The following is a 133,678-nucleotide window of genomic DNA, read 5'->3' as shown; positions in this document are numbered from 1 at the left end:
GCATGTGCCACCACTGCCTGGCCATAAAAAATATTTAAAAGTTAAGTTTCTGGGGATGGGGGGACCTGAGCGAACTTGCATGTTAACTTGACCAGAGAGAATTGTATGAAATTCCCAAATAATCCATAAAAACATAATGTTGGAAAAGATATAGTAACATAGATATTACAAATTGTACTGTGTGGTACTATGCATTTCTGCACTGTGTATCTGTAGTATAAGATATTTATGTACACTATACATGTACCATGTACTATGTAGTTGATATGTACTTTATATATAAAACAGTCAGAGACTTTGACTCTGTAGAGCTAGTAGGCTCTAGATGTCATTTGTCCTGGTTAGTTCTTTTTCCACTTGACACAAGCTAGCCTCATTTGGGAAGAGGGACTCTCAGTTGAGGCAGTTCCTCCACAGTGTTGGCCTATAGGCAAGTCTTGATTAATGATTGACATGGAAAAGCCCATCCCACCTGAGCAGATAGTCCTGCATTATATTAGAAGGCAGGCTATGCAAGCCATAAGGAACAAGGCAGTAAACAGCACTCCTCCATGCCTTCTAATGTTCCTGTCTCCGGGTTCCTGCTTGGAGTTTCCACCTTAAATTTTCTCAGTGATGGAGTGTGGCCTGGGAGCTATAAGGTAAAATAAACTCTTCCCTCATTAAAAGTTAAGTGTTTTTTTAAATTTATTTTTTAATTAGGTATTTTCTTCATTTACATTTCAAATGCTATTCCAAAAGTCTCCGAGACCCTCCCCTACCCACCCACTCCCACTTCTTGGTCCTGGCACTCCCCCATAATGAGGCATATAAAGTTTGCAAGACCAAGGGGCTTCTCTTCCCAATGATGGCCAACTAGGCCATCTTCTGATACATATGCAGCTAGAGACATGAGCTCCAGGGGTACTGGTTAGTTCATATTGTTGTTCCACCTATATGGTTGCAGACCCCTTTAGCTCCTTGGTTACTTTCTCTAGCTCCTCCATTGGGGGCCCTGTGCTCCATCCAATAGCTAGCTGACTGTCAGCATCCACTTCTGTGTTTGCCAGACCCTGGCATAGCCTCACAAGAGACAGCTATATCAGGGTCCTTTCAGCAAAATCTTGCTGGTTTATGCAATGGTGTCAGCATTTGGAGGCTGATTATGGGATGGATCCCCAGGTATGGTAGTCTCTAGATGGTCCATCCTTTCGTCTCAGCTCCAAACTTTGTCTCAGTAATTCCTTCCATGGGTGTTTTGTTCCCAATTCTAAGAAGGGGCAAAGTTTTTGAAAATGAATAATAACATCCATGGTTGTTACACCTGGAAAGTGAATGGATTAAATAGTATTAAGGATGTGCTATCATAGATGCCTACCTGCCGCTCAGCAGACAAGTTAGAAGGATACCACCAGGTAGTCCTCCATTTCTCTGTACTGGAAACCTTCAGTTCAGACATCCCCTTTCCTGGGTACTGGTGCTCCTCTGACAGAGTATGGCAGTCCACTCTCTAATCTTCAAGTTGCAACTACTGTTTTCCTTTATTCACTGTTGGTTTAAACATAGATCTGATCCCTCTAAGACATGCACAGAGAAACCAGAGAACCCTGTAAAGAGGCATCATAGCCAGGAGCTTACAGTCTAAGGAAACCAGCCTTCTGTAGGTCCTGTACAGTCCAAAGACAATGTGATGGGCTAAGAAAGTAAGACAGGTTATCTCAGTGTGAGACAGTGGGATGCCTTGGATGAGATTGAGGAGGACACTTACATAGCAATGACTTTTTCAAAGCCAGCACGGTGAAGCCATCACTATCACACATCAGCCACACTACAACCTGATTCATCTTCACTATGTTCATGATAGCAGCATCCCGGTTTAATAAAGGGTAGCAAAGCTGAGAGAGGTTACATAAACTTCTCAGAAATGGCGAAAGCACAGTGAAAATGAAGTTCATTTCTACATAAAATCATCTTCCACCACACCAGCCTGACCTGATACACAACTCGAAATAACCTTTAGAATAAACAGAAAGCATGAACAGGACACGCCCAAGGAGTCCCGGTGATTGAAATCCCTCATAGATTAGAAGTACAACAGGAAGGTGCCAGTTAAAAGCATGGCGGCTCTATTCACTGTCATAAGGATCAAACATACGGCTCTCGGCTGCCTTCCATTCTCTCTTTAGGTATCAGTTCTGCAAAGATGAAGGGGAACTATGGGAAGACAGAGAATGAGGGAAAGACATGTCCTTTAAAAACACAGAAATGATGGTTCTGGAGAGGCATCCAGCAATTACAGACACCTGATGGTCTTCAAGAGGCCAGGTATGCTTTCCGGTCCTCATATCCACAGGTTCACAGGCCCTGGAACTCCAGCTATAGGGTAATCAGATGTCCTCTTATGATCTAAGCAGACACTCATACCCCCCGTATATGCACACACGCATGGACACACTGTCATTTTATTGCAATTAGTAATAATTGAATGCCTTATGTTTTGCTGATTTTGACAATGGAAATGGAGCTTTAGTCTGGCAAACAGCCTACACCATCCAGGCTGCTGCCCTATCACCTTCTGAGCAGGAATTCTTTTTGCCTTTGTTTGTATCCATCTGCCCTGGAAGAGTGAATGGAGAGAGTCAGTACCCTTCTCCAACTTGTCTCAATATATGAACTAAAATTTCAAATCTCTTACCATAGCTCCCACAACTTCTCAATTTTCCAAAGCTTTTTTTTTGTAGGTAATGTATAACTTCTTTGTAGGTAAGTCTCTCGAGAGCATCATAATTAATTTATTCTTACATGATTTGAAAAATAAAACCATATTTTGAAAGAAAGAACTATAAACAGCTGTGAACAGGAAAGAGCCCCCAGATTGATTACTGAATATCAAGTGCTCATCCTTAAAATCATATGCATTCAAATAATAGAATGTAGACTGAAGAGGCTGTTTTAGAAGGTTGGGAATACACACACACACACACACACACACACACACACACACACACACACACCTGTTCTAAATGTAACAACAATTAAAGAAATGGAGTCAATGAATTTGAGAGACAGCAACAGTGTGTGTGTGTGGGGGGGGGGGGAGAATTAGAGAAAAGAATGAGAGGGAGAAGATGTAAGTATATTTGAATTAAAAAAAATAAATGGTCTCTCCTGTAAAAATACCAAATGTCAACAGAAAAGAAGCAAGATTTTATACATAACCATTAATTCAACAGGCAGTAGAATTTCATCTTTGGAATGCAACACTATGGTGTAGGAAGATATCATTGAATGGGAGTCTGAATTTATTAGAGAAAAAAAATCTGGATGTTTTATTTAAGAGGTAAGCAGATATTTGGTATGACACAACCTACACTTTTAATCCACACCCCATTTCAGATGTCACAAACCTTCCCCAAAATTTTAGGGCCTTGATTGATATATGGGGTTTCACTTGATTGATTTGTGGGGTTCTACTTCACTGATATGGGATTTCACAATTGGTTAAATTCAGTGGGCCATAGTATTCTTCTATTCCACAGCTATGGGCCTTAGCGGTGCCCAGTGTGTCCAGTGAATAGCTGATTCTCCCTAATGGAGCAGTTTGTGTGCCAAGGGTGCTATTCTACTGGCAGTGACTTACATCAGATGAAGTGATTTCTCCAAGGTGCACTCAGACAAACTACATCCTGAGGCCTCAAAACAGGTAAAAGAAATGATCAAGATCCCAGAGAGAACCTCAGGGACCATTTGAGGTTTTCTGTTTAAGCATCATGTACCTATACTCATATTTAAAGGATACTCAAAATTGTGCTGATGCTGATGTATATACACTTGAGAACTATCCTGTTTACAATGTGGAGAACAGCTGTGGCTATAATGGTTACTTTAAGTGCTCTGTATGTGTGCTGAATGCTTTAGGCAGTCTCCCCTTGAAAGGTCAAAGTTATAATCTGTATACTGAGCTGTTGCTGATAGTTTCACAAGAACCTGACAGCCTGGGGATGTATCTCAGTTGGTAGAGTGACTGCTTAACATGCATGAAGCCCCTAGGTTAGGTCCTCATCTGTGAAAACTAAGCATGGTGACTCACATGCGTAACCCCCAACTACATATTTTGGTCTGGGCTAGTCTGAGATGCATGAAACTGACTGATTTAAAAAAAAAAAGAAGAAGAAGTGGAGACTAGTAGAGTTTGTTGATTTGTCCCAAATCAACAGATTTTAGCAGTTGATAGAGCCAATATTTAAACCCAGGTTTACAAGAGTTGTTGAGGTGATGTTGTTTCACTATTAACACATAGCTTGGGCCACTCAAGCGAAACATCCGTTTTGTTTATCCAAATTAGAAGAGTTTAAGCAAACTGAAACCTGTACAAGGTTAGTAAGGGTCAGATGAAATTATTCGAAATAAAAAGTAACAGTCTTTTGCCTCCGTGCTGCCACATTCTTATTCTTTATCATTTTTTCCCCATGTTCTGGGTGTTATGCGTGCATGCATGTCTATGCACTGTGTGTGTGCAGTGCCCAGGGAAGCCCAGGGGAGAGTGTCAGATTCTCTGCCACTGGAGTAATGGTTGGTAGTGAGCCAACCAATCATGAGGGTGATGGGAATTGAACTCAGATCCTCTGGAAGAGCAGCCAGTACTCTTAACTACTAAGATGTATCTCCAGCCCCCATGTCACTTACTTTCTTGGTTTACTTAGAGTGACACCTACTGACTGCTCTCTCTGATAGAGAAAGATTAATGTCACTTGCACATTCTCTCTTCTTCCTTAATCTGTAGCAGTGACATTAATGTTGTATATTTCTCAAACGTCACACCACAGATGTGCTTTTTGTTCGGTAACATCAACTGTATTATACGTACTAAAATTTGAAGATGATCTGGAGTGCCTCCCAAAGTTGACATTTTGAAAGAGTGGTCCTCTCTCTGATAATGTTAAGGAGTGGTGAAACCCAGAAAAAGTGGAGGCCAACGAAGGTAATAGGGAAAGTAGGGACAGAGAGAGTGTGCTGTCATTACTGAGCCTTGTCATTACTGAGCCTTGGTGTGTTGCTCGTGATGTGTCCACCGAGAAGTGTGACAATGAATTGACTAGAGTTGATGACTGGCATTTGAAATTTAAGTTTCACTAAATTGAGATAAATACTGGTTCCTAGGGACCATTATGACTGTAACTATGGCATATATACAGACCCAATGTTGAAATTTTGCTGTCACTGTGTTCCACATGACCTTAAGTTTCATGTCATACTGAGCCAAGCTACCTCTACAAACCTAGTTTGGCTGTATCTACTGTCCTCTTGTGAAGCCTTTTCTTTTGTCCTGCAACTTGCAAGTAGCTCCCTGTGGCATGGCTTTGCTGGTCTCTATGCTCCCTGTAACTTGATCATGCCTTTTTGGATACTTTCCCTAATGATACTGGCCTAGAACAGTGTGTACCTCTCTGCCTCATTAGCCTGACCTCTTCTTGGTAGTAATGTTCACTACTTAATATTTTCTTTCTTGCCAATTTATTCTCTAAAAGCTTCACAAAGTTCCAGAGGACGGCTATTCCCACTGTAAAAAACCAGACAAACAGTGGAAACCCAGTGACTGGCTGACACATGGTTAGCGAGTAAAGATCTGGGGCCCAGCAGGCTTCATTGTCACAGAACCATCTGCTTTCTCTTGAATACAAGTCCCAGATGGTGGCTAATCAACTTTTAACACCAAAGTTTTAGAAAAGTGGCTCTTTACAAAAAAACTTTCTTTGGGTTTCATTTCCAGTTAAGGCCAGGGTTAACCGGGGTATGTGTACCTTGAATCCTTTAATAAGTGGCATTTTCCAGCATTCCAGCTCTGATCAGCACATCTCCAGTTCCCGTTATTCAGTGCTCCAGTTCAGGTCTGGCTTGGATTAAACACGCCTTTGAAAATCCACACACTGACTTATTTCTCGCTAACACCACTGAAGCACACCCTGTCTCCTAAGAAAAATGCAGGGTAGTGAGCACTCTGACTCCAAGACGGAGGTTCAAAAGCCTGACAAGTAGATCTGCTTGTCTTTATTCAAACACATTTAAAAAGTCTGCCAGAACTCTGGCCATCTTGAAAGCTGTCATTGGTCCCGAGTCTTCCTGTGTGGAGTGTTTATTGCTCTATGCTTTGTAGTTTCTATTTTCAGATGCAGTTGTTGATGTTCCAAGTCTGAAACTGCGTTTACTATGATTTGGCAAAGGGTTGGGTCTGCACTTCACCTTCACTATGTCCAAGACAATTCTGGAGTCTCTAGGAACTACCAAGATTCCCAGGACACTGGGATCTGTGACTCCACCGTCATTCTGAGGACCTTCCTACCATTAGCTTTTGGAGTATCTTTTTGGAGCTTTCTGCAGAGGAAGCTGTTTGTTTCTAATGTCCCCAGTTTGCAATAAAGTTCTCTAGTTTTCAGCCCTCCTGATATGTCTAAGTATCACTAGACAGTGAGTTTCCATCTCAAGATAATCTATATCAAAGGAGATGGCAATTAAAAAAAAATGAGAGAAAGAAAAGAGAAAGGGAAAAAAGAAAAAAAAAGTGTCTCTTTTGGTCTTAGAGTGCCCTCTAGTGTATTTTATGTTTCTGATTTTATTGTAACAGGCTTCCAAAAATATTTCCATATAATATTGGCAATCATTATGTGTGGAAACACTGTATGCAGCCCCTGTGCAGTCATCAAATCTGATGATCCTTACAGTTAGGGATGTCCACAATCTCTGCAGGTGTTACTCACGAGGCTGCTGAGATTCTGATTTGTGTTTTATTTGCTATGTGTTTAACTTGACAGCATGATGGCTATTATTACTAGGGATGTTACAGACCACCTTATGGATTTCTCTCTGGCTGGTAACTAGATTGTGTTGTCTTCATATCTGCATGATTAGCCTGTAACTTTACCACTACAGTGTGTTAACTGCATCACAATCATGATGCTGTAGTGTAGTCTTCCTTGGCTGTCTTATACTTATTTCATTGCCTAGGAGGTGGTCTGGGGAAGAGTTTTCTAGGAGAAGATGTCTAGAAATGGTGAGAAACCATATTTACTTACAAGTATATTTGCTACAATTATCTGTGCTGGAGATAGGATATAAGAGTGGACAATAGTGCTTTACCTATTTTCCTTTAAGGGCTTCATGGAGTGTGGTTGATGTGGCAGTGGGGGTTGACCTGCTCTAAGTGGACCAAAGTTTTGCCCCTTCTCTTATCTGTAGTATCTTGTACACAACTTTCTTTAACTTCCTGGGTAATCCAGACCTTGTTATGCTAACCATTAATCCTCCTTTTAATCCCAGGCTCCATTCTCAGAGCAACACATGTGAGCTATTTAGCATATTTACCATAGCTCCTTTCCTTTGCTGCCCATAAAGAGCTTCCTTCTGCATCAACAGGAAGCCAGTCAGTGGGGCAAGCAGAAGTTAGTTCATTGAAGTATGAGCCAGGTGTTGGTGGTGGTGAAATAACTGTCTTCAATGTGTCTTCAGTTAAAACATATCAGTCTGGAAGTCATTTTTCCCAAACATAGTATCAGTGGTTTAAAAATAAATTTTCTAATACATACTAGACAAAGAAAGAGAAGGAGGTATTATAAACAAATATGAAATTTATCACAGAGCTACATAGGACCTCAAAATACCATACTACTGACTTCTGCTCATGATGTCCCGTTAAGGAGCTGAATGTAAGCAGAGCACTCATGGATGGGACATGCAGAGAGCAAGAAATAGGAGTTCACTTAGATGTATGCAGACATGGGTTTATAAACACACACATACACACATATCTATATATCTATATATATTCATATAGTCACATGAACATGCACACTAGTGATCATTTCCTGGAATTCTTCTCAGGGATTCTACACTTAGAATTAGAAAAGATAATCTGCATACTAACATTGTTTTCTTGTTAATTCAAGAAGATTCACCAAACTTGATCACCAATCTCTATGGTGACCAAGTATGAGCAAACGTAAACTAATTCTATTGGTCTACCAAAATGAGTGGTAAGTGCCTATACTGTTTTGGAAGCCTATGGGGTATCTTATCCTAAGTATAAGCTATGTTATACTAGGCATGAGGGCTTTTGGTTAACAAATTTGGCTTGTAGAAGTAGCATTGTCCAGACATACAGGTTATTCTCTGTCTCTCTGTCTCTGTCTCTCTGTCTCTGTCTGTCTGTCTGTCTGTCTGTCTCTCTCTCTCTCTCTCTCTCAAGTTTCCATGTGTTTTATCATACATACTTAGCTTCCTTTAATCCCTTGCCACTTTGAGGTAGTCTGAATGAGAAATGAACTCCATGGGCTCAGGGATTTTGCAGGTGGGACCCAGTTTATTGTACATTGGGAACATTATAGAACCTTTAGGATAAGTAGCTTTGCTGAAGAAATTACGTCATTGGGGATGGGCTTTGTGAGTTGATGGCCTCACCCCGCTTCCGTTTCTGTCTCTTTTCTCATATGTGTGCGTGGAAATATGGCTTCCCAACCATGCCTCCCCTTGCTATGTTGGACTCTATCCCCTGGGAACCAAAAAACCAAAACAAACCATTTCTTCTTGAAGCTTCTTTTGATCAGAATGTTTTAACACAACAGCAAAGTGGCCAATATACCCTTTGTGTGCCCATCTACCCAGTTCCATCTCTACTTAAGCCTTCCTTCCCTCAACTCCCTCCTTGTGGGACAGTGGACCATGAGAGGAAGTCTGGTAAGATCCCGCCTCCCATAATTTTTTTTTGGCTGATCTTAGCTATAATTCAGCAATGCCTATGGCCATCTAAAATAGAACAGGCTGATAGCAGCACAGCCCCTGAGCCCCCTCAGTCAGATGAAGGTCCTAAAGACTACCCTATTTCAGATCTCACAGCCCTTACCCAACTAATAAGGGAAATAAGATCCATTTACCCACCCTTACCTCCTTATCCCTCAGAGGTAATTCTAAATACATCATCTGCTCCACCTGCTCCCTCCCTCACCCAAGAACAGGGCTCAATTAGGAAAACAAGTGAGCTTCCACCAGCCTCTCCCTCTACTCCATCTTCCTCACCCAACCAGACATAGGTATTTCTCCTCCCCTTTCCCTGAGCCACAAAAGCCAAAACCTACACAATTCTTAGACAAACAACAACAATAACAACAACCACTAAATGCTATACTCCTCTATTCCCAACCATCTACCACACAGAAACTTTGTAATTTTTGTGACTTCCCCTCAAAAACAAACCCCAACTCCCACGCTACCCAGGACTCTAATATGGAACTAGAATCCTAAAACACGTGAGCATTCCCCATTAATATTAATCCCTATAGAACAAAACCACTCAACTGGTACCCATTCCAAGCCTTGGGCCTAAAAGAACTCATGCAGGCAATGAAGGAAGATGGCATCCATGCACCCTGGACAAAACCCTACAGAGCCATATTGCCTACCTAATACGTCCCAAGGTTGGAGAGATATTTGCTGCTCCTTCCTGCCTGGCCTAATTGTTCTTGGAATGGGAGGCCCTATTAGTAGATGAACTCTTCAGGCTTTGGCCAGAAAGACTTTTCCAATAGAGCATAACAAGCAACACAGCCAGGAGGGTATTATCAACAGGTATGCCTCTGTGCAACCCAAGCTTGGGATAGGCTCATCCCACTCCCAGGTTCACAAGACCCAGCCTCTCTCTCTCTGTATTTGATTTTATTCTCAGATCTAGAACACAAGTCTGGAAAGAAAAATCCCCAACCCCACACCAGAGATCTTCTTAAAACCATTGTGTGGGAAGGCATGATATCTGTACACAGACTGGCTTGGCAGGGTCTCCAGGAGGACAACCACGATAGGCAGACTGTGACAAACCAAGATATAGGAACCACATCACTCAGGATTACATCTGTGGTTCAGGCATTTGAAGTAGCAGTAAAAACAGAAGGAATCTGCTTCAAATGTGGAGAGACAGGGCATTGGAGGAATGAATGCCCACAAAACTCCCTCCCCATAACAGATCTTAATCCCCCTAAGAAGATTTGTCTCATTGAAGGAAAGATTTCCATTGGGAAAGATACTTCCATGGATCTTTAGACATAAGAAAAGCACAAGGCATTCCTCTTCTCTTCGACCTATTTCCTGCTCCTGCCTTGTATGGACCTCCTCAAAACCTTATCTAATGTGTGCCTATGACATCACCAAGTCAGTATGTGTTAACGCTTCTGCTCTCCTTGGGTTCAAAAGCACTTTAGGCACCTGACCACTTCTCAACACTCCTGAATCTCCGTGATAATTGTTCTCCAGGTTTATCTTTATGAACTTGAAGAACTTGTCTTGTAGATGGGAGGAAGCAGAAAGGAGAGAGAGAGGGGGGGGAGAGAGAGAGAAGAGAGAGAGAGAGAGAGAGAGAGAGAGAGAGAGAGAGAGAGAGAGAGAGAGAGAGAGAGAGATCTGCTCACTGGAATGGGCCTCACTGGATATGACAGGAACTGCTGGAACAACCCTTGTCCAAACACAACACCTGGCCAGTGACCTCCAGGACCAGCTTGACCAGGCAATGGGCTCCACTGCAGACAGCCTTGAGTTTCTTCAATGCCTCATAACCTCCTTAGCAGGAGTTGTTTTCCGAAGCCAGAGAGTTTCTATGTCAATGAACCTGGGCCGGTAAAACAAGACATACAAATGTTTAATGAGCTCCCAGGGAACCTCTGAGCACACAATGTTCCCAACACCCCTACCCCTTGGTACTCTAACCTCCTGGTAGCTTGATATCTTCCCCTCCTTGGCCCTGTACTAGCCATTAGAGCTTTGCTTCTTTTGGCACCTCACCTCATTCAATTTCTAAGGCAGCTGATGAGTAGCATTGCAAAGAGTACTAATAATCAGATCTTGGTTTGATATCAAACTGTTCCCAACATAGGAGACAATTATTCTGATGACGCCTCTCCTTTATAAAAAGGAAAGGGGGCCACAGGATCTTAAGACTTCTGGTGAGTGGAACACAGCTTCTGCTCCAATCCAATTGCGCGCGGGACCTGAGACTGCATTAGTTAGGGAAGCAGAAACCGGCCTGAGTAGGGCCACAGGCCTCATCCGGCCGGAACAGCACCGGTGTAGCTAGAGCGCAGGGTCGGCTGACACCTGCCAGCTACCCACGACACCCGCCACAGGATTTTGAGACTGCTGGTGAGTGGAACACAGCTTCTGCTCCAATCTTTAAGCAGTGACAATGACAACAACTAACCCCAGAGATTACCAGATGGCGAAAGGTAAACGTAATAATCTTACTAACAGAAAGCAAGACCACTCACCATCATCAGAACCCAGCACTCCCACTTCGCCCAGTCCAGGGCACCCCAACACACCGGAAAAGCTAGACACGGATCTAAAAGCATATCTCCTGATGATGGTAGAGGACTTCAAGAAGGACTTTAATAACACACTTAAAGAAATACAGGAGAACACTGCTAAACAGGTAGAAGACATTAAAGAGGAAGCACAAAAATCCCTTAAAGAATTGCAGGAGAACACTGCTAAAGAGTTACAAATCCTTAAAGAAAAACAGGATAACCTAATCAAACATGTAGAAGTCCTTAATGAAAAACAGGAAAACACATCCAAACAGATGAGGGAAATGAACAAAACCATACTAGACCTAAAAAGGGAAGTAGACACAATAAAGAAAACCCAAAATGAGGCAACACTGGAGATAGAAACCCTAGGAAAGAAATCTGGAACCATAGATACGAGCATCAGCAACAGAATACAAGAGATGGAAGAGAGAATCTCAGGTGCAGAAGATTCCATAGAGAACATCGGCACAACAATCAAGGAAAATGTAAAATGCAAAAAGATCCTAACTCAAAACATCCAAGAAATACAGGACACAATGAGAAGACCAAACCTACGGATAATAGGAGTGGATGAGAATGAAGATTTTCAACTCAAAGGACCAGCAAACATCTTCAACAAAATTATAGAAGAAAACTTCCCAAATCTAAAGAAAGAGATGCCCATGAACATACAAGAAGCCTACAGAACTCCAAATAGACTGGACCAGAAAAGAAATACCTCCCGACACATAATAATCAGAACAACAAATGCTCTAAATAAAGATAGAATACTAAAAGCAGTAAGAGAAAAAGGCCAAGTAACATATAAAGGCAAGCCTATCAGAATTACACCAGATTTCTCACCAGAGACTATGAAAGCCAGAAGATCCTGGACGGATGTTATACAGACACTAAAAGAACACAAATTCCAGCCCAGACTACTATACCCAGCCAAACTCTCAATTAACATAGATGGAGAAACCAAAGTATTCCACGACAAAACCAAATTCACACATTATCTGTCCACGAATCCAGCCCTTCAAAGGATAATAACAGAAAAAAAACAATACAAGGACAGGAACCACACCCTAGAAACTACAAGTAGGAAATCCCTCAACAAACCTAAAAGAAGACAGCCACAAGAACAGACTGCCAACTTTAACAACAAAAATAACAGGAAACAACAATTACTTTTCCTTAATATCTCTTAATATCAATGGACTCAACTCCCCTATAAAAAGACATAGACTAACAAACTGGCTACACAAACAAGACCCAACATTTTGCTGCTTACAGGAAACTCATCTCAGAGAAAAAGATAGACACTACCTCAGAATGAAAGGCTGGAAAACAATTTTCCAAGCAAATGGTATGAAGAAACAAGCTGGAGTAGCCATTCTAATATCTGATAAGATTGACTTCCAACCCAAAGTCATTAAAAAAGACAGGGAGGGACACCATACTCATCAAAGGTAAAATCCTCCAAGAGGAACTATCAATCCTGAATATCTATGCTCCAAATACAAAGGCAGCCACATTCATTAAAGAAACTTTAGTAAATCTCAAAGCACACATTGCACCTCATACAATAATAGTGGGAGACTTCAACACACCACTTTCACCAATGGACAGATCGTGGAAACAGAAACTAAACAGGGACACAGAGAAACTAAGAGAAATTATGAATCAAATGGATCTGGCAGATATCTACAGAACATTCTATCCTAAAACAAAAGGATATACCTTCTTCTCAGCACCTCATGGTACTTTCTCCAAAATTGACCACATAATTGGTCACAAAACAGGCCTCAACAGATACAAAAATATTGAAATTGTCCCATGCATCCTATCAGATCACCATGGACTAAGGCTGATCTTCAATAACAAAATAAATAATAGAAAGCCAACCTTCATGTGGAAACTGAACAACACTCTTCTCAATGATACCTTGGTCAAGGAAGGAATAAAGAAAGAAATTAAGGACTTTTTAGAGTTCAATGAAAATGAAGCCACAACATACCCAAACTTATGGGACACAATGAAAGCATTTCTAAAAGGAAAACTCATAGCTCTGAGTGCCTCCAAAAGGAAACTAGAGAGAGCACACATTAGCAGCTTGACAACATACCTAAAAGCACTAGAACAAAAGGAAGCAAATTCACCCAAGAGGAGTAGACGGCAGGAAATAATCAAACTCAGGGGCGAAATCAACCAAGTGGAAACAAGAAGAACTATTCAAAGAATCAACCAATCAAGGAGCTGGTTCTTTGAGAAAATCAACAAGATAGATAAACCCTTAGCCAGACTCACCAGAGGGCACAGGGAAAGCATCCTAATTAACAAAATCAGAAATGAAAAAGGAGACATAACAACAGATCCTGAAGACATCCAAAACACCATCAGATCCTTCTACCAAAGGCTATACTCAACAAAACTGGAGAACCTGGATGAAATGGAGAAGTTCCTAGACAGATACCAGGTACCAAAGTTGAATCAAGATCAGGTTAATGATCTAAAGAGCCCTATATCCCCCAAAGAAATAGAAGCAGTCATTAATAGTCTCCCAACTAAAAAAAGCCCAGGACCAGATGGGTTTAGTGCAGAGTTCTATCAGACCTTCAAAGAAGATCTAATCCCAGTTCTTCACAAACTATTCCACAAAATAGAAATAGAAGGTACTCTACCCAACTCATTCTATGAAGCCACAATTATTCTGATACCTAAACCACAAAAAGACCCAACAAAGATAGAAAACTTCAGACCAATATCCCTTATGAATATTGATGCAAAAATCCTCAATAAAGTTCTTGCTAACCGAATCCAAGAACACATCAAAACAATCATCCATCCTGACCAAATAGGTTTCATCCCAGGGATGCAGGGATGGTTCAATATACGGAAATCCATCAACGTAATCCAGTATATAAACAAACTCAAAGACAAAAACCACATGGTCATCTCGTTAGATGCGGAAAAAGCATTTGACAAGATCCAACACCCATTCATGATAAAAATCTTGGAAAGATCAGGAATTCAAGGCCCATACCTAAACATGATAAAAGCAATCTACAGCAAACCAGTAGCCAACATCAAAGTAAATGGTGAGAAGCTTGAAGCAATCCCTCTAAAATCAGGGACTAGATAAGGCTGTCCACTTTCTCCATACCTATTCAACATTGTACTTGAAGTCCTAGCCAGAGCAATTCGACAACAAAAGGAGATCAAAGGGATACAAATTGGAAAAGATGAAGTCAAAATATCACTTTTTGCAGATGATATGATAGTATATATAAGTGACCCTAAAAACTCCACCAGAGAACTCCTAAACCTGATAAACAGCTTCTGTGAAGTAGCTGGATATAAAATTAACTCAAACAAATCAATGGCCTTTCTCTACACAAAGAATAAACAGGCTGAGAAAGATATTAGGGAAACAACACCCTTCTCAATAGTCACAAATAATATAAAATATCTTGGCGTGACTCTAACTAAGGAAGTGAAAGATCTGTATAATAAAAACTTCAAGTCTCTGAAGAAAGAAATTATAGAAGATCTCAGAAGATGGAAAGATCTCCCATGCTCATGGATTGGCAGGATCAACATTGTAAAAATGGCTATCTTGCCAAAAGCAATCTACAGATTCAATGCAATCCCCATCAAAATTCCAACTCAATTCTTCAACGAATTAGAAAGTGCAATCTGCAAATTCATCTGGAATAACAAAAAACCTAGGATAGCAAAAACTCTTCTCAAGGATAAAAGAACCTCTGGTGGAATCACCATGCCGGACCTAAAGCTTTACTACAGAGCAATTGTGATAAAAACGGCATGGTACTGGTATAGTGACAGACAAATAGACCAATGGAATAGAATTGAAGACCTAGAAATGAACCCACACACCTACGGTCACTTGATCTTCGACAAGGGAGCTAAAAACATCCAGTGGAAGAAAGACAGCATTTTCAACAAATGGTGCTGGCACAACTGGTTGTTAACATGTAGAAGAATGCGAATCGATCCATTCCTATCTTATTGTACTAAGGTTAAGTGTAAGTGGATCAAGGAACTACACATAAAACCAGAGACACTGAAACTTATAGAGGAGAAAGTGGGGAAAAGCCTTGAAGATATGGGCACAGGGGAAAAATTCCTGAATAGAACAGTAATGGCTTGTGCTGTAAGATCGAGAATTGACAAGTGGGACCTCATGAAACTGCAAAGCTTCTGCAAGGCTAAAGACAACATCAATAAGACAAAAAAACCACCAACAGATTGGGAAAGGATCTTCACCTATCCTAAATCAGATAAGGGACTAATATCCAATATATATAAAGAACTCAAGAAGGTGGACTCCAGAAAGTCATATAACCCCATTAAAAATGGGGCTCAGAACTGAACAAAGAATTCTCACCTGAGGAATACCGAATGGCAGAGAAGCACCTGAAAAAATGTTCAACATCCTTAATCATCAGGGAAATGCAAATCAAAACAACCCTGAGATTCCACCTCACACCAGTCAGAATGGCTAAGATCAAAAATTCAGGTGACAGCAGATGCTGGAGAGGATGTGGAGAAAGAGGAACACTCCTCCATTGTTGGTGGGATTGCAAGCTTGTACAACCACTCTGGAAATCAGTCTGGCAGTTCCTCAGAAAATTGGACATAGTACTACTGGAGGATCCAGCAATACCTCTCCTGGGCATATATCCAGAAGATGTACCAACCGGTAAAAAGGACACATGCTCCACTATGTTCATAGCAGCCCTATTTATAATAGCCAGAAGCTGGAAAGAACCCAGATGTCCCTCAACAGAGGAATGGATACAGAAATTATGGTACATTTACACACTGGAGTACTACTCAGCTATTAAAAAGAATGAATTTATGAAATTCCTAGCCAAATGGATGGACCTGGAGGGCATCATCTTGAGTGAAGTAACACAATCACAAAAGAACTCACACAATATGTATTCACTGATAAGTGGATATTAGCCCAAAACTTAGGATACCCAAGATATGAGATACAATTTGCTAAACGCATGAAACTCAAGAAGAATGAAGACCAAAGTGTGGACACTGTGCCCCTTCTTAGAATTGGGAACAAAACACCCAGGGAAGGAGTTACAGAGACAAAGTTCGTAGCTGTGATGAAAGGATGGACCATTTAGAGACTGCCGTATCCAGGGATCCATCCCATAATCAGCTTCTAAACGCTGACACCATTGCATACACTAGCAAGATTTTGCTGAAAGGACTGTCTCTTGTGAGATGATGCCGGGGCCTAGCAAACACAGGAGTGGATGTTCACAGTCAGCTATTGGATGTATCACAGGGCTCCCAATGGAGAAGCTAGAGAAAGTACCCAAGGAGCTAAGGGGATCTGCAACCCTATTGTTGGAACAACATGATGTACTAACCAGAACCCCGGAGCTCTTGTCTCTAGCTGCATATGTATCAAAAGATGGTCTAGTCGGCCATCAATGGAAAGAGAGGCCCATTGGACTTGCAAACTTTATATGCCCCAATATAGGGGAATGCCAGGGCCAAAAGAATGGGAATGGGTGGGTAGGGAAGTGGGGGGTGCTATGGGGGACTTTTGGGATAACATTGGAAATGTAATTGAGGAAAATATGTAATAAAAATATTAAAAATTAAAAAAAAAGATACTATGAGGCATTTATTAAATTCTTTGACATTCAAATCTTAAAATTCTTAAAATAAAAGTATGATTTAAATAAAAAAAAAATAAAAAGGAAAGGGGAGTTGTGGACTGTGAGAGGAAGTCTGGTAAGTTTGAGCTGAACTTGAAGCCCCAGGGACCCAGAGGGGATGGTAGGAGCTTCGCCTGCTCCCAAAACCAAGCTCCTGTGTGAACAGTCACAGCCTCCCCTGCTCATAGAGAGAATTGTGGCCATAGGGGGAAGCACCCCTAAGCCCCTTCACATGTAGATGAGGAATATATAACATGTCAGACCAAGCCAATAGGAAGTACCTGCAGTCAGACCCCAACCCACCCCCAAACTATATATAAGATCCTATCCAGAAGGAATGAATGTGTGTGAGAATTACTCCATCATCTGAGAGCATCTGTCAAATAAAAGCTGTACTACTTCCTGGGAAGAGAACTTCCAGCCACTAGAAGCTCCCCCTGCACTTCTTCACAGCTTTACTCTAGCAGCACTTCTTATAGACTGTACAAATTGTAGGGTGAAGGTTTTGTGGCTGGGTTGATGTTCTAATCCCTCCACTGGAAAGGAATCTTCCCCCTTTAAAGGGGAGAGCCAATTCAGGCTTCATATCCCTGATTGCTAGTAGTCATACCTAGTCCTTGAAGATTCTTAGTAGCTTCCTTTGCTTGAGATTTCTAGCTCAACCCCAATACTCCCACCCTGCTGCCTTTTGCCCTGGACTGTTCACCATCTGTGACTGTACTTGCCATTGGGGGTTGGAGGTGAGGTGGCACAGAATCAATAGCTCAGACTCTAGGAATAAGTGAGAGCACCACAGCAAGTTCGTTCATTAATCCTCAGGACCGCCATTTATACCCTCCATCCTCGTCCCACTGGTCCCAAGTAAGTATGTCTTCCAAGTGATAGTTTCCAATTGGCTGGCATTGGCTATGCTACTAATCTTTAAACTCTCAGGCAATCTTCAATGAGGTCCTCTTGCTGAAGTTGCCTCCTTGGTTGCGCAGACCACAATGTTTATGCAGAAGTGGCCACCGCTTTGTCAGTGAGGGCTGCCTTTTGTCCTACACCCCCCAATTTCATTGTTTTCCCTCCCAGTACTCTCTCCATCCATCTTCTGCTGCACCTGATCCCTCCTGTTTCTGCCCCTATCACACTTAGCCTTGAGTTTCATGCAGGGTGATAGATAGGGATCTATTTTCATTCTTCTACATACAGACATCCAGTTAAACCAGCACCATTTATTGAAGATGGTTTTTTGAGTTGTTTTGCCTTCTTTGTCAAAAATAGGTGTGGATTTATGTCTAGGTCTTTGTTTCTATTCTGCCAATATTCATTCTCTCTCTCTCTCTCTCTCTCTCTCTCTCTCTCTCTCTCTCTCAATGTGTGTGTGTGTGTGTGTGTGTGTGTGTGTGTGTGTGTGTGTATTTTACCATAACTCTGTAGTAGAGCTTTAAATCAGGGAAGTTCTTTTACTGTACATAATTATTTTAGCTATCTTGGATTTTTTTGTTTTTCCATATGAAGTTGAGTATTACTCTTTCAAGTCCTATAAAGAATTGTTTTAGAATTTTGATGGGATCCTGTTGCATCTGTAGATTCCTTTTGATAAGATGGCCATTTTTACCATGTTAATCCTATGAATCCATGAACATGGGAGATAGTTCTGTCTTCTGATATCATGCCCAATTTTTTTTTTTTTTCTTCAAAGACTTGAAGTTCTTATCATACAGGTCTTTTACTTGCTTGGTTAGAGTTACAAGAAGATGTTTTAAATTATTTGTTGCTATTGTGAAGGGTGTTGTTTGCCTTACTTCTTTCTCAACTCATTCATGTATAGGAAGGCTACTTATTTCTCTGGGTTAATCTTCTATCTATGCCAGGAGCTCTCAGGTTGAGGTCAAGGAGTCAGAGTAAGATTCTGGTGATGGCTTTAAAGTCTGAGGGTCTGGGGCTTTCTAGCTCTCTAATTATACTAAACTGCTAATGATAACTTTTAAAAAGTCCTAAAAACTTTCTTGCTCTTTCTGAGGGTAAAAGACTGCTGGCTTAGGCGATTAGCACCTGTAGCTTAACAGGGGAGGAGGATCTAGCAATGCAGCCTCTGTTCTACCTCAGCAGGAACTGCTGGGCTCTAACTTTCAGCCTGCAGGTCAGAAATTGCAGGAAGAGAAGACACTTAAAGAAGTTTATTACTAAGTTGTCAAAAGTTTCCCATGAAAGCTATTTAAGAGGAAAAGCGAAAGATCCTAATTGGGGGGTGGGGGGAGGAAAAATTCTCTAAGTGGTTAAAAGGAAAAGAAAGATTCTAGTCTAAGTGGAGAAAGGCAAAAAAAAAAAAAAAAAAAAAAAGACTCCTCTATTGATCTCTCTCATCTCCTTGTCCTCAGTACTTATACATCTTTCAGAATACATGATCACATGTTACAGAGTTCATCAGAAGTTCACACAAAAAAAATCAAATCATAAATTGAAATAGAAGTTTACCACAGTGAATTTTCACATGCATATCCATCACCTGTTTCAGCTCCACAGGTTCACTGAAGGTTTAAAACCATAACTAAGTTATTAGTGAAGTTTTGTATAGTTAAACCCAGTCAATACTTTATCTTCTGGCCTAACACCCACAATAAATCGTTAGTTCCCTTTTAATGACCTTCGGTTAATTGTTTTACAATCTCTTGGAATGTGCTCTGGGTAGGAGAAAGTCTGGTTACCATCAAAGAGCAATTAACTGGTGACTCTTAGGAGACTTGCCACACCCACTCCAGTGAAAACTGTGTAATACGCCTAAAGGCTTGGTCACATTCCCGAGGCAAAGAGTTTCACAGAAACTCAGTCTCCTGGAACCTGGACATGAATGCTCCAAACCTGTCACTGCGTTAGTCAGTGTATGGATCTGTGTGCTTTCTTTCAGTATTTGTTTTATTATAGGTACCTCCAAGAAATGATTTTACTAATACCTAAATCAGGTTGAACTTTACTCACTGGCTTTCACCAATGTCCTAGGCAGTCCTTGAGCTGACCCTGGGCTTGGAATTTTGTAAGAATGTTATTCACCCAGATGGCATGCCCTAGTGTTGACAGTTAGCAATCAGGCATCTCAGTTTGCCAGATAGGAGCTAGTATTCTCAGGGCAAGCTTAGCAAAGTATACTTAGAATCTTCATTACAGTCAGGTATGGCAGACTACATTGCATATTAGAGGAAAGATGGTGACTTCTGACAAATGGAGATTCCCTACAGACACTTAAAAGAGCAGTCAAGTTACTCCCATATGCAAGAATTTACCATGGCCTAGGAAAAAGGAGGGTTGTGGTTTAAAGAAGAACTACAGTATTGCATTATTCATGAAAAGGTCGGCTAGAACAGAACCCCCTGGTGCAAGCTTTCACAAAGCTCAGAGGAATAGCATAAATTGTGACTAGGGTTTGAAATCTTCACCTGGCCCCTGTCATTAGCTGACTTTAGGTAGGGCTGATCCTATCTCAATTGTAAACATTGCCTGGTTCCTGCCAGTCTTTTGAATGCATTTCTCTGTTTTGTGTCAGATAACTTCAATGTACCTTGGCTGTTATATCACCTAACTTCTTTGTTTTCTTCTGTAATATATAAGTCTGATGCTCACTTTGACAAATTACATTCAGATACAACATTCCCTTGTGCTTGTGTCTGTTTGTCGCCTTTTCGACGACTCCTGCCCACCTGTACTGGGACCCTGATTTTCCTGCAGATTGAGGGGGTGACTGAGGCCAGTCTGAGGCAGAGACTGACAGAGGTCTCATTGCAGCTTTGGCTATCAGAAAAGGACCTAATAGCAGTCCTATTAATAAAAGAGCTTAATAATCACAGATATATTTTTAGGAATTCTAAAGGGTCATCATTAAGACTTAAGTCATCTATTTGTCTATATAGCATCACTACAAGATAGTATATCTTCATGGATCTGTAGAGATCTGCTCCAAAGGGGTGTGCTCCTACTTAGTGATTATTATATATGCTTAATTATAACAGGAAAAGCATATTAATAACAGGAATCTTTCCTAAACTGAGTCCCTCATAGCCTTGTTTAATGAGGGCTCACCCGTCACAGATTATATAATAATCAGAGGAAGGCCACTTCAGGATGATCACCTGCTAGTTATTAGCTTGTCCCATTATGGCTCTTGACATATCCAGCCACTTTGCAGAGGGTGTTTATCAGCTGTAGGGGTCTCCCAGCAGAATTTTTTGGTTACTTATATACTATACTCTCATCTGCAAATAACAATACTTTGACTTCTTTTCTAATTTGTATCCTCTTGGTCTATTTTAGTTGTCTTATTGGTTTATCCAGAACTTCAAGTACTGTATTGAATAGATAGGAGAATTGTAGACAGTCTTGTCTTGTTTTTAATTTAAATAGAGTTTTTATTTATTTATTTAATTTGATGTTGGCTATCAGCTTGCTGTATATTGCCTTTAATACATTTTGTTATTCCCTGATATCTTCTAGAGTTTTATTATGAAAGGGTGTTGTATTTTTGTCAAAGGGTTTTTTAGCATCTCATGAGACAATCATGCATTTGTTTTTCTTTAATTTTGTTTATATGATGGATTACATTGGTAGATTTTCATGTTTAACCATCAGTGTGTCTCTGGAATGAAACCTATTTGATCATGGTGGTTGACATTTTTGTTGTGCTCTTGGGCTCAGTTTATAAGAATTTTATTAAGTGTATTTACAACAATTTTCATAAGGAAAATTTGTCTGTAATTCTTTGGTGAATCTGTGTGTGGTTTGGCGATCATGGTGATTGTGACCTCATAAAATGAATTTGGCAATGTTCCTTCTATTTCTATTTTGTAGAAACATCTGATAATTTTTGGTATTTGTTCTTCTTTGAGTGTCTGGTAGAATTCTAGCCTGGGGGGCTTTTTGATTTGTGAGGAAGTTGGGAGAGACTTTTAATGACTGCTTCTACTTTCTTAGGTATTATAGGCTATTTAAATGGTTTATCTGATCTTGATTAACTTTGGTAAGTGGAATCTATCAAGAAATTTGTCCATTTCTTTCAGAACTTTCAATTTTGTGGAGTACAGATTTTTAAAGTGTGACCTAATGATTCTTCAGATTTCCTTGGTGCCTATTGATATGTCTCTGTTTTTCTTTCTGATTTTGTTCATTTGAATTTTCTCTTTCTGCATTTTAATTAGTATGGATAAGGATTTTTCTAGCTCATTGATTTTCTAGAAATACACAAAACTTTGTTTCATTGATTTTTTGTTGCTATTTTATTTATTTCAGTCCTAAGTTTGATTATTTCTTGTAATCTACTGCTCTTGGCTGTGCTTGCTTCTTTTTATTCTAGAGCTTTCTGGTACACTGTTAGGTTGCCAGTATGAGATCTCTCTATTTCTTTATGAAGTTACTTAATGCTATGGACTTTTCTCTTAGCACTGCTTTCATTGTGGCTCCTCAGTTTGGGTATATTGTGCACTCATTGTCATTGAATTCTAGGAAGTTTCTAATTTCTTTCTTTATCTTTACCGAGACATAGTGGTCATTCAGAAGGGAGTTGTTTAATTTCCATGAACTTGTAAACTTTTTGTTGTTGAAATCAAGCTTTAATCCCTGGTTGTTTGACTAGATATGGAGGGTTATTTTAATTTTCTTGTATCTGTTGAGACCTTTTTTTGTGACTAAATATGGTCAGTTCTGGAGATGTTTCCATGAGGTGCCGTGTAGTTATATTATTTTGTGTTTGGGTGACATGTTCTGTGATATCTTTTAGGTCCATTTGAATCATAATACCTGTTAGTTACATTATTTCTTTATTTAGTTTCTGTCTTGATAACCTGCCCATTGTTGAGAGTTGGGTGTTAATGTTTCCCGCTATTATTGAGTGGGGTTCTATGTATGATTTACACTCTAGTAATATTTCTTTTACAAATGTGGTGCTCTTACATTTGGGATGTAGATGTTAAGAATTCAGATGATCTGATAGATTTTTTTCTTTGATGTAAATAAAGTGTCCTTCTTCATATCTTTTGATTAACTTTACTTGGAAATACATTTTGATAGATATTAGAATTGGTATCCCAGTTTGCTTCTTACAGCCAATTGCTTGGAAAAACTTTTTCCAACACTTTACTAGGAGGTGATGTCTATCCTTTATGGTGAGGTGTGTTTCTTATATGCTATAAAAGGATGGATTCTATTTTCTTGTACATTCTGTTAGCCTGTGACTTTTTATTAGACAATTGATACTGAGAAATATTAATGACCAATAAATTCTAATTCTTGTTATTTTGTTGTTGTTGTTGTTGTTGTTGGTGGTGGTGGTGGTGGTAATGTGTGTGTGTTGTGTTTCCTTACTTTTGGTTTGCTTCTGTAAATTATTTATTTCTTATGTTTTCTTATGTGTAGTTGACCTCATTGGGTTAGAGTTTTTCTCTTAGTGTCTTCTGTAGGGATAATTTTGTGAATAGATATTGATTAAATTTGACTTTTTCATGAGCTATCTTGTTTTCTCCATATATAGTGATTGCAAATTTTGCTGGGTATAATAGTCTGGGTTGGCATTTGTGGTCTCTTAGAGTCTATAAGATATTTGTTCAGGCCCTTCTGACTTTTAGAGTCTCCATTGAAAATTCAGGTGTAATTCTAATAGGTCTGCCTTTATATTGAATCCAGGGGATTCAATGCACTTAGGTTATCTTTTAATTCTCTGGCCAATTCATCAATGTTCCAAGTGTCGAAGTGACTATTGCTAATATCTGAAATTTCTGCCTTTCTAGCCTTAATATATGTTATGTCCTACTCTATTGTTAAGACTTCTACTTCTAAGACATTAACCTTTGCCTTCAATTCTTTTACACGGCTCTGTGGTGTATTATTAATAAACCACGGCCTCTTGGAATGTACCTGTGTCTAGATTGATATTGAAAGACCCACAACGTGAGGACTCCCTCACGTTCTGACTCAGGAGAGGCGACACCCCAAAATCACCCACAAGAAACGATCTTGCTGCAACTGCAAGAGGATTTATATTCGAGAGCGCTCTCGGGCCCATGGTCATACACCACGCAGGGGTAGAGGACCATGGCGCCCTGAGTAGGTGAGTAAGGGGGTATTTAAAGGAAGAAACCACAACTCAAGGAGGTGGGGAGGGCATTGTTGGAAAATACCAAAAATACCAGTTAAGAGTCACAAGGAAGTATAAAGTCACAAGTGTCAGGTTATCTCTCAAGGCAGTTTCTAAGAGCCCCTAACAATCTAAGAGCCCCTAAAGGTAGCACATTTGCATTGCAGGTTCCAGTAATGGTCAGGGTGCCATTCTTTGAATTGAACCCAGGAAGCGGGTAGGTGGAGGAATGTCGCTATCTGTTTTATGACCAGTACTTGGAGCACTAAGCCACAAAGGCTACACTCCCAAGCCTGGGCCCAAAAGCCTCGAATTTTGTTTTTACTTTGCTATACTTTTTTAATACTTCTTCAATATGATTCCAAAATCTGGGTGTCCGTCTTAGACTGTCTGGCCCACATAGCAAACCTTAATCCCAAACCAGACCAAAAGCCACAATATGTACTAGAATGCTACTTGAATGAAGATTAATAACTGCCACTTGCGCTGTTGGAGGCAGGGATGCATGCCACAGTCAGGATGAAGGGCGTTGACTGACCTGCTTGAAAAACAAAGTGAGACATTGAAAGGGTACAAAAGCTTCTTTTGCGGAAGTCCAGGTACTCCATTCAATTGTAAATTAGCAATGATCAAGCTTAGACTTAGAGCTCAAGGTGTTGGGGAGCTGACCTTGAGAATTACAGAAAGGCTGCAATCTTTCTGGGAGAGGAGGCTGTGCTCCAATTTAACTTTGTTAAGTAATTAAGAATATTTTGCTATCTTCCCTGGGATTCTCTAATATTGGAATTATTGCTAGGCCAGTCCAAGATTGAGTCAGAGTAACCTGTCACATGAGGGTGAAGAAGTATAGCAAAATTCGAGGCTTTTAGGCCCAGGCTTGGGAGTGTAGCCTTTGTGGCTTAGTGCTCCAGGTGCTGGTCATAAAACAGATAGTGGTGACATTCCTTCCTCCACCCACCCGCTTCCTGGGTTCAAAGAGTGTTCATTCAAAGAATGGCACCCTGACCATTACTGGAACCTGCAATGCAAATGTGCTATCTTTAGGGGCTCTTAGATTGTTAGGGGCGCTTAGAAACTGTCTTGAGAGATAACCTGACACTTGTGACTTTGTACTTCCTTGTGACTCTTAACTGGTATTTTTGGTATTTTCCAACAATGCCCTCCCCACCTCCTTGAGTTGTGGTTTCTTCCTTTAAATACCCCCTTACTCACCTACTCAGGGCGCCATGGTCCTCTACCCCTGCGTGGTGTATGACCATGGGCCCGAGAGCGCTCTTGAATAAAAAATCCTCTTGCAATTTGCAGCAAGACCGTTTCTTGTGTGATTTGGGGTGTCGCCTCTCCTGAATCAGAACGTGGGGGAGTCCTCACGTTGTGGGTCTTTCAAGGGAAAGAGAAGGATCACTATAACTCTTTTATATGACTAATCTTTCTAAGTAAGATTGCACAGTCTCTGATGTTCTTTTTACCATAAGGTTTAAAAGCTTGAAGCAAGGCAGCTTCACTTGTCCAAACTGGAAAAAATGGCAAGCAAGGATGGGTCCAAAACATGTACCCAATTCAGCTTTCTTGTTACTTTCTTGTTAGGGCACTGAGCGGACTCACCTGTCAGCCTGTCACACGAATTAGCCATCATGTTTCTGCAGCGTTCTGTGAAGAAAGCCTATGCTTTTCTCTTTCCTAATAAGGTAGCTGTTCAGGATCAAGCCATATGCCAATAAGTAGATCCTTTTAAGATACTATAAGGCATTTATTAAGTTTTTGACATCCAAATTTCAAAATTCTAAAATAAAAGTATGATTTAAATAATGTGCACAGAAATGCACTAAATAATATGCATGGGGATATAATTTCCCCCTTCTTTGTGTTTTAAGAAACTAAAGTTTTAAAGTTCCACAATACCTTGTCCTTGAGAATAAATAATTTGTTGACAAAACGTCTCAAATACTTGACTGTTATAGTCAGTATTCATGTAATGAGTGAACTTAGTGGGGAAACCCCCACTCAATTCCTGATTCTGCGCGCACCCAAGAATCACGAACAGACGGCCAACTTGATGTAAGAACATGAGGTAGTTTAATGAAGGAGCTCCGGGCCGACACATATTTCCCACAGGAGACAGAGGTGTTGACCATATGGTGGAGACATAATGGCGGAGCTCCGGGTTGAAACGTTTCTCAAGCAGGAGACAGTGGTTTCGACCCCGAGGCTTGGAAGCTAGGAACTTTTATAGAAAAGGGGTGGGGTCAGGGGAGGAATTGGCGCGGTTTCACATAATTGGTTCATTTAAACATCAACAGACTGTCAGAAGGGCGGGAGATAGGGAGGCACTAGGCCAGTCAGGACATGTAACAACGGGCCTGCCCAGGCATGTCTTGGCCTGTTTTGTTATGTTCTCAGCCCCAGGTTTTAAAGGTCACAAACAACTCTTTGGGCTATTTGACATACATTACATGAATCACAGGTCTCAAGTTTTATTTCTTTTCAGTAACATGTGCAGTGACTAATCGCACTTTCAATTGTTTCTCTTAAAGAGCAGTTGTAACTAGAAAGCTTGAAAAGTTATTAATAGTCACATGTGTATAATTTATTTATTCATTAACTCAGAAATAAGAGCATTTATTTGCAGCAATTTATTAAGTATAAGTCCTCAAGAATTAACACTATTATGTGGAAACAGATAGAATCTGAGGACACCAAGAACAAAAATTTTTTTTACAATTTGACATGCATATTTTCCAAGAATACCAAAATATCTTAAACTATAACTGTTTTGAATATATAAAGAATGAGATTATAAACCTAATCTATCTTATATGTAGGACCTATAGACTGTCTGAGATATAAATCCAGCATTTTTACTTATGAGTTTTATATGCATAAGCAATTGCAAATTTGAGAATTAATAGCATCTGAGGGACAATCAATCTTAAGCAATTGTGAGCTTTGAGATATAATATTGACTATTAATATACAAATTAAGGTTTGATTGTTCAGCATTTTAAAACACCATCCACAGCACACATCTTAATTATCTGTGCTGAAACAGGGGGAAACTCAAAAGAATAAACGTCTGATCTAATTTACATTTACTTCTTTCCCACAGAGGGGTTGTTTTTAAACACAGTAATTGGGATGTATGCTTGCATGAATTTATAGAAGATACAAAAGCATGCATAAAAACAATTTTTAGCTTATCTTTAAGATATTGATTGTCAATTTTATTTAAAATTGATGGTGTGTAACAGATCAATTATTAATATTCTGTAATAACCAATTTAATTGCTGTTTAGAACAAGGAACAGACACTTTTTCAGGTTCCTAAGACACAAGTTTTGTTATAGTTATCCCAAACTATATGAATTTATCTTATAATTCTTTGTTAGTACCACAGTAGTTTTAATAGGATGCTGAAACTGTGCTTTGAGGTGAGCACCACCTTGGCCTCACCTACCCTCGGCCAAGGCGGCCCAATCTGTTGTAGGCTAGAAAACCCAAGCAAGGGCGGCAGAGCACCCTGAGTCTTAGTGGGAAAAATATGGCTACCCCGGCGGGAACAGGTGGAGGCTCATGGGGCAATGGCGAGCGCAGCCCTCCCCTGAGTTCGCTACAAAGCCGCCTGCTTTCTGCCACCACAGCTCAGGGAAAGCTGCTTGCCCAAAGGCCCCGCCCCCCGCAGCAGCCAGCAGCTAGCTGGCTCCACGTAGGCCAATGATCGTCCAGGAGGATGAGAAAAAAATGACTTTACAATAATGTTTTCTCTTGCCAAAGAATTGCTGTGGGTACAGCTAATATTTAATTACCATTGATTATAATTAAAAACCATTATAAAAGCTTTCTTTATTTTCTGCAAAGCGTTCTGTAGTAAACTAAAACCCTAACTATTAAAAAGATTTTGCCTCTGAATCTTTTCTGAAGCAACAGCTACTTCCCAGAACTTAAAAGCTCCTTGTGTGAGAGTAAGGATTTAAAGTAAACTTCCCTTGAGAGGCATTAGCTAATAAAATACTTCCACTTAGAAAACAATATACACTGAAAGATTCAAACTCTTAGCTTCTTGATTACAGCTCACTAGAAGCAAACCCATTACAATTTATCCAGTTGCAAAAGAAAAAACAAACTTTTAAATCTATAATAACTTTATATAAAGTAGGCAAGTCAAATCGCAATGTCCTGATAAATTCTACAGCCTGATTGACCTTTTTTATAAACTTAGAATTTAAACTTTATTTAGAACAACATCTGCAAAGGTGCTCTTATAGCTAAAAAGAATTCTTTCCTGAAGGCAGGGAGGGGGGAGGTTCTCAGAACTTCACTAGTCACAGTTCCTGAAACAAAGGAGATTTCGTGCCAACTTCCCTGAGGCTGCTCTGAACTTGCATTAACTCCAACATAAGAAAAAAATTTTCTAACCCGAGCATTTTGGCCCCCCTGTAATGAGGACAGATTTTGGGGGAACAATTCAACTGTCTGTCTATGCTTCTAATTTTTGGACAGTCTTTCTTAAGATTACTTATAGTTAACCTTCTGTTACCAATGTTACCATTATTTAATCCTAACTAGAAACTTATGAGCTGTTATGTTCCTAGATCCTCTATCACTGCTGATACCTTTGTGAAGACATGCAGAGCACATTACCAGTAAAAAACCAAATGAAGTGGCTACACTTAGACCAATCAGAGAATTTTAATTTTTCTAGCTATAATTATAAAATAAAAAGCACTTTGTCATTAGCTAAATGCAATAATCATGATTGTAGAGAATTTTCTTAGGAAAAAACCATCTATCAGCTTTTTCGCCCCAAAACCATGAGGCTGCAGACTCCCTTTAAAAAAAAAAAACCAAAACCAAAACAGTTTTTCCAGCAGGGGCCCTCCTCCTGTGCCTGATCCTAGCTAAAGCTTGTTGCCACTCTCTTGCTAAACCGGCAGATAAAGTTTTAGCCATCTTTTATTTTCCAACATGAAACACAGAACATTCAGTCATTCAGAAGACTAGACACAAACACACATGAATTGAAGACGTGAACAGACCAGTGCACCAGACATTAGACAAGACCTTAGACAAAAACACAAAGAGGGCAGAGAACTTCTGCTGTAGGGCCCAGAGAGAATAAAGCAGGGCATCCCTGATTCTCTCTGTCTCTGGGAGCGTTTCAAAAATCCATTTTCCTCCCGACTGATTCAGTTTCTGACTGCGGCCAATCCTCCTGATTATTAAATCCAAACCCTTTTATTTCTCTCTCCTAAAAAGCAGCTTCTGGAAGCTGCGTCTGATGGCCTGTTATGTTCCTAGATCCTGTATCACTGCTGAACCTGAGTGGATCCAGTGCGGTCACCTCTGTTCCAACTCAGACCTTACCACACCTAGTAACCTTTTTGCCTGTTGCTTCTCCATGGTTCAGTACGAATTTTCTATATGTGGAGCTCCCTACCAGCAGTGTTTCTTCCAGTGTCCTCTGCCATTCCCAGGTCCCGAGTTGGTTTGCCAAATTGTTGGAGTCAGCCTGCGGCTCTCATGTCCAGGTCTGAGCCTGGGAGGCAGCCTGGAGCTGAAAAAGAAGAGGCAACCTAGGTGGGTTGAGAAATAATGAAACCAAGACAACTAGTGTGCTCAAGGTTCTAATTTTTAATGGCAGACACACTTTTTTTTTTTTTGATTTTTAATATTTTTATTACATATTTTCCTCAATTACATTTCCAATGCTATCCCAAAAGTCCCCCATAGCGCCCCCCACTTCCCTACCCACCCATTCCCATTCTTTTGGCCCTGGCATTCCCCTATATTGGGGCATATAAAGTTTGCAAGTCCAATGGGCCTCTCTTTCCATTGATGGCCGACTAGACCATCTTTCGATACATATGCAGCTAGAGACAAGAGCTCCGGGGTTCTGGTTAGTACATCATGTTGTTCCAACAATAGGGTTGCAGATCCCTTTAGCTCCTTGGGTACTTTCTCTAGCTTCTCCATTGGGAGCCCTGTGATACATCCAATAGCTGACTGTGAACATCCACTCCTGTGTTTGCTAGGCCCCGGCATCATCTCACAAGAGACAGCTATATCTGGGTCCTTTCAGCAAAATCTTGCTAGTGTATGCAATGGTGTCAGCGTTTAGAAGCTGCTTATGGGATGGATCCCTGGATACGGCAGTCTCTAAATGGTCCATCCTTTCATCACAGCTACGAACTTTGTAACTCCTTCCCTGGGTGTTTTGTTCCCAATTCTAAGAAGGTGCACAGTAAAGGAAGAGGGGAGGCCCATTCCCACGAATTCATTCTTGGAGCCCAGCTGCAGGTGACCACATGTAGGAATAGCTAGGCTGACTCCCAGCAGGTAGAAGCAGCAACAGTGGCTGAACAATAGAGTGATCTAGGGAGGCAGGCTCCACCCTAGGTAATTTCCTTAGTGTCAGCAAAGTCAAGGTCTGGCTCAGTGAACTTCAGGTTTCCTGGGGTGGGGGGTGGGGGGGGAGGTTACAATTTTCTATACCTGAGATCCTCTTTTCTATTTCTTATATTCTGTTGGTGATGCCTATCCTGTTCCCTTACCTAAGTGTTTTTTTTTTTCTCCAGAAATCCCTCTGTTTGTGTTTTCTTTATTACTTCTATTTCCATTATCAGGTCTTGAACAGTTTAATTCATTTACCCCACCTGTTTATGTTTCTGGATTTCTTTAAGGAATTTGTTCCTTTCATCTTTAAAGGCCTCTATCATCTTCATAAGATTGGATTTAAGGTCATTTTTTTTTTTTTTTGTCTGTGTGTGTGTGTGTTTCAGCTGAGTTGGTATATCCAGGGCTTGGTCTAGTAGGATAGCCGGGCTTTGGTGGTGCCATTATGCCCAGGGTGTTGTCCATTGTATTTATATACTGACCTCTATTCATCTGAGTTTGAGTTTATTAGGTACTGATTTCTGAGCTTATCGTTGTTTGATCAATGTTTTTAGACGTCTTTTCTCTTGATTTCTGTTTCCTTTCTGGTCTTCTGGACTGGGTGGCCTATGGTTCTTATGACCAGTGCGTCTTCAAGGACCAGTAAGGTTTCTCCACTGGAGTATGGCAGCCTGCATGACATCTGCAGTTTTGGTTTGCTAGTGTTGTCTCTGGGATTCTGGGGTTCTGGAAGCTGGTATGGTTTCTCAGGTTCACCATACTGGTGTGGCCACTGGGGTTCTAGATACCTGGAACTCCTAGTACCTGTGTGGCTTACAATAAAGCAGTGGTATTGTGCCAGAGCTGTGAATTAGGATATGGAGCCCAGAGGAGAGGGTATTATAGAGGACTGCTGGGAAGGCTCTAAGGAGTGTTAGTTGGCAGTGGATGGTGTCTTAACTAGGGTTCCTAGTACTAGGTGGCCTCTAGTTAAGTATTACCTACAGATTTTGTAACCTCATTTCTTTTTTTTATATAGCTAAAAAAAGTTTCATTGTGTAAATGCTCCACATTTCCTTTTCCATTTATCAGTTGATTGGTATCTAGGTTCATTTCCTAGTTATTTTAAAGTAAGCAGCAATGAACATAGTTGAGAAAAAAATCTCTGTAGAAAGATATTGCATCCTTTGGACACTTAACACCCTGAATTGGTGTATCTGGTCAAATGATAGTTGTATTTCTAGCTTTTTCAGGAATGTCCACATTGATTTCCATAGTGGTTACATCAGTTACACTCACTCCTCTTTCCCCATATCCTCATATCACCTAATCTCATTTAATTTCTTGATGTCAGCCATTCTGACAGGTAAGATAGAATCTCAAAGTAATTTTAATCTGTACTTACCTAATTGCTAATGATATTGAATATCCCTAAAAATATTTAGTAGCTTCTACTGTTTCTTCTCTTGAGACTTCTTTGTTCAGATCAATGGACTACTTTTTTAACTTGGTTGCATATTTTCTTTATGTTTAATTTTGTGAGTGCTTTGTATATTCTAGATATTTATCCTCTGTTAGAAGTACAGCTAGCAAAAATTTTTCCCAATAAGTCTATAGTTTTTCTTTTTACTGCAGAGTTTTTTTTTTTTTTTTAGTTCCATGAGATGAGATGCCATCTGTGAATCCATGACCTTATTTCTTATACTACAAGTGTACTATTCTGAAAGTATTGCCTGTAAACACATAAACTGGAGTCTTTTTTTTTCCAAGCATTTACAAAGTACCCAGTTTTGGGTTAAGGTTTTTGATCCATTTTGAGTTTAATTTTACAGATAAGAATCTGGCTCATCATTTAAATTTTCTAGTGTCATTTGTTGAAATGCTGTCTACTGCACATATTTTTGGCACCTTGATTAAAAATTTTTATCAAAATCAGGTAGCGGTGATTGTATGAAGTTAGATATAAATATCCTGTTTTATCCTATTGTTCTATATGTCCTTTGTAATGTTAGGGCCTTGCTATTTTTATTATTATGACTTTGTAGTATCAGTGAATTCTAGGACAGTGATAGTTTGTGCAACATTCTTATTTTCTGGACTATTTTGAATATCTTCAATCTTCTGTGTCTATAAATTTGACATTGATTCTCCCCCTACATTTGCAAAGCATGGCCCTTAAATTTTTATTGGGACTATACTGAATTTATAGGCAGTTCATTTCCACAAATTAATTTTTCTGATCCATAAACATAGAATATCTTTTTATTTTCTAGTGTTTTTCTTGATTTCTATCTTCAATTTCTTCAAGTGTCCATTATAGCAGTTTTTCATTTCTTGACTTTGGTTCATTTCCAGATTGTGTGTGTGTGTGTTGCATATATATATATATATATATATATATATATATATATATATATATATATCATACACCATGTGTGTATTGTGCCCCTGCAGACCAGAAGAGCACATTTGATGCCCCCAAACTGGAGTTACAGATGAGCCAACATATGGATGGTAGGATCAAACTTGAGTTCTCTAGAAGAGAAGCTAGTGCACTTATCTGCTTTTCATTAAGAATATTTGCATGTTGGTTAATCAGGGAGATTGGTTTATGATTTTCTTTACTTGTTATGTCTTTGTATGCTTTTTTCTATTGGGGTGTTGGAAACAGGACTGTAAGAAGGCAAAGTTTTAGAGCTTAATAACTTGGGGGACACCCCGAAAGCCAGGGTATGTGACTTAGAGCACTTTTGATAAAAGTGAAACTCTTTTATCAGAAGGAATTGAGTTAGAGCCTATGAGAGCTGCTTCCTGTACCCGTGAGACAAGGAGTAAGGTAGAATCTTGTGGATGATAGAAAAGATGGAGAAGATAATCTCAATTACCATACACCCTTCTTTAAGACAGTGCTACAAGTCCTGAGACTACATATTCAGTAACATTTGATAATGAACCAGGGGATGGGTGGGGTACATCTGGTATAGGCAGATGCTGGCAAGTAGGAGAAATTATAAATAAGCAAGCCTCTGACATGGACTTAATATTAACAGTCTGAGACTGGAACAATGCGCCAGTTTCTCCAAATTTAATGATAACTCTCCACTGTGCACTTAGCAATAGAGTGAGATCTGTGCCAGAAACAATGATACTTCATGAACTGAGCTAAAATAATCTCTCTATACCATGTGCTGACTGTATTGCATGTGCTGGCACTGCCTGGCATGAGGTATATGTATTGGGTGGAGTTGGGGAAGGAAGACAGTCATATAATTAGAAAGCAGCTTTGCAAAAGTAAGTAAGTACATTGTGCCATAGGAGGTGGGGATTTCTCTGTAGCAGAGTAGTATATTTTAGCAGTGAGTCAAGATGTCTTATGAGGGAGGCACCTTAAAAGACCAGAGACCTCATGTCAAGTTCGCTATTAGTTTCCAACTAATATACAAAGGGGTTTTTGCCCTTGTTGATGCTGCAGCTGACTATACTTGGGTGACATGAATGGCTATGATAACCTCTGGCCTTGAGATCCACAATTCAACACTGCCTTATATATTTTGTATTTCTCTTGTATGTAACTATATTCTAGGGTGGAACATGTGAGGGCTTGTAACCCTCCATACAATCATTAGGGAGTTGAAGCTATATGTTAGGAAAATAATGCCAATGCTATCCTCACCAATCCAATCCAGGTTGTCAAGGCCAAGATCGACTGTCTGTATGTACCAGTACTGGTTGCCTGGTGGGGTGGTGTGGTGTCAAAGGTCAATGTATTGTAATAGTCCTACAATGCTGCCATGTGGCTAATATGAAAAACATGGAAACTCAAAAATGACCATGAACTATCAAAATCTGAATAAAGGGAGCTCCATCCCTTTATTCCTATTCCAGCTATCATGAACACCATGAACTCTAACTTTTGATTGGTACCAGCATGAAGTGGACCAAGAACACTTTTTTCTCACTTGTGAAGGTCATATTATCCCAGAGATTATCTGTTTGTCTTCACCCAATTCTCATGTCTTGGACTTGGCATCCTGGCAGTGGTCCCAGGCATCCCATTTTGTATAATTATGTTGAAGGCATCATGCCAATCTCTGGTCCTCTTACAGACTTCAAATCTGTAGTTGTGAGTCTTATAAATATTCTAAAATCTTAGAGATGGATAAGAAGCAGCTCCAGAGTATAAAAGACTGGTTTGTTTGTACCAAGGGAAGAATAGGTGCATCATGTAGTAATTTTCTAACAGATTTACCAAAGTCTGTGGGATCTGTAAATATATGTAATAGATCACAACATAGGCTTATAAGAAGTCTGCCTGCCTTGGTTGAATTTTTAGTACAGTGTCTCAAGTCCCATAAAGGGCAGTGATAGTACAAATATTCATTAATGTTATTTTGACAAATTCAGGGTTGCATAAAGCTATGTGACTGTGGACCACAAATAAGCCCTCCCCACTCCATGTACATATTGGATTGAGGAGTGGGTCTCCAGTCACTGTGTGGATATCCCATGTGGGAAGACTCCTGATACCTAAAGAGGAGCTGAGCATCTACAGAACTTGAAAGCCTAGAGAATTTACAGAGGCTAAAAACCTTTGTCATCTTGACAGCTACCAGTAAGCCTAGAAGCTCATAGGACCTGAAAACCTGGGCCCCTCAAAAATCTTAAAACTTACATTGCTGAGAAACCTTGTCTTGGGTCTAGTAGCTTAAAAGGTCAAAGAGTCTAAATGACATACAAAGCTTAAAATTCTATAGAAAATTTTGTTGAGTGTTGTTTTCTGTACTGTTACTGTGGATTATGAGCCAAGATAATACCCTTACAAAGCACCTTTTGTTTAAAAAGAGTACTGTCTTAATTAATTTTCTATTGTTATGATAAAACACAAGAACCGAAGCAAATAAAAAAGAAAATATTAAATTGGGGCTCACAGTTCCAAAGGGGTAGAATCCATGACCACCATGACAGGGAGTATGGCAGCAGGCAGGAAGGAATAGAACTGGAACAGTAGTTGGGCGCTTACTTGTTAATCACAAGTGCCATGTAGTGAGCTAACTGGAAAGGCTATGAGTTCAGTGAAATGACTGAAGTCATATATCCAGGGAACCCAAAAGTAAATGATGCAATCTGTTTTTATGAATATCTTAGATACAGTGCCACTTTTGTATTATTTTGTATAAATTTCATCATGAGGTCAGAAGCTGTAGTCTTTGCCTATGCCTTTGTAGAATAATCAATTTTAATGTTCTCCGATGAGCTTACAAATAAGCAAGATTCAGACTATGGTATTTAAAATGCTTTGTCAATTCCTGGGGGCTAACCCTTAGTATACTTTACTAACTGCCTGGCTGCCTACTCAGCAGTGAACCCTAAATACTTGCTGTTTCTCCTGGCCATATGTTCATGGTACATCTCCTTTCATGGTGCCTTCTCCTCTATTTCTTCCTGGGTTTCTTCTCTCTTCCTCTTACTTCTCCACCCTCAACCAGGTAACTCAAAACCCACCTGTCTCTAATCTCTCCAGTAATTGGCTGTAGCAAATTTTATTTAACCAGTAGTTTTAAATTAAGAAACAAGGTGTGCACAACAAAAGCTTGTAAATATAAGAATTCACTCATAGGCCTAGACCTTGGAGTATAGAATTTAGCATTATAATGCAAACAACAGACCAAACATTAACAATTCCCCACTTTTGTCTAAATAAAAAGGCTGTTTCTCTTATAATAATAAACAACATACAATAGGAAAAATTATGAAAATTATTATGTAAGAGTTACATTCAAAAAGTCCAGTTTTTTTCATATTTGGCAACTTAGGAGAAAGTATTCTATTATCTATCTTATCCTGCTGAGCTTAGAGTTCTGTATGTAAATAAATTTCTATCCTAGCTTGTATTACCATTCTAAAAATACCTTCTTAGACCTAGAACATCTTAAATCCTAAACAACTTAAGCTTATAGTAAGACTATGACTATCTAGTCTTCTACCCCATCAGATGTCTGAATATGCAGGAAAAATAGAGATGCACCTTCCCAAATTTATAGAATTTAGAGAAACAGCTGTTTGCCTGAACAGTCTCCAATATTCTGAATAATGTTGGAGTATCTATCCTTAGCTTTCTGGCCCAGAATATCTGACAGAGCTTTTGTGAAGTAGGAATTATAAAGCACTTGCTTACTCTATATTTGCAGAGTTTGGCAATTAGTTTCCTTGCATTGGTTTGCCCTGTCTGGACAGTATTGTGTCTGCAGATATAGTTAGGGCATTATTTTTGCTCAGTACCTAGCTTTTCACAATTGAAGTAACCTCATATGGAGGTCTTTGGGCCTTGGGAAAAGATGTTCATCATATTCTTCCATGTTGAATGGGGTGCTGCCAGTGGCTGACATGTTTCAACGTAAAAAATATACTTATATTAATAAAACATCTTTAAATGCCATATTCTGTGAATCTCTCAGGGTTTTGAAAATCATCTGTTGATTATTCAAACAAGCAAACCTTGCCTGTCCCCAGCTACCTGTTATCTGAAAAGCCCAGGTTGTATATTTCTGTGATAATCTAGACTAGTATCTAACAAGAACATGAGAATGACTGACTGTCTGTTAACTTGTATTTCCTAATTATCCTAAACAGTTTGTACCAGCAGCTATTGAAAAGCGTAGAAATAAACCTCACATTTTAAAAGGAGTGCATAGCACAATGCCTATTTAAGAGTTGAAACATGCATTTATTTTGTTTTAACAAAATTAATCTTAAATTTTGTATCAATGTATAAAGTTTTATAACAATGGAAACCTTAAACCTGTATCAACATACAAAATTCTGTATGAATGTAACAAAATATAACCTCAATTATGCATCAAAACATAAATATCTCTACTGTTGTAAGGTTATGGCTATAATTTTTTTTTGGTTTAAGAGTAGATTCAATAATCTACCCATGTTTGTCTAATTTTATATAGTATTTCTATATCAATACTCTTGTCCTTCTCAATCTACTTGCCTTTATCTAAGAGAGGAAGAAGGATAGAGAAAGGAAAGGAAATAGAGAAATCTCTGTGTCTAAGCTAACTATTTAGCTTTCTTCCTGTCAAAGATAATAATTATTTATAAAGCATCCCTTAAAATGACAACATATGTATAATTTATAAAATGACCAAAACCATCTACCCCAACTTAAGGAACTGAGATGATGGTCTTCTTATAATTGCTTCCTGCTGAATTGGGGTGATGAATTCCTGTTTGGAGCCCCAAATAGGGAAAATGGTTGTCTGAGTTGGGGTACTACTGCTGTGAATAGACACCATGACCAAGGCAAGTCTTATAAAGGACAACATTTAATTGTGGCTGGCTTACAGGATCAGAGGTTCAGTTCAGTATCACCAAGGCAGGAACATGGCAGCATCCAGGCAGGCATGGTACAGCAGCGGTTGAGCACTCTCCATCTTCATCTGAAGGCTGGTATCAGAATACTGACTTCCAGGCAGTGTGTCCAGTGACACACCTACTTCAACAAGGCCATACCTTCTAATAGTGCCACTCCTTGGGCTGAGTATATGCAAACCATCACATTCCACTCTTTGGCCTCTGTAGGCTTGTTCAAACATGAGTCTATGGGAACCATACCTAAAAATAGCATAATGAAAAATACATTTAGTCCAACTCCCAAAATCCCCATAGTCTATATCAGTCTAAACAGTGTCCAAAGTTCAAGATCTCTTCTGAGATTCATCAAATCACTTAACTGTAATCCTCAAAGCAAGACAGGAAACCAGCTGGGCAAACTCCAAACTCTGCATCTCCATGTCTGATGTCAGAGTGGTCTTCAGATCTCCAACTTCTTTTCATCTTTGAACTATCTATTCTGAAAATGTCTGGGAAGCAAGTCTTTAGATGCAGTTGAAGTAGGATCAAGCAGGTCTCAGCATCTCAGCATCCCTGAGGATGCATGCTGTTAGGGGTGCCCTCCAGGTCTTTCATTTTGCAATATACAAACCTTGCAAGCAATACAAAGTTCTATAAAGACATGTTTGGAATACACAGGCTACAGATATCAATTAAGGATGATTCCCTGCTATTTGTTTAAACAGAAGAAAGACAACTGTCTTTCTTCAGAAGTTAGTTTGATCATATAGTCAAATTGCAGTATAAATATTCATTTATGCCAGATGAAAGAATGATATAATAATAAATATGAGAATTTTCTAGCCAACAAGATTTGTTGGCCTTGCAAACTGAAGTTCTGGCTGGAGACATGTATGTGTTCCAGTCAGTTTTGGAGGGTTTGGCATTGTACATTTGTGGTTTGTTTTATCCTTTTGATTTCTTCTTGTCTGTAGTTGAGATCTTCAGGAGATCTCACCCTGTCAAATCCTATTTTCAATAATTTGGATGGAAGATATAGCTTTTCTTTTCCTGTTGGAACAAATGGAAAATCTCCCTCCCAACACAGCATATCTTTCTTCTATTTTGGAATTAAGACTTCTGTAGGATGATTTAATTCAGCAGTTCTTACTAAAATCCAGCATAGTTTAGCAATTGTGCTATTTGTCTCATTGAGTATTAAAAATTTCAAGTCAACAAAGTATATTTAAAGACATATTTGGGATATATCAAATTCCCCTTCTGTTCTATGAGCATTTCCTCCAAAGTCTTATAAGGTCTTCATGCCACAATGTCCATAAAATTATTGTATTTTAATGGACATATATGTCTGAGCATCATCAGTTTTATTCTATGAAGGCATCTCCAAGATAGCTACCCTCTCTAATTAATGTGCAATGTCAGAATCACCCCCTTCAGAACTCAAGGTAGAAGTCCATTGGAACTCCAAACGTGTATCAATTATATAATGTATCTACATGTGTACATATTTCAATTCTCTAAACTCTATGAAATGATACACATAATCCGTTGTGTATCATTGTTTTAATTTAGCATCAATAAGGAGAACTTGGAGTTTTAACTCAATATGTTGTATCTCTATGGGCTACCATTCTATTTTCTCGAGCTTCTGTGCAACCTTTCTGTCTGGAACTACATTTGCTAATGTTATTGGAAGTTTCACACTGGATCACTCTGAGGGTTTTCTATTTTGATTTAAAGATTCTTTCAACATCTCTTTTATGGTATCTAATCCAGCATCTAATTTCTCAGTCTCTTCTTTCTCCAAATTTGTCTTATTCTGATCTCTCCCAAAGAGGATATACAAAATTGTAATCATTGAAAAGCAACCATTTGTATGCGAAACAAAGCACAATCAATCCTGTGACATCTAAATGCAGTGCCACTCACTGTGCTTCCCTCCATCCCAGAGTAAACATTTTTCCATTTTAATTTCAAAACTTCTCCCTAAGGGCTTTACTTTCTTATATTTAAATAAAATATTTCTCTCTATGATTTTTTTTTTATACTTACTTTCCTTTCTCTTTTGTTTGAATACCATATCATGTTTGATCCTTGGGACTTTTTAGTTTGTACCTTGTACTGTGTTAGCCCCACCCCAGTTTTGCCTTGTGCAATCCCTGTGCAGAGCTCCCTGACCTGCCATGCTCTTTTGTGTTTTCAGACCTTCATCCACTATTAGTCTCTGGCTCATGTGCTCTGTCATGCTTGGTTGGGCTGGTGCCTCTCATCAGATGAAGGACAGAGGATTCAGTAGGCCCATATTTGGCTTCTATTTTTGTTTGTTTGTTTTTCCTCATGGGACTCAGAATTATATGTAATTTCTGCCAAGCAGAGCGCTGGCTTTCCAGAGCAGCATGTAGCTCTTGGAAGAACTACAGCCTTTGTCCCTATCAGCAGTCAGAAGTACAAAGCCTTTCTGGGGGCTGAAGTCTAGCTGGTCTCAAGCAGCCTTAGCTTCAAAGCACTGCCATAATCTCTCGTAGCAGCAGTCTTTGCAGGGAGTGTTGTGACTTTGCCTAGTATACCTGTAGTCTAAACTTGGGTTCTACGTAAGTCTTTGTCCTACATTAGGTGCCAACATGTAGTACAATCAATTTAAACTTATCCCTGAATAGTTTAATAATACTTAAGATTCAGATTATGGTTATTGGCTTTGTCAAATACTTGAGGAGTGGGGGTTAACTCTTAATTTACTTTTCTAACTGCTGGCCTTGCTACGTCCCCAGCAGTGTACCCCAAATACTCGCTGTTTCTCCTGGCCAAGTGCTCACAGTACATCTCCTCTCATGGTGCCTTTCCCTCTTTCCTCATGGCTTCTCCCCTTTTTCTCTTGCTTCTCTACTGCCAACCAGATAACTCAAAACCTGCCAACCCTAATCTCTCCAGTAATTGGCTGTAGCAAATTTTATTTAACCAATAGTTTTAAATTAAGGAATAAGTTTTGCACAACAAAAGTTGTAAACATGATAATTCACTCATAGGCTTTTGAGTACAGAATTTAGCATTATACTACAAACAATAGACCCATCATCAATGGCATTTGAGTTTAGAAGCCTTCCTGTGAGTATTTGTCTGTAGGTCTGTCTGTCTTCTTCACTGCTGTAAGATGATCTGTATATGTGTTTATGTCAAATTGTGTTGGCTGTACGTACCAGAATTTGTCTTTGTGCCTGCAAAATTGGCAGATGCTTGCCCAGTGACCTTCACTCAGACTAAATAACCTATGCTTAGTTATACATTTTTCAAGGTCTGACTATTTGTTACTCTGAAAGACTTTGGACTCAAAAGTAAAAGCTCTTACTAAATCAACCTATGCCTCTTGGCAATCTACTCTTGGCATTTTTCTTTGGCTTCCTTCATTTTCTTGGTGAAAAAGCTAGCACAATTATAGCCTCTTCTTTGTTTTTCTAAGCAAATTGTTTCTTCAGAGCAATATGATGGTATTTATGCTGCAGTACTCCATGGTACAATATTAACTGTAAGCCCAGGAATATCCATAAGGGAGAAGCTATCCCACCCCCAATTGGTACAGGACACACACAAATACAAAGTTTTCAGCACAAAAGAGATTTATTACTCTGAAGGACAAGGGGAGGAGAGTATCTGCCTCTGAATCAGGCAGGTAAAAGGCAGGCCATAGCAGCAACAGTAACAAATAGAAAGGGACAATAAAAGCAGCAAACAGGCATTTATTTATTTATTTATTTATTTAGTCAGTACTAGGTTTTTAAACGAGAAAATAGGTGAGTCTGTGCTAGGGTAAACTCGTAAATTCTGATTGGACATGTTGGACAACTAATGCATTTTGATTGCTGAACCTCAGTGAATTAGTCAATTGCCAAATAAGCGAAATGGCCTTTGGGGGCTAGCTATAAAAATGTACTACAATGGTTTTTAGCAAATGAGAGGAAAAGAGAGTGGAAGGCAAAATCTGTTGACACCATGCTTGCCATGTGATCAGTCTGTTAGAGAGCCCTTTCATTTATTTGCATCTTTTCAATTTACTATTGGATCTCTGGGTATGTGGGTAAGTGGGCATTATTCCCACTGGCTACTCCATGCTGACATCAGGGCACTTTTTCTAAGGACCCAAGGAAGCTGGAATGTTGGTCAGGAATATGAAGAGTTGGCTGTTTTGTTTGATGTTTATGCTCTGTGGGACATTTGTGCCTATGGAAATGCACACAGCATTGGAGGGAAGTACAGGGAGTGTAGGAGCAGTGTGTAAGGCTGGATGGACCATTGTGAGTTAGTTACTTTGGAGCTGTCTAGGATGCAGATTTTGAGGGACTATCTGGGGCTGATGAGTTGCTGGAGCAATTTATACTCAATTTGAAACCTGTTGGGACTAGGATAAGAAGGTAAAATTAAGAAGCTTAGGAAAAAAAATACCTTGGGTATACATTTGAGACTTTTCATGGTCCTGGTATTTGGAAGAGGGGAGTCCCAAGACCAGAAAAAGGAAGAGCGATCCCAGGGCAAGTGGGGAGATTCCATCCTCAGGAATAGACAGGCAGGTAAATTTAGGCTCTTGGTTGGCAGAAGTATTTATTTGGAGATCAGTTGACCTGTGACAGGTATACTCAAGTTGAATTTTTGAAGGTTATAAGAATTTTTAAAGTTTATTAAAAGATAAAAGTTTTAGGTATGTTGGCATTACCACTGTTTTATGTACTGAAATTCACACTACAGAAAAGGCAGCAAACTTATATCTTTGAGCCATAGTAAATGCTTGGGGACCCAAAAAATGAGTCTAGGTTAAAAGCTTTAACATTTTAAAAACATGGCCTCCTGGGGCTTATGGGCCAATCAATGCTTTGGCTTTATAGTTGTGACATAAGTCACCAGATTCTTGAAAAACAAAATAGAGAACCATGGAGCTGTCTTGAGAGGCATGTGTCATAGGCTATTCAAGTTAGAGTTCATGGTTTTTGGGACATTGTGTGCCTTTTAGTTCCTGAGAGATTGATCCTGTCCCTCAAGGGCAGTGAAGGATTCAGGCCACATTGTGCTTTTCAATATGTTTCCTTGGAAGACATGGAAGCATGGAAACTTTACAGGATAAGTGGCCTTAAACATCAATCTTGTGTACCCTATATAGCATTTCAATAACATGATCTAGGCCAGGGTAGTTGGGGTGGAGGAAACAGGATTAGATTATAGTGAAGAAAGAATATGAGTAAAGAAGACCAAATCCAAAGTTATAAATAAACCCTCAAAGTTTTTCCCTTTGAAAAAAAAAATAGAGATAATCTCTTGCCCAGACCAGAACAAACAAAGAATGTTCACCATTCTGTAGGCAGTGTTTTCATTTTGTTTCCTTTGCAGTGCAGAGGCTCTTTAACTTCCTATAATCTATTGATCAATTCTTGAGATTGTGTCTTGTAATATTGGAGTTCTTTACCAAAAAGTACTTCTCTGACTGTCTATTATCAAACTTCAAAGTCTATGGTATTTCATCACTACTGATGGGCAGGTCTGAAATAAATATTGTTAAAGTTTAAGGGAAGTTTTTGCAACTGTTTTGATCTTGATGTTGAAAGGACTTGTGCAACTGTTCTCCTTTGACCTCCACTATTTTCTAAAATAGCAATCTGGTGACTTAAAGATGTAAGGAGAGAGGAGCAGAGGAAAATGCTCTTTTGCCTCAGAAAAGATCCTTTGATTTTATAACAGACAACTTTCATGCTGGGTTGGAAAGATTTTTAGTATGCCGGATTTAATCTTCATTCTGTGCACCTATTTTGTACAGAGCAAGTTTGTATGCCCTGAATGAAACAGATGTTTAAGAACATCATAATGAATTCACTCAAGCCATCTTCTTATACTGAATAAAAGCATATCCCCTCTCCCTCCAAAAAACCTACTGGAATATAGAGGAGGACCTTGTCTAGGACAAATCCAGCCTGCCCTGTGTACTGTTGGATATGTTCCCCTGTGTGGACCATTTTGAAGTAAAGATGACATAGAAGTTCTGGACTCAGAGAGGAGTATTTAGAGCCAGTTTTATAGTTTTCCTAATCTTTCCATACACTTCCTAATACTTCTCCTCTACTCTTTGCTTCCTCCTATGATTCATATGCTATGAAAAATTAACACAGAATACCAGCAATATGTCAAATGATTGAGAAATAAAGATTAAATATATGTTATTATGTTTATCAAGTGTCATGCACTAGTGATCCAAGGTAACAATATGTATATGTCTATGTACACACATACACACACACACACACACACACACACACACACACACACACACACAGAAAGAGAGAGAGAGACAGAGACAGAGACACAGACAGGCAGAGGAGAACAGGAGATCTTACTATTATCAGTGAACTTAGAACAGAAATGCAGACTTGAGTTGAGAAAGTAGAAAATGTTTATGTTATTGATCAATCCATCAACTTCATCCTTACTCAAAAACAAAACAAGGCTTTACAAGTGAGTAATCATGTTTTTCCTGATCTTGATGTAAGAATTTGATAGAACAAACTAATGTTGATTCTTGTCTTCAAGAAGATGCTTGGAATTAGAGGGAACTTTAAAATTACATATGGAAGAGAACACTAGGAGACCAGGTTTTTAGCTTCAGACCAGAAAGCATCTTGTACAACCAGGTCCCCAGCTAAGGGTGGCCAGCAAGTCCTGTAAGAGCAGGCCTCTGGCTCTTTTGGGGCCAGAATCACTGCAAGCAACACAGCTTCCATCCCCAGTATCTGCAAAGAAATTGAGAAACCAGCACTTCAGCTCAGTCAGTGTCAAAGGTCAGTGTGACATAGAGCTTTGACTTCTGAGGCTCCAGCAGTCATTGCAGGGTGGAGAGTCTACACACAAGTCAATATATTTGTCCCAGAAGTCAAAGGTTGTACCTGTCATTCTCAACTCAGTTCTATATAATACACAGCCAGGTGTTCTGGCATTTGACCTACTACCCCAGAGGATTCACATAATCTAAATGTTGACCGGGTATTTTTTTTTTTTTTAAATTCCATCCAAGATTTACTTATTCATATAGCTTAACTTCATGCCAACATTCCTCTAGGAATATTCACAGAAAACCGAAAAAACAAGTAGAGTCAGAAGAAGGGCAAGTCAAACCTAAAAAATTACCTCATTCTAGCAGATGTGCAAAATATGATAAAACACAATGTAGCATAATATAAAATCAACCAAGATACATACTATTGGAAGGCATAGGAAACCATGATTATTAAAACAAGAAGTACCACAGAGACTACAAACATTAACACCCAAAAGTAAAAAACATGGTGGCCATAATCAACACATACATTTTGAAAATAGTTTAAATACCAATGCCATCACAGGCTGGGTGAATGGACCAAAGGATAAGACTCATCTGCTGCCGTAAGAAATATAGCTTTAAAGACAGACACCACCTTAGAGTACAAGTCTGAGCAAAAGATCTCCAATCAGTTGGGGAACAGGAAGTGAGCAGGGTTCAGTAGCCTAATATCTGACAAAATAGACTACATACTAAAACTAATAAAAAGTGATAAATTAGAACATTTTTTTTTCTAATTAAGGGAACTATTAACCAAGAATTCATGTCTATTCTTAACATGTATCCATCAAACTCTGGGGTGGCCAATTTCATAAAAAGAAGAAAAAAATCTATGTTTTTAATTTAAAACATAGATTAATTTAATCTAATCTTAATTTAAAGACATAGAGTAACATCAGATAATAGTACAGTTCAAAATCCCACTTTCTCCAATAGACTAGACATATATTAAATAAAATCAGAAATTAGTTGATACTATACGTCAAATGGACTTAATAGTGACAGAATATTCCACTGAAATATCAATGAGCATACACTCTATTCAGCATCATAAGAAAAAATTAAAAAAAAATTTAAAAAGAACCCATATCCAGGGACACAAAACAAAACTTTGTACGTTCAGAAAGGTTGAAATAATACCCTGCATTCATTTTGACCACAATGACGCAAAGGTTATAATTGACAGCAAAAAATCTCTAGTAAGTACACAAACTCACATTCACTGACATCACCAACACCAAAATTACAGAAAATAACAATTACTTATCATTAATATCCATTCCCCAATAAAAAGACACAGGCAAACAGAATGGATAAGAAAACAAGATACATCATTCTGCTGCATACAAGAAACACATCTCAGCAGTTAAGATAAACATTACCTCAGAATAAAGAGCTAGAATAATTTTTCCAAGCAACTGGACCCAAGAAGCAAGCTGAACTAGCCATTCTTATATCTAATAAAATAGACTTTCAACCAAAATTAATCAAAAGACACAGAGAAGGACAGGCCATAAGTCAGCAAAGGAAAACTCTACCCAGATGTTATCTAAATTCTGAACATCTTTGCCCCAAACAGAAGGGCACACACATTTGCAAAAGAAACATTGCTAAAGTTTAAATTGCACATGGAACCCCACACATGAATAGTGGCAGTTTTCAACATCCTACTCTCAACAATTGACAGGTCATCCAGACAAAAACTAAACAGAGAAATAATGAAATTAACAGACGTTATGAATCAAATGGAGCTAAGACAGCTATAGAATATTTCACACAAACACAAAAGCATATACCTTCTTCTCAGCACGTCATGAATATTCTCCAAAACTGACCATATATTTGGTCACAAAAGAAGTCTCAAGAGATAGAAGAAAGTTGAAATAATGTCATGTTTTCATCAGACCACTATGGATTAAAGTTGGACTTCAACAACAACAGAAACACAAGAAAGTCTACAAACTTATGAAGACTGAACCACTCTGTATTTAAAGATCTCTGGATGAGGGAAGAAATAAATAAAGAAAATAAAGACTTCCTAGAATTCAATGAAAATGGAGGTACAACATACCCACATTTATGGGACACAATGAAAGCAGTGCTAAGAGGAAAATTCAAAGCACAGTGCCTCCATAAGGAAATCAGGAAGTTCTCATACAAGCAATTCAAAACTACAACTCAAAGCTCGAGAGAAAAAAGAAGTAAATATAGACACGAGAAGTAGAAGGCAGGAAATAATCAAAACCAGGGCTGAAATTGGTCAGTTAGAAACAAAGAAAACAGTACAAAGAATCAGTGAAACCAAGAGCTGTTTCTTGAGAAAATCAACAAGATAGACAAACCCTTAGCTAAATTAACCAAAAGGCAAAGAGACAACATTTAAATAAACAAAATCAGAAATGAAAGGGAAGACCTAACAATAGACATTGAAGAAATTCAAAGAATCATTAGGTTTTACTTCAAAAGCCTGTACTCCACATTAGAAAACATTAATGAAATGTACAATTTTCTAGATAGGTACCAATTACCAAAGTTAAATCAAGTTCACACGAACTATTTAATCAGCAGTATAACCCTCAAAGAAATAGAATCAGCCATTAAAAGTCTCCCAAACAAAGAACAAGAAAAGCCCAAGGCCGTGTGATTTTAGTGCAGAATTACACAAGACTTTCAAAGAAGAGCTAATATTAACACTGCTTAAACTATTCCACAAAATAGAAACAGAAGGAATACTGCCAAACTCATTCTTTGTTAAAGAAATGATCAAAGTACTTAGTCATTGGGAAGTTTAAACCAAAACAACTTTGAGCTTCCACCTTACAGCCATAAGAATGGTTAAAATGAAAAACTCAAGAAATAGCACATGTTGGCAATGATGTGGAGCAAAGGGAACAACACTCTTCCATTGCTGGTGAAAATGCAAACTTGTAAAACCACCTTTGAAGTCAATTTGATGGTTTCTCAGAAAACTTGGAATAGTTCTACCTTAAGACCCAACTATTCCACTCCTGGGTACATACCTAAAAGATGTTCCACCATCTCCCATGGACAATTGCTCAGTGATGTCCATAGCAGTGTTATTCATAATAGACATAAATGAGAAAGAACCTGGATGTTCCTCAACTGAAGAATGGATAAAGAAAATGTGGTGTATCTATACAGCAGAATACTATTTAGCTATTAAAAACAAAGACATCATGAATTTTGTAGGCAAATAGAAGGACATACATTTTATTTACAGTTAAGTGCATATTAGTCATAACATACAGGATATCCTGTCTATACTCCACAGACCCACAGAAGCTAAAAAAGGTAGAAGGCACAATTAGGATGCTTTAATCTCACTCGGAAGGGTAACTAAAGTAGTCACAAGAGGCAGATGGAAGGAGGGAAATGGGTTGGAGAGGAGTTGGGGAGGGGAGTCAGGGGTGGTTTAGAAATAGGACTGAAAAGGGACAGGAGAGTGGCCAGATGGCCATGAAAATGAATTGAAATTTGCAACTGAAGGGGGTGGGAAGGTACCGGCATCTGCAGGATGAGATAGATTCCTGGGATAAGGAAGACACCCAAGAACCAACGGGAGTGTCCTTATCTGTAACTCACAACACCGGGGATGTGGCATCTGAAGAGGCCACTAACTGTAGTCAGGCTGGAACCCCAATGGAGCAATAATGATACCAGCCCACCCACAAAACTTTTAACCAAAATGTATTTGGTCTACAAGAAATGCAAGGACTAGGAATAGAGCAGAGACTAATGGAATGGCCAAACAAAAACTGGCCCAACTTGAGGCCCATCCCATGACCAAGCATCAATCTCTGACTCTAATTAATGATACTCTGTTATGCTTGCAGACAGGAATCTAACATAGCTGTCCTATAAAAGGCTCTACCCAGCAGCTGACTCAGACAGATGCAGACACCAAACATTGGATGGAGCTTGAGGACTCTTATGGAAGAATAAGAGGAAGTATTGCAGGCTCAGAGTGGATAGGAATGGCACAGAAAGACCAATAGAATCAACTAACTTGGTCCCTTGGAGGTCTCATGACTGAACCATCAGCCATAGAACATACAGGACTGGTCCTAGACCTTCCCACACATATAGATGTGCACCTTGACCTTCAAGTGTGTCTGGAAAAGCTGGAGTGTGTGAGAGGGGTGGCTATCTCAAACCTCAGTGGGAGAGGATGTACCTAGCCTGGCAGAGACCTGAAGCACCAGGGTGGGAGGACACCCAGGAGGGCCTCCACATGCTCAGAGGAGAAAGGGAGGGGTATGGGGAAGAATTGTGGGAGGGGGTGGCTGGGAGAGGGCAAAAAGTGGAATGTAAAGAGAGTAAGTAAACAAACAAACAACCACCCCAAAACATTACACCCCACATAACGTCTGGAACAACCACACGTCTTCACATAATGTCTAAAACCCAGTGTAAGAAGAAAAGTACTTCTTTGGTCAAATGCTACAATGATGAATAATAATTTGGTGACTGTCCAAAAGGGGTGGAAGAACTTACTGAATATGGCTCCATTTGCCCAAGAATTAAGGCCAACAATAGAAAATTGGGACTTCACAAAACTAAACAGCTTCAGCATAGCTGAAGAAACAATCAACTGGGTGATGGGGAAGCACACAGAGAGAGGGAAAAGTTGCCACCTATATATCTGAAAGAGGTTTACTATGGAGAATGTATTTTACTGACAAAATCATTCTATGAAGCCATTATTATTTTGATACCAAAACAGGATAATAGCACCATAGAAGAATAAAGATCAAGTTCTTTGATGAACAAACATACAAAAATTCTCTATAAAATACTTGCAAACTGAATTCAGTCATGTACTAAGATCATGCATTATAACCAAGTGGCTTCACTTGGGGAAAGGCAAGGTTGGTTCATCATATGTAAGCCAATAAATGTAATACATAATATGAATAACTTGATGGTAGAAAATACACAATGATTTATTTTTCTTTTAATTTTTTTATCTTTTTAAACATTTTGTTTTATTAATCATTTCATTCGTTCACAATAATTTCAATTGCTGAAATGATGTTTGGCGTCGTTCTGTAAGACCTCTGTATGAATGAACATCCTGTAGATACCAGGAATAGATCACGAATGCCTCAGAACAATGAAGGCTAAAGACAGTAAACCTAGAGCCAACATTAAATTAAATGGAGGCAAATGGGGCCTGTTTTCTCTACAATCAGTCAAGAGAGAAAGGGGTCCACTCTGTCCTCTCTTATTCAATATAGTTGCCAAATCCTTAGCCATAGCAATTGGACAAGTGGGAGTCATTAAAGAAAAGAAACTGGGAAAGGAAACTGTCAAATCATTTCTACTTGCAGATGGCACGATTTAAAACCCTCTTGAGTCTACTAGTCGACTCTGAGGTCCGATCAGCATCTAAAGTAGAGAGTTGATATAAAGTCAATATAAAAACCATTGGCCTTCATACATGCTAACAATGTACCCTCATGGGAAAAATGTTCCATTCATAATAGGTACAAAAAAATAAGAATCTAGGTATACATCTAACCAAAGAAATGAAATAACTGTACAAGGACAGTTGTTATTTCAGAGGCTTCCTTAACACAGCTGTGTGATGTTTTAATTTTTGAGATCATTATGATAAAGTAATTTTATAATTCAATAAAATATTTTAAGAACTCTATCCAGGTACTGAGCAATGATGTCAATTTTCTTTCTTTTTTTTAATCAATATTTTCTCTTACCAGTCTTTATTTTTTCTTAGATATTTTCTTTATTTACATTTCAAACATTATCCCCTTTCCTGGTTTCCTCTCTGAAAATCCCCTATCCCCTCTCCCCTTACTGCTTCCTGGTCCTGCCATTCCCCTATACTGGGGCATAGAACCTTCACAGGACCAAGGCCTCTCCTCCCCTTGATGACCAACTAGGTTATCCTCTGCTACATATGAAGCTAGAGCCATGAGTCCCACCATGTGTTTTCTTTGGTTGGTGGTTTCCTAAACCTGAATTTATGAAATTCCTAGGCAAATGGATGTACCTGGAGGGCATCATCCTGAGTGAGGTAACCCAATCACAAAAGAGCTCACATGATATGTACTCACTGATAAGTGGATATTAGCCCAGAAACTTAGAATACCCAAGATACAAGATACAATCGGCAAAACACTCAAGAAGAACGAAGAGCAAAATGTGGACACTTTGTCCCTTCTTAGAATTGAGAACAAAACACCCATGGAAGGAGTTACTGAGACAAAGTTTGGAGCTGAGACGAAAGGATGGACCATCTAGAGACTGCCATACCCGGGGATCCACCCCATAGTCAGCCTCCAAACGCTGACACCATTGCATACACTAGCAAGATTTTGTTGAAAGGACCCTGATATAGCTGTCTCTTGTGAGGCTATGCCGGGGCTTAGCAAACACAGAAGTGGATGCTCACAGTCAGCTACTGGATGGAACACAGGGCCCCCAATGGAGGAGCTAGAGAAAGTACCCAAGGAGCTAAAGGGGTCTGCAACCCTATAGGTGGAACAACAATATGAACTAGTCAGTACCCCCCAGAGCTTCTGTTTCTAGCTGCATATGTATCAGAAGCTGGCCTAGTTGGCCATCATTGGAAAGAGAGGCTCATTGGTCTTGCAAACTTTATATGCCTCAGTACAGGGGAATGCCAGAGCCAAGAAGTGGGAGTGGGTGGGTAGGAGAGTGGGGGTGGGTATAGGGGACTTTTGGGACAGCATTGGAAATGTAAATGAAGAAAATACCTAATAAAAAAATAACTTCAGTGAAGTAGCTGGATATAAAATTAACTCAAACAAATCAGTGGCCTTTCTCTACACAAAAGACAAACAGGCTGAGAAAGAAATTAGGGAAACAATACCCTTCACAATAGTCACAAATAATATATAATACCTTGGTGTGACTCTAACTAAGCAAGTGAAAAATCTGTATGACAAGAACTTCAAGTCTGTGAAGAAAGAATTCGAAGATCTAAGAAGATGGAACCATCTCTCATGCTCATGGATTGGCAGGATTAATATGTAAAAATGGCCATCTTACCAAAAGCAGTCTACAGATTCAATGCAATCCCCATTAAAATTCCAACTCAATTCTTCATAGAGTTAGAAAGGGCCATTTGTAAATTAATCTTGAATAACAAAAAACCTAGGATAACAAAAACTATTCACAACAATAAAAGAACCTCTGGTGGAATCACCATCTCTGACCTCGAGCTGTACTACAGAGTGATTGTGCTAAAAACTGCATGGTCTTGGAACAGTGACACAGGTAGATCAATGGAATAGAATTGAAGACCCAGAAATGAACCCACACACCTATGGTCACTTGATCTTTGACAAAGGAGCTAAAAACCATCCAGTGGAAAAAAGACAGCATTTTCAACAAATGGTGCAGGCTCATGTGGCAGTTATCATGCAGAAGCATGCAAATAGATCCATTCTTATCTCTTTGTACAAAGCTCAAGTCCAAGCGGATCAAAGACCTCCACATAAAGTCAATTTTCTTTTAGAACATGAATCAACCTGGATTCTTTGTCAGAATTACATTGAATGCTTTTCCATTGGGAAGAGATTTAAGTAGTGGGTAATATGTTGTATTCATATGAATTCTCAAAGATACTAATGTGCAACCAATACAACTGGATGAAAGTTGCAAGCCGCCGGGCGTGGTGGCGCACGCCTTTAGTCCCAGCACTCGGGAGGCAGAGGCAGGAGGATTTCTGAGTTCGAGGCCAGCCTGGTCTACAAAGTGAGTTCCAGGACAGCCAGGGCTATACAGAGAAACCCTGTCTCGAAAAACCAAAAAAAAAAAAAAAAAAAAAAAGAAAGTTGCAAGCCACTTCTAAAAACAAAGCTTGTTATTTTGGCAATTGTATAACATAATGTATAAAAATATCATGTGTACTTTCTGAGAAGTTTTAAATACAGTCTTTAAAACACAGGAGTCTGGATCAAATAATTCCTACCTAGATCTTTGCTTCTTTCTTCCTGTTTTTTTTTTTTTCCTTCTTTTTTCCTATTTGTGTAGGACAGTGACCTGAAGAGATAGTTAATCATCACTGAACTGAAAAAAAAAGCAGAGAGGCTTTAAAGTGGGACTTTCAGATCAGGTGCAGGTTAAACATGCCACACTTCTTGTAGAAGCCTGAGTTCAGGTAAGATGCTTTGTGACTGCTTTCATCATGTCTTCAGTGTTTTTTTTCTCAATACAAAGGGAATATATGGGAGCTCGGAGTACCTGGTAGAAGATGGTATGGCTTGGCTCTTTTGTGCAGCTCTCAGAACCTGTTACCAATCCCTTCAGGAGATAGATGTGGCTCAGGTTTTCACAGTCCCAAATTATAGCAAATAATAAGTAGTTATAAACAGAGCTTGAAAATTAATTTCCAGTTCTGCTTAGACAAATAGAAGTTCTGGCTTGGATCAGTGAACTATGGGTTACTATGGGACAATTATTTTACTAACCACACAGAATGATGAATTCATTTTCTCTCTCTCTCTCTCTCTCTCTCTCTCTCTCTCTCTCTCTCTCTCTCTCTCTCTCTCTCTCCTTCTTCTGACCTGGACAAAGGGGGTTGCAGAGCTAGATGATAAATAGGAATAGGCAGGGCCCAACTGCCTCTTAGCAGACTCTGCAACCCCTCAGATGCCATCTTCTGTGTGAATCATGTGGAGGGACCATGAAGAGCTTTCCTGATGGCTTTATTTCCAATTCAAAGATTTTAAAATTATGACTATGATAGCTGCCAGCACAAGGGGAATCTTGAGGAATGTTTTTTTTCTTCTTCCGTTTACAAAGGTGATAAGAAAATTGTTTGTCAAAGTAAGATGGGACTCTGGAGTCCCCAACTCCTTAGGAGAGATGTAGGTACATCCTGTCTATTTTCCTCCTTGGTTCCTTGGACAGATAGCTCCTTGTCTGTGTTGTATTCCTGTGACCCTTGAATAATAAATGCAGATGCATAGAACCAGAGGCTGCTACTGCTTACCTGCAATTTACCCTGGAAGACTGAATTCTCAGGGAAGATTGGCATAGTGCGTTCAAATGTCTGTGGTCATTTGTAAACCCTTAGTGTTTGGGATTATCTTTGAAGTCATTTAGAGTAGAAAACAACAAACAAACAAACAAAAACAACACATTCAGATAAAATTCCATCCCATACCTCCAAAAGGCTTCAAATTACAAAATACAGAAACAGTTTATCATGTGACTCAAATCCAGACTGACTTTCTCATCTCCAGGCTACTCATAGTTTAGTTCGCAGCTTAATGTTCATGGGAAACAGGGAACAACAAATTTTTTTCTTTTTTTTTTCCTAAACTTTTGTTGTTTATCCTCCCCCACAAGGTTTAGAAGTTCACTCAGGCCGGGTAGTGGTGGCACACGCCTTTAATCTGAGCATATGGGAGGCAGAGGCAGGCAGATTTCTGAGTTTGAGGCCAGCCTGGTCTACAGAGTGAGTTCCAGAATAGCCAAGGCTATACAGAGAAACCCTGTCTGGAAAAACAAAAACAAAAACAAAAAAATGGTTTACTCAGTTAGTTGGTCTGAGAATGGAGGGAAATACAGAACATGGTGCTTGGCTGGTGCAGTCACTCCATGAATACGAGATCTGAAGGGATTGTTTCTTTTTTCATTTTCCTTTTATCTAGTCTTTTTATCCCTTCTTAGACAAAAAATTCTTTAACCTCAGAGATAAAATGTTACCTAGAATGAGAGTTATAGAAGGATGTTGATATTAAGTTCAAAGCAGCATTTCATTATAATATCCTCTATAAGTTGAAAGCAACAGTTTTTTAACATGTTCTTGCCTTATCATAGTCCACACTTGTGACTTTATCCTTGGATCTAAATGTTTTTCTTTGAACACAAAATTGCCTCTGGTCTATTTCTCTTTTTAGTGTAATTATGAAAGTTCATTTTTTTTTCTTTTTACGTTGCCTTTGCCTACTATTACGAAGAGTGGGCACATTCTAGTCTTGATTCTAAGTTTATTGCATCTTAATAGCAACTGAGACCATCTCTAAAAACGTTCTTCTTTTCTTTTCCTTGTTTTAAAAGACAACATTGGAAAGAGATGCTTGGGGAAGGTGCAAAACCTTGGGATGAGGAAGACTTCTTGTTAGGAAGGAAATTCCAAAGGGTGGAGAGAGCTCCTCTGAGACAGTCACCCCACGTACAGAGGTCTCTCTGTGAGTGAATTGAAAATAAAACTTTAAACAAGTGCTGGGTGTAGACAGTGAAGACACTAAATGGAGAGCATAAATTGCGTTTTGTACAGTATAGGGATCCCTGAAAGATTTGAGGGCCAGGTAGAGTGTGCATGGGAGGCAGGCAAGGATGCAGGATAAGAGGTTAACCCACTGAAGGGTGGGAAGGCTGAAGACAGCTGTCCTCAGGAGTTTGGGAATATATATGAAAGTTAGGTGTAAAGCAAAAAAAGACAGTTTACTACACAAGCCATGCCTACTTGAGATTACTTGGAAAAAAGCTTTTTCCTAATGTTTAATACTGAACAAAGACATGCATGAGAAATTGTTGGTATACTTATGACGACCTTAAAGCAAAATACGATTGATTTGTGGCTCCTGTCCCTTACCCAGGAGCTGAAACGAAGTGGGTACTAGGATGGCAGAAACCTGGGAGAAAAATGGAATGGCTGGAGTTTATTTATACACATGCATACATTCCTGTGGTCTACATTATTTTATATTTATTCACATTTATATGAGTGATGATACCTCAATATTTTGTTGATTCATATACATGTATGTGTAAAATTATATATTTGTCATATATATAACAAATATATAAACTACATACATACATACATATATATATATTTTTTTTTCACACAGATTCTTATAGTCAGACTGGTTTAGAACTTTTTACACATTGCTAAAGCTGGCCTTGAGTTGCCAAACCTACTCCTCTTCCTCACAAAATCTAGGATTACAGGCATATACCCCCAAGTACAGCAATAGCCAAGTGTTATACAATAATGTGATAGAAATAAATTTCAAAATGCATAGCATGTAGGGAGCTAGTTCAAGTAGAAAAGTACTAAACCTGCACACATAGGACATGAACTCATTCCATAGAAGCCATATGTAAAAAAATATGGCTGTGTAGGTATGTATTTATAATCCTAGTTTTTCTCAGATGAGACAGGTAGATCCCTGGGGCTCTCTGTTCAGTTAGCCTAGTTTACTTAGTGAGTTTTCAGGTCACTAAAAGTCTCCATTAAAACAAAACAAAACAAAACAAAAAACAAAACCCAAAGACTGAGATCGTCCTCTGACTTCACATGCACTCGTGCATACACACACAACACACACACACACACATATGCACCTGCACACACACATGCATTTGCATATACTTGAATATGTACACAAACACATACATATACCCACACGCATAAGCATGCACTTGCATGCACGTAGATGACCACACACACACAACACACACACACACACACACACACACACACAAGAAAAGGAAAAATACAATAACGAACGTACACAGTCATCCTTCATTATTCATAGATTGTGCTTAAGCAAATTTCTTATTCAGGACACCAAGACTTCTGGTGCTTTGTGGCTGATCCCCAGCCTAGGCCAAATGCCAGAAAGCTTGGGTTGTTGGTGGAAGGCATAGGTGAGTTATTAGGGAAGGTTATAGGAGGTGAGGCCATAATGTCATTGGAATGTCAACACGTAATCTGCTCTCAGTTGTTATTTTGTAAATAGTCTGCATTTTTGTAGCCTTTTTTGGTCACTTCTTAAAATATGGCAAAATCCAATTCAGGGTTGTTCATGCAAAAGTACCTGATTAAGACCAATACAATTTGCGCGCGCACACACACACACACACACACACACACACACACATGAGAGAAAGAGGGAGAGGGAGGGAGGGAGGGAGAGAGAGAGAGAGAGAGGGAGAGAGAGAGAGAGAGAGAGAGAGAGAGAGAGAGAGAGAGAGAGAGAGAGAGAGAGAGAGGGAGAGAGAGAGAGAGAGAGAGAGAGAGAGAGAGAGAGAGAAAGGAGTTTATGTGTTTGAGTATAAGTGTTAAATAAATTCCAGGCTGGCTTGACCTATCATTTTATACTCTATTCCTTCTATGTTAAAGATGTGAACATATATTCAGAAAAGTACTTTTCAACAGAAATATTTATGAAAGGTTATATTAGCTGGTTAAACTGTTGTGACAGAAAGTCTGCCCTGATGGGTCCTCTAGAATCAGTGTTTAGAAGTTTACTAATTCTATGTTCTAATCAAATTTACATATTGTCATTAGCATAAATAATAGCAATCAACTGAACCTTTAGTGTGTAGGAAACCTACTGTATAATAGGGACATGTACAAGTCATGATGATGTTTTTCAGTGTCTAGAGTTAATTTAGGTGCCTCAGATCTACCCCTCTGTGAAACCATCTTAAATGGTTATTGTTTTAAGTCATAGAATGGGTTTATTTTCCTTGCTGTTTATTTTGAGTATCTGCTATATGCAAGGCCCATTTTTGAACTTTATAAAATTTTAAAGAAAAATTAATGAACAATTTCCTTTCTTAGGCCATATGCCTAGATATGCAGAATGATATCAAAATCCTAGTTTCTATAATTTAATTATTTTGTTCATTTTAAATATAAATAAATCTTATTTAACTTACTGATTTTACATTTTCTTTAGTGAATTTACCAATTTCAATTTAAAAATCTTCCTGAGGTTAGAACATTGTGTTTTCTTTCTCAATTTTTTGTAGAGCATTTACCTAGTTCAGTGGTTGAGACCTAAGCCCTTAATAAATATCAGTGACAGAATGGTTGGGGTTGACATTTCTGCTTTCCTCGTTTGTAAGTTATATTGTTAACATAACATAAATGGCACCTTTTCTCCTAGGGTAGGCGGTCATTTCAAAGGAAGTATTTATCAACAGTGATCACAGACATTCCCATCACAACCACTGTTCAATTATGGACCAAACTCAGCATTCAAGCAAAGCTGCAGAGGCCCAAACTTTAAGACCAGAGAAGACAAGGTGCTGCGATGGATTCAGGGTAGGATGGATGTCATATTCCCAAACTAAGAGTAAAGAGGGAATCCTGTTAAGTAGAAGAGCATTACGTTTCAGACTGGAATTTCCACTGAAGTATACAATTTTAACATCATCATCTATATCTTGATATAAGTGTTTTAAAATTTGGGTAAACTTTTTCTTTTGTGGTATTTCTGGTGTTCAAGTATTTATTGACATTGAAAAATTAGAAATATTTTGATATCTGCTCTGATTGTTGATAGGTAAATATAAGTGTTTTTAAAAAATGTATGTGCTATGCAAAATATTCTTGGAGTCAAACTAAAAGTCCAGATTAGTGTCTAAAGTCCATTTTATAATCTCAACCTGTTGAGTTATTCTTTCCTTAATATTTTCTTAGTAATTTTAAACATTCTGATAACAAAAGGACTATTGAGAAGGGTGTTGTTTCCTTAATTTCTTTCTCAGCCTGTTTATTCTTTGTGTAGAGAAAGGCCATTGACTTGTTTGAGTTAATTTTATATCCAGCTACTTCACCGAAGCTGTTTATCAGGTTTAGGAGTTCTCTGGTGGAATTTTTAGGGTCACTTATATATACTATCATATCATCTGCAAAAAGTGATATTTTGACTTCATCTTTTCCAATTTGTATCCCCTTGATCTCCTTTTGTTGTCGAATTGCTCTGGCTAGGACTTCAAGTACAATGTTGAATAGGTATGGAGAGAGTGGACAGCCTTGTCTAGTCCCTGATTTTAGTGGGATTGCTTCAAGCTTCTCATCATTTACTTTGATGTTGGTTACTGGTTTGCTACAGAGACAAAGTTTGGAGCTGTGACGAAAGGATGGACCATCTAGAGACTGCCATATCCAGGGATCCATCCCATAATCAGCTTCCAAACGCTGACACCATTGCATACACTAGCAAGATTTTGCTGAAAGGACCCTGATATAGCTGTCTCTTGTGAGACTATGCCGGGGCCTAGCAAACACAGAAGTGGATGCTCACAGTCAGCTATTGGATGGATCAAAGGGCTCACAATGGAGGAGCTAGAGAAAGTAACCAAGGAGCTAAAGGGATCTGCAACCCTATAGGTGGGACAACATTATGAACTAACCAGTACCCCGGAGCTCTTGACTCTAGCTGCATATGTATCAAAAAATGGCCTAGTTGGCCATCACTGGAAAGAGAGGCCCATTGGACACGCAAACTTTATATGCCCCAGTACAGGGGAACGCCAGGGCCAAAAAAATGGGAATGGGTGGGTAGGGAAGTGGTGGGGAGGGTATGGGGGACTTTTGGGATAGCATTTAAAATGTAATTGAGGAAAATACGTAATAAAAAATATTAAAAATTAAAAAAAAACCAGAAGGACGTAGTCTGTTGAGAGGGAAATTTTCATTAATTAAAGAGCTGGCAGAAAGATGTAGTCAAAAACATAGTACAGTCATTTCCTCCTTTTCTCATCTGAAAATGCGATAATATTACCCTCTGTTCTGTCATAAAACTTATGGGTCATTGATGGTATGGGTGAATCCACACACAGGAAAAATGAGCAGAGTGACACGAAGAGGCCCAATCAGCAAAGTGGAAAGTAGAGACAACCTGATCCAATTCACCTTCCTTAAACAAACAAACAAACAAACAAACAAACAAACAAACAAAGCAAAGAAACAAAACCTTGCATCCAAGACAAAGCCTCAGCATCTGTAAAGGACAAGACATCAACCATGATTACCTTTCTCTAGCACTTTAAATTCCTTATCTAGAATGCAGACAGAACAGCTAATACTCAATGACAAGAATGTTGTAATAAAAACAGTCCCCTTTATCTTTGTTCAAAGAACATAAAAAACGTTTGTTTTCAGTGACTTCTGGCAAAGTCTGTTCTGATGAAATATCTGAATAATGTTTAATCAGGGCACTTCAGGAAAAGTACTAGTCAACACGATGTAATGACATTGTATCATGCTGTATTACAATGTATCTCTGGGCTACTATGCTGAGTTACAATGTATCTCTAGGGTATTATGTATGCTGTGTAATGGTAGTCTCATTTCCATGCTTTACTGTAAACTTCTGGAGAACATAGCCAGAGTAGGAGTTAAATATTTGTGCAAAGCATGTTATCTAATCAGGAAGACAGAAAAAAAAACCCACTAACAATAGTAACAAATGTCTGCTTTCCCCAGGTATGGAACCAACATGCCATCAAAGTCTAACTTCGATGAACCATGAGTTTTAGTGAGGTTGCTTACAGGAATTTGGGTGAAGATTTATAGGAGCAGAAGGTGGTTGTAGCACCAGAGTCCATTCCTGCATGGGAGCTGGGAACATGGAGCAACCTCACAGACTTGAAGGCAGCTCAGTTGGTTAAAGAAAAAACTTTCCAGTTAGTTCAGTGGGTCTCAGCCTCTTCCAGGTTGCTCAGCAGATGCTCACTGCTCCTTCCAGGCTGCTCATTTAATCTGAGTGTGTCTCTCAGTTCTTACTGTTCAAAGGTGATTTATGAAGAAGATGCCTAATGAATCCTGTCAGTTTGGAGGGACATCTGGAAGCCACTGAGTTGTTTACTACCCAACCTTAATGATTTTTCCTGCAAGATGGAACGTTTCCCCTCCACTTAGAACATGCTGTGGTTTTACCTTGCTTTTGACATTCTGTTCTAAAGTATCCCATAGTTTCAGCACTCTTTAATATCCTGTGTCTTAATGAACACAGGATCTTGCTATTTGATGGAAGGTTTTAATCTCAGAGGAAACTGTTCAATGGAAATCATCACCACCAGCAATTTTAAGAACAGCCCTTGGTCTTCATCTTTAGTCTTATTTGCTTTCTCAGCAGTCTAGATTTTGACAGTTGGAATAATTTAATCCCTGGCCCCACCCCTTGCCACCTCCAGTCATTTAAATTTGCCTTTTGGTGATAGCCCAGACGGAAACATTTTTTTTTTCCAATATGGTTGTCATCTACATACATGTTCATTGTTTGTTTGTTTGTTTGTTTGTTTCAAGACAGGGCTTCTCTTTATAGCTCTGGCTGTCCTGGAACTCACTTTATAGACCAGGCTGGCCTCGAACTCAGAAATCTGCCTGCCTCTGCCTCCCAAGTGCTGGCTACATGAATGTTCTTGAAAAAAGTGTCTGTTGCAGCCTATTTCCTAAGTGTCTTACTTTCTTTTTTGTGGTTTGGAAAAACACAAAAGCCAAGACAATTTATAGGATAAAAAGTTTACATCTGTTTATGGCTCCAGAGAGTTCATCATGCTAGGAAGTTAAGGCTAAATAAGCCACAGGCATGGAGGCAGAAGCAGAAAGCTGAGAGCTCACATCTTCAAATGCATAAAGCAGAGATGATAGCTGGAAGTAGCACTACACTATATGCTCTCAAAATCCACCATCAGTGACATCCTTCCTTTATCAAAACCACACCTTCTAATCCTTTCCAAACATCACCATCAGATGAGTGAGTACCAAGTGTTCAAATAACCAAGACCACTGGAGACTTTTCTCATTCAAGTCATCCTACTAAGCATATTTCAAGAAGATGTCTTTGTTTAGCTTTGATTGTCTTTATATAAGCAGATATGTCTTTGACAAGTACATTCTCCCTGGCTGAGACTTCTAGTCTTGACAGTGTCCTTTATATAGCAGACGTTCTTGATCATAATGGAATTTAACCAATTATTTCTTCATGATTACACCCATTAAATTGGATCTTAAAAGACATCATCACATCTCAGAGGGCATAGGCTTCCTCTAAAGTCACTGTCTATGAGCGATATAATTTTATGTTTTTCACTTGAGTCTGTGGTTCTTCATGAGTTAATTGTTGTAAAAGGCAGATGGTGCAAGTGTCAATTCATTATTTTGAAATCCTGCCTTCTCAGTTGTGTTTTCTCTACTTCTCCTTCCTGGTAGGCAAATGAACTGTCAGTACAAAATATCCTGCTTGCTGTAAATTGACAGTCAGTCTTGACGTCAGGGACTGACAGTTCTCTAAATATTTCCTCTTTCAACCTTGGAATCCTCATTCTGTGTCTTTTTTGACTCATGAAAACTCTGAAATTACTTTGTTAATGTCTGTTAAATTCTTTGCTGAGTTCAATGGGGCATTTGTTAACTGTGTGTGTGGAGCTGAGAAGAACTGGATTGTAGACACTCAGTTTCTCCTGCACACATAAACAGGATACCCGTTACTTGCCTTGTGAATGTCCTTCCATTTGAAATTTGTACTTTTCATCCGCCTTCATTAAATTTACATAAAATTATTTAATCTTCAGAGATGCTAATAAGAGTAGTATGCTGTTTTTGCTTTGTTCATCTCAACTGTCACTGTTCAGTGCTGACATAGTAGAAACTAATGACTTGCAAATAAACTCCTCTTAGGACTACTTCCTTGTTCCAGTTATTTCCTTAGCAATCCTTTGAGATGTTTTTCAGGATTACTGTGCAAACTGAATTTCATCATCTTCTTCTTTTCCTAATATTGTAAATATTATTCCTTTTCTTTTTTTACTGCATTAGCTTGGATGTCCAGTTAACTATTGATAGGCAGTGGTAAGAGAGCTCTCTTACTTTTTTTCTACTGGTGAAGCTCCTATTGTCTCATTGATAATGGGCATAAGTTTTTAGTGCACAATCTTTAAATAAATTTAAATAATTTAGTTCTTATAACACTTTACTATTTACATGTATGCATATGTGTATTCTTTTATATCTTGCTGATATGAAGGGTTTTTTAGAATCATCTTGCACAGCTGAGATAAATAGTCTTTGGTCATAGAGTTTAGTTATTTTCTGTTTGCTAATTATTGTTGAAATTTTTTGCGTGTGTCCATAAGATTATGGTCTGCCCTTCTTTTATCTTATAATGTCTTTGTCAAGTTTGGAAATGTGATGGCCTCATAGGATAATAGGTGATGTATTCCTAGAGTTTCTATACTCATGAAGACTAGAGGGAATTAGTACAATATTTTCCTTAGATATTCCAGACAGTTTCATTAGTGATATCTTCTGTACCCATTTCTTTCTATTTGGTGAATTTATTAACTAGTAAATCCTCCTTTCCACAGATATAGGCCTTTTCAGATTCCTGCTTTTGTCTTATGTTCTGTGCAGATTGCGTTCTACAAAAAATAGGACCATGTCACCTACATCTTTAAAATTTTAGACAGTGTTCATAGTTGTTCATAGAATTCCTTTTAGTCCTTTAAAGGCCCATGTAAATGTAGCAATGGCTCTTTTTTTCCATTTAAATTGTGTCCTTACTCTTTACTTCATTGTCAACCCAGTTAGAGTGTTACAAATTGGAATTTCAAAAGAATTGGCTCTTGATTTTGTTGGTTTCTTCTATTGACATCATGCTTTCCATTTTATTGACTTCTTTTTCAACTTTGATTTTCCTCTGCTGTATTGACTGGCTTTGTGTGTCAACTTGACACAAGCTACAGTCATCAGAGAGAAAGGAGCCTCAGTTGAGGAAATGCCTCCAAGAGATTCAGCTGTAAGGCATTTTCTCAATTAGTGATCAGTGCAGGTTGTCCCCCTCTGTTATTGGCGGTGTCATCCTTGGGCTGATCATCCTGCATTTTATAATAAAGTAGGATGAGTAGCCCATGAGAAGCAAGCCAGTAAGTAGCACCCCTCTATGGTTTCTGTATCAGCTCCTACCTTCAGGATTCTTCCCTGTTTGAGCGTCTATCCTGACTTCTTTTAATAATGAACACCAATATGAATGTACAAGCCAAATAAACCCTTTCCTTCCCAAGTTGTCTTTTTGTCATGGTGTTTCATAGAAGCAATAGAAACCCTCACTAAGACAAACCCCTAGTTATGTATAGATGAAGATGGTAAATAGGAGATTCTCCCTCAAAGTCCACTTAGAGGATAGAGTTTGTCTTATTAAGCACATACCCAAACTAACTTAAGCTAGTTTGGCTCTTTTCTCTTCCTACACAGAACAACCAGATTATGGCTGAAAACAATTTGTCTAAGGGCGATAGCTGTGGGGAGGATCACTGCATTATTCTTTGGGGAGTGTGTAGCTCGCCGCAGGTGGGGATTCTGGATTGCTAACAGGTTGCTTGGTGCACTGTTTAGACAGAAGCCTTCACACAGGTGAGAGTCCTAGACTACCAGAGGCATTATTAGAAAAGAGGTGTGGGTATAGCCCTAGCCAAGTTATCTGGTACAACTACTCTGGAAATCGGTCTGGTGGTTCCTCAGAAAATTGAACATATTATTACCTGAGAACCCAGCTATATCTTTCCTGGACATATACCCAAAAGATGCTCCAACATATAACAAGGACACATGCTCCACTGTGTTCATAGCAGTCATACTTATAATAGCCAGAAGCTGGAAAGAACCCATATAGTGGCATATAGTGAGGGGAATTTTACACACACACACACAGTATTAAAAAACTCAAAAAATTAGACAACATAAACCAAAATCACTCAGAAAATTGGCAAATGATTTGAATGTCTCTCAATGGAAGATATACAAATAGTCATTATTATGTGAAAAAATATTCAGTTTTCTCAACCAAAAGGGAAAGTTAGAATTCAATTAGATTATACTTCACTCCAATCATAATGACACTCATTAAATAAATTGTGTGTGTGTGTGTGTACATGTGTGCATGCACATATCATGGTACACGTGAGGAAATGAGAGGAAAACATGCAAAATTTGATTCTCTCTTCCCGTCATGTGGATCCTAGGGATTGAACTCAGATCATCAGGTTTGACAGCCAGCCCCTTCCCATGCTAAGCCATATCCTCAGTCCCTATTTGTCATCTTTATGCTATATTTAAAATGCATATTGGCATCCTGACCCTGGGCTTGTTTGTGCCTTCACAGGTACTCTCTGCTCTCCCTATCCTTTTCCATTGCCCCCACGCTCTCCCTGGCAGCTTAAAACCCTTCACCTGCTGCATGCTTCAGTCTATATGCTGTGTCTTCTTTGGGTAAATTTCTTTGAACCCCTAAAGATTTACCATAGATATTAGTGGCTGCATCTATAAAAGCTTCATCTGTATGGTGCCTCAGTCACCCTTTTTCTTGGTTATTTTGTAACATAGACTTATGGTGGTGACAGGGCTCAGTCCTCACTGTACTGTTTGCCTCTGGCTCTTTGCCCTCAGGTGGTTTTGATTCTCTAGTGAGTTTCCACTGCTTGGTTTATGGTCCCTGACCTTTTGAACCATTCTGGAAAGTGAAGCTCAGCAGAGTGGCCACCTTATTGTAAGTACAGCTAATGCTTGTTTAATAAATCAGTTGTAATCCAAATAAAGCAATGGAGTTCATTAAAAGGAACCCAGGGACCATGCAGTTGTCACTGGACTTCAGGCTCAGATCTCTGCCCAAAGTAAATAAATCCTTTCCAAGATTGCAGATAAATATAGACTTTAACATTTTCTTTTGTTAAGTTCTGAGAATGACAGTATATGTCATCTTTTCCAGAACTCAAGTCTTGTATTTTTGGACAGATGAGTTTAATACACCTTTAAAGAAATACTTTTTTTTTTTTTACATGTATGTGTGCCCATGTGTATGCCTGTGCACCATGTGCCTACAGAGGCCAGACTTTAGTCCTCTGGAACTAGAGTTCTGGATGTTTGTAAGCAGCCATGTGGGTGCTGGGAACCAAATCTCAGTCATTACAAAGAACAGCCAGTGCTCTTCTGAGCAGTCTCCCCAGTCCATGTGAATCAATTTGAACAGTCTGTTATTTACAGTTACTTACAATGGGGATTTAAACTGTGGTGCTCAGTTAAAACATACTAGAGAGGAATAATAAATGACAGGAACACAAACCTACATGGACATATGCTTGGTCAAGATAATGAAATACTGAGAATAATCAGCTGGAATCATAATCAAATGAACTCAGCAGAAAATAATCTGGGAGGAAAAGAAGATAGTAGAAGAGAACAAAGAGAAGGAAATTTGAGGTTATATTCCAAACAGAGTCACAGATAAATGTACATATCAGTGGGAAGTCCAATAACTGTGAAGTGACATGAATTAAAAAACTGACTCAAAGCATGGTTTTTATTAAGAGAACAGATTGGCTCCACTGATAAATCTAGTATATCATTACTTATTTAAAAATGAAGGATAGTGAAAACTAAGACACAGACACAATCATTTTAAAGTAGGATAAGTAGAAGTAGAGGTGATAGTACTGCTGTATGCTCCCTCTTCAAAGGGCTGATGCAGGAGAATTACTAGAGCCCAGGAATTTGGGGCCAGTGGGTAACATAATGAGATCCTATCTCAGCACACACATACACACACACACACACACACACACACACACACACACACACACACACAGAGAGAGAGAGAGAGAGAGAGAGAGAGAGAGACAGAGACAGAGACAGACAGAGACAGAGACAGAGACAGAGGGAGGATTGTGTGCACCAAAGGGGATAGAAACTCCACAGCAAGACCAACATAGTGAACTAACCTGGACTCTTGAGGCTCTCTGAGAATGAACCGCCAATGAAAGAATATACATGAGTGGACCTAGACCTCCCTGCATATATGTGGCAGATGTGCAGTTTGGTTTTCATGTGGGCCCCAAAAACTGGAACAGGGGATATCTATCCCCAAAGCTGTTGCCTGTACATGGAATATGTTCTCTAGCTGGACTGCCTTGACTGACCTAAGAGGAAGAGGATGTTCATCACCTCTCAGACAATTGATGTGCCAGGGTGGGGTGGGAGGATACCCAGGGGGACCCTCACCTGCTCAAAGGAGAAGGGGGAAGGGAGAGGGAAGGATTGTGGGAGGGGGTGAGCAGGATGTAAAGGGATTAAGTAAATATAAATAAATAAAAAGGTTTTTAAAAGAGTGAAAAAGATTATGCAAATAACCCCCAAAGAAATAAGAAATAAATACATTTACATCTATAAAGAAATGATATAAATTACAGGCAAGTGTCCCTTTACTGTTTATCAGTATCACAGGACTGAGTGATGACCTGGGAGTGATAAATGATCCTCGGCAAGCAAAAGCCTACATAACCACTGAGCCATCTCTCCAAGCAGATTTTATTTTATTCTTTGACATATTCATAAATATATTTACTGAGCCTGAGGTATTTTAGCTCTCCACTTCCCTCTCTCATCCCCTGCCTCTCCAATTCCCCCTATTCCATATACACCTACTAGAGACACTTCCCAAGAGTGGACTCTGTATTTGTCCTTTGTTGATTGGCTTATTTAGCTTAGCACAATGACCTCAAGGTTCAGCCACAAGAACATGTGGTAAGATTTCTTTCTTTCTTAAAACATGTACAATAGTCTAATATGCATGTATGTATATATGAATGCATATATGTACGTATGCATGCATATATATGCCCCTTTTTTATTCATCTTGAGATTTCCCCCTTTTTATTCATCTGGTTATTTTCCTCTTTTGGCTACTATAAATAATGGTGAAACAAACATGAAGTATCCCTTTAGGAGTATGATTTAGAAAAATTTAAATAGATACTGGGAAAGATTATTGGAGTATATCATTCTGTGTCTTTCTACAGGACCCACTGGAGGACTTTCTTTAATGACATCACCATTTTACATTCCTTTTTTTTTAAAATATATTTTATTACGTATTTTCCTCAATTACATTTCCAATGCTATCCCAAAAGTCCCCCATACCCTCCCCCCTCTCCCCCATTTCCCTACCCACCCATTCCCATTTTTTTTGGGGGGGGCCCTGGTGTTTCCCTGTACTGGGGCATATAAAGTTTGTGTGTCCAATGGGCCTCTCTTTCCAGTGATGGCCGACTAGGCCATCTTTTGATACATATGCAGCTAGAGTCAAGAGCTCTGGGATACTGGTTAGTTCATAATGTTGTACCACCTATAGGGTTGCAGGTCCCTTTAGCTCCTTGGGTACTTTCTGCAGCTCCTCCATTGGGAGCCCTGTGATCCATCCACTAGCTGACTGTGAGCATGCACTTCTGTGTTTGCTAGGCCCCGGCATAGTCTCACAAGAGACAGCTATATCAGGGTCCTTTCAGCAAAATCTTGCTAGTGTATGCAATGGTGTCAGCGTTTGGAAGCTGATTATGGGATGGATCCCTGGGTATGGCAGTCTCTAGATGGTCCATCCTTTCGTCACAGCTCCAATCTTTGTTTCTGTAACTCCTTCCATGGATGTTTTGTTCCCAATTCTAAGAAGGGGTACAGTGACCCCACTTTGGTCTTCATTCTTCTTGAGTTTCATGTGCTTAGCAGAGAAAGACACATGCTCCACTATGTTCATAGCAGCCTTATTTATAATAGCCAGAAGCTGGAAAGAACCCAGATGCCCCTCAACAGAGGAATGGATACAGAAAATGTGGTACATTTACACAATGGAGTACTACTCAGCTATTAAAAAGAATGAATTTATGAAATTCCTAGGCAAATGGATGGACCTGGAGGGCATCATCCTGAGTGAGGTAACACAATCACAAAGGAACTCACACAATATGTACTCACTGATAAGTGGATATTAGCCCAAAACTTAGTATACCCAAGATATATAATACCATTTTACATTCCTAATGGCCAACATCAATGTATGAACACTTTACCAACACTTGTCACTTCCTGTCATCCTGATGGATGGTGTGTATCCCACAACAGGAATACATTTGTAGAGGGATACAACCTATTAAAATAGAATCACAGCACACCAATGTAACTAGTGAGGAGTGGGGCAGTAGCAAGATTTTCCAAGGCAAGTCCAAGGGTCAGATCGCTTCACTGAAGAAGTCTAGCAAACACGTAGCAGGGAATTTAATAATCATTTCCAAACTCTGTCAAAGAATTGAAGAGAGAGGAATACCTCCACACTCACTGTCATCAGCACCCCTCTGATAGCAACACAAGATCATGATCCAAAAATCCTGCTGGCTGTTGAAGCCAAAGTGACCACTGACATGCTGGCAGGCAGGCAGAACTCGTCAGCACAATAAGAGAACAAGACAATGCAACCTGGTGGGATTTCAACCAAGAGTGATGGGTATGGGTATGAAAATCATTATAAAACATTGCATCAACAACATTAAAAGTAACAACAACCGGAAAAACCTGAAATTCTGATCTCAAGCCTCAGAATTTTTTGTAAGAAAGTCAGAAACAACTCAATAAAATTGTCCTCTGACCTCTGCGTGTGCTGTGGTGCAAATACCTACACATAACACAAACACACACACACACACACACACACTTAGAAAAACTTCTTAAAAATTCAAAGACTTCCCCTCTTTTTTCCTCTAGAAGTATTAGGTTCTATATTTGGCTCCAGTGACCTAATTTTTATGTGATGTAAATTAAGGTTCCAACTTTATCTCTTTATATGTGATAATTCAGCTTTACCAACATCACTTGCCGAGCGCCATCTGCCCAAGGGTAAAGATTTCTGGAATCTCTGCCCTATACAGTTGATCCATAACTGTATGTCTTTACAACCTCTCTTCTGCATGACCCCGTATATTCTTGCTGGGATTACAGGTATACAACACATGCAGCAACATGCACACTTGCACACCCCCACACTCCCACACATACACTCACACACATGCAAATGCACATGCACACACGTATGCAATAGTGTATCTTATCTAGTTGTTATTCTTATGGAATACTTTGAAATCTGAATATGTGAGGTATGGCTCTCTGCCCAAGATTATTTTGGCCCTTGGAGTCATATGAACTTGGGAGGATTTTGTCCCTTCTTCTTTCCCATTTCTCTTTCTTTACCATACCTTCAGTCTCTAGCACTATGATGGATATTCATGGTGAAAGCACACATCTTCACTTTCCTTCTCGTCTTCTAGGGAATGCCTACAGTTCCAGGTCAAGAAGACTGTTAGTTCTAGGCTTATACATAGGGCTTATATATTGAAGTCGCTCATTTCTTGTTCCTAGATATTCTGCATGTATTAGTTACTTTTCTACTGCTATGATAAAGCATCACTAAATAAAACACCAGAGCAATGGATAGGAAAAAGAACATATTTGGAACTTAAATTTTCCGCGGGCTAGAGTCTATAACTTTTGTGAGAATGAGCATAGCCGAAGGCAGACAGACATGGATGGAGTAGTAGATAAAAGCTTATGTCTTAAGGCCCATCATCAGGCAGAGAGGGCTAATTAGGAATAATCCACACTTCTGAAACTTCAAGCCTTCTCCCACAAGGCCACGCCCCCTAATTCTTCCACAAAAGTTCTACCAGCAAATGTGGATCCAATAGTCAAACAGTTGACACTGTAGGGGCCAGGCTCATTCAGACCAACACATTGTTTTTACTGTGAAAGGATGTGGCACTTCCTAATGTTGTAATAGAATTTAATACCAATCTGAGGTTTCGACCCCACCTTTAATCCTTTATTTCCAGGATAAAATACACTGACAACCTTTATATTTAAAATAAGCCTTAATCAGCACAAAAGCTGGGCAGATATCTATATGCTATTAAGTCTATTTCCCATCCAATAATCCCATTATATAATTTGCCATGTTTCATCTGGGCAGCTCTTAACTCCCATAAACTCACCTAACTCATAGTAGCTTTTTCCTCTCTTTCCTTTCCGCCCCCTTACATTTCTCCTCCAAACCAAAGCCCAAGAACCCTAAACCCCACCTATGTCTCTTCTGCTCAGCTATTGGTTGTTGGCATCTTTATTCACTAATCAGAAATAACTTGAGAGCAAGGTAACATAGGGTCACTTGAGTCTGAGAGGACTCTCATCTCTGGGGCAACTAGGTCTTGGTGGCCTGCACTTAGCATTAGCATTACAATACATAGCAGCAGACTAAACCTCAACATTATAACGTGATGCTTTCTTCTGCACTTACTGAGATAATAACAAAGTTTTGTTGTGCATTTGTTAGTGTGGAGTTCTAAAGCTCTACATGTTCTAAATGGCCTGGTTTCCATAGATTGAACCATCCTTTTAGTTTTGGTTTAAGAATCTTCCCAGCCAACAATTTTTAAGAGATTAAAAAGATATCAATTACTTTACTCCACTGTGACAGAATTAAACTAGAAATGAAAAATAAAACCAGGGAAATCCAAGTTTTGAAAAGAATTTGTTTTTCTACCAAAGAGCTTTTTCAAAACTAATTTACAATTAGGTATACGTGTGTGTCAGTGTACGGGTGTGTGTATTTGAGAGCAGGGTCCCACACATTTCAAAAGAGAAGGTAACTGGTACTCTTGAGCTGGAGATAGAGGAAGTTGTGCGTGTGTGTGTGTGTGTGTGGGGGGTATAAAGTCATGTTATGTGGCTTGACATAGTTTATTTGGGGGATTTCTATTCAGCTGTCACTCAGTGGAGTGGCCTCTAGTCCTCTAATGGCTCTTTTGGTCTCCATAGCATTTTCTCTACATCTGTATCATCTGTATCTGTATTTGTATCATCTCTATCTTATCTGTATCTGTTTTTGTATCTATATCTAATCTACATCTCTCAAAAATCTTTTCTTTCTCAATATATCTCTCAAATATCTTAATATATCTCAATACATATATATATATAAGTGTATATATCTCAATCTCAATATATATATCAATATATGTCTCTCAATATATGTATCTCAATCTCTCTCTCTGTATATATATATATGTATATATATATGTATATATATAGTCTGTATATATATATAGTCTGTCTGTCTGTATATATATATATATATATATATATATATATATATATATATATATATAGTCTGTTTCTTCATTCACTTTCCCTATGCTTGATTAATCCATGGCAGAAAGCAAAGCAGGCAAGTTTCTGATACTACTGTGTTGCTCTCTTTCTCTCTTATCTATCATTCTTTTCTTTGTATGCTTAGGAGTTTTATTGTCAAGTGCATATAATTATTGTGATTCCATGGTGTACTAGTCTTGCTATTTTTATGCTTGATACAAATTTTCTTAGATATATGACCACCTCTGCATCCTCTGCATTCTTTTGGATTTTATATGCACACAGAACTTTTCCCTAATCCTTCTTTATGATCTGATTTTTGTCTTTAGATATCTTCCATATATGACATCTGTCCTTCGATGTCATTTCTATCTCATGTCTATCTTCTATCATCTATATATCATATATGTCATCTATCTATTATCTTGTAGCTATCTATGCATCTATTATCTTTTATCTATGTAGCAATCTATGTATGTATCATCTATCTATCATTCTATCTATATATTTATTATCTATCATCTATCTATCTATCTATCTATCTATCTATCTATCTATCTATCTTTCTATCTATCTATCTATCTCCTATCTATCCATTTATAAATCATCTATCATCTATTTATCAATGTATCTATCTATCTATCTATCTATCATCTATCTACTTATATATCATCTATCTTTAGCTCTATTGTGTTGAGGACACAGAGGTCCTTGTACTCACAGGAAGCACTAAGAGAATTGGGAATATAAATCGTGCAGGGATCTCTCCTGACGGGAGGAAAAAAATTCAAATTATCTGCATTCCATTAAGAAAGCAGAGAACAGATTTAGTTAATGACATATCTGTAGATGTATAACAGATGTTACCCACCTTTTGTTGAGTCAGACCTCACCCAAATTCCTCAGAATAATTATCACAGACTCTTATCTCCCTAGACTGTTACCCATCCTTAGGAGAGATGTCACATGCACTTTATAGCCTGACCTCTATGCTATGAGACCACATTAGATTCTTGGCCTTTTAGTTGTAGAACCTATGCTTATGCCACATATACTTTGTAAAATTGTTTCTATCTAGTCACATAGTAAGCTTTGTTGAGCACCTGGAGTTGGATTGATTGGACTAATGGTTACTTAGAAATTTTTTCTTGAATTGTATTGTGTTTCAATTATGCTAACAATGAACCACTTGGCATTAGACTCCCCTAAGTCTGATCCAGGTTAACAAGGTCAATCTGTACTGGGTTTTCATTCTTATCTTCAAGTAGTTTGCTTTCCGGCCTGGAAACCTGGAGGAAATCCCTCATATCTTTCAATCATGAAGCTTAATATCTCAAACATAAAATTTGAGCTGACAAACATGTTTTAGAAAACATGTCAACCTTCTTAGTGATTATTATCAGATATCTATGAAAATAAATTCTATATTAACAAGAAAAGGAGTTTATTACATTATTACTTGATAGATATAGTTATATTGCTAGTCTCTTAGCTGATTTTTATTTTTTAAATTATCATGCTATTATTTTACATGTATGAGTGAATTTGCCTTCATGTCTATGCACCATATGTGTGCTTGATGCCAGAAGAGGCCAGAAGAGGGATGGAATGGAAGTTATAGACAGTGAGATCATGATGTGGGTGGTGGAAACAGAATCTTACTCCTCTGGAACAGCAAACAGCATTTTTAACCACTGAGCCATCTCTCCAGTCCCAGTTTAATTTAACTTTATCTTTTAAACCAATCAGCATGTTTTGCTGTGCTAAATTTCTTTATGTTTAAGTACATACCAACAGGAAATACTTCCTGTTGCAAGTTTGCCAATCTTTCTGTGTTGTGTATCTTTTTTTTTTTCTACTTATGTTCTTTCTGCCTTTTTCTATGTCCAGTGCTTTACATAGTGGCATGTTTTTCTTCCTTTCTCTTTTCCCTTTGTGTATATCACATATGTTTTTAGGGATTAGCATAGCAACTAATTTTAAAAATGGATTTTAATGTGATAATAAGCTCAACTGTGTATAAAATTTCTGTTACTGTTGATAAAAAATCATCCATTTTTGCACTGAGAAATTTACAACATACAATTAAAAAAGGAAAACTCTATGCCAGACTGATTGGTGATTGACCTATTTGGATTTAATAATACAAGTTTCTACGTAGCTGCATTTGACTTTGTTATGGATTTGTTCGTCCACATACAGTTTCATGTCTGTCTCCCTCCTATTTCCACTCACTTGACTGACTCCACATTTCCACCATTCTCTCTCACTGTGCAAGTTCTGTAATAAGCACCCCTGTGTTTTACTTATCTGAGGAAAATACTGATTTCTCTTTGATGTTTGAAGGGCAGTTTTGTGACTATAGTAATCATCAGGTTTTATTTCTTTTTTATTTTCTTTCACCACTTTAAACATATTACTCTACTTGCTTTTAAGTTGCATGTTCTCTTGAGAAAGGGGCAGACCAAACAACTTAAACAATAGCAATTTGTTTTGTCCATCTCTGGAGCCTTAAGGCTCAAGTCAAAATTCCAACAGAGACCAGGTCAGGTTATGGCTCTCTTTCTGGATGTTCAGCTGGACTTCTTCTTACAGCATCCTCACATGACAGAGCAAGGGGATCATGCACTGTGTTTTCTCTTATCATAAGGCCAACCACCCCAATGTGAACGTTCAATTCTCAAGAACCAACAACCCTCAATAGCCCCAATATTAAATGTGGGTATGGTTTCAACACAGAGATTTGAGGAGAAACAAACTCACCTTCCATAATGTGGTCACATTTTAACATTAGAACAAAAAGAGTTTGCTTATTGATGTGAATGTGAGCTAGGAAAAAAGATGAATCAAAGACAAAATAAACGATGAACCAACAGGTTTTGTTAGAATAAATCACTCAATCTATTGATAACCTTTTCATCTGTGGTGGTTTGAGTGAGAATGATGACCTCCATAACTTCACATATTCACCAGCTGTTGGAACTGTTTGGGAAGGATAAGGAGGGGTGGCCTTGTTGGAGGAGGTGTGTCATTGGGAATGAGCTTTGAGGTTTCAGAAAGCCCATGACATTCCCAATTTCGTTTCTCTCTCTTTCTCTCTCTCTCTCTCTCTCTCTCTCTCTCTCTCTCTCTCTCTCTCTCTCTCTCTCTCTCTCTCTCCTTTTGATTTTTAGACTTCCTGGTTGTATCAATATATACACTCTCAGGTGCACCTGGAGCACCTTACCTGCCTGACAGAGGCCAGGAATCAGGCATCCTACCATACTGGTGATGGACTAACCCTCTAAAACTATAAGCAAGGCCTCAATTAAATCTTTTTCCTTATAAGATGCCTTGGTCATGGTGTCTCCCCTATGGCAATAAAAACATACCTAAGATGAAAACTTAGATCAAATGTCAGTCATTTGTATTGTATATGGGACCTCCTTTAACTTCTCAGATTCTACTTTTCAACTGGGTTTTCAAAAATACTGCCTTTGCAAACATCCAGCCAATCCCTAGAGTTGGCTGCTGCTAAAACAAAAATGAGGCTCAAGTGATGGCCAACTGACTTATCCACTTAGAAATATGCTTATAATCTAATTGTGTTAACTTTGCTGCTATAATGATTACCAAGTTAGAAAGTTATATCTTATCAATGCAACTATAACATTAAGAGGTAAGGCAATCAACTACTACAGGGGAATGACCGATGCTGTGTTTAATTAAACACCAATAACAGCAACCTCCCAACAAATAGTATATTGTAGAAAAGCAACTGAATTCTACAAATAGTATATACTTCATTGGTTAACATTCCCTTCTCCCTCCTTTCCACTTTTTCTTAGATATTTTTGGCAGCCCTTTCATTCAGCTATATATGCAAGGCGCTAGGTGGAGTCGTTATGAAAAGTTCCATCACTCAAATAGAAAGAAGATTTGACATACCATCTTCCGTTTCCGGTTTGATTGATGGAGGCTTTGAAATTGGTAATGTTTATTTCTATTTTAACCACCAGACTTACAGAGGGAAAATAGAGTCCAGTCATACACTGTACCCATGTCTTTCAACATGCAATATCATTTTAATTGTCATGTCTTGTGAAGCAGTGCTGCTGATGCCTAGGAGTTAAAGTCAGGGATTCTACTAAATATGCTACAAAGTGAACTCCAACCACTCTGAAAAGAGGGTTTCAAAAGATTGATTTTACATCTACCTGTTGCTTTCAAACTCACTCTTGGGAGACTCATTCTTCTTTCTCTCAAGACCAGAGGTGGTGAAGTTGAGGAGCTATGGTGCCTCTAATTTAAGGAGTAAAGAAGAGGTTTGGGATGACCTGTGTTGGATCACTGCTCTTTAACTCCCTGGGGATTGCTCTACAACACTGCAGATGCTACTCAGTTGCCATCACATTGACTTTCATATCTTCTTCCATGATACCCGAGCTCCATGCAATTACACAAAGGGATTCTCCTCTAACCTCATGAAGCAGAAGGTTGTATTTGCTCCTTCTTCTTCATTTTTTTCTCTTTAATTATTTGGAGACCCTTACGCCTATATTTATCATATGGATTTCCAACAGTTCCTAGAAATTTGAGGATCATTTTCCTGATAACTTGACTTAGTACCCTTAAGCAAGTAGTTTTAGAAATAATTACATAAAGGATTACCCATCTGTCTTTCCTAATGAATCCTAAAACTTTTTTTGATGCAAAGGATATTTTACATCTTTTATATATGTATTGCAGTATTCCACTTCCCTGTATCAAAACAAACAAACAAACAAACAAACAAACAAACAAACAAGCAGTTTATGTGTGTCTAGGTTGTCATGATGCCTTCAGAGGCTGAAAGAGGGCATTGAATACCCAGGAGCTACAGTTACAGACAGTAGTGGGCTACCTAATATGATTACAGAGGAAATGAAACAGAGGTCCTGTACAAGAACAGCAAGTGCTCTTAGGCACTTGGATATCTCTCCAACCCCACCTTTGCTTTTTCCATAGAAGCAACTATAATCTCACAGTTATAATAATATCGATTTTTCAATGTACCTTTATAGCATGTTTCTTTGCCTACATGAGTATCGAATCCATGAGTTCAATTTTTATCTTTATTTTTTCTTTAGTATACCTCTAACAATTATTTATTTATAAGTAAGAAGTGAATGAGGCCCTGCTTGTTGGAAAAGTATTTCTAGAAGCTTATAGATTGAGGATTTAAAAGCTTGAGGCTTGTATCTCTGAGCCCTGATAACTAAAGTCTCATTGCTGAAATTTCCCTCTCTCTCATATATATATATATATATATATATATATGAGTCAGAGGCTCATTGTTTCAGCTATGAGCACTGAAAGCCCAGCAGTATACACAGGTTGGCAGGGTATTGACACCAACACCCTTGGAGGCTCTGTATGTCTCCTTCCCTGCCTGTTTCTTGTTTTATCTATGGTTGCTGCCATCTTATATAATTAAGTTTTATGCATTTCTATTTTAACTTTACAATACTTACAATACTTAATTTTTCATTTTTTTCTTCTGTTTTTGGTCTTATAGATTGAAGGACTCCGGTTCCCCAAGTCTGTCTTCTTTCCAGTTAATTCTTCTTTAACTTATACTTTATACATTTTTTTGGCTAGTCCTTCTTTGTAATTTTGTGTCATATCATCATTATTTTAACATACAGTAGCTCTTTGCAACTATCTTTTTGTTACTTAAGAGATGAGAATTGACTCCCCCATTTGGAGTTTTCCCATACCCTGTATAGTCTACCCTGTATACTATACCATGTAATAGTCTAACATGACATATTAAGTAGTTGTTCTTTGTGGAAAATTTACCAAAGCTCTTACTTAATTGATTTTTTCCTGAGGTGTGGTAGCATCTCTGCCCACCTACCTGCTCTTATTACTAATCTGTTTTAACAGTTGTTTATAACCTACTTTGTAGTTTGTTCTTTTATGATATTTTTTTGGCTGGGAATACCATCACAGGTACATATTACAGATTTAAGAAAGGCAGCCCCATAGGAGGAACAACAATATGAACTAATCAGTTCCCTCAGAACTCCCTGGGACTAAACCACCAATCAAATAAATCAGATGGTGAACTCATGGCTCTAGCTACATATGTATCAGAGGATGGCCTAGTCAGTCATCAATGGGAGGAGAGGCCTTTGGTCATGTGAAGGTTCTATGCCCCAGTATAGGGGAATGCCAAGGTGAGGAAGCAGGAGTGGGTGGGTGGAGAAGCAGGGGGAGGGGGAAAGGGATAGGGGAATTTCGGAGGAGAAACTAGGAAAGTAGATAACATTTGAAATGTAAATAGAGAAACTAGGAAAGTAGATAACATTTGAAATGTAAATAAAAAATATCTAATAAAAAAGAAAGGCAGGAATGTGTGAAAACTGCATTAATTAATTAGGAATTAATTTTTTCTATTTTTCATCTTAATACAATCTATTCAAACTTGAAATTTTTCAAAAACATCTGCTTCAACCAAATTGTCAAACAATTGTTTCCAAAACATATTCCATAGATTAGTGCCAAAATTAATAATTTTTTCTTTTGCAACCCAGAATCCTGTGTTTCCTGTGAGTTTTGGTAAAGATAAGAGGAAATATGATATGTCTAGTTCAAAGTGACATTGATATTGATGACACATGAGTTTGGTTTCACAAGTAAAAGTTAATACTAACAATAAAACAAGAGGCTGGAAAAATCTCCCAATGGTGAAGTATGCTTGCTGCTATTTATGAAGACCTAAGTTTGACTTCTAGCCCTCAAGTCTGGTAGCTCACAACCAGTAACACTAGCCCTAAAGGATCCTTCCTACTCTCTCTTCTGGCCTCTGTGGCAACTGCATTCATATGTTCATAAATAAACCTGCAATGAAGAAAATACCTAATTAAAAAAATTAAAAACAGAAACCCAATACAGTAGAAGCTTAAAAATTATACATATATGAGAGTTAAAAAAATACAAAGATAAGAATGCTTCTACATTTTCTGTTGTCATTGTCATTGTTGTTGTTGTTTTGAGACAGGGTTCCCCTGTGTAATAGTATGGCTGTTCTGGGCTTGCTTTGTAGAGTAGGCTCACCTTGAACTGATGGAGATCCACCTGCCTCTGCCTCCTGAGGGCTGAGATTAGAGGTGTGCATCTCCATTCCTGGGCTGCTTCTGCTTATTCTTAATACCATACTTTTCTATGGTCAGTTTAATTAAGGTGGGTTTCCTCTTGTCAGACAAGGTAAGGGAAGTGCTAAGTGTTTTCTCTATTTATATACAGTGACCATCATTATTTGCTGTGATGAATCAAACTGACATAACTTGGTTTTGTTATAGGGAATTTGTTAGTTATTGTATTTGTGAGTTACTTTGGATCTAAACTACACCGACCAAAGCTGATTGGAGTTGGTTGTTTCATCATGGGAATTGGGAGTATTCTGACTGCCTTGCCACATTTCTTCATGGGATAGTAAGTACTGCATAGCCAAACCTCAAAGTAGAATAATTTTCTCTTCTGCAGAAGCTATCAACAGTAACTAGGTCACCTGTGAGAGGTGGGGCCTCGAGATCATCTGTGTTATCCATGCGAGAATCATAACTGGCTTGTGTGCTAAGACAAGACAGAGTTCTCAGCTCTGAATGGGACTAAAGAGAGAACAGTGGGTGCTGAGATGTCAGGACCCATTGCTCTCTCTCTCTCTCTCTCTCTCTCTCTCTCTCTTTCATACACACACACACACACACACACACACAAATATTTAACCTTCATCAACTTTGACATTCACACTTGGCATCATATTAATATTGTTTTCTTAAGATTGACTCTTCAAGGAATTTTCCCCAATCTGATTTTTATAATTTTATGCTCTTTCAACTTATTTCTCTGTGTGGTATCTTCACCATGACCATATGTAACTGTCAGGGCTTGTACAAAAATGCCTACATCTCTCTATCTTTACCTTCAATCTAATTACCTGTAATGATTCGTATGAAGTATATGCTTTAAATCCAACCATTGTTCACATCAAGTGATTGTTTCAAACACTCAGGGTCTATGTATCTACGTGCCTTGTCTTCATTTCCAATGGGCATGCACAAGGTTTTCGCATCCATGTATGTATCACAATCTGAGCTCGCTATATTTGTCAACACCTGCTCATTTTCATATCCATTCATTCAGCAGTGGTTCTTACAACTGCAAAGGAATTCAGTCCAAACTCAAAGTCTTCAAACTAAACTGTAGATTTACTGCAGCCCAGAAGACCAGCACTCCCAGAGATCTTACTCATTCCAGAACCTTATGTCAAAGTGGACATCCATGCCCTTATCTCAGCTGAAGTCAACAATGGAGGTTTTGCCTTCAGTTTTAATTCTGTTCGTTTTTCTAGGATTTATTTTTTATTCTATTTGTATGAATGTTTTGGCTGTGTGCATTTATGTGAACACATGTATGCCGATCCTGTGGAAGCCAGAACAAAGCATTATATATAGGACTGGAATTATAGTCAGTGAGTCTTCTAACAGAAGTGCTGGGAATTGAACTGGGATCCTCAGGGAGAACAGCCAAGGCTCTTTACTGTTGAGCAATCTCTTCAGCTTCTCAGCTGTATTCTAATTAATATTCAATACAAGAACATACTTTTGAAATGCAAATCTCATTTTCCTAATTTTGCTTCAAACTCCCAGTTCTCTAGAACAGATTTTCAAACTTCAGATTCCAGTTTTTCAGTGGACCAGAAAACCCTTTGAGGTTATTATGACAACCCTATACTATAAAATAGAGTTAAGTAATATGCAATTTGTATATATATATATATATACATATATATATAAACAATTTTATCCTGTAATTATATCCTTCACTCTATAAATATATTTGTGAGTGGGCATAGATACCGTGGCAGAGATACAAAACTGAGTTAGTATAAATCATAATCAAAATATTGTAAGGTCTCGTCTATGGGTTAATCATATGTCCACTCACTTGTGCATGTGTGCTGCTCACTGGGTCTTTGACTGTCCCAGATTCACTTCCCAATCTTCCCCACAGTTGACAAGCAACTGTTGAAGCTGAAGTCCTCTACAGGTGTAAATGTTCTACTTTGACATGCGCTGGCCCTACAGCCTTGTCTACTGTCCTCTGGAGTCCATCTCAAAGTCCTACTTATCACTAAGATTCATGTCACAGTTTCTATACAAGGCAAAGTCTATATAATATCCATCCATTCCCAATCCTCGAGCACAGCTAATGATCTATTTTTCTCTTAGAGGGAATGAAAGTCCCCAGGGAGAAATAGCTATGTATTTTGTTTCAGTTTTGGAGTGCCTGGCATGTACTTGGTGGTCTAGCATAGAGTACGGGTATAGTAGTATTTCTTAAGTTACTCTATATGTCCCTATTCTGATTCCATTGCCTTTGTTGATATTAAATTCATGTGTGCATATCCATCCATAAAAAAGTCAGATGTAGCCGAGTGTGGTGGCACACGCCATTAATCCCAGCACTTGGGAGGCAGAGGCAGGCAGATTCCTGAGTTGGAGGCCAGCCTGGTCTACAAAATGAGTTCTAGGACAGTAAGGGCTATATAGAGAAACCCTGTCTCGAAAAACAAACAAACAAACAAAAAAACCAAAAAAAACACCCCAAAACCCAAAAACCAAAACCAAAACAAAAAAACCCCAAACAAACAAATAAAAAATTCAGATTTTTTTGGTAGGAAAGGTAGAAGAGTTATCATGACTTAAAGACTGTTTTGAAAACACAATCCTCTAGCTTATTAAATATAACTCATCAGAAAGTTTTTATTACTGTCATCTTAAAAAATAAATTTAAAAGAATGATTGCAATCACAATGCAGTTTACAAAATAGAAAGGGGAAGGTAGGATTTTCCCCATCCTGAGCAGAGGATCATCCGTCACATGAAGGTGATCAGCCACCTTGCCCGAGTAACATTAATCACCTTGCTTACTGGGCCTTTCCCCCACTTTTCTGTACCCATTATTTGTCCCAAAATTGGGGCTTGAAAATTATCAGAGGATTCTCATTGACATGAGAAGAGAGATATCAGAAAAACGTTAAGTGTAGTGATGTCATTATAGTTACAGGTATGCAACAGAAAATGACATCAGTTCTCTACACAACTCCACGTTGACCTGTTTAGTCAATCAAACTACATCACTCACTGGAACCTCACCTGAGATAACGGAGAAAGGTAAGAATTAACAGTAACAGCGACTAATATTTGAAAGTTTGTATATAATCTATTTAAGTTCTTGTAAAATGTATCAGCAAAAAATGCTTTAAAATCATAATTCATTTGACCTTGATGTACAGACATAATCATGGGTGTAAACATGATATAGAATGAGACTTTAGAAATAGCTGAGGAGGAGCTAAGAACTATTTCAGTTAGACTTTGGGAAGAACATTTGCAGGTAAAATAAAGGTACAACAATTGGCTGTGCATGTCTGAAATCCCAGTACAAAAGGGTTGAAGCAGAAGGATTGTGGCTTTGAATCCAACCTGAGACATATAGAATGAACCTGTCTCAACAGTCAACTTAAGCAAGCTACAATGCATTGTACAAACAAATGAGAGGTACTTTTGAAAATAGAAATAGTTACTGCAACTGAAAATTTAAAAAATATTCTAATAACATAGATTTAGCACTCTATGCCATTCTACATATTATATCAGATATAGGAAGATTAACATAAAAAAGTAGTTAATTTTTTTTCATTTTTGTATTATTGGGGCTGTATAAATTTATCAGTGTTTCTGGAAGTTTATTTTTTTTAACATTTATTAAACAAAAAATTACTTACCTAATTCTTGGCAATTCTTGTTGTTGATCAACCCCAAGGAAATAATCAGCAAAGACATATTTATAATTATAACCAAGACATCCCTTTGTGACAGAAGGAAAAATTTAAAGTATTTTACACTTACAAATATAAAATTAGTGTCCAGAAAGATGGCTCAGCAGTTAAGAGAACTGGTTCAATTCCAAGCAGTCACATGACATGTCACAATCAAGTATAATTGCAGTTCCAGGGTATCCAACACCTTCTTGTGCTCTGCCAGTACTGCATGCATGTGATGTACATACACATGTGGAAGGAACTATATAAATTCTGATACTGTTATTTCTCAAACATGGGTAAAATATTGACACAAAATAAAACAAAGGGAAAACAAACAGGATATTGTCTTAGCCAAGTACTGGCAGTCAGGCTGATACATACAAACTGGATATTTAATTCTATATTACATATAAGAAATCTATATATTTTATATGTGCCCAAAATACAGTATTTAACTAAAAAACATTAAATGACTCTCTTTATATAGAGAGATTTCAGATCATGTTTGTTTCCATTTGTTTCTTTCTTTTTCTCCCCTTTGTGTGTTTTTGTTTGTTCGAAATTTCCAGATTGAATAGAAATCACTTAAAAAAAAAAAAAGCACAGGTAAGTGAGTGCTACAGCATCCCAGGAAAAATTAGCCATCTAAGTTTGTGGAATTTCTGGTAATAGTCTGTAATAGACAAAGTAAACCATATTTTTGTCTACACAGGTTGTGAAAAGGGGTCCAAGTCATACACATGGATTTATGTCTTGATGGGGAACATGCTTCGTGGGATAGGGGAAACCCCAATAGTGCCCCTAGGAGTTTCCTACATTGATGACTTTGCAAAAGAAGGAACTTCTTCCATGTACTTAGGTAAAGTACAGAGCCTATTATGTTCAGTGCTTAAGTGTTCTGGGTCTGAAGTTGAAATGGCAGCGCTGCTAAACTAATCATTTTACAGTTATATATTTGTTTATATTTTATGTGTATGGATGTGTTGCCTGCATTTATGACTTTGCCCCACATGTATGCCAGAAGAGCATGTTCTGAGTTGGCCAGAAGAGCAGCTAGTGTTGCTCTAACCACTGAGCTATTTCATTTACAAGTTTAAGGCAGAGGACATCCCAGTATGTAAATGGGAGGTAGGCACAATGTCCCATCCTTAACTAGGAACAGTTAGCAGTTGATATATATTGGGAGAAGATTAAGTTTTTCTAACAGAGTGATTTCTAATGGGTTGGCCACGCTGTGGTGACAGGCATACACAAGAGCACACAAACTATAGTTGATGAGATTTACAAAAACAAGAAGGTACAAATTGGGTTGGGTAAGAAAGTGTGGATGTATCTGGGACAAGGTGAATATAATCAAAATCTGTTGTGTGAGAAAAAAAGAACTATGTGCACTTTGATTCTGATTGAATGGTTTTGAATATTTGCAGGTACTCTGCATACTATAGCAATGATCGGACCAATCCTTGGCTTTATCATGTCATCTGTGTTTGCTAAGCTATATGTAGACGTTGGATATGTAGACCTGAGTAAGTAGAATCAGAAAACAGACCAGAAGGTTGTCTTTCAAATTCCAACTACCATGCTTCCAAGTTACTGGTTTAACTCTTTCAATAGTTTCATAATTGTTTTCTTTTAGAAATTTTAAGTGGTGAGAATGTGTTCATTATTTTACCAAAACAAATTCAATCTCTTGCTTATGTCAAGCTTCTACCAGTAAGTATAAATGCAGCATTGGGGATAATATTTTTTCTTTTTTCTTTTAATTAGGTATTTTCTTCATTTACATTTCCAATGCTGTCCCAAAAGTCCCCCATACCCTCCCCCCAACTCCCCTACTCACCCCACTTCCACTTCTTGGCCCTGGTGTTCCCCTGTACTGAGGCATATAAAGTTTACAAGACCAATGGGCCTCTCTTTCCACTGATGGCCGACTAGGCCATCTTCTGATACATATGCAGCTAGAGACACGAGCTCTGGGGGGTACTGGTTAGTTCATATTGTTGTTCCACCTATAGGGTTGCAGATCCCTTTAGTTCCTTGGGTATTTTCTCTAGCTCCTCCATTGGGGGCCCTGTGATCCATCCAATAGCTGACTGTGAGCATCCACTTCTGTGTTTGCTAGGCCCCGGGATAGTCTCACAAGAGACAGCTATATCTGGGTCCTTTCAGCAAAATCTTGCTGGTGTATGCAATGGTGTCAGTGTTTGGAGGCTGATTATGGGATGGATCCCCGGGTATGGCAGTCTCTAGATGGTCCATCCTTTCGTCTCAGCTCCAAACTTTGTCTCTGTAACTCCTTCCATGGGTGTTTTGTTCTCAATTCTAAGAAGGGGCAAAATGTCCACACTTTGGTCTTTGTTCTTCTTGAGTTTCATGTGTTTTGCAAATTGTACCTTGGGTATTCTAAGTTCCTGGGGGATAATCTTAATTTAGATGGCCAGATAGAAAACAAACTGGTTATAGGTTTGAATCATCTGCACTTTCTTTTGGTTTGTTTGTTTGTTTGTTTTGTTTGTTTGTTTTTTGTTTTTTGAGACAAAGTTTCTCTGTATAGCCCTGGCTCTCCTGGAACTCACTCTATAGACCAGGCTGACCTTGAACTCAGGAGTCTGCCTGCTTCTGCTTCCCAAATGCTGGGATTGAAGGCATGTACCACCACTGCCTGGATTGAACTTTCATTTGGTGATGGATTGGATTTAGAAATGTAAGAATTACAGATTGAAGCTTCAGGAAGGTGCTGTGAGGTTGTGGGGTTGGAGGAAGGTTGGCGGGGTTGAGCATTTTTATCATGTTTCTTAGTTTTGATGCTTTTCCTGGACCTAACAGAGGGCTTGGCATGTGGTCCCATTTAATTAGAAGATGAAGGGATGCATACTAGGTGATCCTCTTAGCCATTCTCTTTTATCAAAGCAAGCATTCTTTCATACTTCAGAGAAACTGGCCAAAATGTGGAAACTGTCTCATTTTCAAGTTCCCCCCATCTCCCATCAATAAATATCACATCTATCATCTCCCTCCACCCAAAGTCTGTACCAGTAACTTCCAGCTTCAGGTCATGCTTGTAGACCCACCCTAGGCATTAGCTCTTCATCTTGCCTCTTCAAAATCTCATTCTATCATCAATCTTCTACCAGATTCCCCCGCTGCCTGGTTTTCTTCAACTCTCCTTCTCCAACTTCTCTTTATTACAGAGCACTCTCCAGGCTCTGCACTCTTTTTGCATATATGATGTCTTCATGTCCTCAAACTGCTTTGTAGTTGGTTTTCTTTTTCTATTTCACTTTATAAACAAGTATCTTGAAATAAAAATATGAATTTAGAAGATATTTTATTCTCCCCCCCCATCAACTTTTAAGTGGTAATCTGTTTTCAATGGCTCATGAAACAGAGTCAGGTAACTTCTGAAAAACTATTTTCTCATGTTTTCTATTTTTAGACATCAAGGTGGACAACCTGAATCTCAACATGGCAAATACAGGGCTTACAGTATCACTCTAAAAACTTGTCTTATTTTCTATAGTCTCTCTCATTATGAATATCTTAACCTTAGTTGTATAATTGACTGAATCTTCACATGACCTTACTTCCACTTAATCTGACAACAGCCCACCCTCATTCTATCATTGTGTTTCCAGAATAATTATAATACAGAAGTCTCACTAATGTTTACACACCGAGAGTGATTTCAGACCAGAGTTTAGTGTAGCAGCCAGGCTTTTCAGAACTAGACACATGGTTTTCTGGATCACCTTTATTGTTATAATTTAACTCCATTTCTCCTTTCCTACTTTTCTGTCATTGATACTCTCTGCAGTAACCATGACTGCTGGTGGCAAGACTCAACAGATCCTTTCATCTCACAGTCCTGAATTTTCTAGTGAAGAACTCTCCTCCCCTTTCCATTAGCATTGTTCTGAGACTCTCATTGGAGAAGTTCTCTTCTGAGATGCCACACTTCACTGACTTCCTGCTGGAGCAGTGGCCACCAAATGCATGATGATCTCTTTAGATGCCATAGGAAGAAATCTGTTTCAATATATAAGCGGTTGTTGTATAAACAAATCCGATTTCCTATCTCATCAGGACTCAATGGCTTCAAAGTTATCATTTCTAAAATAGAGTTGACATCACAGTTGGCCATGAGAAGACACATGCCTTCAATTGTTTTCAGTACAAATCCTTAATCAAACTACTTCTCATACACTTCCAAGTTCACCCCTGTTTTCTTTTTTTTAATTAGATATTTTCTTTATTTACATTTTAAATGCTATCCCAAAAGTTCCCTATGCCCTCCCCCTGCCCTGCTGCCCTACCCACCCATTCCCACTTTTTGACCCTGGCATTCGCCTGTACTGGGGCTTATAAAGTTTGCAAGAACAACGGGCCTCTCTTCCAAATGATGGCCGACTAGGTCGTCTTCTGCTACATATGCAGCCAGAGACACGAGCTCTGGGGGTACTGGTTCATATTGTTGTTCCACCTATAGGGTTGCAGACCCCTTTTGCTCCTTGGGTACTTTTTCTAGCTCCTCCATTGGGGACCCTGTGTTCCATCCTATAGATGACTGTGAGCATTCAATTCTGTATTTGCCAGGCGCTAGCATAGCCTCACTTGAGACAGCTATATCAGGGTCCTTTCAGCAAAATCTTGCTGGCATATGCAATAGTGTCTGGGTTTGGTGGCTGATTATGGGATGGGTCCCCTGGTAGGGTAGTCTCTGGATGGTCCATCCTTTCATCTTAGCTCTAAACTTTGTCTCTGTAACTCCTTTCATGTGTGTTTTGTTCCCTATTCTAAGAAGGAATGAAGTATCCACACTTTGGTCTTTGTTCTTGATTTTCTTGTGTTTTGCAAATTGTATCTTGGGTATTCTAAGTTTCTGGGCTAATATCCACTTATCAGTGAGTGCATATCAAGTGACTTCTTTTGTGATTGGGTTATCCCGCTAAGGATGATATCCTCCAGATAAATCCATTTGCCGAAGAATTTTATAAATTCATTGTTTTTACTAGCTGAGTAGTACTCCATTGTGTAAATGTACCACATTTTCTGTATCCATTCCTCTGTTGAGGGACATCTGGGTTCTTTCTAGCTTCTGGCTATTATAAATAAGGCTGCTATGAACAAGTGGGACATGTGTCCTTCTTACCAGTTGGAACATCTTCTGGGTATACGCCCAGGAGAGGTATTGCTGGATCTTCCAGTAGTACTCTGTCCAATTTTCTGAAGAACTGCCAGACTGACTGAGTGGTATACAAGCTTGCAATCCCACCAGCAACGGAGGAGTATTCCTCTTTCGCCATATCCTTGGCAGCATCTACTGTCACCTGAATTTTTGATTTTAGCCATTCTGACTGGAGTGAGGTGTAATCTCAAGGTTGTTTTGATTTGCATTTCCCTGATGATTAAGGATGTTGAACATTTTTTCAGGTGCTTCTCAGCCCTTTGGTATTCCCTAGTTAAGAATTCTTTGTTTAGCTCTGTACCCCATTTTTTAATGGAGTTATTTGAATTTCTGGAGTCCAGCTTCTTGAGCTCTTTATATATATTGAATATTAGTCCCCTATCAGATTTAGGATTGGTAAAAATCCTTTCCCAATCTGTTGGTGGCCTTTTTGCCTTATTGACAGTGTCTTTTGCCTTACAGAAGCTTTGCAATTTTGTGAGGTCCCATTTGTCAATTCTTGATCTTACAGCAAAAGCCATTGCTGTTCTGTTTAGGAATTTTTCCCCAGTGCCCATATCTTCGAGGCTTTTCCCCACTTTGTCCTCTATAAATTTCAGTGTCTCTGGTTTTATGTGGAATTCTTTGATTCACTTAGACTTGAGCTTTGTACAAGGAGATAAGAATGATCAATTCACATTCTTCTACATGATAATCTCCAGTTATGCCAGCACCGTTTGTTGAAAAATGTTGTCTTTTTTCCACTGGATGGTTTTAGCTCCCTCGTCAAAGATCAAGTGACCATAGGTATGTGGATTCATTTCTGGGTCTTCTATTTTATTCCATTGATCTACCTGTCTGTCATTGTACCAGTACCATGCAGTTTTTATCACCCCTGTTTTCAAAACTTATAAAGAGCTAAGATAGATGTTTTGTTCCAGTTGGAAAATGTTCTGCTATATTTAGAAATAACTATCTGTATTGTATTAGAATTCTTGTGACAGATGTTCAGACCTTTTACAGCTCCTCTTATTCAGTAACAGCTATAATAAATTTGACATTTTCACACCCTTAGTTAACTCTTGATGCACTAAAAGTGAGACAATTTTCACAATTTTGTTTCCAGGCAGCTCTTTGGTATTATAGAATGATGATTTTTGCTGTAATGTTATATTCAACAATTTCAAAACAAAGGCTAGCTCATATCTGTTATCAAAATACTGTTATGTGTCTAGTGTCATTGCCAGCGTAATACTAACCATGCTCAGTGAGTCTGGTCATGTCTCTTTATGAAGATTTTGAGGAGAACTAGAGTTGTCTTTTCTGAGTGTTAGGCCGAGTTACTCTGAGTGCTAGGCAGAGTACTCCAGTGAACCATCTAGTGCAAGGCTTTTCTCCTTGTTCTTGCTACAGTGTCCTCTTTAGCCATTGGATTCCCAGGGTTCCCAACAATTCATCATTCAGCTTTCATGGGTTTTGATATCTTTAGGACTTCCCTCATCATTTAATGATTATGAACTGACTGTTATTCATCATTCACAGGAGGGTGTAGTCATAGCTGGCATTAATATATCATTCTTCTTCACACAGCAGAGGAAAATACAGTTGAAATAAGAAGGGCAACAAACTCCTCAGGTGGAAAATCCATCTTTTCTGGGATCCTCTTAAATGCAAACTTTCACTCTGTTCCTTCCTCAGGACGTCCTCTCTCTGCAATCAATAGAGCTGTATATTCAGCAAGAGACAGACTGGAGCTCTCCCATTTCTTAGAAATAATGTTAACCTTCCCTCTGGTGTAATCCTGACTTCAGGAGTGGTTACCAACAACCATTTTCAGATGACAGTGAATATACTCATGCCTGGCCTTTGTTTTTAAGTCATCTTGATGACCTAGGAACCCAAGAAATTCTCAGGCAGTTCTGACCACACCTTACTCTATGGATGCTGGTGATTCCACCCCAGGTCCTTGTGATTATAGGGAAACTGCTTCTGTGCATTGCACCATTTCCCTAGCCTTGTATTCTCCATACTAAAAGCCAGAAATCTAATCCTATTATTTGTTGAATATGTAGTGTTGACAACTCTCCGGTTGCAATGGAGTCTGTATATAATATACATGGCTGTTTCCTGACAACAGAAATTGCAAGATGTCATAAAATGATTGATCCATCCCTACTTCTTACTTGACAAGCTACTAGCGAAAGAAAATTGCATTTTAGGATTGATGAGATGTAGTTTTGTTTCTTTATATATGGAGGCCAGCAGTCTTACCAACAATGACTTTCAGGATGGTTTCTGAAAGTTCTGTTCTAATTACTCATTCCAGGAACTGTCCGGATAACTCCTCAGGATGCTCGTTGGGTTGGTGCCTGGTGGCTCAGCTTCATTGTGAATGGACTACTATGCATCATTTGTTCTATACCCTTCTTTTTTCTACCCAAAATTCCAAAGAGATCACAGAAGGAAAGGAAAAATTCAGCATCTCTTCATGTACTCAAAACAGATGAAGACAAGAATCTCATGACTAATCCAACAACACAAGAGAAACAAGCTCCTGCCAACCTGACTGGTAAGGATTCCATAGACAGTCAATGTGCAGATGTTAATCCCACTGAAATCTAAGAATATTTTAAAACAATATGTGCAATTTACCTATTTGGCTTTCTTCTGTACTAAACTTTTCTTAACTCTTTCTACATTTTCTATTAAAATTGATATTCCCTGTCTTAGTTACTTTTCTACTGCCATGAAGAGACACCACGACAAAGACAACTTATAAGAGAAAGCATTGCACTTGGCAACTCACATTTAGAAAGGGTTCGAGGCCATGCACAATCATGACAGGAGGATGGCAGCAGGCAGTCAGGCATTGTGAGGACAGTAGCTGAAAATGCATACCTTGATCCACAAGCACGAGGCAGAGAGAAAGTGAAAGGTAGGGGTAGGGGGTTTGGCGGAGAGAATTGTTAATTGAGAATATGTTGGGTTTTGGAAACCTGAAAGTCCACACTCAGAGACACCTCTTTCAATCAGATCACCAACTATAAGATAAGTATTCAAACATGAGCCTACAAGAAGCCGTTCTCTTTCCAACTACCATGTTCAATGATTATGTGCAAATAATAGGATTAGATTTGTGGCTTTAAGTATGGAGAAAACAAAGCTAGAGAGGTGGCTCAGTACTAAGAAACAGTTTCTATGTTAGCACAAAGACCTGAGACAGAATCACCAGCATCCACACAAAGTGCAATGGAACAGGATTTTTCCTGTCCAAATCACACTAAATATTAGGGCAGCAGGAGGTCTGTGATTGGACAGTGAAAATGGAGGCAGAGTTAAGAGTTGCAGGAACAGAGAGTCTCAGGGTGACGGAGGGAGGCCAATATGGAAGCGGAAGGAACAGGAGGAAGAACCAGTGTGGCTTTAATTAGCCACAGGTAGTTATGATATTAAATGACAGAATAATTTTGATATTTGTCTAAGCTAGGTGGGCAGCTTTTATTGTTATCAATTGGTTCTGAAATTATTGTATTGGCACCTTGCGAATTGAGAATTAATTGATACATAAATCTGTTTGGTTAATTATAACCTTCTAGAGTTTTGATTCTACTGAATTGATGGGTGTTGTGGCTGACAGGGAGATGGGCTGTGGGGGCTAGCAAGGGAGTTGCAGGTAGCAAGAGTGAGGGAAGCCTGCCAGTCCAGTCCTGCCAGAGAGTTGGTGAATTCTTTTTTTAATATTTCCTGCAATAAGTGGTGAACCAATGTGTTGGCCAAGAATCCACTAGATAGTTAAGATTATTAGCCTGAGAGTTAGAGTTTTATTTATTTTTTATTTTGATGAGTGCTGAGACACTCACTTTATTTCAAGAATTGAAACAAAGAATGCAGCTCTGAGATCCCCAGGCTGTGAGAAGTTGCAGGCTGCTCTTGAGTCAGGAGAGAGAAAAAAGTGAAGTTGCCTACTTCTTAAGGGAGAGATGGATTGAACTGTGAATTTAAAATTGGAATTATTTGCTTTTAGGATAGATTTATACACAGATTCTGTCCGAATCACATGGGAATCTTGCCCACTGCTAGAAACTAGAATAGGGAAAATTAGTCACTGACTCCAGAGTAGAGAATGCAGTGACAATCATTGCCTGCTTTGATCAGGCATTAATTATTAATGCCTATGGCTCCAGGTAGAGAAATCAACAGATAGATATTATACAGATATTAATAAAATATGTCTGTGTCTCCAGGCAGAGAGCCGAACAGATAAATGGTATAACAAGATGGCTGCTCTAGCTAGAGAGCTGAACAGTAAAATGGTGTAAGATTGCTCTATATGCCTCACAAAATACTCAAATTCTGTCTAATGTGGGCTCCATGAGAATCTTAATTTTTTGATTTTTTTAAAATCCTGCTTGGCAAGATAGACAAGGCCTAAGTATAGGCACATATAATATTTTAGATGATTTCATTTGTTTTAGATTGTTTTAATTCTCAAAATGGGTGTGATTTTGAATTCTGTGATTATATTATTCCTCTAGGAGAGAGGTTTAAAAGTTTTTTCTGGTTACTGGCTCAAGAATATACTATTTTGGGAGAAAGGTTTTGTCTTTGTGTTTTTAGAAAAGGTGTTTAGTGTCTATATACTTTCCAGAGTAATATGGATCAGATTTGATAGAGGTAGATCTCCAGAGAACTACATTCCAGAGAATCAAATCAACCAACCAACCAACCAACCAACCAACCAACCAACCAACCAACAAATAATATATCTTGATGATACTAAAATTTTGTTTTGAGACTTGTATATTACAGAATATACAGCCTTGGTGAATCTCCATAAGTCAGACATAAGTGTGGCTAGAAGTGAATTTCTTGTGCTCCTAGGTCATCATCCTAGGTCATCTAGGATCATTCTAGATCAGTGAAAGATTTTGCCACAAAGGAATAAGGTGGGGAGTGATAGAGAAGAAGAGTCACTCATTTTCCTCCTCTGGACTCTATGAGCAATGAGCAGACAACTGTCATGCTCAACTCTGTGACAGTGTACACACACACACACACACACACACACACACTTCTCATGTGCACTCATACATAACACATTCACACACAAAATAATAAAAGGAGCAAAACATATAAAGTTTTATTTATTGTAAAAAAGAAGGTATATATTTCTTTCAAATATTTTAATTTCTAGTGGTGTTAGGGATCAAATTACAGGGGTTTTCACATATTAGTTATATGTTCACAGCCTCCTTATTTCAAAATGAAGTATTTTAAGAGTTTTAAGTGACAGTTTTAAGAGTTTAAATGATTCATTCATTCATTCATTCATTTTACAAATGATACCTACCCCTGGTGATGTGGCACTTGTCTTCTTCCAAGAAACTAGGATTAATTTCAGTGAGTTCCTTGGTACTGATAAGCATAGATAATATACTCAATTTAAACTTGCTTATTCTTAGGTGGATAAAATTCCCTGGATAAAATTCCCAGAAAGGTTTCTCTCTAGATATTTAGGGTAAGATATTTTTTCTGGTAATTGTATTGAAAAAAATAATTACTTGCTAAAATACTCAAAAGTGAGCTGAAAACATCATAGTAGTCAAAGTAGTTGGTAGCCATAATTTAAGCAGCATTCTGTCCTATTTGGCAGTATTGTTACTTTCAAATACAAGTTCTGAGGGCCAATGCAGTTCCACAGAGAAGCCATGGTCAACAACATGATTCAGCAACAAGTACAGAAAACTAGTTGAGTAGTCAGTGAGGCTTTGACAATAATTTTCAGACCGCAGAGAGAAGTGGAGGGCAGGGTAGAAGGGAGCTACTGAGAATGAGTATATTAAAACATACTGAGGGCAATGCTATAATGAAAGTCATTTATTTGGATTCTAACCTGTGATTTTAATTTAAAATGGGAATGGAGCATCCGAATGAATTGATGAAATAGCAAAAACCAAATTAATGACAGTTATAATGGTTCTGGGGACCATGAGTTCAAGGCTAGTCTGGGCTATGAGATCAAGGTAAGACCTGTATTAAAACATTACCACCAAAACCTAAATCGGTGGAATATTTTGTGATGGCTTGTGTTTATTGCTAATTTAATAGACTCCAGGATCACCCAGAAGGCAAGCCTTTGGACATGTATGTGAGGAGTCGTCAAGATTAGGTTCACATAAATGGGAAGATCCCAAGTCAATTTGGGGAAAACCATTCAATCTGCGGGAGATTTTAAACTGAATAAAGAGGAGAGAACAAGTTGACTACTCATCTCTTTCTGCTTCCTGACGGTGGACCATCTACCTCAGCCATTACCATGACTTCCCTATAGGGATACTGTGTACCCTTACCCTGAGAGTCACAATACACCCTGCATTTCCTGAGTTGCTTTGGTCAAGATATTTTTGTCACAACAACACCAAAAGTAACTGCAACAAAAAAATACCCCCTTGACAACCATTTTAGGTTTACTTTGAAATCAAAGGACAAGTTCTCAGATGTGGCCCAAGACATTCCTCTTTTCCTTTCATTCTTTTTTTTTAAATAGGTATTTTTCTCATTTACATTTCCAATGCTATCCCAAAAGTCCCCCATACCCTCCCCCCACACTCCCCTACCCACCCACACCCACTTCTTGACCCTGGCATTCCCCTGTACTGGGGCATATAAAGTTTGCATGTCTAATGGGCCTCTCTTTCCAGTGATGGCCGACTAGGCCATCTTTTGATACATATGCAGCTAGAGTCAAGAGCTCTGGGGTACTGGTTAGTTCATAATGTTGTTCTACCTATAGGGTTGCAGATCCCTTTAGCTCCTTGGGTATTTTTTTCTAGCTCCTCCATTGGGAACCCTGTGATCCATCCAATAGTTGACTGTGAGCATCCACTTATGTGTTTGCTAGGCCCCGGCATAGTCTCACTAGAGACAGCTATATCAGGGTCCTATCAGCAAAATCTTGCTAGTGTGTGCAATGGTGTCAGCGTTTGGAGGCTGATTATGGGATGGATCCCCGGATATGGCAGTCTCTAGATGGTCCATCCTTTTGTCTCAGCTCCAAACTTTGTCTCTGTAACTCCTTCCATGGGTGTTTTATTCTCAATTCTAAGAAGGGGCAAAATGTCCACACTTTGGTCTTTGTTCTTCTTGAGTTTCATGTGTTTTGCAAATTGTAACTTATATCTTGGGTATTCTAAGTTTCTGGGATAATATCCACTTATCAGTGAGTACATATCATTTGAGTTCTTTTGTGATTGGGTTACCTCACTCAGGATAATGCCCTCCAAGTCCAACCATTTGCCTAGGAATTTCATAAATTCATTCTTTTTAATAGCTGAGTAGTACTCCATTGTGTAAATGTACCACATTTTCTGTATCCACTCCTCTGTTGAGGGGCATCTGGGTTCTTTCCAGCTTCTGGCTATTATAAATGAGGCTGATATGAACATAGTGGAGCATGTTTCTTTCTTACTAGTTGGGACATCTTCTGGATTTATGCCCAGGAGAGGTATTGCGGGATCCTCTGTAGTACCATGTCCAATTTTCTGAGAAACGGCCAGACTGATTTCCAGAGTGGTTGTACTAGCTTGCAATCCCAACAACAGTGGAGGAATGTTCCTCTTTCTCCACATCCTCGACAGCATTTGACACCTGAATTTTTTATCTTAGGCATTCTGACTGGTTTGAGATGGAATCTCATGGTTGTTTTGATTTGCATTTCCCTGATGATTAAGGATGCTGAAAATTTTTTCAGGTGCTTCTCAGCCATTCGGTATTCCTCAGGTGAGAATTCTTTGTTTAGCTCTGAGCCCCATTTTTAATGGGGTTATTTGATCTTCTGGAGTCCACCTTCTTGAGTTCTTTATATATATTGGATATTAGTCCTCTATCTGATTTAGGATAGGTAAAGATCCTTTCCCAATCTGTTGGTGGTCTTTTTGTCTTATTGACGGTGTCTTTTGTCTTACAGAAGCTTTGCAATTTCATGAGGTCCCATTTGTCAATTCTCGATCTTACAGCACAAGCCATTGCTGTTCTATTCAGGAAAATTTTCCCCTGTGCCAATATCTTCGAGGCTTTCCCCCACTTTCTCCTCTATAAGTTTCAGTGTCTCTGGTTTTATGTGGAGCTCCTTGATCCACTTAGATTTGACCTTAGTACAAGGAGGTAGGAATGGATCAATTCGCAATCTTCTACATGATAACCGCCAGTTGTTCCAGCATCATTTGTTGAAAATGCTGTCTTTTTTTCCACTGGATGGTTTTAGCTCCCTTGTCGAAGATCAAGTGACCATAGGTGTGTGGGTTCATTTCTGGGTCTTCAATTCTATTCCATTGGTCTACTTTCTGTCACTAATCCAGTACCATGCCGTTTTTATCACAATTGCTCTGTAGTAAAGCTTTAGGTCTGGCATGGTGATTCCACCAGAGGTTCTTTTATCCTTGAGAAGAGTTTTTGCTATCCTAGGTTTTTTGTTATTCCAGATGAATTTGCCAATTTTTCTTTCTAATTCGTTGAAGAATTGAGTTGGAATTTTGATGGGGATTGCATTGAATCTGTAGACTGCTTTTGGCAAGATAGCCATTTTTACAATGTTGATCCTGACAATCCATGAGCATGGGAGATCTTTCCATCTTCTGAGATCTTCTTTAATTTCTTTCTTCAGAGACTTGAAGTTCCTATCATAAAGATCTTTCACTTCCTTAGTTAGAGTCACTCCAAGGTATTTTATATTATTTGTGACTATTGAGAAGGGTGTTGTTTCCCTAATTTCTTTCTCAGCATGTTTATTCTTTGTGTAGAGAAAGGCCATTTACTTTTTTGATATAATTTTATATCCAGCCACTTCACCGAAGCTGTTTATCAGGTTTGGGAGTTCTCTGGTAGAATTTTGAGGATCCCTTATATATACTATCATAACATCTGCAAAAAGTGACATTTTGACTTCTTCTTTTCCAATTTGTATCCCCTTGATCTCCTTTTGTTGTTGAATTGCTCTGGCTAGGCTAGTACAATGTTGAATAGGTAGGGAGAAAGTGGGCAGCCTTGTCTACTCCCTGATTTTAGTGGGATTGCTTCCAGCTTCTCACCATTTACTTTGATGTTGGCTACTGGTTTGCTGTAGATTGCTTTTATCATGTTTATGTATGGGCCTTGAATTTCTGATCTTTCCAAGACGTTTATCATGAATGGGTGTTGGATTTTGTCAAATGCTTTCTCCGCATCTAACGAGATGATCATGTGGTTTTTGTCTTTGAGTTTGTTTATATAATGGATACGTTGATGGATTTCCATATATTAAACCATCCCTGCATCCCTGGAATAAAACCAACTTGGTCAGGATGGATGACTGTTTTAATGTGTTCTTGGATTCGGATAGTGAGAATTTTATTGAGTATTTTTGCATCAATATTCAAAAGGGAAATTGGTCTGAAGTTCTCTATCTTTGAAGGATCTTTCTGTGGTTTTGGTATCAGAGTAATTGTGGCTTCATAGAATGAGTTGGGTAGAGTACCTTCTTCTATTTTGTGGAATAGTTTGTGCAGAACTGGAATTAGATCTTCTTTGAAGGTCTGATAGAACTCTGTACTAAACCCATCTGGTCCTGGGCTTTTTTTGGTTCGGAGACCAATAATGACTGCTTCTATTTCTTTAGGGGATATGGGACTGTGTAGATTGTTAACTTGATCTTTGTTTAACTTTGGTACTTGTTATCTGTCTAGAAATTTGTCCATTTCGTTCAGGTTTTCTTGTTTTTTTGAGTATAGCCTTTTGTAGAAGGATCTGATGGTGTTTTGTTTTCCTTCAGGGTTTGTTGTTATGTCTCCCTTTTCATTTCTTGTTTTGTTAATTAGGATTCTGTCCCTGTGTCCTCTAGTGAGTCTGGCTAAGGGTTTATCTATCTTGTTGATTTTCTCAAAGAACCAGCTCCTCATTTGGTTGATTCTTTGAATAGATCTTCTTATTTCCACTTGGTTGATTTCACCCCTGAATTTGATTATTTCTTGCCATCTACTTCTCTTGGGTGAATTTGCTTCCTTTTTTCTAGAGCTTTTAGGTATGCTGTTAAGCTGCTCGTGTGTGCTCTCTCTAGTTTCTTTTTGGAGGCACTCAGAGCTATGAGTTTCCTTCCCTCTTAGAAATGCTTTCATAGTGTCCCATAAGTTTGGGGATGTTGTGGCTTAATTTTCATTAAACTCTAAAAAGTCTTTAATTTCTTCTTTATTACTTTCTTTACCAAGGTATCATTGAGAAGAGTGTTGTTCATTTTCCATTTGAATGTTGGCTTTCCATTATTTATGTTGTTATTGAAGATCAGCCTTAGTCCATTGTGGTCTGATAGGATGCATGGGATGATTTCAACATTTTTGTATCTGTTGAGGCCTGTTTTGTGACCAATTATATGGTCAATTTTGGAAAAGGTACCATGAGGTGATGAGAAGAAAGTATATCCTTTTGTTTTAGGATAAAATGTTCTGTAGATATCTGTTAAATTCATTTGTTTCATCACTTCTGTTAGTTTCACTGTGTCCCTGTTTAGTTTCTGTTTCCATGATCTGTCCATTGATGAAAGTGGTGTTTTGAAGTCTCCCACTATTATTGTGTGAAAGGCAATGTGTGCTTTGAGTTTTACTGAAGTGTCTTTAATGAATGTGGCTACGCTTTCATTTGGAGCATAGATATTCAGAATTGAGAGTTCCTCTTGGAGGATTTTACCTTTGATGAGTATGAAGTGTCCCTCCTTGTCTTTTTTCATAACTTTGGGTTGGAAGTCGATTTTATTAGATATTAGAATGGCTACTCCAGCTTGTTTCTTGAGATCATTTGCTTTGAAAATTGTTTTCCAGCCTTTCACTCTGAGGTAGTGTCTGCCTTTTTCCCTGAGATGAGTTTCCTGTAAGCAGCAGAATGTTGGGTCCTGTTTGTTTCGCCAGTTTGTTAGTCTATTTTTATTGGGGAATTGAGTCCATTGATAGTAAGAGATATTAAGGAAAAGTAATTGTTGCTTCCTTTTTTTGTTGTTGTTGTTGTTAGAGTTGGCATTCTGTTTTTGTGACTGTCTTCTTTTTGGTTTGTTGAGGGATTACTTTCTTGCTTTTTTATGGCGTGGTTTCTGTCTTTGTATTGTTTTTTTTTCTGTTATTATCCTTTGAAGGGCTGGATTCGTGGAGAGATAATGTGTGAATTTGGTTTTGTCATGGAAAAGTTTGGTTTCTCCATCTTTGGTAATTGAGAGTTTTGCTAGGTATAGTAGCCTGGGCTGGCATTTGTGTTCTCTTAGTGTCTGTATAACATCTGTCCAGGATCTTCTGGCTTTCATAGTCTCTGGTGGAAAGTCTGGTGTAATTCTGATAGGCCTGCCTTTATATGTTACTTGACCTTTTTCCCTTACTGCTTTTAATATTCTATCTTTATTTAGTGCATTTGGTGTTCTGATTATTATATGTCGGGAGGAATTTCTTTTCTGGTCTAGTCTATTTGGAGTTCTGTAGGCTTCTTGTATGTCCATGGGCATCTCTGTCTTTAGGTTTGGGAAGTTTTCTTCTATAATTTTGTTGAAGATATTTGCTGGCCCTTTAAGTTGAAAATCTTCATTCTCATCTACTCTTATTATCCATAGGTTTGGTCTTCTCATTGTGTCCTAGATTTCCTGGATGTTTTGAGTTAGGATCTTTTTGCATTTTGTATTTTCTTTGATTGTTGTGCCAATGTTCTCTATGGAATCTTCTGCACCTGAGATTCTCTCTTCCATCTCTTTTATTCTGTTGCTGATGCTTGCATCTATGGTTCCAGATTTCTTTCCTAGGTTTTCTACTTCCAGCATTGCCTCTCTTTGGGTTTTCTTTATTGTGTCTACTTCCGTTTTTAGGTCTTGGATGGTTTTATTCAATCCCATCACCTGTTTGGTCGTGCTTTCTTGCAATACTTTATGGGATTTTTGTGCTTCCTCTTTAAGGTCTTTTACCTGTTTAGCAGTGTTCTCCTGTATTTCTTTAAGTGAATTATTAAAGTCCTTCTTGATGTCCTCTACCATCATCATGAGATATGCTTTTAAATCTGGGTCTAGTGTTTTGGGTGTGTTGGGGTGCCCAGGACTGGGTGGGGTTGAAGTGCTGCGTTCTGATGATGGTGAGTGGTCTTGGTTTCTGTTAGTAAGATTATTAAGTTTGCCTTTCGACATCTGTTAATCTCTGGAGTTAGTTGTTGTAGTTGTCTCTGGTTAGATCTTGTCCCTCAGGTGTTTATGTTAGCCTCTATTAGCAGATCTGGGAGACTAGCTCTTTCCTGAGTTTCAGTGTTCAGAGTACTCTCTGCAGGTAGGCTCTTCTCTTGCAGGGAATGTGCCCTGATATCTGGTGTTCGAACCTGCCTCCTGGCAGCAGTTGTGATCCACTCACAGAGGTCTTAAGATCCTGTGGAGGGTCCTGTGTATACATTAAGGATGTCCACAAACTCCATGCCTAAGTTACCCCTGTGCTGGCATGGATTGGAAGGGACTTGTGCCCCTGATCAGTCCGGGTTTTCTGCTTCCCTAATTGATGCAGTCTCAGGTCCCATGCGATTGGATTGGAGCAGCAGCTGTGTTCCACTCACCAGAGGTCTTAAAATCCCGTGGAGGTTCTTGTGGGTAGCTTGTGGGTGTCAGCCGAATCCTTGCCCAAGCTACCCAGGTGCTGGTGGGGAAAGGAACACCCTCTTTTCCTTTCTTTCAGTTCTTCATTTGATTATGTTTTTCACTCCATCGCCCCAACCCATGAACATTTCAATGCTGGAGCTAACTATGTTGTTTGGTTTATAATTGAGGATAGTTCAGTTTTAACAAGATCAGTACATTGATATTAGCCACAAGAAGATTATTTATCACTTTTTTTTTACCGTGGAAACTGGGCAGTACCTAATAACAGGGTTTGATTGGTTCCACAAGAATAAGTTGTTAGAGACAAGAAACCACAGTATTGTTTTGTTTTTATTCCTGGTATGAGGATTTAACCCATAGCATTTGGCATAATAGACAAGGGTTCTAGAGCACCAAGGTTTTGAAACTTACCATAGACATTACAAAGAGTATATCAGGGTGCTGGACACATAGCTCAGTGATTATAAGAGCACTTGGTGCTCTCGCAGTGGACCCAACTTACCTCGTCCCCCCCCACACACACATACACACATGGTGGTTCATAACTGTCTGTAACTCTTGGTCTGGATGATTCAATTCTCCTTTCTGACCTTCAAGGGCAACCACATACATGAAATACATACAGATACATACAGACAAGAAATTTTTGTTGTTGTTTATATCAAGAAATTTCCAGTCAGGTAGTGCTACATGGCTCAAGCCCCAGCCCTTGGAATGCAGAAATTAATTTATTAGTGTTCTTGTGTTAATTTGACCTGGGACTCATTATTATAATCTGCTTGTTAGTGTTTTATCCTGAAGCAGATAGCTTCAGTGCTGCCAGGTATAGTGAGGCAGTGTTTTAGGCAGGCTCCTTTAATGCCAGAGTATTTGCTGGGGCAGTATTTTAGGCAGGTAACTCAATTCAGTTGTATTTGCTGGAGCAATGTTTTAGGCAGATGACTTAAGTGCTGACATATTTGCCCAGGCAGTGTTTTCTAGAAATGCTTCATTCTAAGAAACAAAGTGTTGGAATCCTCACATTAGATTCATGCTTATGATTTTTGAACATCAGTGTTCTTCACCCTGTGGTCATCAATTACATAAAATTTTGCTTAACAAACTGCTTGATTAGCATAAGAATCACATTATTAAATGCTAATAATAGGAAATAGCACATACAGAATTCATATTTTATGTTTCACCATATTTCCTGGTATCTGATTCAAAACCAAGTATTTGCTGAATGAACGGGTAAATAGATTGAAAGGTATGAAAAACTAAGATTGTGAAGAACTGCCAAGTATCCACTGAACAAAGAAAGTAAGAACACAGAAAAGACAAAAAAAAAATAGTTATGACTCCAAATGACCAAATACATAATCTGATTATGGAAATGATTGAATAAAAGTATTCATGAATCTGTTTATAGCAAGATTCCAGAGTGCACTCTGTTTATTCTATGTATTCTATAATAAGTAGAAGATTGGGATGTAAGAAATGTTTAAGTTGTATTACAATGTTTTCTTCACTCTTATTATTTCAAGGTTTTCTATGGTCTCTGAAAAGCATCCTTACCAATGACCTATATGTTATATTCTTGATACTGACGTTGCTACAAATAAGCACCTTCATTGGATCCTTTACTTACGTGTTCAAGTTTATAGAGCAGCAGTTTGGCCAGACAGCATCGCAGGCCAACTTTCTGTTAGGTAAGACAGAGTGATTCGAAGTTTGCTTCACAGATGATGAGCAAACAGAGGACATGACTGCTTCATGGTTTGGTTAAGGGAAGGATTTTTGTTGTAGATATTAGTGACTGAATGACCAGTGATATGTGGAAGGGTTAAGAGCAGAAAGAGAAAGAAGCAGACTCAATATGGCTAGCAGGACCTGGCCAGGGCTATCTTTGAGAGAGGTAAGATTTCCAGGGGATAAAGAATAGAGAAAACACAGTGAGTGAAATGAGATCCAGCATAAAAAGAAGAGAAGAGGAAGAAGAAGGAGGAGGAGGAGGAGAAGGAAGAGGAGGAGGAGAAGGGGGAGGAGGAGGAGAAGGGGGAGGAAGAAGAGGAGGAGGAGGAGGAGGAGGAAGAAAAGGAAGGAGGCAGAGCGGTTGGGTGAGAATATATCAGAATAGCAGGGTGATAAGGGGAATGGGGACCTGAAGGGGAGGACAGCAGGGGAGCAGGACTGGGGGGCGAAGTTTATGGGGAGATGAGAAAGGCTAAGACAAGCATGATCTTGGCAATGTATAACAGGTACCTGTAGTGCAGAAGGAGCCTTCGAGGCCAGCATGACCTCTGGTATGCTAATAGGCATCACTAGTTATCATTTGTTCTTTCTGTCAGTGATAAGGGAAATGACTTCTTCGGTAGAGAAGAACGGAAAGTTTCTAAAGAATATAGGTTTTTATCCAATCACCAGAACTCTTCCTATCATCAAGGTTGAGGCCTTTTCTGGATATTTGAGGTTTGGTCGATTAGAGTTCCCTTTGGAACAGAGCGGTGCACTTCAGAGGACGTCTCCTGGACAGCCGACCCCATACACACCCCACCCACGCACACACGCACATGTAAATTAAAAGGAAATAATCTCAAACATAAAAAAAGGTTTTAGACTGTGAAGGCTGGGTACATTGTCATTATTTTCTGGGGTCAGGTGTCCCTCATAAAATCTATCTATTCAAAGGCAATGTTTGACATCTCTTTTTGGCAAAAGACATTATTTTTTGTCATTTCCACATAGAGCATGGTTTTCCATTCCCATGCTGGCCATTCATTTCTAGTTTAGAAGCAACAGAACTGAAGGGTTTATATAGACACGCTGTATTTCATATGTAAAGACAGCAGAGAAGTCTTTCTTAACTAATTACAATGTCTTTCTTTTATTTCCAGGAGTTATAACATTACCCACTATGGCAAGTGGAATGTTTTTAGGAGGATATATCATTAAAAGATTAAGATTAACCCTGCTTGGAATCATTAAGTTTCTGTTTTTCACCACATCAATAGCCTATGTGTTCCAGCTGTTATATTTTCTTCTAATCTGTGAAAACAAGGCATTTGCTGGCCTAACCTTGACCTATGATGGGTTTGTATTATATATATACATATATTATATTATATTTATTTATATATTATATTATTTTATCAGCAGAATCATGTGTTCACTCCATTCAGAATCCTATGTGAGAGAACAGTAGGCTGAAAACAGTTTCCACTAAATTGTTCAGTTAGTAAGGATCATGATTTATACATTTTCCAAACAATCACTGTTTAAGATCTCCCAAGAGCAGCCTTTATTCCTCATTTAAAGAAAAATTGGGTACTGATGATCATGTCATTTTTAGAGTATTCAAAATGTGCAATGGACAATGTGCAATGGGAGATTGGTCATGGATACCTTTGTACCCCCTGGACAGACATACAGTTTTTATCACCAGCAAGACCCAGACATTACCTCACTGACTCTCAAGACTTAAAATTGAAGTTTCAGATTCCAAAACTCTTAGTCTTCAACCACTGCAATCTTGGCTAGGTTGTGAGTGTATATGTAGTCAAATTTCACAGTTATGGCTGAACAAGCTTTATCTGGCATTCATGTAAACAAAAACCTATATAAGAGACCAGATCCTCACTCCAAACTTGATCTTCATTCTTGGTGAACTGACCCTGCTACTCTCCATTGTATTAGACATCCTGATACCACAGATGTAATGCACCTGTTCTTTCCTATAATAAGAAGAAGTATTCCTGGCACGTCAGCTTCCTAAGGCTATGCAGACCCCTTATCATCTCCTAAGCATAGCTAGAAATTTAACGAGGTTCTTACACCAGTAACATGCACGTATCTCTAATCAGCTTTTTCCCATGATCCTTTTTTTCTTCTTTTCTCTTTCCTTTCCTTCTGTTTCCTTCCCTTCTATTCCCTTCCCTTCATTTCACTTCCCTTCCATCCATTCTCCCTTCTCCCAACATCTCTCTCTGACATATGTCTATCTACCATATATCTCCAGAATGAACCCAGTGGACTCTCACATAGATGTACCACTTTCTTATTGCAACTCGGACTGCATTTGTGATAAAAATCAATGGGAACCTGTCTGTGGGGAAAATGGAGTGACTTACATTTCACCTTGTCTGGCAGGATGCAAATCATTTCGTGGTGATAAGAAACTGACTAATACAGTGAGTATCATTTTTCATTTTCTCACTTCTCCTTGCTCATAACTTCACATTCAATTTCACTTACTTATTACATCTTTGTAGAGCTAAGGTCTCCAGTAAAAGATATAAAAATGGTTCCTATATGATCTACAGTTATTAACACTGGGAAGTTAGCAAAGCTTCACATGAAATCCTGCTTGGAACCATCATATTTTTCTGTTCCTTGAATTCTATTTTGAGATTACTTAATTTCCAATTTTTCACTTTCAAGAGTTAGACTATTATCTTTTGGAACATGGATGTAGTTAGGGTTTTGAAAACTCCTTTTAGGATACAAGCATCTAACTGTCATAACTGATAATTACTTTATGTCCAAGACACTAAGGAAGAATTTTTTTTTTAGTTTTTAAATTTCTTTTATTTCCATTTTTATCAGTTATTTTATTTATTGACATTTCAAATGTTATTCCCCTTCCCAGTTTCCCCTCCACAAACCTCTCCCCTGCCTCTATGTGGGTGCTTCTCCACCTGTCCAATCACTCCTGCCTCAGTGCCTTAGCATTCCCCTACCCTGGGTCATCGAGCCTCCACAGGACAAAGGGGCTCCCCTCCTAGTGATTCTCAATATGGCAGTCCTCTGCTAAATATAAAGCTGGAGGCACAGATTGCCCCCATATGTACTCTTTGGTTGATGAATTAGTCCCTGGGAGTTTTGGGGGGATTGGTGTGTTGATATTGTTGCTCTTTCTATGGGGTTGCAAAACCCTTCAGCTCCTTTAGTCCTTGCCCTAACTTCTCTATTGGGGCTCCCAAGTTCAGTCTGATGTTTGGCTGAGAGAATCTGCATTTGTATTGGTCGGGTGCTGGGAGAGTCTCTCAGGGGACAGCTATACCATGCTTCTGTCAGCAAGTGCTTATTGGCATCAGCAATAGTGTCTGAGTTTGAAGTCTGTGGAAGGGATAGATCCCTAGATGGGGCAGTCTCTGGATGGTCTTTCCTTCAGTCTCGGCTCCACTCTTTGTCTCTGTGTTTCCTTTTGACAGGAAAAAATTTGGATTGTTTCTGAGATGAATGTGTGGCCCCATTTCTCAACCTGGGGTCATGCCTATCCACTGGATATGGTCTCTACAGGTCCCCTCTCCCCTTTGTTGCGTATGTCCTCCCTGTTGAGTCTTGGGAACCTCTTGGGTCCCTGGCATCTGGGACTTTCTAGTGGCTACTGACAGTTCCCTTTCCCCCACTGCTACTCTCCTCCTTTCACATTCCTGATCCTCTGTACTTCTCCCCCATCTCCCATATCTGAATTGCCCCCTTTTTCCTTCCCCTTCTCTATCACTTCCAGACCCCTCTCTCCTTCTATGTCTTGAGATTATTTTCTCCCCCTCCTGAGTAGGACTGTAGCATCCACATTTTGGTGTGGTCTTCTTTCTTCTTGGGGTTCATATGGTCTGTGAGTTGTATTTTGGGTATTCCAAGCTTCTTTTTGGCTAATATCCAATTATCAGTGAATACATACCATTTTGTGTGTGTGTGTGTGACTGGGTTACCTCACTTAGGGTGATATTTTCTAGTTCTATCCATTTGCCTAAGAATTTTATAAATTCATCATTTTTAATAGCTGAGTAGTACTCCATTGTGTAAATGTAACATATTTTCTGTATCCATTCCTCTATTGAAGGACATCTGGGTTATTTCTAGCTTCTGGCTATTATAAATAAGGCTGCTATGAACATAGTGGAGCACATATCCCTGTTATATGTTGGAGCATCTTCTGGGTATATATATGCCCAGGAGTGGTATTGATTGGTCCTCAGGCAGTACAATGTGTAGTTTTCTCAGGAATCACCAGACTGATTTCCAGAGTGGTTGTACCAGCTTGCAGTCCCACCAGCAATGAAAGAGAGTTCCTCTTTCTCCACATCCTTACTAGCATCTGCTTTTACCTGAGTTTTTGTTCTTAGCCATTCTTACTGGTGTAAGGTGGAATCTCAGGGTCATTTTGATTTGCATTTCCCTGATGACTAAGAATGTTGAACATTTCTTTAAATGCTTCTCAGGCATTCGAGATTCCTCAGTTGAGAATTCTCTGTTTAGTTCTGTACCTTATTTTTTAATAGTTTTATTTCGTTCTCTGGAGTCTAACTTCTTGAGTTCTTTATATATTTTGGATGTTAGCCCTCCATTGGATGTAGGGTTGGTAAATATCTTTTCCCAATCTGTGGGTTGCTGTTTTGTCCTATTGATAGTACCCTTCACCCTACAGAAACTTTTCAATGTTATGAGGTCCCATTTGTCAATTCTTGATCTTAGAACATAATCCATTGGTGTTCTGTTCAGGAAAATTTCCCCTGGGTCAATGTGTTTGAGGTGCTTTTCTATTTTCTCTTCTATTAGATTCATTGTATCTGATTTTATGTGGAGGTCCTTGTTCTACTTGGACTTGAGCTTTGTACAAGTGAGAATAATGGATCAATTTGCATTCTTCTACATGCTGACCACCAGTTGAGCCAGTGCCATTTTTTGAAAATGCTGTCTTTTTTTCCCCACTGAATGGTTTTGGCACCTTTATCAAAGATCAAGTGACCATAGGTGTGTGGGTTCATTTCTGAGTCTTCAGTTCTACTCCATTGGTCTATCTGCCTGTCTCTGTACCAATACTATACAGTTTTGGTTTTTAATCACTATTGCTCTGTAGTAGAGTTTGAGGTCAGGGATGGTGGTTCCCCCAGAAGTTCTTTTATTTTTTTTTAATACATAGTTCTAGTTTTATTAATATCACCAAATTTGTCTTAACTTTTTTACACAAGTGGAATTGTAGAGAAAAGTACAAAAATGTGTGATCAGTACAAGTTGCCACTGCATGATCTATATTTTTTTTAAATAATTTTTTTAATTACGTATTTTCCTCAATTACATTTCCAAAGCTATCCCAAAAATCTCCCATACCCTCCCCCCTCCCCTGCCCACCCATTTCCACTTTTTAGCCCTGGTGTTCCCCTGTACTGGGGCATATAAAGTTTGCATGTCCAATGGGCATCTCTTTCCAGTGATGGCCCACTAGGCCATCTTTTGATAAGATATGCAGCTAGAGTCAAGAGCTCCGGGGTACTGGTTAGTTCATAATGTTGTTGCACCTACAGGGTTGCAGATCTCTTTAGCTCCTTGGATACTTTCTCTAGCTCCTCCATTGGGGGCCCTGTGATCCATCCAATAGTTGACTGTGAGCATCCACTTATGTGTTTGCTAGGCCCCTGCCTAGTCTCACAAGAGATAGCTATATCAGGGTCCTTTCAGCAAACACTTGCTAGTGTATGCAATGGTGTCATCGTTTGGAAGCTAATTATGGGATGGATCCCTGGATATGGCAGTCTCTAGATGGTCCATCCTTTTGTCTCAGCTCCAAACTTTGTCTCTGTAACTCCTTCCATGGGTGATTGTTTCCAATTCTAAGAAGGAGCAAAGTGTCCACACTTTGGTCTTCGTTCTTCTTCAGTTTCATGTGTTTTGTAAATTGTATCTTATATCTTGGGTATACTAAGTTTATGAGCTAATATCCACTTGTCAGTGAGTACATATCATTTGAGTTCTTTTGTGATTGTGTTACCTCACTCAGGATGATGCCCTCCAGGTCCATCCATTTGCCTAGGAATTTCATAAATTCATTCCTTTTAGTAGCTGAGTAGTGCTCCATTGTGTAAATGTACGACATTTTTTTGTATCTATTCCTCTGTTAAGGGGCATCTGGGGTCTTTCCAGCTTCTGGCTATTATAAATAAGGTTGCTATGAACATAGTGGAGCATGTGTCCTTCTTACAGGTTGGGACATCTTCTGCCCAGGAGAGGTATTGCGGGATCCTCCGGTAGTACTATATTTTGTTCATTTCCATCACCTGTTTGGATGTGTTATCCTGTTTTTCTTTGAGGACTTCTACCTGTTTGGTTGTGTTTTCCTGTTTTTCTTTGAGGACTTGTAACTCTTTAGCAATATTCTCCTGTATTTCTTTAAGTGAGTTATTAAAGTCCTTCTTGATGTCCTCTATCATCATCATGAGATATGCTTTTAAATCTGGGTCTAGCTTTTCGGTTGTGTTGAGGTGCCCAGGACTAGGTGGGGTGGGAGTGCTGCGTTCTGATGATGGTGAGTGGTCTTGATTTCTGTTAGTAGGATTCTTGCGTTTGCCTTTCGCCATCTGGTTAACTCTGGGGCTGTGCAGAATACACTTGGCGGGGTCCCGGAACCAAGATGTCTGCTGCCGATGCTCAGGCAAAGCGTTCCTGGGCCGGTCAGATCCCTAACCTCTGGCCAGGAAAGTGGCCAGCTGTCTGGGGCCCGAAAAGGGGGCTGCCTTAGAAGCTCTGTGGCTCCCCCCCTGTCCCAGAAGCTTTTAGTTTCTGTATTCCGTACTCTCACCTGTGCAGAATACACTCGGCGGGGTCCCAGAACCAGGATGTCTGCTCTGGAGCTAGTTTTTATAGTTGTCTCTGGTTAGAGCTTGTTCCTCAGGTGATTATGTTAGCCTCTATCAGCAGACCTGGGGGACTAGCTCTCTCCTTAGTTTCAGTGGTCAGAGTACTCTCTGCAGGCAAGCTCTACTCTTGCAGGGAAGGTGCCCAGATATCTGGTGTTCAAACCTGCCTCCTGGCAGAAGTTGTGTTCCACTCACCAGAGGTCTTAAGATCCCGTGGAGGGTCCTGTGAGGACCTTGGGGGTGTCCAGAAACTCCACGCACATGGAACCCAGGTGCTGGAGTGGACCGGAAGGGACTTGTGCCCCTGATAAGGCTGGGTTATCTGCTTCCTTAATTAATGCGGTCTCAGGTCCCACATGATTGGATTGGAGCAGATGCTGTGTTCCACTCACCAGAGGTCTTAAGATCCCGTGGTGGGTCCTGTGTGGGTCCTTGCGGGTGTCCGGAGTCTTTGCAGGCAAGGAACCCTGGTGCTGGAGTCTCTTTTATTGTTGAGAATGGTTTTGGATATCCTGGGCTTTTTGTTATTCCCAAAAGAGAAATTTGAGAATTGCTCTTTCTCTCCTTCTCTCTGAAAAATTGAGTTGGAATTTTGATGAGGATTCCATTGAATCTGTATAAAGATGTATCTTGAATCATCATATAGACAAATCTTATACTTTTTATAGACTTTTATGAATCTACCCTGGAGCTCCCTGACCATCTGACTCTTCAAGAAACAGTCCTGACTTCATGGTTGCCTGACTGTCCAATGTTCATGTTTCAATTCAGAATTCCCCAAAGCTAGCTTTTTACTCAGATATTCAAGCATCTTTTCACATATGCCTATTATATGCCATGCCATGCCACCTTCCTTTTTATTCAAAACACACCTTTCCTTGTGTACTATGAGTTATCTTTAGTCACCTGCTGACTCCAAAGCATAAAAATTACTTACGATATTTCACATACCACTAACCTATTCAATATCTCACATAGTTCAGAAATATCCTTTTCCCCCCTTTTCCTGATACAAACATTGAGTGTACAAGCAGCAAGCAGCTATTGTTTTGTGGTTTTGAGACAGAATCTCTATAATAGGTCTGTCTCTGAACTCAGGATGCTTCTACCTCCCCTTCCTAAGTGCTGGAATTACAGAAGTGTACTACCATACTTGGCATGATCATGTTTTCCACTACACTTTGTGCGGTACAACCCATTTGTATAGCTGGTTCTCATTTCAGATTTTGGCTGCTGTCAAACTGTCAATGCCTTCTTTCTCTGGATAATTTTTTGTAAAGGCATGTGTCTAACACAGAGCAGGAATTTTTAAATAAAGTAAGGATGTAAAAGTAATATAGAAAGAAAAAGTGAGAAGTCAATTATGAAAAAGAACTTGATTGGATGAAGAACTTATGAATAGTTTCAGACACTAATTTATTCAATTTATAATGTTGAAATGGAAATGAATTAGTAATTAGGAGCAAATTTTATTTTCTTGGCCAGAAATAAATGCAATTTCTTTCAATTATTAAACAATGATGCTTTTAGAAGCTTTAAAAACAGTAAACACTTTTGCTAGAAAGGAAGAACCCTTTAAAAATATAATGGGATATATTTATAGTACTTTCATGTTATGCAAGCACATTCTATACCATTTCGAACCCTGTCTTTTAGGAATTCTATGACTGCAGTTGTGTCAGCGGCTCTGGTTTCCAGAAGGGAAACTATTCAGCACGTTTGGGTGAATGCCCAAGAGACAAATGCAAAAACAAATATTACTTTTATATAACTTTTCAACTGTTTACATCTTTTTTCACTGCACTGGGAAGCACTTCTCTTATGTTGGTTCTGATGAAGTGAGTATACTTTTTTTATGTGCATGTTTGTGCATTTCTGTGTGGGGTACATATTTGGCAACCATTTAGAACTCAGATAATTATCTCTGGAATCAGTTATCAAGTCTTTTCCACTTCCACTGTGGAACCTAGATCATCTGTCTCTAAACTTTCAAAGATCTGCTGGTCACCTGTCCACAAGCAGGAACACAGATGAGTTCTGAGGACCTACACATAGATCCTTACATTTGTAAGTCAAGAGATTTACTGACTGAGACTTCTCCCCATTCTGAGTATAAATTGTTAAGACATCTTAATTAGTCATGTATATTAGATGATAAATGTATTTACTGACTTCTATTGTCTTATATTTGAGGCCTAAGCTCATATCTTGCTGCATTTTAACTATATAAGAGCACATGTTCTTATGATTATTTCATTAGTTAAATAATATAAATAATAATTTTGCATATGCTTCTATTATTAGGAAATCTATATTCTGTGAAGCCTCAGCTTGCTAGACACTTAAAATATAGAATTATTTGGAATTGTCTCAATTGTACTCTGGGATATGTGTCCTCAAAAAGTTATCTACTAACTTACCTTGAAACCTTCTTGGGGCATAGTATCTTACCTAAATATTTGTCTAAAAACAGAACAAGTCAATTGTCTTTTCACTTTTTCTTTCTATATTACGTTTACATCCTTACTTTATTCAAAAATTTCTGCTCTGTGTCAGTCACATGCCTTTAGGAAAAATTGTCCAAAGAATGAAGGCACTTGACAGTTTGACAGCAGCCAAAATCTGAAATGAGAACCAGTAAGTAAGAGTATCTCTTTAAGTTTAGAAGAACTGTCATGCTCAGTTCCATTCTGCTCTAGGAATCATTTATTGATGTTAATGAAAGAAACCCATTTGAAAGCCTAAAAAGCTTTAACTTCAGTAAATAGTAATATTTATAGGATGGAGAGACAGCTTATTAATTAACAGTGCCTATTGCTCTTCCAGAGAGCCTGAGTTCAGTTCTCACTACCCACCTCAAGTGTCTTACAAAAATCACAAATAACTCTAGCTCCAAGGGGTCTGATACCATCTTCTAATTTCTGAGGGCACACACACACACAAGCACATACACACACACACACACACACACACACACACACACAAACACACCTGGCATACACGCTCACAGACATAAATTAACAAAAATAAATCATATCAAAAATTTGAAATAGCAATAATGTTTCAAAAGTTTTAATTTACCCACAGTATGCCTTTTTTGTTGTTGTTGTTTGTTTGTTTTGTTTTTTGTTTTCTGAGACAGGGTTTCTCTATATAGCCCTGGCTGTCCTGGAACTCACTTTTGTAGACCAGGGTGGCTTCGAACTCAGAAATCCGCCTGCCTCTGCCTCCCGAGTGCTGGGATTAAAGACGTGAGCCACCATGCCCAGCCAGTGTGACTTTTGATCCGATCTTTTGTAACAGTCTGTAGGCAGAAGAAATAAATATATGGAAAGAGTTGAGTTGTTCTGTTTTTAACAAATGTGTAGGTAAGATACTATGCTTGAAGAATATTCCAAGGGAAGTTAATAGATACCTTCTTGTGGACATACATCCCAGAGTACAACAGTAAAGACCATAATGAATCAAAGTATTAAAATAAGCACATCATAATTCTAAAAATGATCCTAACATTATAAGGAAAGGGTTGCTATGAAGATGAAGAAAAGAAACCTAGATAGGGATCATGATGGTCTCAAAGGCACATACCAAAAAAAAAAAACACAAACAAACAAACAAACAAACAAAAAAACAAAAAAACAACAACAACAAAAAAAAAAAAACAAAAAAAAAGTGTTGTTTAATGCCATGAACTAAAAAAGTGGCTAGATGAGGATTTTAGGAGAGAATTAGATTCATGCTTTAAACCATGATACTGGAAAAAGCTAACATGTTTGGAACGGAAACGTAAATCATTGGCCAGGAGTGCAGTGAACACTGTGGGGCAAGTGTAATGGGTGGCCAGGGAAGGGAGCAGGTCCTAGAGGCCCCATTTGACTAATTCATGCACAGTCATATCTAAAACTAAAACTGTATAACACTTGTATGTTGATCATCTGAGTTAATATTTCTTTATACTTTTGAACTCTGTGTTGATTAAAAGTCCCCAAAGGCTAAGAGAAAGGAGGAAAGGTTTTAATTATCATCTAAATGAGGATAGATATTTAAATAGCATCTACACTTTTAAAAATTCTATTCTGACCAAATATTATATTAAGGTGTTTCCCCACTATCAGTTAGTCCCATTAAGTATGAAATGTTGTCTATTCATAAGGAGAACATTTCCCATTTATAAAATATTCACTAAGATGTGCAAAAATCTACTTAAAATTCATAGACTTAGGATAAACAAAAATATTAATCTCAAATTCCCAAGAAAGAGCTATTTCAGAACTTTTAAAACTTAAATTCCAGTGATGTGGATCAGCCAGGAAGTAAGGAGAGCTTTATCTTTAACAGATAGTAAGCCTGGCATCCTGTGCCTGAGCTACCTATTTGATTGGGGTTCTCAGGTGCCACTTAAAAATCATCCTTTGAAACAATATAAGACCCATCATCATGAAAGAGGATAATGGAAGATGAGTTTAATGTTTAATTTATTATATCAAACAGATATTTCTAAGAAGTTAAGTAAGTTAGAAAATGCGCCCAGCTTCCTGAGCTTCTTTTTTACTCTTCTGAGGTATGCACACTATATTGAGGTGCTCCACATGAGAGGTGAGATAGGAATTACACTTACTGATAAGTGCGCTATGCTATAACGCATTCATGAATGACCACACCAGTAAGCACACTGGTGAATAAGCAAGCAGCTAGAGTACAAGGCTATGGCTAGAGGTGGGTGTCCATGCCTAGGAATGGGGCTGTCTATGTCTATGTCTATGTCTACATATGTATGTGGCTGTCTTTGAAGAGCATTCTGTCACAGCTTTCATTCCCAAAAGTTGTTGGAGGTGTCCAGCCCACTTGGAAGCAAACATTAGTCCTGTCAACAAGTCCTCCTTACATTCCCATGTAAGCCAATAAGCACTCTCCTGGGGTGAAAATGCACATGGAGTAGAAACCTGTCGTGTTTCTAGTACATAGCCAAAATCTACCCTATAAACAACAGCATCAGTGAGATACAAGGACTCAAGCAGGGATAAAATTCCCACCTCTTCCTTCTCCAAATCACGCTTGATAAATCTGAGGTTTGAGAAAGATTTCAGTGACCAAGCCAAATTATACTTCCTGCAGACTTCCTACATCTTACTTACAAAATAAACAAAATACAATGGAAAACAAAAATACTTGCCTCCTAGAATATAAGCATAAATTTCTGCCCTATGAGTACAGTGTACCCCTTGCTGATCTAAGACCATCCTTCACCAACCATACTGCATTTACTGTCTCCTAACATATAACCATAATGCTTGAAATCTTTATTGCAATGTGTTTAATGTTTTCTCTGTTTAATTGTATAATCTCTCTTGATAACTTTATTCATTTATTTATTCATTGATTTTTGAGACAGGGTTTCACTATGTTGCCCAGGCAAGTCATACACTATACTACTCAAGTGATCTGCTTGTCTTAGCCTCCATAATCCATGAGGTTGAGAGAGAGCCACCAGCACTCTAGGACATAGTTGAAAGTCCTCAGTAGGTGGTATCTTTCCTGCAAGGATTAAGGATCAGTCACATTTCAAGAAAACTGAAGTTCAAAGTGCAAATACATATTGGATCCTCACAAAACATGAGGTGAAGAACTGTTATCTTTTGTCAGGAGAGGTGAAGTGGTTTCTTCCCCTTGGCAGAATGACATATCTACTCAGCCTTCTAAACAAATAAGCACCAAGTAGTTTAAGGCCATGTAAAATATATCATCAGTTTAGTATTTTAGTAAAAGTATTCTAGCAGGAGTAATATCCCACCCATCCATTTTTCCACATAATTTCATTCTCATCATTATGGATGAGATTTTTTTTACAGAAGTAAGGGTGTCACCAGCTCACTAAATGCAGAAAGATCAAACGAATTCCATAATTTTTACATAAATATAATATGTTTTATAATACTTTTTAGATGGAAGAATGTGTTTCTTTTAATACATATCTTATTTTGAAGATTTATGTTTTGTTTCTGTGTATATAAGTCTGTCTGTATGAGTATGCCTACGTGAGCACAGGTACCTAAAGAGGCCAGAATAGTGTGCTTCATCCCTTGCAGAGAAAGTTACTAGAGGTAGTTACTAGAGGTATGTGCTATCCAGTGTGGGTGCTGGGAACTAAAAGCTGGTTTTTCACAGATTCAGTAAGGACTCTTGGTGCCATGCCACTTCCCCAGTGATAAGCAAGGTGATAACATGCTCTCTACCTTTAACATAACAGTTACATACATGCATGTCCAGAATGCATAAATTTCTTGACTCTTCTGGTTACAGTGTAACTTTATCTACAAAGTTATTAGACTTCTTTGTTAACAACAGGCATAGCTGTAAGGAAGCAGGGTGTGTGCTGAGACCTCTGCCTAGAAAGAAGCACCCGGTCTTTTTCCAGGGCCCTGACTGAATGGGCCACATGAAACCAATGTCATTGTAGACATTATAACGCTGACTACAGATATTTTTACAGCACATTTACTGAATAAAACATAAACTTTAGCCAGGCTTGGTAACACATAGCTATAAGCTCAGTACTTTAGGAAGCTGGGAGTCTGCGGCCAGCCTGGGCTAAAGAATCTCAACTTTCTGGACTCTCTTGTAATTATAGCATGGTGAATCCCTATTACTCTGCAACTTGTCTCTTCTCAAGCTGTGAATGATACCTTTATAACATGTGGGCTGTTCCCATGAGCATTTTTATCCAACCATAAAGAAAAATAACATTTTAAGTTTAAACTCAACTTTCATTTTAAACTCAACTTATCATTTTGAACACATTTAAATGTTATTTTATTTTATTTTTTGCTTTTATCTTATTGCAGGAGTGTCCAACCTGAGTTGAAATCACTTGGAATGGGATTCCATTCACTGATTATACGAACACTAGGTATGGGAATCACATCAAATTCAGGGAACAAATCATCATGCCAAGCTTAAAAGTAGAATGGAAATATGTCTTGATTCTAAGGAAAGTTTAAGTGTTTAAGAATAATTTGTATTTGTAGTAAATGAAAGCAGTAGGAGATACAAGAAACCATAAAGGCATGGAGGAGAATTTGATCATTAACTTCAAAGTAGAGGCTCGACATAGGAATTGTCCTGTCTGTACAATAAGTTACGTCACAGAGATCAGCTGTTCCCTTTCATTGCAATGGCAGGAGCTTCTTTCAGTCAGGCAGAGCAAAGGTGTCACAGACCCTCTGGGTCCCTGTGTCTGCATGGAACGAGTCTCTCAAGCAGATGGACAAAGAGTAGGATTAATTGACAAACAGACACACACAGGAGAGGTTGTGTAGAATTTGAATGTAATCTCTGGTTGAGCATTAGACTATTTTATATTACAGCGAATTAATAGGAGCTACAAATCACAATAAGACAAGGTACACTGAAATTTACCAGATACAAACGAAAGGAATTTGCAGGAACTAGATAAATGTTTACAATAGAGATTAACAGCTCTGCCTAGGATCAGCCTAATGCCAGGCAAGAATTTCACACTTTAGTTTTAATAGCACCAGGGGGTTTTTACTCTTGGCAGGCCTCAAGAATAATGTAGTATCATGGACCCCTAAATTCCTAGGCCTTGTTAAATCTTATCTTGTCTGGAGAATCCCCATATATCAGGAGAGTATATCAACTTGCTTTTGGCATGGAATGTAACCTGTACTAAAGATTTCTATCTCAGTGAGATTCCCAGGCTCTTTCTGCAGACCAATTGAGTTAATGGTTCTGTTTTATTGTAGTGCTTAATTAGTTACTGAATAGGTTAAACTCCTTGCTGTAATCTGGGATCTTAGAACACTGGGAGAGGCTTTAGCTATGTCAGAATTCAATCTTAAAAGGCACTTATAATAAGGTAATACTAAATAGAGAGCACGTGGATCCATACACTAGACTAACATGGGAGTGGAAAATTAATTTTATGGGTTAGGGGGGACGCCAGACTCCAGGAGGGAGTTTCTGTGAAACTCTTTTCCTCATGGTCAGCTTCCAAGCCTCCGCTTGTCAAACTGACTCGACTAGAGAGCATGGCACAAAGGTCCATCTCCACGCTTCTTATGTGTTAAGAGTGTTGGGAATTTGGAACTGAACAGAATAGAACCTGAGGCTGACAGGCTGTTTGCCTACTGTCTGGTGCTGGAGGCTCCAGAGCTTTTACCAGCAACTAAGCATGTGAAAGGGAAGGAGAACTCATGCCTAGAATCTAGCACCTTGGAAGAAGATGACATTTTAATTAAATGAAAATTCAAGAAGTTGTGATGTTTATGTCAAGATAAGGTTCCTAAGTCTCATTTTCTAAATATTCAGAGGACGTAATTGATGGAAATTTAGGGAAGCATGTCCCTTCCTCACTACCATTTACTTCTAAATGTCTGTTGCTACTTTCACAACTACTCACATGACCTTAGTGAGATTTATATACATTAAATGCTTATATGTAAAGAGATAGAAAAACAGTAAAGTTACTTACCTAGGGATAGGGCAGAGAGCCAGTCAGAGGCAAGCACCGATGAAATGATTCTAAAGATCAGCAAAGGAGTTGGAGGTCTATTCTAGGGATCTTTGCAAGCTAAGAAACAGCCTTCCCTGATAACAATTGGGGAGAAATTGTCCATGATGTATGTAGGAGACACAACCTTGGATACTCAAAGGGAAACAGAAGAGTTAGAAGAATGAGAGAAGGGGTGGGAAGGAGGAGGAAGAGTGAAGAGAAGAGGAGGAGGATGAGGGCTGGTGAGATGGCTCAGTGGGTAAGAGCACCCGACTGCTCTTCCAAAGGTCCTTAGTTCAAATCCCAGCAACCACATGGTGGCTCACAACCATCTGTAACAAGATCTGACTCCCTCTTCTGGTGTGTCTGAAGTGTACTTACATATAATAAATAAATAAATCTTTAAAAAAAAAAAAGAGGAGGAGGATGAAGAGAAGAGAGTGAGGTGAGGGAGAAGGAAGGCCTCTCTGGAGTTCACTGTCTATCTCCAGGCTGGAAGGTTCTGTACATACCAGAAGGCCCCTACCTCCAATACACAAAGGAAACTCCACATATCTACCTGCCTCCAAAACTGACGTGCTGTGTACTTAGTAAGCTTCCAGACAGGCAAAGGAGAAACTCAAAGAATAAAAGAAATTCCTCTAGCATCACAAAACATAAAAGGGAATTTGCCATCGTAGTTAGGAACTATGGTCTCATCAAACCTAAATGTTTCAATAGGGGAAACATATACTAAGCACCAAACTTCTAACTCAAAGCAACTCTTTCACACACTCTGATTGAACACTGTGAAACATCTCTCAGTGCATTGAACTGAGTAGGTCACGTAGAAAATAAGTTACCGAAGAGAGTAAAATCCTAGTAATGACCAAGGCTGAGTTTCTTACCTAAAACATTTAATTTGATTTGTCACACCAGTAACATCACACAGAAAATACATATTGTTAATATGTACTGTTCATTTCTCAAGGGATGGCCCTGATTTTTTGAAACATGAATATTGTAGCTCATTTCCTGAGACCAGTCTTTCTTTGATACATTGGCCTCCACTATCAGTCCATTGTCAACTACTTGCTCTCAGACAGCTGGGAATAGGAGGCTGGAGTGGAAGCCCAGTGGCTGACAGGATGTACTGCTCTTATAGAGTTCCAAGTTCAGTTCTCATCTTCACCTCTAGTGGCTTGCAAGTGCCTGGACTTGAATTTCAGTGGATTGATACCATCTTCCAGCTCTGTGGCACTACACTAACAACCAGGGACAGATACACATGTAAATTTAGTTTAAAAAGATCTGTAGAAAAGAAGATACTATTTTTTTAAATGAAATCAATAAAATTGTAAAATCTTTTTCTTATGTAACAACAGCTGAGATTTGTTCATCAAAATACATAAGAATTTGAACCACATTGCTCCTGAATGAGACATCTACTAACACACTCCTCCAGTCCGTGGTCAATCTCAGAGCTGATTGAAACAGAAGCAGGAAACAGTTGCTTCTCTGTGCCATGTGTGAGCTCTGGAGAAGACCTGCAGTATGCTTTTGCACACTATAAAAAGGCCCCTGACTGATGGCCAGGCCCACAACTAAGGCCTTGCAATCAGAACACAAAAGCAGAACTTACCATCAAGGCCCTAAAGTTGAACTGCTCAGAACACTCCAAAAGATATTTAAACAAGTACAAAATCAGTGGAAAGAAAATGGTGGATCATGGTGTCAGGTGACACCAAAAGAGGAGATATTCTGAACCTAAGAAGCCACCATTCCACGGTGATGATGGGGCTAGACCACAGCTTGTGTGGGGAGAGAGTCCTGGTGTAAGAGTTACATTGTTAGATTTCCTTTTTTCCACCTTTGAACATTTTAATTGTATTTATTTTTGATAGTAACTTTTATTTATGTGTAAGTGTTCATGCATGATTTTCTGTATATATACCACCGGCCTGCAGTGCCTTCCAGAAGAGAGAATCAGATTCTCTGAAACTGGAATTCCAGCCAGTGAACTTCTTGATACAGATGCTGGGACCCACACACTGGTGCTTTCAAGAGCAGCAAGCACTCTAAACCATTGACTCATCTTACCAACCCCCATTCTTAGTTTGCTTCAAGTACTTGAACAACTTCTGCCTTTATGGGATTGGGATAAGTCCTTTTATTCACTTGTCACAAAGCTACAAATCTACTTTAATTATTCCAGAACCTTCTGGTGAATTAAAAAACAAACAAACAAAGAAACAAACCCCCAAAACCTTACAAAAGACCATGTCACTAAATAGACTTTAACTAATTTGTGTTGCAAGAACATAGCTTATAGGCATGTGGAATACCTTGTTCATTATGTGTGCTAGGGATAGAGTTAGACAAAAGATGTGTATGATATTACACATCCAAAGGTGGTATAATCTTTGGAAAAATTTATTAATATTAATTCTTGCATATAATCAAGCAGAAATAAAGACATTATCCTAGAAAGTTTTCAGATTTTCATTCTTCAGTGTTTATCAATATGATTTAACACCTAGATTTATTTTAAATACTTGTCTTGGGTTAATAGCTTTCGTCTCATGTTGTAGGAGGGATTCTAGCTCCAGTCTATTATGGGGCATTAATTGACAGAACATGTATAAAGTGGTCCGTAACCAGCTGTGGAGCACGTGGAGCATGCAGGCTATATAACTCGAGATTATTTGGGTGAGTTTTCATAAATTTACTTCATTAATTGATTTTATCTTTTGACTATAATTGCTAAATTGTATAATTTTCTTTTTATAAGTTTTAAATGTATTTGAGTGCCTGTATCTACATGCATGTGTGTGCCCCACATGTGTGTGGTGGCCATAGGGGTCACCTGGAGTTGGATTCTCTAGAATTGGATTTACAGATGGTTATGAGCCAATATGTGGGTGCTGGGGTCAGAACCCAGGTTCTCTGCAGGAATAATTAGGGTTCTTGATCTCTCAGCAATCTTTTTGGCCCCATATAGATTATTTTCAATAAAATAATAAATTAATGATTAATGTTGCTGTAATGATTCCTTACTTTATAATCAGAGTTGTATTGGGCAATCTCATTTTAACACTAGTAGAAACAATAGTAAATGTATGTGTATATTTTTACATTAAATACAAAGACATGGAGGCTCCAGGATAATAACTTGTCCAAAGTCATACAACTAACAGCGAAAGAGATGGACCTTTTGTTAAATTATAGTTTTATCTACCAAAACTCTACCCATACCCAAAACATTATTGTCCCTGCTTTCTGAAGCAGGATGTGATGGCCAGCTGAGGATCTGGTTACATAGTAGGAAAAGGAGGAAAGTTCGTGCTCTGTTCATGGGGTCAGAAGACAAATGAATAGTAATTTGAAATAACAAATGGAAGTGATATTCTTTAGAAAACAGTTAATTATAAATTTAACTATTGATTAACTATAAAACATATATTATTCAAAATAAATTAACTTTTGCTGTTTTTTGCGACAGATTTTCCCTGTGTAGACTTGGATGTCCTGGGACTATCTATGTAGACTAGGCTCACCTTGACCTCACAGAAATCCACCTGCCTCTGCCTCCCTTGTGTTGGGATTAAAGGCGAGCGCACCAGCATGGACTGGCTTCAGAGTAGATTTTTAAAAATCTATTTGAGAAGTATAAATATCTTAGGCTCATGACCCAAGCCCTCAAAACTATAACAAAAATATTAGAGTATTTTTAAATCTCTATATAACAAAAATTATTTTAAGAAACACCCAAAGGCAAAATACAAATTAGAAGAAGAAAATGGAGCTAATGATACAGACACAAAAAAGTTTTCTAGATCTATCGAGCTCCCACAGAGAGTAGTATTAAAGTGAACAATACAAGGAGGGAGAATCACAGAGGCTTCCATTGCTGTTGGACAGGATATAGTACAGGTGGGAGGACAGTCTTCCTGTTCTTACTCGAGGTGTAAGTCACAGTTTGCTGTCTCCCCCACTATTTTCACCACCAATGATAGTTCTTGTTGTTGCAAATCATTACTGCTGGTGTTGGTGCCACGAAGGTATTGCTGCCTTGGTTGTGGCATAGTAGTGGTGTGGGTATCATGGTCCTCTTGTTGCCTCGGTGGTGGTGCCTTGGTGGAGTTAATATTATGGTGGACAGTAGCATGTCTTTTTTTTTTTTTTTTTGGTTTTATTTTTTTTTTTGATTTTTAATATTTTTATTACATATTTTCCTCAATTACATTTCCAATGCTATCCCAAAAGTCCCCCATAGCGCCCCCCACTTCCCTACCCACCCATTCCCATTCTTTTGGCCCTGGCATTCCCCTATATTGGGGCATATAAAGTTTTAGTGTCATGTCCAGTTCCTGATAATCTTAATACCCTGACATGTACATGACTGGGTTTGAAGATTTCCCATTGTCTTAAAGCCATGGATATTGTTTTTGTTTCCTTTCTGTGATACTTCTGTTTTGTTTTGTTTTCCCCTGAAGGTTAGATGCAAATGTCATGGCAAAGGGACGGATACAAGTAATCACCTTGCTAGAAGGCACAGGGTGGAGGGAGCTTTCTATAGCAATATGTCTGAGTCTCCGTCTCAATGGACTTGGATACACTAACTGTGAATACCTGATGTATCTCTTTGGGCTTTCTCCTTTTCCTGCGTGTAATGGGATGGCTAGGTGAAAAGCTCTGACTCTTCCTCTCTTCCATCATAAAGAGTCACCCAGAGTTTAATCTTTGTGTCTTGTTCTTTAGAAATAATTTCAAATGCTTTATGGTCCAATGCATAAGGTTTGATGTTTGATGTTTGATGTTTTAAATATAAGTTCACTTTTTTTATTAACTTTTAGTTCTTCATACCAGAGATACCTGTTATGAGCTGTACTACAAAAATATAAAATAATGTTTGTCCCTCTTTTTCCTAGAGTGACCTACGTGGGTTTGAATGTAGCTTTAAAGACTCCAGCACTTCTTTTATATGTTGCATTAATTTATGTTATAAAGAGAAAAATGAAAAGAAATGATAACAAGATATTAGAAAATGGAAAAAAATTCACAGATGAAGGAAACCCAGAATCTGTAAATAATAATGGATACTCTTGTGTACCTTCTGATGAAAAAAGCAGTGAAACACCTCTTTAAGGGAAGAGAAAGACACATCTGTTGCTGTGTTTTCAAACAACCCTGGTTCTTTCACTGAGGAATTTCTCATGTTACATATGATGGAGAATCTGTAATCCTATGCATTTATAGTGAAACAAACTAGAAATCAAAAGAAATAAGAGCGCCCTTGTTAGGGCATAGCTGTGCATTTGAAGATGTATGGGTTGCAAAGACTGAATGTAATGAATGAAGTTGGTTAGGTTACAATAGAAAAACAAGTATGCACGTAAGTGTTTATAACTCAAGTAAAATCAATAAGGAGGCTAGAATGGACAAAGGGGAAAGGAATGTGAAAATTGGTGACTTTAAATTAGTGTCTTCAAAAGTCAAAATTTGCATGGTGTTATTCTCACCTGAAATCTCTGCAATGGAGGGCTTCATGATGTGGCATCTTTTGGTATCCATGTTAAGTCATATATTTTGCATAATGATTAATTTGAAATTGTGTTTAATGACACATGCATCTTCTTTGCACATGTTGTACCAAACATTGAGAATAAAAAAAAAATATCAGGGCACAGTCACAATCAAAAGCAATAATTAAACACCAACTGTACAATGTCTGGGATCCAACTCACAATCTTTTGATCTCCTACAAGGGCTTGGGTCACTTCTCCAACCACGCCCTTTGTAGGACACATCTTGTCCTCTAGGCTCCAGCTGCCTGTACTCCACTGCTGCTGCTGTTCTTGGTGGTCATCTCATGGTACTGGCATCTCCAAAACAATGCATGACCCCTTCAGTCCTGGGCCATCAACTTCAACTGATGCTGTACCTTCACCAATGGCCTTCCATGGCCTCTCACAGTGCTGAGCCTCAGCTGCTCTGCGTGACCCCTTCATGCCTTCAAACCAGTACCACCTGGGTGACTCTTACATATTACCAAGTCCCACTGCAGCACAAGGTACAACCTTGGCTATCTCTGGAACACAGCCTCGGTGCTCTCAGAAAACACTTCCCAGCAGATGTCACCTCAATGATGCTGGTCTCTTCTTTTTTTTTTTTTTTATTGGTTTTTCGAGACAGGGTTTCTCTGTATAGCCCTGGCTGTCCTGGAACACACTTTGTAGATCAGGCTGGCCTCGAACTCAGAAATCCTCCTGCCTCTGCCTCCCGAGTGCTGGGATTAAAGGCGTGCACCACCACGCCCGGCGTGCTGGTCTCTTCTTAATCACCGCTAATTTCTTATCTCCAACTAACCAGCATCAATAGTCCCAGTAATCCAAAGGTTTTGCTTTATTAGTTCAGGTATCTTGTTAATCTCGGCTGATTCTTAAGTCCCAGCTAACCAGAACCACAAAATCTTCACAATCAAAATATCAATGGCCCTGAAAAGAGACTTTAATCTTCCCTCTGAAATTTCACAAGCCAGGCCTCCATCTTCTGCACTGTTCTCAACATTATCTTCCAAGATCCTATACAACATCCCACAGAGCTCTTAACACAGGACGGATCTTCTGGCCCAAAGTTCCAAAGTCCTTCTATAGTCCTCCCCAAAACAAGACTACCAGCCCAGAGATGGTCCCATCCACAAGGGGACCTCCTCCCTTGATTACTAATTGAGAAAATGCCTTGCAGCTGGATCTCATGAAGAAGGCATTTCCTCAATTGAAGCTCCTTTCTCTGTGATAACTCCAGCCTGTGTCAAGTTGACACAAAATTAGCCAGTACAACCAGGATCCCCAACAGGTGATAAGAAGCAGTCAGTTGTAAGTACAGCACTTTGAATTATTCCCCATGCAAAGAGACCACCACCAACATCTTAGCCTCAGCCAAAAGCATGTATTTATCGCCCAAATTCTATCCCACTCCCAGAGGTTCATACAGTTCCTGTCCACATGGCATAAAGTGCACAAGTTATTTTTACCAAGGATTGTTTAAGGCTGTTTGATTTCACTGAGCTGTAGCACTTGGGAGAAGCCCTCCCACCCTGACATGCCAGGAATCATTGTTGGACATTGGACCTACCTGCCTAGCTAGGCTTGCAGACTCTCACATCAGAGCATGGGCTCTAGACATTGCTACAGCTGTAACTGCTACAGAACCTATGACCCTAGCCACCTGTCTTGTGCTGGCTTCACAAAGTTCTTTATGCCTTTTCTAAGAACTGTAACACTTACCAGTATTGCTATCTGGACTGGAGCCCTGTGGACCCTATTTGTCCTGGGCTGAGCTTAACCCTCCTCAATCTACCATACAGCAACTCCTGATGCCACAGATAGAAGACGCAGACTTCTTCAGACCCCACCTTTCGCCCAAATTCTATCCCACTCCCAGAGGTTCATACAGTTCCTGTCCACATGGCATAAAGTGCACAAGTTATATTTACCAATCTGGACTTTGCCTTGATCTCTCTGAACTGGTGTTTACCTGAGGCAGCCAGACACCCTACCAGGAGAGGTGGATCATGAACCACAGTGTATGTTTTCAAGGTTAAGCTTAAAGCAAGTAACTAAAAACAAAAACATCTTATTAAAATCTGATATACTTAGTAAGTTAAATGTTGGTCCTCAAACTTCTCAGAGATCTGCTCAATATGGCATCTAAAATAAATATAAATAATATAAAATAATAATAAAGGCTTCTCATGATAGCTGAAATGGCCCAATTCTTCAGTCAGCCCATAAGTCTCCTTCAAAGGATCTAATAAGACACGAATGACTCCCTATGGGTTTTGATAACACTAAATACTGGCAAAGAACTGTTCTATGCTTCTGCCAAGGACACTGCCCAAACTGTGGACAAGCAGGACACTAGCGAACTGAATGTCCCTCTTTGCCTCACCAAGGTAGGTCAGTCCCTCAATTCCTAATTGACAGGGAAATCTGTGGCTAATGTTGTCCTGTGTGAATGCTGAAGACTGACAACCCCTGTCCCTAAGACCATCATGGAGGGTCTAAGGTAGCCATCAGGTAAGTGTCTGTCATTTTAATTAACACAAAGGCCAATTGGATTACATTTCCTGCTCACATTTATCGTCCTCAAATTTCTTTCTTTTTTTTTTTTTTGGTTTTTTGTTTGGTTGGTTTTTCTTTTTTGTTTTTTGTTGTTGTTGTTGTTTTGTTTTGTTTTTTTTTTTTTTCCCCGAGACACGGTTTCTCTGTGTAGCCCTGGCTGTCCTGGAACTCACTCTGTAGACCAGGCTGGCCTCGAACTCAGAAATCCTCCTGCCTCTGCCTCCCGAGTGCTGGGATTAAAGGCGTGCGCCACCTCACCCGGCTCCTCCTCAAATTTCTGTTGATGGTGCTGGCTAACTGTGCCCTTATTAGTTTTAGAACAGCAAGCATCAAGCTCCTCCTCTAATGGCTGCAGCTGCCTTGTAAGTCAATTTTGTAAGTAAAAACCAGCTGCTTGACCTAATGATTACAAAGAAAAACAACAACCAAAAAAAAAAAAAAAAAAAAGAGAAAGAAAAGAAAAAACAGTGGACTTAGACAGGCTTACACTAAAAGAAATAAACGCACAAAACAGGTTTTAATATAATTTTATTATTCCTTTATTTTAAAACATGTTTTTCGATTAGTAATCAACCAACTATGAATCATTGTAAATAATTGTATTAAACAGAGTTTACATAGGCTGTGAGGGACAGATAGATGGGTTTAGTGCAGAATTCTATCAAAACTTCAAAGAAGACCTAATACTAATACTCTTCTAACTATTCTACAAAACAGAAAGAGAGGAACATTACCCAGTTCATTCTATGGATCCACAGTTACAGTGTGCATTCTCCCTTGGAGATGGAATGGTTTCTGTTTAATCAGGAACCTGTCACCGTTTCCTTTTATAGAGGAATTCATAAGAGATGTTTTCAACTTCTTTTTTTTTAATTTTTAATATTTTTTATTACGTATTTTCCTCAATTACATTTCCAATGCTATCCCAAAAGTCCCCCATACACCCCCCCCCCACTTCCCTACCCACCCATTCCCATTCTTTTGGCCCTGGCATTCCCCTATATTGGGGCATATAAACTTTGCAAGTCCAATGGGCCTCTCTTTCCAGTGATGGCCAACTAGGCCATCTTTCGATACATATGCAGCTAGAGACAAGAGCTCCGGGGTACTGGTTAGTTCATCATGTTGTTCCCCCTATAGGGTTGCAGATCCCTTTAACTCCTTGGGTACTTTCTCTAGCTTGTCCATTGGGGGCCCTGTGATCCATCCAATAGCTGACTGTGAGCATCCACTTCTGTGTTTGCTAGGCCCCGGCATAGTCTCACAAGAGACAGCTATATCTGGGTCCTTTCAGCAAAATCTTGCTAGTGTATGCAATGGTGTCAGCGTTTGGAAGCTGATTATGGGATGGATCCCTGGATATGGCTGTCTCTAGATGGTCCATCCTTTCATCACAGCTCCAAACTTTGTCTCTGTAACTCCTTCCATGGGTGTTTTGTTCCCATTTCTAAGAAGGGGCATAGTGTCCACACTTTGGTCTTCATTCTTCTTGAGTTTCATGCGTTTAACAAATTGTATCTTATATCTTGGGTATCCTAAGTTTTGGGCTAATATCCACTTATCAGTGAATACATATTGTGTGAGTTCCTTTGTGATTGTGTTACCTCACTCAAGATGATGCCCTCCAGGTCCATCCATTTGGCTAGGAATTTCATAAATTCATTCTTTTTAATAGCTGAGTAGTACTCCATTGTGTAAATGTACCATAATTTCTGTATCCATTCCTCTGTTGAGGGACATCTGGGTTCTTTCCAGCTTCTGGCTATTATAAATAAGGCTGCTATGAACATAGTGGAGCATGTGTCCTTCTTACCGGTTGGGACATCTTCTGGATATATGCCCAGGAGAGGTATTGCTGGATCCTCTGGTAGTACTATGTCCAATTTTCTGAGGAACCGCCAGACTGATTTCCAGAGTGGTTGTACAAGCTTGCAATCCCACCAACAACTTCTATCATGTTTAATGTTCCAAATAGACTTTAAAACCTGGTTGAGTGCATATTGCTTTTAGCTTCAGGAGATATCATGTTTATTTAAGAACCATTTAACTATCATAAATTATTTTGATGGCTTAAAGAATGTCAAATCAAAACAACCCTGAGAAAGAGGAACACTCCTTCAGTATTGGTGAGATTGCAAGCTGGTACAACCACTTTGGAAATCAATCTGGCGGTTCCTCAGAAAACTGGACGTAGTATTACCTGAGGACCCAGCTACACCACTCCTCATCATATAACCAAAAGATGCTCTAACATATTACAAGGACACATGCTTTACTATGTTCATAGCAACCTTATTTAAAATAGCCAGAAGCTGGAAATAACACATATGTCTTTTAATAGAGGAATGGATACAGAAAATGTGGTACATTTACACAATGAAGTAATACTCAGCTATTAAAAACAATGAATTCATGAAATTCTTAGACAAATGGATAGAATTAGAAAATAACCCCCTCACAAAAGAACACACATAGTATGCATTCACTGATAAGTGGATATTACCCCAAAGCTCGGAATACTCAAGATACAATTCACAGACCACATGAAGTTCAAGAAGAAGGAAGACCAAAGTGTGGGTATGTTGGTCCTTCTCAGAATGAATAACAAAACACCCATGGGAACAAATATGTAGACAAAGTGTGGAGCAGAGACTGAAGGAAAGGCCATCCAGAGTCTGCCCCACCTGGAGATTCATCCCATATATAGTCACCAAACCCAGACACTATTGTGGATTCCAAGAAGTGCATGCTGACAGGAGTCTGACATAGCTGTCTTCTGACAGGCTCTGGCAGAGTCTGACAAATACAGAGGTGGATGCTCATAGCCGTCCATTGTACTGATCATGGGGTCCCTAATGGAGGAGTTTGAGAAAGGACTGAAGGAGCTGAAGGGGTTTGCAATCCCATAGGAAGAACAACAATATCAACCAACCGGAGCTGCCAAGGTCTAAACCACCAACCAAGGGGTACACATGGAGGGACCCATGGCTCCTGCCTTCTATTTAGCAGAGGATGGCCTTGTTGGGCATCAATGGGAAAAGAAGCCATTGGTTCCGTGAAGGCTCAATGCCCCAGTGCAGGGAAGTGCAAGGGCTGGGAGTTAGGTGGGTGGGGGCACACAATCATAGAAACAGGAGGAGGGCAGAGGGAATAGGGGGTTTCTGGGAGGGAAATCAGAAAGGGGGATAACATTTGAAGTGTAAATAAATAAAATATCCAATTTTAGAAAAAGAACAGCTAAAATAAAAAACTCAAAGAACAGCAAATGCTGGTGGGTATGTGGAGCAAGAGAACACTCCTCCATTGCTGGTGGGAGTGCAAACTTGTACAATTACTCTGGAACTCTATCTGGTGGTTTCTCAGAATATTGGGAATAGTTCTACCCTAAGACCCAGCTGTACCGCTCTTGGGGATATAAAAATGCTCTACCATTCCACATGGACACTTACACAACTCTATTCATAGAAGTTTTATTTGTAGTTGCCAGAAACTTGAAACAACCTAGATGTTAACTAAAGAACGGATAAGGAAAATGTGGTTTATTTACACAATGGAATGCTACTTAGCTATTAAAAACAAGGACATCTTGAAATTTGAAGGGAAATAGATTGAACGAGAATATATCGTCCTGAAAGGTAACCCAGATCCCAAAGAACATGCATGGTATGTGCTCACTTATTAGTGGATATTAGCCATATAATACAGGACAACCACACTTACGTAAGGCAAAGGACATTGTCAATGGGACAAAATGGCAGCCTACTGATTGGGAAAAGATCTTCACCAACCCTATTTTCTACAGAGGGCCAATATTCAAAATATATAAAGAATTCAAGATATTAGCCACCAACAAACGATATAATCCAATTCAAAAGTGGGGTAGAGATCTAAAAAGAATTCTCAACAGAGAATTTCTAATGTCCATGAAGCACTTAAAAAATGTTCAATGTCCTTTATCATCAGGGAAATGCAAATCAAAATGATGCTGAGACTCCATATTACATCCATCAGAATGGCTAAGATAATAAAGGCAAGTAATAGCATTTGTTTACAAGGATATAGAGCAAGGGGAACACTCCTCCATTGCTGGTGTGAGTGCAGACTTGTACAACTACTTCAGAAACTAGTTAGATAGTTTCTCAGAAAATTGGGAATAGCTCTACTCTAAGACCCTAACTAATGGAGGAGTTAATCGGGAGGCAGAGGCAGGCAGATTTCTGAGTTTGAGGCCAGCCTGGTCTACAAAGAGAGTTCCAGGACACCCAGGGCTACACAGAGAAACCCTGTCTCGAAAAACCAAAAAAATAAAAAATAAAAATAAATAAATAAATAAATAAATAAAAAATAAAAAGGAAGAAAAAGTGGTACATCTATATCATGGAATATTATTCAGTTATTACAACAAAAGATAATGAAATTTGCAGGCAAACGGATGGAAATTGAGAATATCATCCTGTGTAATGTAATGCAGACCCAGAAAGACAGGTATAAAAATGAAAGTACAAATGGGACACAATGAAAGCAATGCTAAGAGGAAAGTTCTTAGCACTAAATGACTTCATAAAAAATTAGAGAGATCTCTGTTGTGTGAAATATTTAAAAAAGCAACCCACACCATCACTGGCCAGGCACAGGCAGACAGATCAGCCTGTTCTCAGACTGGCAGACTCTCTTACTCAGAGCTCTGCTCTCCCTCTCTTCCTGGCTTGTTAAGTTCCCATGGCAGGCCACTGTCATGCCTGCATAGTGTTTTCAAATTCCTGTGGCTGGCTGGGCTGTACTCTTGCACACTATGCTCTGTTCTTTCTCTGGATCCCAGTTGAGTTGCTGCATGAAGGAAAACATCACAAAATCTTAGTTTAGATTCATCAGGTACATAATCACTTGGCCCAGAAACTAGTATCTTAATTTTGCAAATGAATCTATATTAAATCCTAAATTAGATCCTGTTGGACCTGCCACTCAAACCAACAGCCTCTGGCTTCATACATTTTGTCTGCCTCACTTCTTCCTGCCATCCAAAAGGATCATTCCTTTCTCCTGCCTTTCCTCTTCCTCTTCTCAACCTGAAAGTCCTGCCTACTCACCCACCCAGTAAAGTTCTGTCACATCTCACCTTTTCTGTCCAACTTAATAAAAAGAAAACTTTTCTCACAAATATAAACTTAGTATGACTATTACCATTTTGTAATTTATAAAGTGTAAGATACACTTGACATCTAGTCCATCATTTTTGTCAATTAGCAAGAACACTCTGTTATCTATCTTAACTCTAAAAAGGCTTATAATTTCATATTTGTTATGTCCTAATTTAGCTTGTATACTATCTAAAACTATCCTCTTAAATATGGTCTCTCAATGCTAAATAGCCTGTGTTGGCTATGAGACTATAATTAGTCTTTAACCCAGTCGGAAATTTGAGAATGACCAATATTACCTAAAAATATAGGAAGCCTAACACAGTTTCCAGAACTGAGACAGATTGTAAAGACAGCTGCCTACCTATGTGGTCCCCTGTATGTCAGCAAGTAGGAGCATCAAAAGGTGGCCACTTGGCCCAGGATCATCTGACAGATCTTTGAAACCGGGAATATTAAGGACTAACTTATTTTGTCTCTGCAGAACTAACCTGACCTACTCTGTAACTTCTGTCTTTCCATGAACAGTACAGGTCTGTAGAAGAAATATGCAATTTCTGCCCAGTGACTACCTTTTCCCATTGTACAACCTTGCCTGGAGGTAGGGATGCTCAGTTTGTTCTTTGAATCCATGAATGGGAAGCTGTTAGGAGTCGATATGTCTAAACAATAAATGAATAAATATATTAAATGTCCCATTCTGTGGATTTCTGGCATTTTTGAAAACCAACTATCTATGTAAGTAATATGGACTGTCATCCATTAGCCACTCTCAGATATTTCTATATAAAATATCTTGCAAACACACTAGCAATTAGCTCAGTGTCAAAAATTTGCTATCAGGCAGTCGTATGTTTAGTCATATGAAGTTAGTTTATGATAGCATTTATAGAATGACTGTGTCTAAGCCTTGTATTTTTAAGTGCATTGTATATGCACAATACTTATATGGGAGTAACAATATTAATCTCAATCTTATATCAATAGGAAATTTATACCAATGAAATCTTTGATTCTGTATCAAAATTGATTCTGTACCAACGTAAGAAATTATAACTTCAACTTTGTATCAATATAAGAATTTCTACCAAATGGAATTATGTCTACACAATCAATTCTATTTATATCCTCCCTGTTAATTTCTGAATTCCCCATAAAGATAACCTTAGAATAATCACCTCCAGCCCCCAAGCTCAGGGAACTGGGATGGTGATTCTTCCTAAATACTTCCTGCTGAATATAGGCACTGAGATATCTTGAAGGGGGGATAGAGAAAATGAGGGAATTGGTTGGCCTTAAGAATGCCATACCAATAATTGTTTTTATAAATATATAAAATCAATTTATTTGTTCACTTCAAAAACATGATTTAGCAATCTTAGTTATCAAATTCTTTTTTATTGTTAATTTTTATTAGATAATTTCTTCATTTACATTTCAAATGCTATCCCTTTTCCTAGTTTCCTTTCCAAAAGTCCCCTATACCCTCTCTGTGCCCTGCTCCCCAACCCACCCACTCCTGCTTCTTTGCCCTGGCATTGCCCTGTACTGGGGCATATAATCTTTGCAAGACCAAGGGACTCTCCTCCCATTGATGGCTGACTAGGCCATCCTCTGCTAAGTATGCAACTAGCGACACAAGGTCTGGGGGGTACTGGTTAGTTCATATTGTTTCTCCTATAGGGTTGCAGACCCCTTTAGCTCCTTGAGTACTTTCTCTAGCTCATTCATTAGGGGTCCTATGTTCCATCCAATTAATGACTGTGAGCATCCACTTCTGTATTTGCCAGCCACTGACATAGCCTCACAAGAGACAGCTATATCAGGGTCCTGTCAGCAAAATCTTGCTGGCATATGCAATAGTGTCTGAGTTGGTTGGTTGTTTATGGGATGGATCCCCAGGTGGGGCAGTATCTGGATGGTCCTTCCTTCCATCTCAGCTCCAAAGTTTGTCTCTGTTACTCCTCCCATGGGTATTTTGTTTCCCTTCTAAGAAGGAATGAAGTATCCACACTTTGGTCCTCCTTCTTGTGTTTTGCAAATTGTATCTTGGGTATTGTAAGTTTCTAGGCTAATATCCACCTATCAGTGAGTGCATATCATGTGTTCTTTTGTGATTGGGTTACCTCTCTAAGGATGATATCCTCTAGATCCATCGATTTGTCTAAGAATTTCATAAATTCATTGTTTTTAATATCTGAGTAGTAATCCATTGTGTAAATGTACCACATTTTCTGTATCCATTCCTCTGTTGAGGGACATCTGGGCTCTTTCCAGCTTCTGGCTATTATAAATAAGGCTTCTATGAACATAGTGGAGCAAGTGTCCTTATTACCAGTTGGTACATTTTCTGGGTATATGCCCAGGAGAGGTATTTATGGATCTTCTGGTAGTACTATGTCCAATTTTCAGAGAAACTGCCAGACTGATTTCCTGAGTGAGTGTACCAGGTTGCAATCCTACCAGCAATGGAGGAGTGTTCCTCTTTTTCCACATCCTCACCAGCATCTGCTGTCACATGAATTTCTGATCTTAGCCATTCTGATAGTTGTGAGGTAGAATCTCAGGGTTGTTTTGATTTGCATTTCCCTGATGATTAAGGATGCTGAACATTTTTTTCAGGTGCTTCTCAGCCATTCCTCAGGTGAGAATTCTATGTTTAGCTCTGTATACCATTTTTTAAATAGGGTTATTTGATTTTCATGATTCCAGCTGTATATTGCTTTTATTATGTTTAGGTATGTGCCTTGAATTCCTGATGTTTGCAAACTTTTATCATAAATGGGTTTGGGATTTTGTCAAATGCTTTCTCAGCATCTAACGAGATGATCATGTGGTTTTTGGTCTTTGAGTTTGTTTATATAGTGGATTATGTTGGTGGATTTCTGTATATTAAACCATCCCTGCATCCCTGGGATGAAGCCTACTTGATCATGATGGATGATCATTTTGATGTGTTCTTGGATTCGGTTTGGGAGAATTTTATTGAGTATTTTTGCATCGGTATTCATAAGGTAAATTGGTCTGAAGTTCTCTTTCTTTGTTGGGTCTTTATGTGGTTTAGGTATCAGAGTAATTGTGGCATCATAGAATGCAATGGTTAGAGTACCTTCTGCTTCTGCTTTGTGGAATAGTTTGAGGAGAATTGGAATTAGGTCTTCATTGAAGGTCTGATAGAA

At 38.9% G+C, this 133,678-nt stretch overlaps 1 protein-coding gene across 2 annotated transcripts; it reads left to right on the top strand.

The window, feature by feature from the left end:
* Positions 1 to 52,776: 52,776 nt before the first annotated feature.
* Slco1b3 (solute carrier organic anion transporter family member 1B3) lies at positions 52,777 to 122,967 on the top strand. 2 transcript variants are annotated; one of them, XM_021154159.3, is made up of 15 exons: positions 52,777 to 52,861; positions 57,620 to 57,772; positions 75,301 to 75,442; positions 78,799 to 78,931; positions 81,563 to 81,675; positions 83,041 to 83,187; positions 83,756 to 83,854; positions 89,819 to 90,061; positions 101,653 to 101,817; positions 103,003 to 103,198; positions 104,124 to 104,295; positions 110,401 to 110,582; positions 115,587 to 115,651; positions 119,827 to 119,944; positions 122,167 to 122,967. In XM_021154159.3, the coding sequence occupies exons 2-15, from the start codon at positions 57,689 to 57,691 to the stop codon at positions 122,381 to 122,383; spliced, it is 2,076 nt and encodes a 691-aa protein (XP_021009818.1). In that variant the 5' UTR covers positions 52,777 to 52,861; positions 57,620 to 57,688; the 3' UTR covers positions 122,384 to 122,967. The 2 variants fall into 2 exon arrangements, with proteins under 2 accessions (XP_021009818.1, XP_021009817.1); XM_021154158.3 differs by having other exon boundaries at positions 52,786 to 52,861; positions 57,615 to 57,772.
* Positions 122,968 to 133,678: the final 10,711 nt, after the last annotated feature.

The sequence above is a fragment of the Mus caroli genome, unplaced genomic scaffold (assembly GCF_978045245.1).
Source record: "Mus caroli unplaced genomic scaffold, Mus_caroli_1 scaffold_7, whole genome shotgun sequence".
NCBI lineage: Eukaryota > Metazoa > Chordata > Mammalia > Rodentia > Muridae > Mus > Mus caroli.
Note: the sequence above shows the minus strand (reverse complement) of the source record. Positions and strands in the feature narration are given on the sequence as shown.

Coding starts and splice junctions, on each gene's coding strand:
- Slco1b3 (XM_021154159.3), top strand. CDS start 57,689: ATGGACCAAACTCAGCATTCAAGCAAAGCTGCAGAGGCCCAAACTTTA. Junction 83,855..89,818: donor CGTTGGATATGTAGACCTGA/GTAAGTAGAATC, acceptor TACTCATTCCAG/GAACTGTCCGGATAACTCCT. Junction 119,945..122,166: donor TATAACTCGAGATTATTTGG/GTGAGTTTTCAT, acceptor TCTTTTTCCTAG/AGTGACCTACGTGGGTTTGA.